This window comes from Kryptolebias marmoratus, linkage group LG12 (assembly GCF_001649575.2).
Source record: "Kryptolebias marmoratus isolate JLee-2015 linkage group LG12, ASM164957v2, whole genome shotgun sequence".
Classification (NCBI taxonomy): domain Eukaryota; kingdom Metazoa; phylum Chordata; class Actinopteri; order Cyprinodontiformes; family Rivulidae; genus Kryptolebias; species Kryptolebias marmoratus.
In genome coordinates this window covers 15174106-15287300 of record NC_051441.1, presented here as the reverse complement: position 1 = coordinate 15287300, position 113195 = coordinate 15174106, and the positions used below count along the sequence as shown (strand labels likewise).

General features: G+C 43.3%; 10 protein-coding genes across 17 annotated transcripts; 4 read left to right on the top strand and 6 right to left on the bottom strand.

Annotated features, from left to right (window-relative positions):
- Positions 1 to 438: 438 nt before the first annotated feature.
- Positions 439 to 3938, bottom strand: slc25a17 (solute carrier family 25 member 17). Its single transcript, XM_017416661.3, has 9 exons — positions 3758 to 3938; positions 3411 to 3471; positions 3244 to 3310; positions 2707 to 2858; positions 2411 to 2527; positions 2153 to 2301; positions 1842 to 1937; positions 1621 to 1706; positions 439 to 780 (listed from the first exon to the last, which is right to left on the bottom strand). Exons 1-9 carry the CDS (start codon positions 3812 to 3814, stop codon positions 627 to 629), a joined length of 939 nt encoding a protein of 312 aa, XP_017272150.1. The 5' UTR covers positions 3815 to 3938; the 3' UTR covers positions 439 to 626.
- Positions 3939 to 4060: 122 nt separating this feature from the next.
- On the bottom strand, positions 4061 to 7114 carry rpusd1 (RNA pseudouridine synthase domain containing 1). Its single transcript, XM_017416552.3, has 6 exons — positions 7019 to 7114; positions 6295 to 6512; positions 6078 to 6201; positions 5692 to 5794; positions 5515 to 5616; positions 4061 to 5397 (listed from the first exon to the last, which is right to left on the bottom strand). The coding sequence occupies exons 2-6, from the start codon at positions 6486 to 6488 to the stop codon at positions 5000 to 5002; spliced, it is 921 nt and encodes a 306-aa protein (XP_017272041.1). The 5' UTR covers positions 6489 to 6512; positions 7019 to 7114; the 3' UTR covers positions 4061 to 4999.
- Positions 7115 to 10271: 3157 nt separating this feature from the next.
- On the bottom strand, positions 10272 to 27455 carry arhgdig (Rho GDP dissociation inhibitor (GDI) gamma). Its single transcript, XM_017416737.3, has 6 exons — positions 26923 to 27455; positions 16196 to 16369; positions 15103 to 15186; positions 11884 to 11960; positions 11164 to 11227; positions 10272 to 11075 (listed from the first exon to the last, which is right to left on the bottom strand). Exons 1-6 carry the CDS (start codon positions 26993 to 26995, stop codon positions 10879 to 10881), a joined length of 669 nt encoding a protein of 222 aa, XP_017272226.1. The 5' UTR covers positions 26996 to 27455; the 3' UTR covers positions 10272 to 10878.
- A 2570-nt stretch (positions 27456 to 30025) lies between these two features.
- clcn7 (chloride channel 7) lies at positions 30026 to 44352 on the bottom strand. Of its 2 annotated transcripts, XM_017416735.3 has the most exons (25): positions 44112 to 44225; positions 43132 to 43209; positions 41275 to 41340; positions 40620 to 40685; positions 40351 to 40483; positions 39508 to 39617; positions 39116 to 39196; positions 38953 to 39015; positions 37803 to 37886; positions 37536 to 37629; positions 36942 to 37006; positions 36627 to 36743; positions 36490 to 36544; positions 35855 to 35915; positions 33807 to 33948; positions 33376 to 33469; positions 33128 to 33300; positions 32993 to 33044; positions 32780 to 32907; positions 32394 to 32479; positions 32104 to 32236; positions 31728 to 31787; positions 31458 to 31634; positions 31291 to 31371; positions 30026 to 31204 (listed from the first exon to the last, which is right to left on the bottom strand). In XM_017416735.3, exons 1-25 carry the CDS (start codon positions 44223 to 44225, stop codon positions 31118 to 31120), a joined length of 2400 nt encoding a protein of 799 aa, XP_017272224.1. In that variant the 3' UTR covers positions 30026 to 31117. The 2 variants fall into 2 exon arrangements, with proteins under 2 accessions (XP_017272224.1, XP_017272225.1); XM_017416736.3 differs by lacking the exon at positions 43132 to 43209 and having other exon boundaries at positions 31118 to 31204; positions 44112 to 44352.
- A 3229-nt stretch (positions 44353 to 47581) lies between these two features.
- slc2a6 (solute carrier family 2 member 6) lies at positions 47582 to 55068 on the top strand. The gene is made up of 8 exons (XM_017416666.3): positions 47582 to 48163; positions 49427 to 49698; positions 50254 to 50350; positions 51820 to 51919; positions 52134 to 52327; positions 52905 to 53080; positions 53188 to 53483; positions 54268 to 55068. The coding sequence occupies exons 1-8, from the start codon at positions 48110 to 48112 to the stop codon at positions 54606 to 54608; spliced, it is 1530 nt and encodes a 509-aa protein (XP_017272155.1). The 5' UTR covers positions 47582 to 48109; the 3' UTR covers positions 54609 to 55068.
- Positions 55069 to 63400: 8332 nt separating this feature from the next.
- On the top strand, positions 63401 to 69011 carry si:ch211-157c3.4 (uncharacterized protein LOC561592 homolog). Of its 2 annotated transcripts, none has more exons than XM_017416697.3 (5): positions 63401 to 63544; positions 66948 to 66997; positions 67097 to 67189; positions 67353 to 67554; positions 67767 to 69011. In XM_017416697.3, the coding sequence occupies exons 2-5, from the start codon at positions 66952 to 66954 to the stop codon at positions 67882 to 67884; spliced, it is 459 nt and encodes a 152-aa protein (XP_017272186.1). In that variant the 5' UTR covers positions 63401 to 63544; positions 66948 to 66951; the 3' UTR covers positions 67885 to 69011. The 2 variants fall into 2 exon arrangements, with proteins under 2 accessions (XP_017272186.1, XP_017272185.1); XM_017416696.3 differs by having other exon boundaries at positions 67094 to 67189.
- Positions 69012 to 70399: 1388 nt separating this feature from the next.
- usp7 (ubiquitin specific peptidase 7 (herpes virus-associated)) lies at positions 70400 to 91187 on the bottom strand. Of its 4 annotated transcripts, none has more exons than XM_017416695.3 (31): positions 90966 to 91187; positions 86790 to 86894; positions 86172 to 86370; positions 85249 to 85387; positions 85042 to 85130; positions 84837 to 84945; positions 84206 to 84336; positions 83916 to 83970; positions 83759 to 83839; positions 83568 to 83658; positions 83381 to 83463; positions 83162 to 83271; positions 82511 to 82688; positions 81438 to 81582; positions 81188 to 81318; positions 79883 to 80017; positions 79406 to 79507; positions 79040 to 79145; positions 78747 to 78839; positions 78593 to 78660; positions 78294 to 78394; positions 77297 to 77450; positions 77089 to 77156; positions 76539 to 76647; positions 75664 to 75741; positions 75447 to 75547; positions 74901 to 75000; positions 74551 to 74670; positions 74398 to 74469; positions 73144 to 73234; positions 70400 to 72325 (listed from the first exon to the last, which is right to left on the bottom strand). In XM_017416695.3, exons 1-31 carry the CDS (start codon positions 91048 to 91050, stop codon positions 72219 to 72221), a joined length of 3336 nt encoding a protein of 1111 aa, XP_017272184.1. In that variant the 5' UTR covers positions 91051 to 91187; the 3' UTR covers positions 70400 to 72218. The 4 variants fall into 4 exon arrangements, with proteins under 4 accessions (XP_017272184.1, XP_017272181.1, XP_017272182.1 ...); XM_017416692.3 differs by having other exon boundaries at positions 72190 to 72325; positions 76539 to 76641; XM_017416693.3 differs by having other exon boundaries at positions 72190 to 72325; positions 82532 to 82688.
- Positions 91188 to 94866: 3679 nt separating this feature from the next.
- lg12h16orf72 (linkage group 12 C16orf72 homolog) lies at positions 94867 to 100167 on the top strand. The gene is made up of 5 exons (XM_017416496.3): positions 94867 to 95252; positions 96508 to 96588; positions 97395 to 97462; positions 97640 to 97850; positions 99069 to 100167. The coding sequence occupies exons 1-5, from the start codon at positions 95057 to 95059 to the stop codon at positions 99380 to 99382; spliced, it is 870 nt and encodes a 289-aa protein (XP_017271985.1). The 5' UTR covers positions 94867 to 95056; the 3' UTR covers positions 99383 to 100167.
- Positions 100168 to 100912: 745 nt separating this feature from the next.
- Positions 100913 to 104900, bottom strand: dctn5 (dynactin 5). 2 transcript variants are annotated; one of them, XM_017416483.3, is made up of 7 exons: positions 104741 to 104900; positions 104493 to 104561; positions 104113 to 104231; positions 103876 to 103987; positions 103111 to 103213; positions 102900 to 103026; positions 100916 to 101619 (listed from the first exon to the last, which is right to left on the bottom strand). In XM_017416483.3, exons 1-6 carry the CDS (start codon positions 104786 to 104788, stop codon positions 102929 to 102931), a joined length of 549 nt encoding a protein of 182 aa, XP_017271972.1. In that variant the 5' UTR covers positions 104789 to 104900; the 3' UTR covers positions 100916 to 101619; positions 102900 to 102928. The 2 variants fall into 2 exon arrangements, with proteins under 2 accessions (XP_017271970.1, XP_017271972.1); XM_017416481.3 differs by having other exon boundaries at positions 100913 to 103026.
- A 937-nt stretch (positions 104901 to 105837) lies between these two features.
- ndufab1b (NADH:ubiquinone oxidoreductase subunit AB1b) lies at positions 105838 to 107961 on the top strand. 2 transcript variants are annotated; one of them, XM_017416562.3, is made up of 5 exons: positions 105838 to 106047; positions 107015 to 107134; positions 107268 to 107355; positions 107493 to 107603; positions 107691 to 107961. In XM_017416562.3, the coding sequence occupies exons 1-4, from the start codon at positions 105877 to 105879 to the stop codon at positions 107582 to 107584; spliced, it is 471 nt and encodes a 156-aa protein (XP_017272051.1). In that variant the 5' UTR covers positions 105838 to 105876; the 3' UTR covers positions 107585 to 107603; positions 107691 to 107961. The 2 variants fall into 2 exon arrangements, with proteins under 2 accessions (XP_017272051.1, XP_017272050.1); XM_017416561.3 differs by having other exon boundaries at positions 105839 to 106047; positions 107493 to 107607.
- The last annotated feature ends 5234 nt before the right edge of the window (positions 107962 to 113195 follow it).

Sequence of the window (113195 nt, the reverse complement as noted above, 5' to 3'; positions counted from 1 at the left end):
CCACGACAGGCACCAACCACCTTGCGGCCACAGCTCCGATAAGCCGCCTCAACAATGGAGGCACGGAACATGGCCCACTCGGACTCAATGTCCCCCTCCTCCCCCGGAACATGTTCGAAGTTCTCCCGGAGGTGGGAGTTAAAGCTCCGCCTAACAGGAGACTCTGCCAGAACGTCTGGCAGAAATCAGTAATGTTTCGTTTTTAATCACAGCTATTTCAGCCACACTGAAGCAGATGTGAGGCCCTGCAATGAGATGATGAATCTTTAAGTTCCCTCGTCTCTGGAGGTTGTTTGGAAACAAAACGCAGGGAGGCTGGAAAATGGTGGCCTGTACATTTCTAACCTTTGGGCTCCCAGTGCTAGAGAAAGGTAGAAAAGGATCAGAAAAAGAATAAAAAGCACTCTGCACATAAAGACAGACATCTAATTTGCAACATAATGTATTATTAAAGTATTCTTTATTGTTAATCTAGAAAAAAAAACACAATAGAAAATATCAGTAGTGGTTTACCTGAAGTGATATTTATACATTTGGAGTAAATTTGAACCTCCATCATGGAGTAAACACATGATTATTAGCACTACTTTTTTTGTGATCAAGCATCCGTCGTTTTGTCTTGTGAGCTAGTGTTTCTTGTAGTGGCTGTTGCTCAGTCCCATCACTTTAAACGTGCAGCTGGTGATCTTCTCGTAGAGAAGGAACATGAGGGCGGCAGTCAGCACCGTCTGCAGCAGCTTGGCCTCCAGGCCTTTAAACAGACCCAACACGCCGTGCTTCCTACAGCAGAGACAGGATCGCAGCATTCGCAATTGGGTAAACAGGAGAGCGGCTTTTGTAACGCCAGAAAAATCCCAAACAGAAACATCCGATACCAGAACAGTTAAGACAGGCGCCAGTCCTCTCTGGAGTAGATGTCCGAGAATGTTCACTCTGAGTTTACACTGTGTAGTTTCCACAGTAAATCCCAAAAGATCCATCTCTATTCAAGTTTAGAACAGCACAGCGAGAAAAACACTAATATGGGATGCCAGCGGAAAGTGTTTTCCCTCTAAAGAGAACATGGCGGCGCGGTTTACGTTCGCAAAGCTGCATCCAAACAAACACTTCTGGAACAGTAGCTTTTGCCCGGACAAGACCAAATGTGAAATGTTTAGTCACAGAGCAAAACACCTCATCCCAACTGTGAGGCACGGCGGTGGAGGCCTGATGATCTGGGACTGTTTTTGTTAAATGATTAATAATAATTAATCTTACTTCATTTTTAATACAGATAAGAAGCAGGTGTATTATTTTAATGCTCTGTTGACTGAAAAGAGAGTGTTGTTTTTTTTCCTATTACTGTAGTTGTTTTGATCTCTTTTTGATATTCAACTACAAAATTCGAGCAGCGAAACAGATGATAATTTGTCAGTGTTTAATCGCCGTTAGCCAAAAGCAGTCTGACTATAATCAAACCAGTTTCGGGTCGCCCAACCTTCACGCGTTTCTTAAGAAACGCAAGTTCGTACAAGTTTCATCGTTGCCTCGTGTACTGTTTCTGCACAGGTAAGCTGAAACCAAAAAGGAAAACTTGCAATAATAATTTAAAAAAAAACCCTGTTGTGTGTGAATACCCACCTAGCTCTGTTGACAAGTAGACTCTTAATCGTCCGCAGGCTGGAGAGCACTTTGGACTTGTCTGCTGGTGCGTTGAACTGACCAAACTGCGGTTCGTAAAAAGTGTCAAACAGTCAGTGAAATCATACAATTAAGGGAGGGCATTAAAGGCTCTTTCGTCTTTTAAAGCATTTTATGCGCTTCCTGTTATTTTAAACATGTAGCGAACACACAAAACCCACCCTAAGAATGGATTGGATAGTCTGCAGAGGGTACGTAACGGTGGTGGCAACGGCTTTGGCGACAGCGCCGATCACAAAGACCTCCAGAGAGGACAGCTTAGGGGAGACAAAAGAGCATTTGCGTTAACCGACAAAAATAAAATAACATCCTTATATACAAGAGCCGCCACACATGAAAGCCTGACCTCCGACCTCTACTCAAGCATCTGAAAGAAGTCACGCGGGCAGAATTACTGCCTGCATACCAAGCATTTGGTCATTCGGATAATGTCTGAGTGCAACCAGCAGTTCCTTTTCCTTTCCCGGCTCACCTCCCTGGGAGCTCCTCTTCTCAGCTGCCTCTTCAGGCCCTCGTAAATCATGAACTGGATGGCGGGGTTCAGCACCAGCAGCAGCGATGGGAAGGTCCCGTTCCACAGGGCCCCGACGCCCTCCTGTCGGGTGATCTGCACGAGCGCGTCTGCAGAGCGTTACAGGTAATATTAGGTACTCTGGGCCCGTGCTAAACATGTGAACAAATTACTGATGGAGGAAAACAAAAAAGCACACAGGAGGGGGGGAATTTTTACCCAGGATGCCGGAGTAGCTGGTGGGCCGGATGTCTGCGTTGTAAAACTTGGAGCCCTGAAGCTTCAGCCTGGTGTTGACCACCCACAGAGGAGTGGTGACCAAGACGTTCACAACACCTGCAGGAGGCGAGAAGGCTGGTGAGACTCAAACACGCGCTGAGATGTTGTGGGCGACATATTTAAGACACGTGACCAGAGTTTATTGGTATGTCAGTCATAAAGAAGACGTAGGGCACTAGACTGCTTGGACCTTCTTGTCCTGATTCAGTAAAACGAGGGTTTCGTTAGAATACGACCTGCAGCAATGCCTATGATTAGGTCCGTGCTGGGAGTCGACTGTTTCCCCTTCAGCCAGCCGGCCTTGACGCAGTGAAAACAGTAGAAGTAGACGAAGTTGGAGCAGCAAAGACTGCAGATGACAGGGAACCAGCCTCTGTAGGGAGCGAGTCTGCAGGAAGACGGTAAAGACACAGAGACACGTCTCAGAGTCCACCACCTCCGAAGGCAAAGCCATACGGTTTTGGCTCATGGATGTGTGAGTGTGTGTTCGTTTGTGTGAACCGTTAGCAAAGTATGTCATGAAGCTTTAAGAAATTAAGCACTGGGTTGACATCTACAATTGGAGTCAACCCCGATTTAAGCACACACAAAAATGGCTAGAACACAGTCAATTTTACAGATATTGAGCTAAAATGTGGCGTGATAGTAGCTGAGCATTGTCAACAACACATACTTTGAGCGCAGCACATCGTGTGACAGCTTTGCTCAAAGACTGTGTTTATTTATTTATTCATCACACTTCAAACCTGATCTGTTGACATAATTTCACTCACAGTCCTTCTTCTTTGACAATGTCTGCCAGAATGGCTGGAGTTGATTTGGCTTTCCTGTTCTCATCCACTGAACACAATCAGAATAACACAAGTTTTAATTCATTGCTTGCATTTTACAAAATAATTAGTCAATCTGCAGAGGACACTGCACTCATGTCCTGTCTTACCCTGAAGCCGCAATCTGGCTGTATCAAGAGGGAAGAATACTGTCATTGCAGTCACACTTCCCTAAAGACAGATCAGTCTACATTTAGTAAGAAAAGGAATGGGGGGTTCCCTCAATGTGAAACACTACACAGAACGTCGTTAAAAAAACAACTAATTTAAATTTACACAAGTAAGTACAGCAAAAACACACGGTGTAACCAAATGATATATTACAGTCTAAGTGTATATAAAATAATCTTTAAATCGGCATGTTTATCTAATAGCATAGTGTTTATTTATGAGAACTGAAAGCCCTTACAACAGCGTAAATCACCGATAATAAATAGTGATTTTGAGGCTAACTTACCATTGCTCCTGCCACAGCATGAACCAAACTCTCGTAGGAAAAAACCTCGAAGCTCATTGTCGCACCACTTATTTTATTATCTCCCTTTAAACTTATATTCGGCTAATTTAAAAAACCTCCCGGTTCGCAGCCGCACAGCTGTTAACCCGTCCTGTCGCTCTCTGCTCTGTTTAGGTTTTCATACCTCACTTCCTGGTATCTGGTGAGCGCGATGGCATTATGGGTAATGTAGTTCTGTTAACAAACCCTGATCTCGAAGCCCGAACTCCACGGACAAACCGGTTGTATAAATCTTCAAGGACATTTTGAACAAAAATTAGGTTTTATTAACATATAAATAACCATATTAAAGATACAATCTGACATGTATACTGACATTTAGCTATGTTAACAGTAGCATTAGTCCATGAGTAATAACAGTAAAGGAGCAAACATAATACAGCTTATTGCCCTTTGAAGGCAGATGATAATGTTTTTGCTTTTGTGTGTGTTTGTGTGTATGCTATTTGTTAAACTACCTCATGAAACACTGGATGAAATTTATTGAAACTCATCAAGTAATCATTGGATCTATATATAGAACTGCTTAATGTTTGGAGTCAATCAGATTCCAGATCGCTGCCGCAGCCAACTTTGATAATCCTGCAAACAATGGCCTAAAATTTGGTGTGATGGTAGCTGAGACTGATCCCTAGCTCATACTACTGAATATAACATTGTTTAAAAGTCTGACTAAAATACCTACAGCTCTGTCATTTCTCCATTATTCAAAAACTTTGGCATGAAAGTTGGTGGGCGATATGCATTCCTTCAATGCTTGGCCTTTAATTGTGCATGGGGCTCATACAGGATCCAGTACATAACTGTAGGTATAGCTAAATTATGTAAAAATACATATATTATTGGTTTAAGGGAGCCTTTTGGAGGTACAAGGGAAAAAAATGCAGAATAAAAATTCTTAGATTTGACTGAATGAGAAGCAGGAGGAGTATAAATCCGACCTCAGACTAGTTAGCAGGATCAGGAGTAAGACTCCTCATCAGTGGACCTGTTCAGGTTCTGAACTGTTCTGAGGAACTGCAGAAGGAAGATCACAGAATTAGCATTTTTAAGAGTAGTATAAAAACGTGCTTATGAGAAATAAGCAACATCTGGATGAAAACGACTCACTGGTGTTCTTGTATCGGGAGCATGCTCAACATGCAAAAATAAATTCAACCGAATAACTCCGAAAATCCTCCATCAGTCCCCAGCCCATTCATTCAGCCACTCCTGGCAAACCCTCCTCTGCTCCTCGCTGTCCTCCTGAGCTTTCCGATGTTTGTTCTGTTTCCCCCTCTCCCCCCCTCCTCTCCCTCCCCCCCGCTCGCTCTCCTTAGTCTTTCTGTGCTCGAGCAAGGCCTCAACGGTGGCCGCTAAAGTCCGAGGCGATCGCTGCGGGGCCCATTTGGGGTCGACGGCGGGGACGAAGGGGTCCTCGGCCGTGACGCAAAGGTGCTGGGGCTCCAGGGGAATGTGAAGGAGGTAGGCGTGCAGCATCATTCGGTACGGGGAGTCGTCCGCTCCGAGGCTGTAGGTGAAGTCGCCAACGATGGGATGGCCGATGGCGCTGCAGTGGACCCTCAACTGATGGGTTCGGCCTGAAACAAATGCAAAGGTAAGGAGCCAGAAACCCAAAAATGGTGAAATATGTTTTGTTTTGACTGATTGGTGCTTTTGCAAACTGTCTACACGACTGGAAAAAAACGTGTAGTTACCTGTGAGAGGCTGCAGCAGCACTTTGGTGACAGGATCTCCGTCATACAAGCCGTACTCCAACACCGTCAGCTCAGTTTGACACGGCTTCGGGTTCTCGCAACCTGACGGGACGGCAATGGAGAAATTGAAGCATCATTCGAGGCCGTCACACAAAGTGCAAACCTGGCTTTCTGTACCTTCGGATCCTTCGATGCACATCATGTGTGTTTTCCCCTCCGTGGAGTTCTTGCCAATGGAGAAGTCCAGAGTCTGGGTCTCATGTTCAACCCAGCCGCGAAGCTGCGGCGCAAAACAAACAAAACGAGACGATCTTTATCCAGTGCTTGTGATTCAATATGTGTTGTTTTGTATTTGTTTGGTGAAAAGTTCTGCAAAAACATAATTGCTTTACGTTTAACTTGTAGCATTAATGAGAATAATTCATGTTGTTTTACTTTTTTTAAGCTCAGAAACAGACATTTTAACCCACATGACTGAGACATTTCCTCAGTCAGTCCGTGCAATGATTCATGGTGATAGTGTTGTTGTATCCTGGACTTATTTTGTTTGTTTGTTTTCATACCAGTGAGAGGTAAGCCTTAGTGACAGTGCGGTCCTTGAAGCAGCGATAGGCCCGGCCAGCAGCCGCTTTGTTTAGGGCGACGCAAAGAGCTCCACTGGTGGAGAAATCCAACTGATGACAGAACCTTGTACAGGAAAAGAAAGCAATTCAACTTCAGCTTTTTATTTTTTAAAATCAGAGCAATCTGTTCCAGCAGGGAATACATGTGATTACCAACCTAAATCCATAATAGGTGCTGGGGTCTGCCAGGTGAGGGAAGTGGTGCTGAAGCTGCAGCTGCACGGTCTGTTTCTCGTACCACATCTTGCTGTCGATGCGGATGTCCCAGTGTTTGTCCACCACGATGTAGTCATCACTCCGGTGCAGCACACGCAGGCTGTCGATGCTGGGAGGCTGCTGGGTGCTCATCATGTTCGACAGGCAGCTCCCACCACCCTGCAAGGGGAAAACAACTCATCACTGAGGGTTTAAACACAACTGAGCAAACATATCAGGCACTCATTTATACTATACCAGCTTTATCAATAGAGCATGTATTATTACTTGTACAAAACAACCACAGAACCTTTGGCTTTCAAAGGCATCATCAAACTGAAAAACAACCTACAGAGAGCTGAAGGCAGAGATATTATTGATTTTTTTCCCCAAGTAAACACTTTATTGTTGAGAACTTATAGCACTGAACTCAGCGTAATACAGACTTGGGGCATTTGTTACTCTAAAGAATGTGATAAAGGAGGTGGTGATGTTTATTAATCATTTATTTCTCTTAAATAGTTGAGCTCGATCTGTGAAAGGAGCAGGGCTTTGACTTCTGGTTAGCTTAGCATCAACGTCATTCAGCTAGCAGCTGTTTTAATAAATTTTAAACGATTTAATACGAACCTTTTAGATTAAAAATGACCAAATACTAGCTATTTAAAGTTACCACAGTCACTTACCTTGACTAAAACCTGCTATAAATTAGTCCAAAATTTGTAAACAAAATCCAATCACGACAGCGACCTCTGCGCATGCGCGTTTTCTTCTTCGTCTCGTTTTGTCTGCTCTGTAATTTGGGGTCATACCGCCACCAACTGGTGCGGAGGGCAACAGCCACAACATCAAGTTAAAAACATGCACTATTCTTGATATTATATTATGATAATATTTTTTTTCCTTTAATCACAAGAAAACAATGATTATTATGAAAACTAACTGAGAAAATTTGAAACCTTTATGGATGCCAATGAAATACAAATAAATCATATATAAACCAGCTCACATTAAATGAATATCAGCTTGATCTCTTTTTTTTATAGGTTGATGGCACCAAACAACCTAAATATAATAGAAAAGTTGGGGCAATATTGAGCACAGTAGTGGAAGCATCATGATCTGAGACAGACTGTTAATAACACCTATAATTTGCAGAAATTACAGTTGATGAAATATTTAAAAATGAACACTACTACTACGATTTTTTTATTTTTTGTTATCAGATACAAACCTGTGTTTGTAGAAGCTTTACATCAGGTTGATGGTCGATTGAGGTAACACAGAGCCTTCTAAACTCAAAATATGGCTCCCAAATTGACCTTATCTCTACCAATTCTGTCAAAAAGAGGAAAAAAAACAATCATTTAAAGTTTTTCAGCAGCACATTGTTGGTGACCAATCACATGAGGCTGGTTTGCTGAGGGACATTTATTTAAATACTGACTGTGCTTTTTCAAAATTCACACCTACATTTAACACAGATTGTATTACAAGCAATTACAAAGCAGCGAATATGGCCATTGGAGGTAAAGTGGGGAAGTCTTCACAGAACAGAGGAGGGGGAAAAAGTCACATGACTCAGCCACTCTTAAAGTGGTTAAATATGTTGAAATGTTTCAGACAGTTAGGATTATTTGCATTAATATCCATCTGGTTCCTACATAATCTCTGAAGGACAGAAAAAATAAAAACACAACTTCAATGTCAAGCTGTGACCTCCTCATGTGGTGAAAAGATGAAATATTTAATGAGTGTCTGGAACAGACGGTTCTGAACCAAATCCCTTTATCGCAGCAGGTATGGGTGTGTTCAAAGGCCCAGATGGTTAAGAATTATTACATAAGTTACATTTCATAACACAGCCTGCTTCTCTGTGAGCAGGCATCGTCTCTTTTTCTGGTTGGTCTCCCACCTTTGGTTGTGTAACGCTCCAGGGTTTGTCTGGGAGCGAGGCGACAGCAAAGCTCGGCACGTGGACCCTGAGGCCAGGTGCACCTGACAGCAGCTGTGGGGAGGCCTGGATGTGGGGGCCAAAGCGAAACAATAAAAAGGGGAGACGAGGACAGAGAGGCTGCAGAAGAATGCAGATCAACTGAGGAAGGATGTGTCATTTCTCTTCACTCTCATTTTGGATCTGAAGCAAAACCCTGTCTCAACTTTCTTTTTTCCTTTCTATTAATTGAAGAGCCACCTGGATGATGGAGCTGACTGGACATTTACTCTTTTTTTGCCTTCTTCGGATGTTTTGAAGCTTTTAAAGTCTCACATTTTGAGCTGGGACCTTCCGCCCCAGCCATGCCTAACAAGTCGTTTCTGCAGGCCCGCTGCGACGAGCCCATATTCACCTCGGACTGGGGCCTCCCGCTGTTGCTGGCGCTGCTGCTGCTGGTGCTCATCTACTCCTTCCTGTACCTTCCTGCCACCACCCAGAGAGCCCTGCTGGAGCAGGCCCTCAGCAGCAACAACACCACCACCGCAGAAATGAGCTGAACTGATGGACAATCAGAGGACGATACCACTTGTGAGCATGAATCAAAGCGGGGGGGTTTTCCCCTCCATACAGGCTTTATTATTCTCAACAGCTAAATCCATGAGATCTGGATCATGGCAGACAGGATGAGACCCTGGACACGAGCCTCCTCCCGTGGGGCGGGTGGAGGTCAGACTGCAGCCGCTGCTCCTCTGCATCACAAGGAGTCGGCTGAGGCGGTTCGGGCATCCTGCATGTTCTTCCAGGCCCGATCCACAGAACTCCACAGAGGATTTATGGATCCTCTCTGGTCTCTTGCATTTGTGTCAAGTCCTTTAACTGGATTTAGTCCCGGTTCAGTGTTAGACCTGATTAAACTATAAACAGGCTCCAAATCCTCACATTTATTACATTTTTACACCTCTGATGTTCCAGTTAGTGAGATTTAGTCCAGTAAGTATTAAAAAACGAGGCATCGCTGCTGTTGAATAATGTAAAAGATGGACAATGGCACATTTCTGGGACACGTTTTATTGCCGTTTTCTGTTTTCTTTTGTCTTTTATTGTTGCATTTTCGAATAGACGTGTTTAAAAACACATAGCAGTATAAGTTCTTCTCCTGACCACCTTTGGAACATGTTAATATCTTGACAGTATATGAATAAATTCAGTTTTATCTTGAAGTCTGGTTGTGCAGCTTCATTGTATTTTTGGTGGGATTCAATAAACAGAAAAAGGGGAAAGAGATCAAATTTTTGTGCAAAGAAACGTGTTCCAGTTTTTAATTTTTACCGCCTAAATGTGTGTTTTGATTGCAATGTAGGCTTTTAAAAAAGTGCAAGTTATTCCCCCTTTTTGTATCATATAAGAGAAAAATGTCAAGTTCAAGTTCAAGTGTTTGCTTTGGATTTCTTTCAGACAAAAAAGGGTCAAACTAAAAGCCTCCTGGGGGGTTGGAATAGTTTTTATTAAACAACACACAACACCAGACCTGACAGCGACCCGTCGTCACAAGAGACACAAACAGCTTCTTCCAGCTTTCCAAAGAAAGCTCCCCGTGAAATCTGTTCCTGCTGGAGACCGCCGGATGTCCCAGCCTCAGTTTGTTCTTTTTCTTTTCTTTTATTTCACGTTAGGTCGTAGAGTAAAGTCGTAAAAAGAAGACGAAAGGAGAGAAACGAGTCTCGCTAGAAACCATGCAGAAGCCTACGTTTACAGTTAAACCACTAAAGCTCACTAAAATGGACTTTTCTGGATTCAATAACACACACACGCACACACCCACACACACACACACACACACACATTAATATTCCTTATTCTGAAGCAGTTATCTATCGTTCCCTTCATGTGATTAAACTCCAAACCTCGCCTGCCCTCCTCATCCTTAGCAAGGCGAGGAATAAAAACAGATTTTGTTCTTTTTTTATATATATAAGAATCAAATCCCAAAGAACATCCATGCATCTTCTTTTTTTTTTTTTTTTTGTTTTTGTTTTTGTTGTTGTTTTACAGTATACACAGTTCAGTTACAGCTGATCCCCGGTGTGCTCCTTGGAAAAGCCCCACCGTGACTTGGGGAAAGAAAAAGCATTAAGTTATTTAAAGTCAAGGCTCTTTCTTGGATTTTTCATCGCCTCAACCTGCTTTAAAGCCAGTTGGAGAGCATTTTTTAACATTTTTAGCCAAACAGTATCCATTTTAGGGCTCTTTTTTTGGTTTGTTTTAAAGCATTATTTCTCTTTATCCTTTATTTCAGGAGTTGTGCAGCCCTTCTGTCAGCTGAGGCTGTTTCCAAATGGACCACGCAAATTTAGACGTCTGTCAGACTCTCAATCCCCCCCCCCCCTTTTTTTTTTTTACTATTAGAACAAACTTGCTCTAAAGCAGACCGATTAAATCCTGCAGGCTTCAGCAGCAGCATCTGCAGATTACCGGTGGGTTTACGTCACCCCAGCGGTAAAAGGAAACAAAGTCACACGTGTGACTTGGAAGAGAGCCAGGACCTGCATCAGATAACAGAAGGATAAAACAGAGCAGAGGATGAGGAGGAGGAAGAGGGGAAGGGCGGCGTTAGTTCCAGTCCTTGCCGACGTTCAGGTTCCACTCCCAGGACAGGTAGACGTTCTTGTCGTCGTCGGCGAAGCAGGACCTGATCAGGTAGTGGCCGCGGAGCAGGACGCCCCGGGGCGCCTCCTCAGCCGGGCAGAGGAACTCCTGCTCCTCCGCCCGAGGGCCGTAGCTTCCCATCATGCACACCACGGCGTCCTCTGAGGGCACAGACGGTGTAGAAAGTTAACCACCTTTCTGACCCCTGCTTGCACACATCACAACCAAGTCTGACAGATTCAAACCCACTTCTTACTCCTTTCCTGTAGGTGACGTGGCGATACTTCAGGCCTGAAACAATTTCTCTGTTCACCTGGAAACACACAGAGCCACACATTATTTTCTTTATCCTTTACCCCTGCAGCGTTTGGGACCCTCTCCCAGCAGAGACGCAGCTTTCGTCCCCCGTGGTTTTGGAAGGCTGCAGTGACGGGATCCATCCAGCAGGTGTCCCCACAGCCCAGCAGAGCTCTTCCCCTCGAAACAGTCGTGGGTATCTGGAAACGGTCTTAAGCCCTTCTCTGTTTAAGTTTCTGAGATTCTAGAGCCCCCAGAGCTGCATTTTTCTTGTCAGCTAAATCAGACCCGGACCTGGCTAGTAGTCGTTTGCCGTGATTCAGAGTGAAAATTTGCCAATTTTCCTCATAATTCTGTCTTAAGCTCAGCAGCCCAGTAAGATGCTGGCTTTGGCCCGGCTCCTCATTCTGGTTAGAATTAAAATCAGCTTCTCTAGAGAGCTATCTGCAACAGGTAAGATGTTAGCCACTCATAACCTTTTGTCACTGGATCTGGCTTCAAATATGGGAGCTGAGTGAATTTACAGAAGTCAGAGCTGTTAGAGAGGTTTAAAAAAGGTCATTAAGAGGTAGATGGCAGCGTAGCTTCTCTCTTTCTAAATCTTTCATTATTGTTTTTTATTCCCTTTTTCATCCACACCTCTCCACCTCTTTGCTCGCCTGACCGTCTTACCTTGAAGTGGATCTTCAGCCTGTATTTCGCTCCCTCCTGCAGAGTGAAGCTCTCCTCCTTCAGGGCGCTCAGGTCTCCTGCACAAAAGCACAGAAGGCACAGAGCGTTGTTAAAACGGCCTCTGGTCGCAAAGAAGAAAAAAAAAACAGATCCGTGCAGGATGAACAAGAATAATCAGCACATTATGCTTTAAGGTTTGTAGCTTCACTGAAAGAAATGACTATAAAATCCGACATGTTTGTTCACTCAGTGGCTCTTTCATGTGTATTTTTCGTATTAATTGTGGAAAAAAAAGGCCCATATGTCTTCGATGTGAGGCCGAGTTGAATAAGTTCATGCTGTAAAAACGCATCCGCGCTCTAATCCGTTTATATGTCCACTTAAAGAGGTCCACGAGTCCTGAGTGCTTCCTAATGGACGGAGAGGAGGGGAAGGGGAGGAGGGGGAGGGGGAGACGGGCAGATAAAGGATCAGGGAGGGAGGAAGAGGAGAGCAGGGCTGCAATGTGACGAAGAAGCAAGGCTCGCTGAAAAAAGTTACTCCATGGGGATGAAACCCTCGGATCTGGCACATTTAGACTCAAAAAGTGCTGCTCAAGAGCTACAAGGTCTGGTTATGAGCAATTAACATCTTACCTGCCGGAGATGGCTCATTGATCAACCTCCTTGTCATTCGGACAAGTGTTTACATTTTCACACCGTCGCTGATTTTACGCAACACAGACATGAATGGTCGCTTGTAAAAAACAACAGCTAGCTGTAGCACTTCCTGTGGGAGTTTCACGCTGCTTCTGCTGGAATAACTATGTAGCATAAAAAACAGCATCTTTCATGAATCACTGTAAATATTTTAGATTTGTTCAAATGAGCCTTTTGCTCATCAGTCCAGTCAGAGTTGAACTCAGAGAGTTCTGTATGCACAACAGGTAAGATAGTTGCTCATAAGCCCCTCCACAGATCTGCCCTGTAATTGATTTGAACATTTAATTATAGGTATCTGGGGGAAAAAATACCATATTTGATGCCGTGTGGAAACGTTTGATTGCGCTTGTCTTCGTTTAGGTCTGCGGTCGTGTGTTTGGCACCACATCAAGGATTGCGGGAGAATAACACACGAGGCCGATCCGTTCTTATCTCTGCTGCCGTTTCCCCGCGAGAGCCGCGCCGCTGCCTGCTGCAGCTCGCCGCTCTTCATTCTCCTTCGCTTCCTCGCGTCTCCCGAGACGAGAGAGAAGAAGGAGGAGGAAGAGGAGGAGAGATGCTGGGCTCCTGTGGGAGCGCCAGACTGAGAAACTAGGTCAGTGTGGAAGGCCGTCTACCTGCTCTCCTCACACACACACACACACATATGAAGGTATGCATGCAATTCCGAGTATGTGTGGACCACAAGCTGAACACAGTGTTTTTCAGGTAACACTTTGCAAATACTGCACAGATGGAACAAAAACAAACCTTTTAGGAACAAACATGTTCCATCTTTTTGGTGATCTAATATAGAGTTTATGCTACAAACTGACGACTGTTTTTCTGTTTATTTAAGCTGCTGCAGCAACACAGAAGGAGAGCCAGCAGAGCCTGATTTAAAGCTGAATATAAGCTGGATGGATGGATGGATGGATCCATCCATCCGTCCGTCCGTCCGTCCTTCCGTCCTTCCGTCCGTCCATCCATCCATTCCAGCTCCTCCTCCAAGGTTAAAACTCAGGACAGTGAAGTGACCACAATAATCTACCGAACCTTTATTTCCAGATAAAATTAGGTAATTCTTCCACATTTTGACACGCAGGTTCACTGCAGCTGTCAGAATTTTGCCTGACAAACCTTTTCTCACGTTTTAGAGCATTAATAATGCTAATAATTAAAACAGACGGGATGATTCTTGAGAAACACAGATTAATTGGGCATCTGTTTTTATCTCTATGGCCTTGTTAGAAGACAGAATAAGCTGATTTTTATTTTTTAGGCAACCGGTGAATCAGTATTTTAAGTTCTTCCAACTGAACCAGAATGCTGCACCTCTCCCCTACTCGGCTCGGTGGTTTGATGTGTGACAGGCAGTTTACTGCCTTAAAAGAGGAGCGGGGTTCAGGCGAAGTCGCAGCCCTGAACCACCTCAGCGAAGTAAAAGCTCTCCGGCGGGAATGACTGAAGCGTGCAGTCAGACTGTCTTCAGCTCGGAGCGTCTCCGTAATGGAGGGAGGTATGGGACCCCGGTGAAGTAGAGCTGGCTGATAATGCATTCAGCCTCCAGTTTATGACTGCAACACGATACGCCAACGCATCTGATTGCAGTCCTGCAGCAGGTGATGGGACGTATATGTTTCTCCTTATGGTTCAACAGCACGAACGCTTATTTCATTTAGATAAATAAAACTCCAACTCTCCAAATTAAAGGGTTTGAAAACAACAGGTGTCTCATGGCGAGCATGTCTGAATATTTACCAATAAGAAGCCCGATACTTCTCCTCTTGGAGCGGTAAAAATGTGTGGCCATTTGTCCATTCCTCGTTCAGTGAAGATGAACGGTTAAAAGTAAAACAAATCAGGTGAGAAACCCAGACCTCCCTCTCCCCAGAGACGCTCTCCAGCTCCTCCTGAGGGACACCAGGGTGTTCCCAAGCCAGAGAGGATACAGAATCCCTGTCTCTTCCCAATGGGATGTGCTGGAAAACCTCCAAAGGGAGGCGTCTAGGGGCCTGAACCACCTCAGCTGTCTCCTTTTGATGAGGAGGAGCAGCGGTTGTACTCCAAGCTCGCCCCCGGATGATGGAGCTCCTCGCTTCCTCTAAGGCTGAGCCTGGCCGCCCTACGAAGGAAACTCATTTCAGCAGCTTGTATCTGGGGTACAAGAGGCTGAAACTCAGATTTCTTTCTTTTATGATTTAATTCAGAAAACGAACAGCTGTTAAAGCACAGTGGTGGGGTCATCGTGCTACAGACTTGTGATCTTGGTTCAGTTTTACGGATGAGAACGGGTTCAGTTAAATGGAAATTTCTCCTGGCGAACATGACGCCGTCTGTAACGGAGCTGATGAACATGAAACGAGGACTGCCTCAGCGACGGCCACTTTGGCCGCTTCAGTCCACGAAGCAACACATTCAGCTGTTTGTGTCCTCGCAAAACCCGTGACACTCAGCTCAGAGGGGGGCGCAGAAGCCTAACTAAAAGGGCACTGAGCCACTCAGAGTTCGCTGTAGCGATGGCGCCCGCCGGGTGTACCTGTGAGGTCCATGGCGATCGGGCCTGGAGCATCTTCACACAGCAGGATCAGCCTGGTCACCTCCACGTTCGGCCCAGAGAGGTCTGAAGCAGAGAAGAAAGCGGGTCGTTACAGAATCCACGTGTAGTTTCATAAAATCCCTGCATACATTTGGACCTGTGCCTGCATTTTTTTGAACCGAAATTCGGTTTCAGTCGTGCATCAGTTCGTGATGGAGCTGGGAGCTGATTACCTGAGCTTAGCACACAGAAGCGGTTAGAGGGGAAGATAGATTAGGATCTAATCTGTTAAAGAAATAGTTCCGATTTGTTGACGTGGGGTTAGGTTGATATGTTACGAACATTTAATATGTTACTTGTTGTGGATAGCTCTTTTTACAACCTCAGTGTGGAGAAAAAGCCCGGACCCAAACCTCTAATCTAACCTTCAACCTTCCTCTTCAACCTTGTTTCCTGTTTCTGGTGTATTTTCATTACAGTGCCACATACAGGCCGAGCTTAGTTACTGCAGCGTTTTTCCCGTGTGGACGGAGACATTTCCAGAAACAAGGATGTTGTTAGAAACAACAAATAAAATGATTGTTTTGAAAAAAAAAAAACTGTTTCCATGTGGACAACGGGGTGTTTTTCAAACTGAGGTCATTCAAAAAGCCATCTACAGCAGGTAAGATGTTAACTTTTCGTAACAGATCCCCACTTAAGATCAGAACCATCTATTCCCTCAGCATAATAGATTTTAAAGCACAAATTATGTAAAAAACGATTTACGTTTGAGTCCAAAAGAATTGTTGCTACACCGATTGGACAAGCCGGCATAAATGTACAGCTTCTGTTTGACAATAAAGTCCTCTTCCAGTCTCAGATTACACGCCTTCCCGCTGAAGAGGATGTTTGTGGCGTTGAGTTGCAGCGCCGAAGCAGTCGGAGCTATTTCTCTGATATCAGCTGTCATAGGCCCGGCCGCTGGAATAAAAGATGCTGAGACGAGCAAATCTGTTGCCGCCTGTGAGAGCTCTGCACCAAGTCGTTCCACTGGAGTGAGCGAACAATATCATTAAACGTGCAGACATGCTGCGAGACAAGGCACACAAACCTGCGTTCAGGGCTTCCGGCCCCAGCAGGGTCTGCTTGTACTTCACCAGACTCTCGTCATCTTTGTCCATGTCCTGGATCTCCTGCAGGGACTTCTGAGCCGGAGGATTGTAGTTCAGCTTCCTCTCACTGGCTTCCTCTTCGATGGGCAAATCGTTCTTGTCAGTCAGCAGACCTTTGGGAATAATGGGAGAACACCAAATGAGTCAAATTATAATGTAATGATACTTTTACAGCCAAAATATAACAGAAACAGATTTGTTTGCACCTGTGATAAAAGGTGCTTCATCGGGTACTAGCATTAACACAAGAAGGGGGCAATTTAAAAGAAAAAAATGATTAACTTTAAACTTGAAGATAAAATTGAACAAATACATATTTTTGTTGTCTTCGTCTATGCTTTAATGTAAGAAGAAAATATAAGAAGGGGGGTAAAAGTAAATCTCGACTTCCTGTTAATGTCCAAGCTAGCATTAGCACAAGGAGAGGGCAGAAAAATGTAAAAAGATTCCCTTTAAACTTTAAAATTTTGTTCAAAATATTTACATATTTCTTATCAATTGCCTATGATTCAGTGTAAAAAAAATAAAAGGAAAGAGGATTCAAAAAATAATAATAAAATTACACTGCTGTGCTAAAAGTAAATCTCCACTTCCTGTTAATGCACAAGCTAGCTACTGCTGGAGGCCTGGAAAGTATCAAACATTGTTGAGTCAGTGATGCACAAGTTTATAGGATTCATAATGTGCATGTTTATATTCTGTTCACTGATATTTATGCCATTTGCAATAAGTAAAGCAGATGTTTTTTTGTAAAAAATGTGCTCTGAAGTTTTCTGTTGCTGAAGGCGTTATTTTAACTTTGGTGATTAATGGTCACCATGACTAAAATGCGGCAGGTGCTATAAACCAATTCTAAGCTAAACCAGGCAAAGAGGAAAGAGCAGCTTCCCCCTCATTCATCACTGTCAGAACATGGAAATTTATGAATGGGATTACCTGGAACTGCTGACCAAAGACCTACAGCGAGGCTGTGGTGATTTACATTAAAAAACTGACTTTAAATGAACTTTTATTGATAGCTCAGGTGTTTTGCAGCGAGGCTCTGTTAAAGGGGTGTGAACAATTAATATGCTTTAATGATTTAAACAACCTCAGTTTGAAAACAAAATGTTTTTTGGACATGGCGGACGAGCTGACGGCTAGTCTGAGTGGAGCCAAAACCAAAGTGGACGGCTGTCATCTTAGAAAAAGAAGCTCCAGTTTCAAAACAGTTCATGTGAACGCTCTTTTCTGAACCTTTTTGTTGCTGTTAATTTCACTTCAAATGGTTATTTTGGCAAAAATATCACAACATTCCTGCTGGAAGTATTTGTGCTTGCAAATAACCAAAGCTTTTAGTGTATATGGTTTATAAAATAGCGTTAAAAATGAGTCTCATTAAAGGACATAAAATCGCTCCCGTGCTTCGTTGTGTTGCGTTGCATTGAATCTCAGTGTGTTGAATCGAACCTATGTTAAATCGTATCACGATTAATGGCTGAATCCATCGTATTTTTGTTGCTTAAATACCTTCAGTGAACTGAACGGACAGCTGTGGATTAAGATGCGTATCATCTCAGTCGCAGAGCAGAGACGCACGGCCCCAATGAGCACGAAGTGACGAAAACTGCAGAGGTGCAACCACAGAAATCCATGAACCGTTCAAACTAACCGTTAGCCTACCAGACCCATCTGAGCTAAACTACTACTCCAAACTGAGGTCATTCAAAGAGCCATCAGCGACAGGTAAGATGTTAATTAGTCACACAGCAGACCCCCCTCGGTAATCCAGGACACAATTCAATCTCCATACTAAAGATCCTTTAACAATGAGTGACATCTTGCCAAAAGATGAACGATTTATTCAGTTTGGAGCTGAAAGAAATCCATTACATAAACTGCACCCAAGTCCTTTGAGTTTATGACAAACCTCCTTAAAGTTCTACAACCATCGAGTCACTAAAAAGCCAGCGCTTGGAGATCGAGCCCATTTGTCAAACAGCTGAGCTCACCAGCAGGAAACAGTTCTGGTTTGTTTCAGCGATGAGCAGCGTGTCTGTTTCAGGAGGCTGATGACGTCATGTAGGGCCGCTCCAGTCATCTGGGTTGGATTTCGTCAGGGATATAGATTCGATATTGGACCTTCGCAGACGTCCGTAATGGGCTCGGCCAGCTCAAATTTCATTTCGGCTTCTCGGCCGCACCTTCCGGAGAGAGGCTGGCTGTGCTGGAAGACCTGGAGCGGTGGTGGGACTGGAGGGATCTGAGCGGATTCGCTCCGTCGTGTACGACGCAGCATTTAAACGAGCCAGTCAAACATATATTCTGCAAACAGAAAATGCCTTACATGCCCGAGTTTTAGATTAAGATTGTTTAATGTTGAGAAGGAAAGGAGTTACAGAAAAAAAGCCAAGTATGAGTATGTGCTGGTAATGACTCCCAGCTACTACCATGTATAAAACTAGCTCAATATCTGTGAATTTGACTAAATTATAGCCAGTTTTGTGTTGGCTAATGTAGATTAGCTGTGGCAGCCATCTTGAATTGCAAAGACAAGCGGCTGAAATAAGCTTCCTTCGTAGGGAGGCCGGGCTCAGCCTTAAAGATGAGGTGAGGAGCTCCGTCATCCCGGGGGGAGCTCGGAGTGGAGCAGCTGCTCCTCCTCATCGAAAGGAGTCAGCTGAGGTGGATCAGAGGCCTCCTGGATGCCTCAATATGGAGGTTTTCTGGGCATGTCTCACTGGGAAGAGACCTCAGGGCAGACCCAGAACTCCCTGGAAGGATAATGTATCCTCTCGGGAGGAGCTGGAGAGCGTCTCTGGGCAGAGGGAGGTCTGGGTTTCCCTCCTGGACCTGTTGCCTCTGAGACCCAACCTCGGAAAAGCGGCAGAAGATGGATGGAAATGACGTTCCCATTGCATGGTTATTCCAGCAGAAATGTTGTTATATTCATGCCGAAAGACCCACAGCTAGCTGCTGCTAACAGTTAGGTCTCTCTTATCATCGCTCGCCGCCAAGACAATTCAACATGGCTGCCACAGCCATCTGACCTTAGAGAACACCAAAATGGCTCAAACCGGATCCATTCTGCAGATACAGAGCAAAATTTGGTTTAACGTGACCATGGTTATGATAGGAAGGGTGCCTTCTTCTGATGTCATATTTATGTGCCCTAAAACGACAGATTAGGCAAATTTCAGAGAGTCAGAAATGGTGATGGAAATGTTTCGATGCAAAAAGTCCCAAAATCCAAAGAATCTTTTTTTTTATTTTCTGAACCCACACAGGCAGAGTTTTACCCAGCTTTGTATATTGAATATGGATGGTGGATGACTTCATAAATGATTCACGAGCTCGTATTTACATATCAAAGCTCTCCCTTCCTCCCCCACATGCGCATATTTACACACAGAGCATGTTCCAGGCTGCCAGCGGCGCTCTTTAGATCCGTTTCCCTCTGTGAATGCCACGCTCCCGACCCGTCGCGGCTCCGGAATCAGTTACCGCTCGCTCCCAAAGGGTCCACAGAGAATGGGTCTCTGCTGTTTTAATGGGGGGCGGTTAAAATTCGATTGTCTTCACGCAATGCCTCGACACAAAATCCATACAATTTGTGGCTGTTATTCTGAGACAATATTACGATATCGGTGAATAAAAATAATTGTTATTTGTCGCTGCGAAAGGCGAGCACTAATGCAATTGCCTGTGTCTGTGTGTGTTTGTTTGTCTGTTAGCAAAATATCTCAAGAATCAGTGGACGTATGTGAACGAAACAAATGAAAAGGAACGACGGGGTGCACGTGTACAATTGATTAACTTTTCGAGCCAACCCGATTCAAGATGGCCACCACAGCTAATCAACCTTAGCAAACACATAAATGGCTATAACCCAATCAGTTTTACTGATATTGAGCTAAAATTTAGTGTGGTAGTAGCTGAGAGTTTTCCCAGATACATACTCTGAGCACTAACTGATCGAGCAAGATCTTTGTTTAAAGCTTTGACCTAAAGTGCTGGATTCATCTCTGTCTGTCTGTTAGCAAAATATCTCATGAACCACTGAACTGATTTCAATCAAACTCACACAAAGTATTGATTTGATGCACATCTACAACTGATTAGCCTGTGGGGTCCACCCGATTCAAGATGGCTTCCAGAGCAAATCAACTTCAGCCCACCCAAAAATGGCTATAACTCTACCAGTTTTGCAGATATCAAGCTGAAATTCGATGTGGTAGTAGCTGAGAGTAATCGCCAACACATATTCCAAGCCTTAACAGATCGCGCAAGATTGTTTTAAAAATCTTTGGCATGCAAGACGACGGGCAATACCCATTCCTTCACAGAACGCTCGGTGCTACATTTCTATCTTGCACAGCCGGCACTTTAAATCTCAACGTGCACCTCATCACCCATCTGCGGTGCGGTAATAACCATTTTAGTTTCTTTGATTCTCATAAAAGCCGGCTCATTACCCCCGCGGCCACTTCCCCAGTCATCCTCTGCTTGGCTGCAGTCTTGTTAAACGTGTAAGTCAGCACTTTCCTTTACGGCACAGATGCTAAAGAGCCTCATTGGTTTCCTCAAAAGGGACAAAAGATAAAATAATAAATATAATAAAAGTTACCACTGTAGCAAAAATATTTCTACAAGTCGAGACGCTTTCACTCCTTAAAGGTGAACTCTACACAGAGTGGACATTTTGTGTTTCCGGCTTTAATCGGACTACAAAAATCTATTAAGTAAACACTTCTCCAGCCATTCTTAATTATTTATGATAAGTGTAATATAGCCCTTTAACTTACTTTTTTTTTTTTTTACAAACTTGTAGTTGTACTTAGCAATTAGCACTGAAAGCAGTATGGAAGAAGGTACAACCCAGACAAGATGGAGGCTGCGTCTAACGGCCTCTGTTTACAGCTACACCAACACATTTAGAGAAAACCAACACGGCAATCTGTTATGCTTCAGGGAAAGCTGCACAGAAAGAAAGAATCGCTCACAAGAGACGTGAAACACACACACACACAACCACACACACAAGTCAAAGACAAAGCATCTGAAAGCAGAATGTGAGAAAATGGTTGATTTGTTTGTTAAATCATTTACACCAAACTGTTTTATGTATCTTGGAGAGGTTTTATGCAGCTTTCGTAGCAGAATTTGTCCTTTGCTGATTCCTGTTAGGGTTAGCTTGTTGGTTTGCTGGTATTTGGAAAATAACTGCAACTGAGTCCAGTGCAGGAACAGAAGTGGGCATTTTCCAAAATAAAATATATAAAAGCATATAAAAATATTTGAGTTTTTTCAAAATAATTTTTATTACTTCTGTGTGGCTCGGTCATAGCCTAGATTAATAGTTTTTAAAAAGCCCAAATATATAATAGAAACCTTGTTTTTATATAAGTGAACGGCCACCAATCATCAGAAGGTCTGATCCAACCAGCCAAACCGCGGGCTCAGAAAGCACGCATCCCTTTCTCCCCTTCTGAGCACACGTTCGCCAATCATGATGCACCCCGACCCCTGCCTGGACGAGAAAATGCTCATCCCCCGCCCCTTCCTCCCAAAGTGCTCCCTCACTCCATACGAACAATAGTTTGGGTCAAAACCCTGGATCTGACGGCGGCTGTCATGTTGTACTTTTGGAACCAGAGTCTGTGCACTAACAACATGGAGCTTTAAGCCCCGCCTACTTTTGAACATACAGCAGCAAGATAGATACTAAGTGAATCATCAAGAGTCAACAACTGAGAAAAAACAATGATCTGAGGTGTTTTTAAATTTTTTGATCAAGGATAATGTTCCGTTTGTTTTCATGGAGTGGGCGGGACTTCAACTGAAATCAGCCAATAGGCAAGCTCGTCTGCTCTGACTTCAATTTTCAAACACAAAAATGCCTATAACCAAGTGAATTTAGAAACAGACATTCAGCTAAAATCTGGTGTGGATTTGCCTGCAGAGACTCATTCCCAACACATACTTTTTGTTTAAAACTCTGACATGCAAGGCAGCAAAGGAACACAACTTTCGGCTTATAAAGCGACAACAAGTCAGGTGACCACAGTGAAGAAGTTCAACCGAACACCAAAGAATTTGGCTCCCATTATCTGCCAATCAGACATACCTAAATGTTTCTCAGAAATAAAACGTGCGCTTCACTGACCAAGGCTATCCAGGGACATAACAATATAATCAAAGTTTCACACCGCAGACCATACACTCCCTTTCATTAAAACACGGTATAAAAGGCACTGCTTTCATCTGCAGCTAATAGTTTTGACTGCAGCTGATTTTCTGCATCAGTTCTTGCTTTTTCCTACGGTTGCCTGGCAACAGTTTACAGACAAGGGTGAGTCCCATTTACTTCAGTTTTTACTCTGTGTGGATTAAATCAGCAAGACTGAACTTGTTGCAGGTGGGAAGAGTTTGTTACTTCGGGGGGAAAAGAGTGGGTTTTTTTCCCAGTTTCCGGTCCTTTTTAAGCTGAACTAACAGGTTTCTGACCGTGGAACAGCAATAAATAGGTGTGGTTTTCAAATCTGACTTGCTCTAAAAGAAAATAGTGACTACGTAAATTTTATTTAAACTACAGAGCATCATTATACATCCAAGCTCAAGGGGATCTGGTTCCCATTTCTACTGGTTAACAAATGACAGACAGATGCATGGTCACACCTAAAGCCAAACGAGAATCATAATTGGACCTAATGTCCATGCATGTTTTGGGTCTCTGGGGAAAAACCGGAGTCTCCAGTAATAAAAACCACACACGAGAATGAGCAAACCTCCCAGAGAGGACCACACTAACCACTAGGGATGGGCAGTGATTTTTGAATATTCAGAATCTAGGTAAAATGGGCAACTTCAAAGATAAATTGGTCTTTTTTGGGGGGAGTCATCCTCATGTTCCCAAGTACCTATGTTCCCTGGTGTCCTCTAATGTTCCCAGATCTTTGATGTTCCCTGGTATCCCAGATCCCCGATGTTTCCCAGTACCTATGTTGACATAGGAACTGGGGAGCTCTTCCAATCGGGCTGCTTTTTTTTTTTCAACACAATGCCTACACCCTCCTCACTAAAGATAAAATAAAAAAGAAAGACAGACAACTCGGTCCTGCTGTCTTTCTGTTTCTGCCCTTGTAGTTTATTTTGAAAGGATCATTGAGTGAAAGCTATGGTCAGCTTTCCTGCATATTCTAAGAAAAATTGTGTAATTTCTGATGAATTTGATGAGTGTTTTTGCATAAAATTCCATCCCCACTAACCATAAAGCGCTATATTATCACGTAAACAAAAAAAAAAGAAAATGTTAAGTCTTACTGTCAGCTAACAAAATTCCACAGTCCCTTTCTTCCTCTGCAGTCCTGGTGCTGCTCATTTTTATAATTGCTTCCCTTCTCCCCTAACCCAGATAACTGTTTACTGTGTCAGAAAACCATGCGCTGTGTGAATGTGTGTGTGTGTGTGTGTCCCGAGTGCTGATTTGCTGCTTTTTAATAGTCCTTTGAGCCTCGCTGTCACCGCTCTGCTCTAATACTGTAACAAGGCCTCGGAGACGAGAAAACACTCGCACTTACACACCAACACACACGCAGCGCAGCGGGAGATGAAACACAAGCTTTCGAGGCCTCTGTAACGCTGTTATACGATGAAACGGGCAGAGTGATCAACACAGCAGCGTTTAAGGAGTATATGAGCAGGGCGTGTTGTTGGATGCGTTGGGCCATTTCCTGCAGCAACATGAATACAAGCTGCAGTATATCTAAGACAAAAATCTGACCAACACAGGAAACACACTTCATCGCTGATAATCATGATGACTGAATTAAAATCATAGCTCTCGGTAATCCCCTGCATGTGATAGAGTTTATAGGACTGGGGCGAGTGAACTTTAATTGACTGGGGGAAAAACTACTGAATACCAATAAATTTATTTGAGGTGTTTTTGCCTAAATTACTAAACACAAAATCTCCGCTTTTAGAAATCCACATTGCAGTACGGACTGAGGTTGTTCAGAGAGATATCTACAACAGGTAAGATATGAACTGCTCACAACCTTTCCACAGAACCCTGCTTTAAAAGATCTGACCTCTCTCTTTAAGTTGCAAAACATATTTTTGCAATTAGGCGCGTTTACCTCATGCAACAGTTTTACTGAAATGATTGGGGAAGGGGCTGTTTCTGCAGCGAGCAGACCTGTCCTCAGCTGCTCCGGCAGCCTTGATGAGACAGCAGGTTCTCTAATTGACTGACTTGATCGGCCTCGTATGCCTCTTCCCACCCTGACGGCCTCGTTTATTTCTACCCGGAGGTGGTGGGGGGATGTGATGCAGATACAGTACGGATCCTTAAACACTCTAATCCGACGAGCTGAAAGTGTGAATTTGTGGATGTTAGCAGGGGAGACCTGAGCACAGCAGCCGCACGGAGAGAGGAGGCAAACAGTCAAATAAGTTCTGTTCAGGAAATTAAATAAAGGCGGAACAAAGACAGAAGGAAGTCTGGGAATCGTCTGAGACACGGAAAGGAAATGAAGCGGGGGAGAAAACGGTCTGCTGGCTGTGTGAGGTGGAGGTCGCTTCACTGACAGTTCACGGAAAATATCCAGAGCCGCCCAGGTTTCATTCCCAGAGGCAGCTTTCGACAGAGCAATAACCTGCCCGTCTCTGTGTTAGCAAAATATCTCCTGAACTAGCAGATTTGAATGAAAATAATTACTGAATATGCAGTCAATCAAAATCGCTACAAGGTTTACAGATACTGGGCTGAAACGAGGCGTGGTAGTAGCTGAGAGTCATTCGCAGCTCTGTTTCCACTCTTCGAACAATCATTCCTGCTCTTTGCTCGCTCCTCCTAAATGTTCCCGACCTTTTCTTTTGTTCAGCCCTTCCTCCCCCCTGCATCACTTTTGTTCCTCGTCTTCTGCTTCATGTTTCCTCCTACGTTCTGCTAAAATCCACCACTTTTTTTTCCCACTCACGTGGCCAAATGTCCTCGACGTGATTAGATTTGTCATATCTAAAGCAGGGGGAAAACCGCCATGAAAAAGAAAGGAAGTTACCAGGTTTCCTTTTGCAAAGAAAAAAAAAAAGGAATATTGAGTTCTTTGGACCAGATTGTCTCAGTTAAACATCAACCATTCCTGGAGGGAATGCACATCACCCGCAGCCTTTCATACCACAGCTTTAAACTCAGATTATTTTATGATGGGAAATGACAGATAGAGCCATTTTGAATGCAAAAAACCCAATAATGCACTCTGAATGTGCACTGGGGATGACTCTCAACCACTACACCATTAAACTTTGGCTCAAAATCTAGAAATTAGTCTAAAGTTGTAGCAATTTTTGGCGTTACCTGCTTTGACCACCTAGAACTGGGCTGACTCTAAAGGTTAGTCAGTTTTAGATGCACGTCCGCTGATTACTCTCTGAGAGTTTCGTTATAAACATTTGTAGCAGTTCATGCATACGCTGGTTTATAAATCCTCACGTCGCCGTCCGTTTCGCATTAAAACGCCATTTGCATCGAAGTCTGTGGTTATTAACGAGCAGAGGCAGCTAACTGTAGTGCCTCCTACAGGACCGTCCTAAACTTTCTGCCAGACAAAACCTTCAACAATGCAAAGGTTTGTTTAATAGCATTCACCTGAAGCACCAGAACATAGTCGTTTTAAGATGACACCAATCCGCTTGAGGCTGTTCCAAGAGCCATCTACAACAGGTAAGATACTAATTGTTCATGACCTTTCCACAGAACCTCCGCTGTAAGAGATCGGAATCACTCTGTTTCACCAAAACATCATTTATTCATGCGTACGGTAATGACTGACATGTGGTTGGTATAAATGAGACGTGAGGGGATTACACAGAAATCAGACATATATTTATCTATAAAGCGTGTTTTTCTGCAGTTTGAGCGTTGGGGGAGAAAAAAAAAGGCGAACTGTGACTTTATCCTAAGTGAGCTCGAGCCTTTTTCACCTGCTCGTAAAGGCTCGGCACTTTCTGAGCTCTGACTGGTCGGAGCCGAGAGGTTTGGTTAGTTTCTCCGAGTCGACGACCTCGCCTCTCGTTCTTTTTTCCCCCTGTTTTGATGGCACAAAAAGTCACACATCTGTGTACGGTGAGGTGGGGAGGAGGTGGGAGGGGAAACCCCCAGCTCCTTTCGCCCATCTGCTACTCTTTAGCGCTGCTGCAGTGTATCCCACACACACACACACACACACACAGACACCTACACCTGCATTATGTTGTATAAACTGGGCTGTTGCAGGTCCCGGTGGCTCTCAGAGCAGATGTTGGTGACATCATTTCACTCCGGCTTCTGCTGTCTCATCCTGCTCACACACACACACACACACCTCTCTCCCACACCTGGTTTCTGTTTTTATCAGCTTGCAGCCTTTTTAATGAACAATCTCAAAGAGTAAGAACCTGTTTGCACGAGCCCACACAGAAGTCGTGACGAATAGCTTTTTTTTGTTTCCCCCCTCATCACCTTCGGCTCATCTTTGGACACATGTAAACCTGTCCACACCCGACAGGAAACAGGCACCAAAGAGCTTCGTCGCCCCCAAAACTTGGGAGCCGAACGCCTGTCAGAGCAGTTGACGCCGATGGCTGAAGTGATTCTGACCGCGAGCGCGCGCACACACACGCACACACTCCTCCATCGCCTCACCTCTGTAGCACATGGTGAGCCACAGCAGCTCCAGCACCTGACCCCCAAACTCACACACGTCCAGTCCCAGCATGGTGGGTGGTGGTTGGGTGGGAGCTCAAACACAACCAGAACACCCAGCAGACCTCCACAGGTAGCACCGAAGTAGGAGGGAGGAGAACAGCATCCACAAAAATGTTTGGAGAGCAAAAACAATACCAAAAAAAAAAAGAGGCTCAGGCGAGCATTCCTTTCCAAGAGGAGGCGTCTACTGTGGTTGGGGAGGAAAGGAGGTGATGTGGGAGAGGTGGAGAGGGTATCCTTGGGTGTGGGAGTGATGTGGGAGTTAGAGAGAGCGAGGGTGGAGGAAGGGGGGAGGCAGGAGCAGCAGACATGAGAGCCGGCTTCTTCTTCTTCTCCTTCTTCTTCTCCTCCACGAGCCGGAGTTTAGTGGAGCAGGAGGAGAAATCACCTCGGCGCTCCGGCCAGCGTGGATGCTGGGAGCTCACACCGGCAGAGCTGTCTGCAGTGTGTGTGTGTGTGTGTGTGTGTGTGTGTAGGTGGGTGGGTGTGTGTGTTGCACTCAGACGCTGGCTATCGATTCGCAGACAAGCAGTGAACCCCTCCCTCCCCTCCTCGTGTCATCAGCCCAGCGACTGCAATGAGCTCATCCTTTACCCCCCCTCCTCCTCTTCATCCTCCTCTTCCAACTCTTCCTCTCCTCACATCTCCTCTTCCTCACTCTCCTCCAACTCTACCAGTTTTTTTTTTTTTCAATGCTTCCTTTCTGCTCGGCTCCATTTGTCCATCACTCTGTCACCATGTCTCTGCTGTCCTCTGTGCCCCTCCCTTCCAGCTCTTTGTCTCCGTCCGTCCTCTTCTTCATCGTCAGTCTTCGAGGGGCCACGCCCTGTCAGCCTTCACTCATCACAACTCCAGTTGATTCTCTCTTCTCGTCTTGTAACAAGAGAATTTATTCCCTTTTTCCCCCCTGGGAGCAAAGAAAGAAGCTTTGAGTTACTAAAATGGGGGGTTGTCTGCACACACACCTGCCTCGTCGGTTTGGATAAAGGTAATTTCTCCCTGGGATGAAGCTCATTGGCGAGGGAGTCTTCGGAAAAGCTGGATTGGTTCTCAGGTTCCTCGCAGAGGCGCTTAAAAGAATTTGCAGAACAAATTTTTCTCTTAAAATGGAGTTGTCTCCAGCTCCGTCTCGGGAATATGGGAGCTCTCCGACAGAAAATATATCCAGGCCTGAAAGTAATCATCATAAAAAGGAGACTTTTCTTGATTTGTGACATGTGCTCCAGTGGGTTACCTCAGAAACATGGGGGGGCCTAGAACACAGCCATGCCGCGGGCACAGAAACACGCCATGGCGGCCACACAACTCGCCAGTTACTCACAATTCAGTGACGTCGCAACGGAAAACCTGTTGATTTTCCCACGTTGAGTCGAGTTTGGGTCGCCAACCTTAAGCTCGCGTCTCGCCGGGCGGCGAGCGGGAGCAGCGTTCTACCTTCTTGAAATGCATTGAACCGGTTCTCAGTTTGCTGCCGCGAGGCCTCCATTTCAAGTCGCAAAGGCTTTGCACACGTTCCAAACGTTTCGCCAGACTCAAACTAGTTACCAAGTCACCGAGGACACCTGGAGCCCGACTCAAACCCTTTCGGATCTTAGTTTCCATATATCCAGAGTGCTTGGGTTGGACTTTTGTTTTTTGAATCACCCCGACGTGTCTCTGTTAACAGCCAGCAGATGCTTTAAAGGGATCACGCTCCGAAAGCGCCTGATGAAAACACGAATTAGCAGCAGCCAAGGGCCCCGGCGGAGTCCAGGTGGGCGCCAACTACGGATGGTGTCACAGAGAGCGTCTTGAGGGCTCCCCGGGGTTTGTCCTCAAACATTACAACTCTGACCTACGTTCGGCAGACTTACTGGAAACAGGAAGTACAACTTTGTTTTTCTCCAGAAGTAAAACAACTTGGCAACCAAACACTCTGGAAACTGAACCCAGGTCATCCTAAGTGTGAGAAAGTGTTATATTGGCTCTACAATGAAATGTAAAGGCATAAAGGAGGTAATGGAGGAAGGGCAAAATGCATTTTACTTCTTCTTTAAAGTGTCTTATTTCTGTCTTTTCCGAGACACAGATCAACACACAGGTCAGAGCTAGAAAAGCTGCAATAATTTCATTTGTTAGCAGGTGGCAGAGTTCGCCCTCTTCAGAAACAACGGTGTGAGCTCAGGCAAAGATGGCAGAACGCAAACATAGACTTTGCAGGGAGAAAAAAAAAAAGATTCCTGTGACGACTTTAAATTTCATCTTCTTGTGTTTTTCCTCTTAAATAGTTCGGTCACATTCGAGAAGTAAAACCACAACCTAAAAGGCTACTGAGGTGGAGTGGAGAGGGTGTTAACGGTTAATATCTTACCTGTCGCAGATGGCTCCTTGAACGACCCGATTCAGAGTTTGAATCTGACCGGACTGGCGAGCGCCATCTTAAAAACAATTACCTTAGAACCCCTTACATTTCCGCCAGTTTCACCTCGCACCTTCGTTTGCAAACAGCAGCAGCTAGCTTTAGCACTTCTGGCAGTCACATCAGATACAATAAAACATCTCCTGTAAACCACCGGTTATCTAACCAGACAGTGACCCTTTAAAAACACCCGAATCTTGAGGCAGATTTGACGACTTCGCCGCCACAAATTAAAAATTTGTAGTAAGAGGAAAAATAAATAAAACCAGACTGTGTCATACTTCAGTGTGTACAAAAATAAATATATAAATTCAAGCTTTAGGTTCAAACTCTTCTTTATCATACTGACTGTTTCACTGCGTCTGTAAGTTACCCTTAACTCTTAAAAAAATGACTTTAAAAGTTGCTAAAAACTTTTTAAAATATGAACCTTATTTACCTAAAGTGAAGCCCTCTGGTCAACTTCAGCTGCGTTCTTAAAATAAAGCTGACATTAATGTTGGAACTTTAAAACATTAATTACGTCAGTGAAATAATCAGATTAAAATAAAATGATAAGCCAATGTTTGCTCTGATTTCTGAGTTTAGTTCATTGTTTGGTGCTCCACCTTTGATAGTGAAATATACAAATATACACTTTAATATAGACAGATTTCAGCTTTATTAATTCACAAAAGGTTTATCCAGTTGGTTATAAAATAGAGCTAAATAGATCATTTTTTACATCCTATACAATAAGAGCACACAGGTGAAAAAATCAAAGTAGAATTTAGTGCAAAATAATAATAATAGTAATATGTCAACCAAAGAGGTGTGAGATCAACAAACAAAGACGAGATCATCTAAAATATTACTTCTGTGTCTTTGGGAAACACGAATGAGAAGCAGAGCTTCACGACGGTCGTCTTGCAGCTCTTCTGTAAACATCTCGTGGATTTTTAGAGGAGGTCAAAGTGCAAGTCTTTGGAGGTAATTAAAATATGATCATTACTGACAGTAGCACAAAGACATCCTGGGAACACAGAAGCTAAACAGAGCCAGGAAAAAAAACAGCAAATATGGATTTCAGCTGGAAGAAATTAGCTGCAAACCTCAACAATAAATAAATCTCTCGGACCAGAATCACTCACTCTGATAACTTTACAAAAAAACTGATTTTGAATATGAAAACAAAACCATTTAAATATCTTTTCATTCGACGTGAAAATTTAATGAGGGAGGAGGGTTTCTGTAAGTTTCCTATGCTACCAGAACAAACTCATAAAGATCACAGCTTCTGTTTCATGGAAGCAGAATAATTCTTCTTATTATACAAGTGAAATGAATCGTGATCTCTCTGCGTCCCTGCGACGTGTTCGTCGGGCTGAGGAGTAGAAACCTGAATGAAAAAAAGTTGACCCCAGGAGTTTGGCCTTGATTTAAGGTACTCCTTTCATTGCTTCAGTCTTTTCTGTTTGGCCCGAATTAAAGCAGTGCGGGCTGTAAAACTGGATGATCAGAAGGAGGAAAAGCAGACAAGACTGAACACAAACACAGAGACTCGGGGAATTATTAAAAAAAAAAACTACAAATCAGAAACAATTTCATGCTGATTTCACATGAAGGAGTTATTCTAAAGATAAATATCTGAAGAATAGCAGATCTTTTAGGCCTTGAAGGTGTCGTCTTTTCTCTGAAGCATCAGGAGATCTCAGTCCATAAGAGTGTGTTTGTGTGTGTGTGTGTGTGTGTGTGTTATGTCTGAGCCAAATGCATCTCCTCCAGTCCATGTTTGCCCAGGTGATATCTGGCCAAGTCTTTCCTGGTCACCAGTCCAACCACCTGCACACCAAGAATAAGAAGCTTTCCTTTAGCGAACTCGACACGAACACGTACGACTGATACAGAAACGTGAGTAACACGCTTACCCTGTTTTCATCGTCGACTACCACCAAGTGTCTGAGGCCCAGAGCTCTGAAGAGCTTAAAGACTCGAGGCAGAGACGTGTCCTGGAAAATAAAGAGTGTTACTTCGGCCACAGGAAGAATGAGACGGTTTTTAAAGGAGAAGAACAACGAGAGCGTCGAACGGCTACCTGAGGCACGGTGTACGGCGTCGGGTTCATGAACTCCGTCAGGTCCATCATGCACTCCCGCTCGTCCTGGGACACGTGGATGCTCTGGATAGGCGGGAAGCGCGGGTAGGCGTCCCGGAAATCCTTCAGCTGGAGCTTCCTCTGAGTCAGCCGGGACTGCGCCAGCTCCACGAACACCTGTCAGGAGCGGAGCGGGGACGCAACGAGGACCGAAAGCTGTGAGAAACAAGACGCCTCTCGACCGGGAAAACTAGCCGCGGCTTACGTTACCTTGTGCTTGAGGAGAACGATGAGCTGGGAGCGCAGGATGAGGCCGCAGAGTTTAGCCGGCTGAGAAGACGAGAAAAACAAAAAGAGTTTTGATGGAAACCTTAAAGCTGGAGGAAGCAGGGTGGGACGAGATCTATATAAAACATACAGCATTGCTTTGAATCCAGTCCCTAAAAACTTCTTTCATCTAAAAAAGTAAGGTTAAAATAAATAAAAAACCCTTAAAATGCTCTAAATTACATGCAGTAATGAGACAACATGAGTCTTTCTAGGCAGACGATAATAGATTAATTAAAGGAAGGGGAGATACCCCCCAACCCTACAGGATGGAGCGAATAAAAGAGAGAAATCGGTGCTTCAGAAGGGTGACAAATACCTCGTCGTTATCAGAAACCTGCACGACGACAGGGAAGCCGTTGTGATTGGTGGACGTGTTGCTGAGGACGTCCACGATGGTCCCCACCTTCTCCACCTTGTTGAAACAGGTGACCGGAGAACTCATCACCTCTCTGGGTCGGGAAGAGGGCGGAGGGCGGACGCAAAGAGACAGATAAATAAAGAAAGGGGGGGGCGGTGAAGAGGACGATTGGTTACACAACACTAAGGTCTTACGAGGCGGACTTGGAGAGTCGTTCTTAAAAAGGCGACTCGTCAGACAGGACCTACCTGGCAGTCAGCCAGTGGGAGGTGGCAGGAGCCTCCGAGTGCAGGAAGGGAACGCTCTGCAGCTTGATGTGAATATCATACAAACCCTAAAAAGGGCAGGAGTGGTTACAAACTCACTTGACTGCTTTGCGTCGACAGGAAAATATGTCATGTGGGCCAACGGGCTCATTTTAATTCGCCGATTAAAAATAAATGCAACGGCCGCTTTGGATTTGTGTGTATAAAAACACACAGTGGAGCCTTTTAAACCCAACCAGCAGCACATTTATTTAGCAGAACGATAGATGTTGTTCAGCCTTTTCTCTATTGTGATCGTGTTGCACAATCAAAACCCTTCACTGCATGTGTTCGCAGCGTTTTAATTAAGTCTCTTCCTCGTTACTCACTTCTTGAAAATAGTCTCCGACGATCTTGGCAGTCATGAGGGCGAGCATGATGGGAAGGCCGTACGTGACGTTTCCCGTCGCCTCCACCAAGATGACAGTCAAACTGAGAGTCATTCTCACGATGCCGCCTGCGGAGAGCAGCTGCGTTTGCGTTACGGGAAAGACACGTGGAAAAAGCCGACGGTATAAATGCAAACGGCTTCAGTTACTCACCGAGCTGAGCCGCGGCTCCAATCAGGGCGTACTTCCCGGGGTCGGCCCAGGTCTGTGAAATAAAACCCATGAAAAGCTGACGATGTTAAAGGTTTGGCGTTAAATGAAACCTGCGAGGCGGCGTGCAGCGCAGACCGAGTCAGCTTGAGCAATGGAGGCGAGCAGTATGCCACACAGCCTCCCCCAGGCTGCGCCGATCAGGAGAGACGGGATGAAAACGCCGGCCGACACAGACAGGCCGTACGTCCAACACGCCAGGAAGAAATAGGTCAGAGTGAACAGGCCCAGCGTCAGGGGGTTGTAGGTTCCTTTGAAGCACAGGCGATACAAAACGTGAGCAAACGATACGTTATCGATAAGCTCGTCCAGGTGCGGGGTGTTACCTGCGGGGTTGTGGAAGAGGCTTCGCACGCTTCTCTCAGGAGTGTTGAAGAAGGCTGTAGCCATCGAGTTGTACTCTCCATCTGCACAAAACAACTGGAAACGGACATTTAAGAATATATAAGGTTACAAAGACTTGGAAGCAAACAGGAAGATTGAATCAAACTCGTGTTTTTGTTTCGGTTATGGCCCTGAGGTACTTCTAAAAATACTTTGTACCTTTGTAGCACACAATGCATTAGAAGCTAAAGAAGGTAAATAAACACTGAATAAAAGTCAGTCTTGAATGCATAAAACCATGAATAGGAAGCATAGAGATTCACAGAAAGTGCTGTCTAGTTTGGTCTCACTCTCCATTAAATTGTTAAGATTTTTACCCTGTTTTAAGCTTTCAGAAGCCCACCTGACTGTGTGTGTGTGTGTGTGTGTGTACCTGCAGTGGGTACTCCTCGCTGTTGTCTGGCCCCAAAGGCTGACAGTCGTTGGAGAAATAGATCATGATGAAAGACACCGCTGCGGTCACTGCGGCGACCAACATGGCCTCCATCACTTGCAGACACGGCCTGTGAACATATCTGAAAACACACAAACAGACGGGGGGGGGACCACCAAACAGTGCAAAGGCATTAAACAAGTCGTTCTACGGTGGTTTTAATCACATCTGACATGCAGTCGTTTCCGTCTATGCAGATCAATATTCTCCACTTACATGTGGAGTTCCTCAGGGCTCCATCCTGAGCACCGTCCTGTTTTAATTAAACGTGTTTGCCTTTTGGAAACTATGGCTTCCTGTTTTATTGCTTTACAGACAACATTCAGATATAAAAAAACAAATAAATAAAAGCTATCGATAGTTTGGAGCCTTTATGGGACCGTCTAAATGATTTCAGGACGTAGACGAATTTAAATTTCCTTCATTTGAATGAAAACAAAACAGACGTCAGCTTATGTGAGCAGAAACATAACCCTGGGCCTCTGGTTTTATTAAATATTTTCCTTTTTTTTTTCTTTAATTTATTCAATTTTCAAAACAAGCTCAGCAAAGTTGAAGCCTTATTTATATTTTTATAAATATTTTTTAAAGGTTATTCATGCTTTAAAACCAACAAATTTTAATTTCTCGTATGAGGACGTAGATCAATCCTCCTTGTCGCCTGCAGCGGATACAAAATACTGCTGCGAACAGATCAGATACTAATGTTGGCTTCACGCTTATGTCTTCCTGTTCGTCACAGAATTGATTTTAAGATTTCGGTGTTAATTTTTGGGACTTAATTGATTAATTGATCTGGCTCCATCTTATCTTCAGGCTCTTATACAATCATCACACTTTAATAAAATTACTGAGGCCAGACAACCAGATGCTCTCAGACTGTACTGTTTATTTGTATTTTAGCCTATTTTATTTTACCTAGACTTTTATTTATCTGTGCCTTTTATACGATTTTGATGCAAAGCCACATATATTAAATTTACTTTTACAGCTTTTGCTGTTTGTAAAATGTTATATAAATAAAAATTCACACTGACCTGCAAAAAAAAAAAAAAAAAAAAAGGGTTTTATAATTGGCGTGGAATTACCCGCGACAAAAACAAAGAGACGAGTCTGGGTGTTAAAAATAACAGCTGAGAGGAAAACAAGGCGGTAATTGTCATTAAACAAACTTCCTTACAGTCAGGGAGGAGGTGGTACCTTAAAAAAAACAGGTCTGCCTGGAACGGCAATAAACAAACCTCAACAAAGAACCGGCCTTCCTTAAACTTTATGAATGTTAGCCACAAGTAACCCTCTCTCCTTATAACAATTAAATTGTATAACAATTAATCTAACACTTGATACGTTTTAATGAGCTTCGATCATTTCCGCTCAAAACTGGGATATATTACATAATCACTAAAATAAGCATAGATATAAATTTACATGTAAATGCTTATTTTCTCCGTTTATTCCAGTCGGAATATTTCTGCTACAACTTTCCGTCTATTTATTTGGTATTAAAGTAAACGTGGCTCCTTGGATTGCTTCACAGCTACTGTACAAATAAACCTCGAAAGGTGTCACTTCTAAACCCGTCAAATCTAAAAAGCTGTGCATCAAACCTCCCCCCGCAGTCATTTTATGGTACGAGCTGATGAAGCACGAAGCAACATTATAAATGCTGTCCAATAAACTGCATGTGGTTACGAACCACTGCCCCGTGGATGGTGGAAGAAAGTTTAATGTCATAAATCGAACAAATAATCTGCTTCACACCAGGAAGCGTCTGAGTGGGAGTTTCCTGTCACACTCATCGGACTTGTTCCTTCAGTGGGACTATTTTTACTCCCTTCAATCACATGGTGGAGATATTTTCAGAAACTCTTAAGCCTTTCAATAAAAACAACAACAAAAAAAAAACTTCCTCATATTGCATCCACGCCTTCCTGTGAACGGCAGCGAGGTGTTTGAACGTGCTGCGGTGGCTCTGCTTCGGCCCGTACCTGATCCTGAAGATGGTCAGCCAGTAGTTGAGCACGTTGAATAAAGCTCCCAGCGCTCCGCCTAAAAACAGCAAGAAATAAACAGGAGACGTTACTTTGGGCCTTATTATCATCACACTTCCACCTCCATGCTTTACTGTTTGGATTCAGATACGTTTCGGAGTCGTCAGCAAACGCCATCTCCCTCTAACACCCCCCTGCATTCATGCAGTCCCACATCATCACACCCCCGCCTCCGTGCTTTGCTGCTCAGAACCTGTACTCTTCGCGGTAATCCCTGCTGAAGTTCACGCTGGTAAACTGAGCTCGTTCTCACATGATTAAAGAATGTGCTCTGGTGATGACTCATGTTTCCATAAAGTCATTTAAACAAACAGTAAAAAAAACAGCTGCTGCAGCTTTGATCTGTGGATCGTTCCACTGGTGTCATTTTCTGTCTTTGTGGAGTTTAAAAATCAATTCTTCGGTGCAAACAAAACAGAAGCTTCTTCTGCTCAGACATCATCTAATGCAGCAAATTAAACTTTTTGGACTTTTTGACAGATATGCTCTAATATCATCATTCTATAATCATACATAAGTAGTTATTTCTATGTATTACACTCACATTGTGTCCAAAAACAAACTATTCTTACCTAGAGCTCCCATGGCAATGAACAAGGGGATCTCATAGAAGTTATATGCCATAGTCTGAAGAGGAAAAACACAATTTTACATTCAAAGGCAACAAAAGGGAAACGATCGAGTGAAAAACATAAATATGGCTTCTCACTTCGCTCTCAAAGCGTCCAAAGTTGATGAGACCTGGGTTGGAAAGCTCTCCTGGTTTGTGGTGATAAATACTGAGGAAGAAGTTCAGGGTGAAGGTGGAGATCATGGAGGCGAAGAACTGAGAACAAACAATAAAAAAAAAAACGATCAAGAAAAGTGGACCGTGTCGTCAAACTGAACATGAAGAGAAGCACAAGGAAGCCTTAAAGCGTTCCCGCTTCAATCTGTTTTTTGTCTCTCGGGAGTTTTACAGACGGATTTGATGTATCTAAACACGCTGCGCGAGCGCGGAGAGGGGTCACACTTTCAGACTTACAATCCTCCACGTCAACATCTGATTCCAGAAAGAAGCTCCTTCTTCAAGAGCGAACAAAACGCCCCCTGTTGAACGAACGCAAAACTAAAGTCAGTTAAGCACCACAGCCGTGACCAAAGAAATCATCTGTCCTGCTTATGACCCACGCAGTAAATTAGTATGAAAGCTGAAGCTAGCTGAGATTAGCCCAAGGCTTTCTCCTTGTTGTGTGAATGAACCAGGCATTCATTGAGATCACAAGTTTTAAATCCATTCTTTTCACTTGATGATAGCTGCAGATAAATGATTTAAAAAGCTTTTAATTCCACGTTTGAATGCCTCTATTCAGGATGCAGATTGTGCAAAACGAAAACACTAAGAGGAATTTAAACAAGTCGACAAGGAGGCCGGTAAACATTCACAGTGGATTGTCTTAGCAGCATCAAATAAGCAGAGAGAAAAAACTTCTTTACGCTTCGTTTGTTTTTTTCTTTTGGGCTCTGCAGAGATAATGTCATAATGTTGGCTTTACAGAAGCTGAACAGAGCAAAAGAGCAAAAGCCGATCGTGAACAGAGTTTTATGTTCCGTCGTGTTACGGTGACCAAGTTTTTACCAACAGGTGCTCCAAAAGCAGCAGAAACTCCAGCAGCAGCTCCAGCAGAGACAAAGTCTCTTTTCTCCGTGTCTCGGCGGAAGTACTCAAATATCTACAAAACACAGAGACGCTTATTAGAAATCACTTCAACTCTACGAGGAAACTGATCGATTTCACTAATCAGCAGTAAAGTTTGGAATTTAAACTCCAACAGGGAGTACAGATGGAGAATTTGCGACGGCGGCGAGAAGCTTGGGACACAAACATAAAACCCAGGAAGTGAACCTTAAAGTCTCTCTTTAAAGAGGTGCTCCTCCCCTGGGAGACCCCCGCAGCCACAACAGCACCGGAGTGAATCATGGGACCTTCCTAAAGGAGTGGGAAACAAAGAGAATACATACATGGTAAAAAAACAAACAGCTAAAACATAAGGTGGCCAAAAGTCAGTCATACGGACCGAACAGCTACAGGACAGGCAGTGAGAAAACAAACTACTAATAAAAAATCCTGGCCTTCCTTTAAAGCAGCGGTGTCCAGTCCTGGTCCTGGAGGACAACTATCCTGCATGTTTTAGTTGTTCCTCTGCTTTGAATGACTGAGTGATTAACAGGCTCCATCATACTCCATGAGACGTCAAGAAGTAAATTTGTGGTCATGTAGTTGGGAGACGTTGGTTTTCTCACACACCTTTCTCCCACGAGACAGATTTTAGCTTCCCTTACTGCGACCAGACATGTTTATTAAACAGACTGAGACGGTCTCAGCCATGAAGACCACCTGTGTCTCCTCGCGGTCTTTTTAAGTTCACAGGTTTCTAAGTTTTGTTGGAACAGTTGGAAAGACGGCTGTATTTTCTAACAGCTTCTCAGAGGAACAGAAGAAGCTAAATGGCTCCATTAAAGCACATAAACAACTTCTGACCAATCACACAACACTTGGCTCAAACCCCTGAGAGAAACGGTTTGGTCAGGGTCTTGTGTTGAGAAGCGGCGAACAAGGCTGCTACGAGAACAAAATGATGCAATTTTCATCATGGTAACACACGACTGAGAGCAGACTTTGTGGCTTCTCACGGAGGATGGAAACAGCTTTAACTGCTTTCTGCAGAAACTGAAGACCTGCAGAAGAGCAGGGAAACATCTAAAACATGCAGGATAGTGGCGCTCCAGGACCAGGATTGGACACCACTGCTTTTTGTGTCACAGTTTTAGACTAAAACCGTGTCATGTTGGGAAAAGTCAAAGTCATAGATGTTTGTGATTCAGTGAGATCAGCTTTCACCACGTCAAACTTTAGCTGAATATCTGTCAAACCGACTGCATTATAGCTATTTTTGTGTTGGCTAACACTGACCGCTTTAAATAATTTTAGCATGACAAAAAAAAAAAATCAAAGGAATCTGTTTAATGATCAGAAAGACTTTTAAACTGTTTACCTTCCCGACAGCGAGACCTCCAACCACTGAACAAATGACACCAAACACCTTCACCACCAGTGTCTGCGAAGGTTAGGGGGGACAAATTATGTTAAGTTTATACAAGAATTTATTTTCCTGCTTAAAGAAAAGACTGACGTTTGTGTGTGTTATGAGCCTGTACCTTGAGCCGCACGACTCTGGGAATCTTGACTCCGTTTAGGTAACATTTTATCTGAGGAATACCACTTCCTCCCGCTATGGGCTGCGAGAGACAGCAGCAGAAAACAGGGATTATTATGAACAAGTTCTTGTTAGTATTAAAAGCTTAACTACAGTAACCAAAGCTAAACTAACAAGAATACAGAAACATTCGTCTGTACAAGATTTCAACATTTACAGCTTGAGGAGGAAGTCCAGTTTCCAAATGAAGTTTTCACTTTCACCGGCGCTTCATCTGACAGATGGAAGAATTCTGACGGCACGTTTCCTCTAAATCCGCTTTCACACCTCGGGAATTCAATCGCACGCAAGCCCTGAAAATTAACAAGTTGCGAAACTCTTTTCGGGCTTTACCTCGAAGCACGCCACCATGATGGCTCCCAACATGACGAAGGCACAGTTGAGGACGGCCCAGAGGATGAGGGAGATGGACAGACCGCCGGCTTCTGTGAACTGCACAATGTCTGAGGAGGGTCGGGGTTAAAGAGGAGCGTTTCTGTTCTTTTCTGACAGTTAATCATCATCATCATCATCATGTTTCCTACGAGGCGCATCACTGGCCTCGGGGCGCTCATGATGGAGGCAGTCTGGCGTCATTAGCATCGTTCGGCTTGCTTGGAACCTGTCTACGGCCAGGATGCTCTCCATGTTGGTCCATAAGGGGTTTTAATATCAAACAGTACTTATTTCTGTAACACACTGTTCTCCAACCTGCTTATATGCCCTCCATATTAAACTTGCTGGTGATGGCAGAAGTTCCAGATGGTTAACGTATTTATTTCATGCAAACGTTCATTGGAGACTTTCCACCTCCAGTCCAACTCACCGTCCCATCCCACTGGATGCATTTACGCATCCATATCCACCCTTTACCATTTTTCTAATCAACAATAAAACCCACGCCATACAACTTTGATCATGTCGAGTTCTCGCTCTGTTAATGCTGTATACAAGGCAGGATCGCACACAGGTTGTCAGGAATCTGACCCGAGTTGACAGTTTTAGTCGTCCGTCAGTCGGAACATGCTTTCAGCTCATTGTGTTTTGGGTAAGAAGCTCCAATTCGTCCATATAGGAAACGAGGAGTTTTCATTTCAGCTTCAGTAATCGTGTACCCAAGAATTTAGAAAGTTCGTTATGGTAACCTAACTGTCTTGGTTCCTGGCGTCAGTAAAATCAAGCACATTTTAAGGATACTTTCTTTGATCACTTGGTATTTGATGCCGGCCAGCTTTTCCACCACGATGTCTATGAAGCAGGCGATGAGTCCAGTCAGGACGCCGATCAGACCGCAGACCACCCAGCGACTGATCTCAAGGCAGCGGAAGCCCTGACGGCGAGAGGAGTGACACGGGAAAAAAAATAAAAATAAAAACAAGTGACAGACAGGAGCAAGAAAACATTCATAAAATAAAAAAAATTAAAAAAAACGGAGGCAGGCATCATACATTTCCTGCTCCACTCACCAAGAAGCTCATCCTCCTCTCCTCTTCCAGAAACAGCTGGTTTTCAATGTTGTCATAGTCCAAACTCTACAACAAGCCCACAACACAAGCTCTCAGCGAACACTCTGATTCCGTCCGGTCAGTGAATGCATCGTAACCGAGTTCAGTTTTTACTGGAAGAAGCAGACTTGAAGTCAGCTGTACGTACTATCTGTAAAGTATATCTTTTTCTACTTGGGAGCCTTTGGAAGCAAGGAGGCTTCAGCAGACAACAGGAAGAATAAATTACAATATAATCCTGCTTTTTATTTTTGAGCTTTCAACCTCCGTCTGTCAGGGAAACTTCAAGCCAACGTTTGCTGCATTTGCTACAAGCTTACAGACTGATGCTACACATGCTAACTGTGCAAAGTTTTATTTCCTTCACAAACTGGATGCAGTTTATTTGAAATTAAGGAGGAAAACAACATTCTGATGTGTGCACAACTAAAGGATGAAAACACTAATGAATTGTTGTGTGACTTCGAAAGCAGATATACTGTAAATGTCTTTGTTTGGGTTTTATTTTGACAAAACAGCTCGGTTTAATCTTCTGGAGGACAAATGAGAGAGAAAGCTCTGCAACCTGGTGCTGTTTCAGAGAAAAATGGAGAAAGTTTTGTCCGGCATATTTTACCTCAAATTTAAGCGACAGCAGCTTCTCGTTGTGAGGGATCTCTTTGGGTTTCCAGCTTGTAGAGTCCTGCAGGGGACAACGCACGAAAGACGGAGGTAGACACGTCATCACTTGACCTCTGACCCCGTCCCCCCTCCCCCCAGCAGAGAACCAGAGACACACTGAAAGATGCTACACACAACGGCCAGAGGTGCAGCTTAAAACAACACAACACTTGTTGGGTTTTTTGACTCTTGAAAGCCACTTCTAAGAGGAAAAAGAGGAAATGTTTGACTAGCTTAAGACACATACAGCAGCTGTGGTGAGAAAAAACAAAAACAAAACAGCATTTCCTCCAGAACGTTTCATCTTTCAAACAGAATCAAAGCTACAAAGATGGGGACTCCTGCAGGTCAGAGTTGTTTCAGTTTTTTTACTATTATTAATATAAATGAGGTGGTGGAGGAGATGCAGTTGCACGAACTGATACAAACAACGACAAACACATGAGGCGTTTCACAGGGAATTAACTTTTCACATCCGAGCGAATCACATGCTTGAGGGTCACGTCCCGCTTCGGCTGGAGAAAACGGAGCACCTGAGGCGGTCGCAGCACAACAGGAAGGGAGCCGAGCTGCGGGATAACGGCATATCGGGGCCGTTCAACAGGCGGCAGTCCTCAGTCCGGGCAAATTTAACATAAAACCAGATTTTAAATCGAAATTTTATTTTAGACAGTGACTGTAATTGTTGGATTTCAGGACCGGAGCAGCTCGGCTGGTCTAGATGCTACAAACATGATTAGAACGTGATGTCTAAGGCTCATATTCAGCCACTTTATGTTTATTCTTCTTGGGTCATGACTCGTACATTACATACTGGCTTTAAAAGGGACAGTTCGGACCCTTTAAAGTGGGCGTCTAGGGAAAGGTTTTGAACAAGTTTCTTACCTGTAGCAGATAGCTCTTTTCCCAGCCTTAGTTTGGAGAGTTTAATCATGACTGTCACCATTTTGAATCAACTCCAATCACAAAAAGACAGCGTTTGTCCATGTGAAGGTTACTTTATAAGCCTTTAAATCATTTTCAATTTCAGATTGTTGTTCTGGCAGAACTCGTCTGATATTCCTGCTAGAAATGACTGGACTAGAAGTGCTACAGCTAGGTGACACTGCCATTAGCGCTTGCAACCAACTATGGAACAAGACAGTGATGTAAATGTTTCTAAAACAGGCGTGTGCTTGCATGCACTGCTATGAAAATTTGCAGATCGTTTCTCCAAACTGAGGCCGTTTAGAGAGCCATCTACGACAGGTAAGATACTGTTCGTGCACAACCTTTCCACAGAGCCCCGCTTCAAAAAGACGTGACCTGTCGCCTTCACAGACACAGATAATTTAGCTGTTGTTTACTGGAGTCTGCATGTGTACGATTCTTTGGCTGTTTTGACTCCTTGTAAGGTTTTTCTACCAACATCCGTCTCTCCCACATCAGCCTCCGTGTCCAAAAAGGCGCAGGACATCAACAAGCACGTGTCCCCGCGTTAAACGAAGTCATTCGCCTTGCTTCACAGTGGAAACCATCAGACATGTGCCTTCAGAGCACTGTGGATGAGTCAGCCTCTGTGTCAGCTGTCTCAAATCAGCAGCCGAGAGATGAAGATGAGCATTGGCTGAATTAACAGCTAAAGTCTGATCAGACAGGTCAGTTCAATGAGACCCTTCACATCAGGTGCATACAGGGCGAAATCACCTTAAGCACTGCACGTAGGGAGGTAGGGTGTGACTGATTATTCGGCCTAAAAGGCATGGAAGCGGCGACTTGATAGGAGCGACAAACACAAGGAGAGGACGACGGTGACCGGAGCTTCCCACTTTACCTCCTCTGCCGTTATTTCCTCGTCCAAGTCCACTGTGCTGAGTCTGCCTATCTGAAACAATCTCCTCTCTCCAGACAACTACGGACACCACAGACAGTCACAGACATACGGCCCTGTGCATTAACTTCCAGGCACAGAGGTACGATGCATCTGAGCGGCACAGGGGAGCAGCGAACACGAGGATGGAAATGTTTCATGTACACCAAAGCCTAAACAAAAAGGAACGACTGCAACATGGAAGCAGGACGGTTTAACGTCCGTGTCTTCCAAATCAGCTGAGAGCTGTAGCCTGATTTACTGTTTTAAGCAAATCTGCATAAGGTTTTCTGACACTGAAACAAAAAAAAGCTGCATATATGCGTTTTGGTGTGGGTGCAATAATAACTTCTGTTTGGGCTGCTATTTCTGCAAAAACTAAAACACACTATAAAAAAACCTGGACTTAGTAAGAGATCAAAAACATGCAGATAATTTAGCTCCACTCGTGGTCCCTCTTGTCAGCTGAATATAGAGGGGAAAAAAGGAAGTTATTTGATTTCATTAACACCTGGGCTTACAGCTTATATGCAGCAGGTCTGATGGGACACAGTTTTGTTTAGGTTTGGTGAAAATATGTGTTATTGTTTTGACTTTTTTTTTGTCACCAGTTAAAAGTCCTTATCATTCTCAAACAACAGAACCAGAGCTGGAGGGACAAACATTTCCAGGCTCTAATATTGTATAATCTGGTTATGTGCATCAAGGGGGTAATTTAATTAAATTTCGCACACACAAATGCAAAAAAAACAAGCAATAACATGATAAAAAAACATGACCACTGAATCTGAGGCAAACGCACTGAAATCATTGCTAACATTTCTAACCCGTGCAGCCTCAGGAAACATGATTCAGAGGCACCTCAAAGCCCTCTTTACGACGTGACCCAGCATCCAGAGGGAGCAGCTGTTAGCATGGGTTAGCCACCTTGTTGTTAGCGGTACCTGTCGGGACACGGAGGGCCGCTCGGAGCCGTTCAGCAGCGGGGTTCCCTCCCAGGCTGCGCCGGCCTCGTCACCTCGGCTGGACCACGACACTTTCTTGGTTATGTTCGCCATGACGGCGGCCTCCGGGGAAACTCTAAAAGTCAAGAAAAAGTCCTCATTAACTTCAGCTACAGCCGGCTATACCCTGACTACTGCTGCTGTTCCCCCCGCCCTCCATGGGCCGTTGTAGTAACTCGTGATGTTTTGTAAAGCTCGCGCGCAGGGTCAAGAGTAGACGTTTGCCGCGTTGCATGCCGGTACCTGTAGTTTTAGCGGTCCTTTCAGTTTAAGAGCTCAACCACGCTAAAAAAACACAAAAAAAGACACATTTGATTGACTTAAAATCGAAATATGTTCGCTTTACATAAATATATTTAAATTTGGTTTAATGAATGATTTCTATTTGTCAGTTGTATGCAAATATAGCACATAAAAATTACAGCCTGGAAAAAAATAATACATTTAATATGGAATGGAATATGTCATTCAAATATATGTCATTACATTTAACACTAACTTCACAATCGTATGAGTTTCTTTCAGAATTAAGCAATTTTGTTCTTTCAGCACTTCATAATGTGGGTAGTGTCAAAATAACGTTGACTCAGCGTCTTCACGCCATGCTGGGCGCCAGTTTAGCTGAGTTGTTTAAATTAGGTTTTAAACCACTCGTTGAATGAACGCACATCTATTTTCCCAAGTTTAAATATCAGTCTTATTGCTTAAAGTTCGATTCGTTGTTGTTTTGTTTTGTTTTTTCCAGCAAGACTGACACAAGTAACACATGTTCAAACAGAAACACTGATTTTGTTCACTTAAATGTTCAACTTAAAGTAAATTAAACCAAATCTGACTATAAATGTTTATATTTTATTTATCCTAAGAGACTAATATGAAGTTTCCCAGTGCGGTTCAGGGTTTGTATATTGTACCTTTTCCTGCAGATGATATATTAGTTAAAATCTTGGTCTGTCTGCTTATTTGGGCTCGTTTGTTGCTTTGTTCTGATACAGTGAATATCAATAATAATAATCAATAATATCATCCTTGTGACCCTGGCTGACATGTACATTCCAGTCAGTAATGGGTATGTTTATATAAAAGTTGTGTGCAAATGTGAATTCCTTGAAAGGACTCTTTTAAATATGTGTTCAGCATTTATGACTAAACAACCCAACTAAAAAAGGGGAAGCAAACAAAAAATAAACACATCATCCACTCAGCAGTTCAACTTTCCTAACATAAGACATTTTGGAAATATCAGGATTTACACTTTGACTGAATGCATCAGACGATTTAACCTAGAAAAACAGAACAAAATCGGGAGTTTTCTGTCATTTAGAGCCAGACAGGTGACAGGTCACATCTTTTAAGTGGTCCTCTGTGGAAAGTTTGTTAACAATTAATGTCTTACCTGTTGCAGATGTCTCTTTGAGCGACCTCAGTTTGTGGAGAAGGAGTCAGGGCCAGGACCAACATGGATCACTGCCTTTTTAAAACGGCTCTAATCCCATTTAATGTGAGGGTGACAGCAGCAGAAAGATTTATAAAATGATTTATAGGTGTTAGTGCATCAGTCTGGTCAGATTTAAACTGTTTTCCTCCAAACTGAGGTTCCTCAAAAAAAGCTATCCACAGCAGGTAAGATATTAACTGATGGCTCTAATGAGGACGTGAACATGACTCTACAATCTTTTACACGAGTTCATGTTCTGGTTCAGTGTCAATGAGTCAGAACTGGTCTGAATCAAAGCCTAAAACTGACTGAATGAAGAAAAACTCATCTCATAAGTCTGTTTGCAGCTGATTGAAAGGTCAGGAATATTCTCAAAGATCCCAAAGGGGGGGAAACCACATTACTGTGCTGATCACTCAGGATTATGTAAGTATTTCCTTATTATTTCAGTGTTTTGACAGAATGACTAACAACGGCAGCTCTGAAACACTGACGTTAGGCCTCTTTGTCACAGTTTTTAAGGGATATACTTTTGTTTAAAAATAGATTTAAAAAAATAACAAAACATGATTAAACTTTGCGTTTTTTCAGGAGAATGAAAAATCTATATGTCAAAAGTGCAACACAGTTTCATTTGTTTATGTATTTTCACATTTGGATTGTCTGCGATTTAAAACATACGAACGATATCGTCTGTCCTGCTTTGTAACAAACTGTTTAAAGGTCGTAGGTTTGCCTCCCGGTTTTTCTGGGTGGAGTTTACATGTTCACCCCATGGGGTTTACTTCAGGTACTCCGGTTTCCTCCCACGGACCAAAAACACACATTAGGTTCATTGGTAACTCTAAATTGTCCCTCAGTGTGAGTGAGTGAACGATTGTTTGTCTCGTTTGTCTCTATGTGTCCTTGTGATGGACTGGAGACCTGTCGAGGGTGTCCACCCCATGATTCATCAGCTTGCAGAAAAAGAAAACTAGAAAAAGACAGCATGTCTTTGCCAGGAGAAAGTCTCTTCTGTCTAAAAAAAAGCATGGCGGCACGACTGACATTTGTAAAGTTGGATCTGAATGAACCAGAAGACTTCTGGAACATTGTCCTTTGGACAGATGAGACCAAAGCAGAGATGTTTACCCATCATGCACAGAGGCACGTTTGGGGAAAAATTTAACACAGCATATCAGCGCAAACACCTCAGAACAACTGTAAAGCACGGTGGTGGAGGGGTGATGATTTGTGCTCATTTGGTAGCCACAGGACCTGGGCACCTTGCAGCCATTGAGTCGACCACGAGCTCCTCCGTTTACCAAACTGTTCTGGAGTCAGATGTGAGGCCATCTGTCAGAAAAGCTGAAGCTTGATCACTGATCCCAAATACAGCAAGATGAGTGAAAGTGAAAGTAAACAGAGAGTTAGAAGGGTCCAGTCAAAGTGAAACACTGTGGAGGGACCTAAACAGAGATGTCCAGAAACAAATGTCCGCAAACCTCAATGAACTGAAGCAACATCATAAAAAGAGTGGGACAAAATTCCTCCACAACCACGTGAGAGACTGATATAGTCCTACAGAAAGCGACTACTGAGAGTTATCGCTGCTAAAGGAGAATCTGGAGCGCTGACTTAGTTTTTCCCACACAGATTTACATTTTTGCCTTAGTTTAACACAGACACACAATACATACCTCAAGTTTGGTGAATACAATTTCCAAAAACTTGACACAATGCTTTGATTGTTGTTTTTTTTTATTTAAGCTCCTGGATAAAGAAGCAATGGTTTTGTGCACAGAGTGTGTGGGAGTTCTCCTGTGTGTGGTTCGTAATGAAACCGTAAATGTCATGGTTTTGTGGACTTTCCTCTTCCCCCTGAAGCAGCTAGAGGGGGATCTGACTCTCTTCTTCTTCTGCTTTTTTTATTGAATGTCCCAATCCAGGAATCCATCTGATTCCACCCTTCTGCCTTTTTCGGTTACGACACAGTGACTCCCCTGCACATTCAGACACTGGAGCTCCGGGTCTGACCTGGGCAACATATACAGCTTTGGTTGGTGGTTTTATTTTGCCTAATCTGTCTCTAGTTCCTGTTTGAACTGCAGAACAAAGACTCGCGTTGGTGTCAGGCTACTTTTACATTCAGTTTTGTTTTGACCACATGTAGCCTGCTGGGTCATCTCAGTCAGTTCGATTACGCCAGTCTAGAAAATCCCTGAACCGCATTTAGTCCACAGTAAGATCAGCTTAATCATTTGGAGAAGAAGGATGTGATTATAGTTGTTTGTTTTCTTTAATTAAATGCAGTCTAGTCTTTGTTGGGAGCTCTAAACACGGTGGACTTTCTGTTTTTCAACCCGGCTGAGTGTGGATTTGGGATTTCAGCAACTTTTGCTTTCCTTTAACATCAGTGAAAAGCTGATCTTTGTCTCAGGATCCAGGTCCTGAAACGGTTTATTCAAATCAAGCAGGGGGTTTTAGTTCTCAGTCGGCTGCACAGCTTCCTGCTGCAAACATGAATGAAGAGACGCCCCTGCTGAACGGAAGAGCAGCATCGTCTGAATCCCAGGTTGGACACAGATTTTGTTGTTTTGTTTTACTTTAATTCATCTGATTCAGTTTCTGTTGGTAAATCATTGAGTATTTTATACTGTACAGCTGTTTGAAGAGTATAGTCTGACAGATTAAAGGATACAAGGAACTAAATACACAAAGGGATGTTGAACAGCTCTCTGTTGGCTCGGTTTACGCGAAAACACGTTTTGACTTCTTTCTCAACTCAAGCTGCTTTCTTTTTAACCACAACTGTCTGACGTGCACGGCAGCCCTGGGAGCTGCTCACACACCATAACAAGAGGAGAAACCTGCCAAAGAGCGGCTGCAAACGACAGAATAATAGATAAATGCAAATCTGTCCAACAATGAACAACGTTGTGAGCTTTTATGCAGCTGTCAGTTGGGTTTGAATTCACCGAAAAAGAACAAAAAAAAACATTTCACATCATTTTGTGATGATTATTTAAAGCTCTTGTAGTTTCCTCAGGAGGAAGTTACTGCAGTTTGATTTTTAGCTCAATGTCACGGTTATTCATAATGATAAAAACAAAAACAAATAAACTTACAGAAGTGGTCACAGAGAGTTTAGGAACAAAATGAGTCAGTCGTTGTGCACTTGTTAGTTGAACAAGAAACAAATAAAATCAAAAGAACTTATAAATGTACTATACCAACTTTATTCCAGTTATTTGATCTGTAGTAACAATTTTAAGTGTGACAGTTTGAGTTTATGACAAATTAAAAGTAAAAAAAAAAGTGGGATTGATACATTTCTACAAATATATAGCAATACTAAATGTTTAATTGGGGTAAATGCTGTTTTTTTTCTCCCCACATTGCGCCGTGCAAACTGGAGATTTGAATCTCCAGTGAACGTGAGTTTTCACGTGTTTCATTTCTAATGACCATATTCCATAAAGCACCCAGATACTTGTTTTAGTTTCAAACCCTGAAGATGAACTGTACTTATGTAGCGCCTTTCGACCCAACTGGGCCACTCAAAGCGCTTTACAACACAATCTGTGCCCTCGTTTACCCATCCACACACATTCATGCAGCTACATCTCTACAAAGCTAACCTGAATAAGAATGTGAACCTTATTTACGACTGAAGGATCCAGTGTCTCAGATCTGAGCATCTATACAGTTTATTTCTTTGCACAGAAACCCTGCGAGATCACAACTATTTAGGTTTTATGAGGCTAGGACTATAATATGTTGTTTATGTTTGTGTCTTGTGGGTTGTAACTTGTTCATTTCCATCTTTTCATCTCAGATTAGTAACGCCAGACTCTACCTGGCCGTGTTCTCGGCCGTCCTGGGCAACTTCAACTTCGGTTACTCCCTGGTCTACTCGTCTCCCGTCCTGCCAAAGTTCAAAGGCCCCGATGTCGACCCACGGCTCAGGATGGACACGGAGCAGGCCGCCTGGTTCGGATCCATCTACTCCCTGGGCGCAGCGGCCGGTGGGCTGGGGGCCATGCTGCTCAACGACCTGATTGGACGGAAGCTCAGCATCTTGATGTCAGCGGTGCCGTCGACCCTCGGGTGGGCCATGCATACATATTCTTTTTAAGCAAAAGCTCAGAAGGAAGTTTGCTAATGAAGGTGCGCATGTTGAGGGGGAAAGAAACATTTCATAAGACATCTGAAGAGCTTCAGGTTGACCGTAAATACAGGCTTGGTGGTTGTGAACCTGCTCTAGTTCTCCTCAGGCAAGAGCAGAGGAGAACACAGCTGTTGGAGGTGAAGGTCTCGGGTCTGTCTGTAGGACAATGACCCAGTGGCAGAAAGGACAAGAGACAGATTTCTGCAGCAAACAGAAATATAACCGTACGTAGCAGAAACTACCAGCAGACAGGTGGACGGAGCTGCTGCCTTCAAATAATAGAGGTGTTATGGATTCTGCAGGCAGTGAGAAAGGAAGTCTGCCAATAACTGTCAGGAGTTCATTTGTAAACATTTGTGTTGTCTCTGAGAGCTGAGTAACACCTCATTCATTCATATTACTGGGTCATGCGGCCGCCTGTGAATTTCAATAAAGGCTGTAACTGATTTTTAAAGCTGCACATAAGTAACGCTTCGAAGGCTCTGTTTTCTCAGGTACATGCTGATGGGAGGAGCTGTGGACCTGTGGATGCTCCATTTGGGCCGTTTTCTGACTGGTGTTGCCGGGGGGATGACTGCAGCATCCATACCAGTAGGTTACCATGGTAACTGAGCTTTCGAAAAGTGTTCAATCTATAGAGCCGGTGCAGCTTACATCAGAGAATCCCCTGATCTGTGTTCATCTCTCACAGCTTCATTGTGATGCTTGGAGTCAAATCTCAGAACTCAGTTTCTAATGTGAAGGGATGGTTTTGTTCTGCCCTTTATCTGAGAACGATATCTACATGATCAAATATGTGTATCAGTGCTGTGCTAAATGCTTGTAGCTGAGCGCTAAACATGGCAAATTACCGTCCATCACAGTGAAATAAACAGTCTTGATGACTCTTCTTGTTGATGCAGTTCTTGTAGACATGAAGACACAAAAGCAAATTACAATATTGCCAAATGTGGTACAGAAATGTTTCTGGCGTTTACAGACTTTTATTAAGTGTGCAAAGAAAGTCTTCACACAACGAAGCTATCAGATATTTTCAACAAAGTTAAAGAAACTGTTTACGTCAGTCACTATTTTAGACACCAGGAAACAATAATAAACAATAATTTTTAACAAAGCACTGTTTTTTTAAGAACCCACCATTGAAAATGGCAGTAAAGTTTTGTTTATTGTTAATGTCATGGAAAATATGACACAATTGTCAGGTGAATTGGAGAAGGAGGCGAACCCAGAGCGCAGGCTCATGGCAAGAACTTCAGGAAAACTAATTTATTAAGAATAAAAGAACAAAACAAAGACTGACCTGGCAGCAGAACCCAACATAACAGAATCCAGGAACTGAAACACGAAAGAAACATGAGAGACAAGTTGAGAGGAGCAGCACTGAGTGGAGGAAATGACCAGGTTTTAAAAGCAGAGGGTAATTGGGCGAAGTGGGCACAGGTGAGATGATTACAAAACTAGGAGCAGGTGAAGATGGGCGTGGCAGGAAAACAAGTGACTGACTGAGGAGAAGTAATGAGGACAGGAAACAAAGACATGAGGAACAATAACTGAACAAAGACAAGCCTAAACACAGGAATCAAATAACAGAATGAAAGAACCCATAAACCCCCCAAAACACCCAGATCCTGACAACGATACAATAAAATACAATACATTACACTGTGGTACGGTATATTGCAATATGATACAATATTATATGAAATTATATTTGTTATATATAAGGTACAATATATGATATGATAATATACAATATGATATATGATACAATAAAACATACTTTTTTAATCCTTTTGATTTGTTTTAGATTCAGTTTCATGTGTTGTTCCCACTGTCAAACATTACCAGATACAATTCAATTTAAAGACTACTCACATAGAAGAAATAGTACTGATACAAATTAAATAATAATAACTTCTAAGTTTAAAGGCTCAAATAAACAAAACTTGCTGTGAAAGTCAGAAAAAGAACTTTCACATTCAGACCAAAACAGGTTCTATCTAAGTCAAAACTGAATACACTCTGACTGACTTTTTGTTTTTTGTTCGTTTATGTATCAGGTTTACATCTCAGAGATCTCCCATAAAAAGGTCAGAGGAGCTCTGGGCTCCTGCCCTCAGATCACGGCTGTGTTCGGGACCCTGACGCTCTACGCTCTCGGTAACCACCTTTATGTTATGGACATTCAGCCATGTTTTGCTCAGAAACAGCAAACGGAGAATAACCAGCAGACTGGCACTGCCGCAGATTAAATCCAAACGGGAAAAAACACTCGTCATGCAGCTTTCTGGAGCTGGCGTTTAATGCTGAGTCGTGTCAGGAGTGTTTAATGAGTCATCAAGGAGAAACAACAGTTGTGTTACATGATATACAGGTCTGGTCGTCCCGTGGCGGTGGCTGGCGGTGGCTGGGGCTGTGCCTGCTGTGTTGATGGTTATCTTGCTGACGTTCATGCCTTCCTCCCCGAGGAGACTCCTCTCCCTCGGCCGAGAGCAGCATGCAGAGAAAAACCTCCGCTGGCTGAGGGGAAGTCAGTACGACACACAAGCTGAGCTCAGAGCCATACAGGTACAAAATAATCAGCGGCTATAACGACATACAGTTGAGGTTTTTCACTCACCTATCGTGGGCAGGAATGTCATAATTATTTGGGGCTTCCATCTTTTTTTACCCATCAACTAGCCTACTGATAATTGACCACTCTTATTGGTGGAGTTCATTTAAACTGCTCAGTTTCCTGGCTAAGACCTGGCTTCTAAATGTAGTCCATATCGTCCTGTTATAACACCAAACATGCACTGTTTATGCGGGCAAAAAGAAACTACGTGCTGCAGTCAATCGTGATCACTAAGGAGAAATTCAGAATTCACCTTCAGCACCTTTTATCAAAACATTTAGGTGAATGTAGGTATATTTTTGAGCCTGCACCGTATGTGTAGTATTGTCCCTGTGTGGATTGGAGAAAACTCACAATAAATTCACACTTTGCGCACCCAGTTCTTGTTTTTTAAAGTCCTTGCCCATGATGAGTGGATTCAACTTTTGACCTCAACTGAATATTCTGTGGGAACTTGTTTTGCCAGATGAGAGCCGACATGTGTTTCGCTGATTAAATGTTTGTGTCGTTTTCGCTGAACCAACGCAGGACAGCATCAACACCCAAGCACGGATCACCTGGGCTCAGCTGGCCAAGCCCATCTACTATCGCCCAATCCTGATCTCGGTGGGGATGCGTTTCCTGCAGCAGATGACGGGCATCACGCCGATTCTCGTCTACCTGGAGCCCATTTTTGCCAAGAGCAATGTCTCTCTGGAGCCCAAGTCAGTCACAAGCAAATCTATGAGCAATAATAATAATTTACGGTTTCTAGCCTGCCTGCTTCACCTACTCCAGTCCGCTGTCCCTGTTTTCGTTTCGCATCTGTCAGGTTCGATGCTGCCATCGTGGGCGCCGTCCGACTCTTTTCCGTCATCGTGGCGGCCAGTTTGATGGACAAGGCGGGACGCAAAGCCCTGCTGTACACCTCAAGCATGCTGATGTTTCTGTCCTCCCTGACCCTGACCATGATCTCTCACAGCACTCCCTGCCCTCCGGACCCTGCTCCTCATAACCTTACAGCTCTGGACTACAGCTCGAATAATGAGCTGGGCAGCGTGTTACAGGCCAGCCAGCAAACTGCTGTAAGCCTGCTCCCCATCATCAGCACGGTGGTGTTCATATTTGGTAAGTTAGCAGCTCGTTCAGCTAAGGATCCATCCGTCTTCATATAAATCCACATGAGCTGTGACAAGCTTGTGGCTCGACAGGGATTGTAGTTTAACCTGACTCAAGACCCACTTAAGTTTAGATTGTGGCTCGTCAGCTCCAGGGTCACATCAAGCTCCAAAACCAGCAAGTCTATTGGTCTATTAATTGGTAAAACTTCAAACAGCAGTTACTTCAGCACTTATTCAGCGCTTGGCGTTCACTTTTCCACAACTATGGAAGCAGCTCATGCTTCATAACAGAAAACAGGAAGTGAAGCGAAAATAACGTTCCTGACGCGAGACTATTTCAAATGAAAGCTGGAGGCTGTTTGGTTCGGGCAGTCCATCAATATTTGAACATTTTTATTTGAATCATTTAAGGAGAAATCTTCAGGAACCCCTAAGGACAGCCACACTAGCGATTATGCAAATACCTTGTAAGGTAACAGTACTAAGTACATTCCACTCTCATTCATGAAGACACATCAGCAACAATCAATTACCTAACAGAAACTTCAACAACCTGTCGGGCGCATATCTCTGCGTTTCATCACAAGCTGATTAGGGTGACTGTTTGTGTCCACCACCTTCAGCCGTGTCCTCAGTTACTCTGTCACGTCCTCATCATCGAACGTATTAAACCCCGGCTGGAGAAACTGGTTGATTAGTCGTCACACCCCGTTCAGTGGCAAGATTGAAGAATAAAAACTCTGTGGTCATATGACGTGAGCTTTGTCATCACATTGTTGACTGTCTCCTAGGTTACGCTCTGGGATGGGGACCCATCACCTGGCTGCTGATGTCAGAGGTGCTGCCGCTGGTCGCCCGGGGCGTGGCCTCAGGCCTGTGTGTCACTGTCAGCTGGCTGACGGCCTTCGCTCTCACACACGCCTTCACTCACCTGGTGGACGGCTACGGCCTGTACGTCCCCTACCTGCTCTTCACCGTGGTGTGCGTCTTCTGCCTGCTGTTCAACGCCACGTGCATCCCAGAGACCCGCAACCGCTCGCTGGAGGAAATAGAGAACTACTTCAGGACCGGGCGCACCTTCACCATCGACCGAGGCCACCCCAGCGTACAGCCCAGCCGAACCTCGAAATAAGCCCATCCAGAGGAGTGATTTACCCAGTGAGGGGAAAGGGGTTCTGTTTAGTTTAACTGTGCATAAAATGACATGTTGCACCTTCTTCGAAGATTCCTGGACAGAGATGAGATACGCACCATAAATTATGGCTGAGGTCAGCAGACTGAGACCAGTTCTACCAAGATCCAGATCCAGGTCAAAGTGTAGGATTATCCATGCAGGTTAGAGACTGACTGCATTAAATGCGCCAACTCTTACCTATGCAAAGTTCAACACACTGTTTTGAATATTTTTATACTACAAAAACAAAAAGCCTGTGTCTAAAATAAATCAATAAATAAATCCACTTGCATTTTGCTCGAAAAACAGAAACCATATTAAACAAAACTCAGTTTGGATCAACATAATCACCGATGTTTAAAAGGCGAGTTCAGATGGGGCTCTGTGGTTATGAACAATAAATATCTTACCTGTTGTAGATATCTTATTGAATGACCTCTGCTTGGAGAAATAAAGTTGAACTCTGACTGGACTGAGGAAACTCTGCCTCAAAAGATCTAAATTATTCATTAAAATAAAATTAGGAACAACCAGAACCTCAGTTGTATCAAACACCTAAAAGAATCTAATGTATATATATAAATATAAAAGAATAAACAGCCTAAACACAACCTCACTGAAGAAGCTCCAGATAAATTTGCCTGAATAGTAAAAAGGTTTATTTTACAGTGCAATACCTGAACACCAACTTACAGTATCAGTTTTCACCATCAGATACTTTATTATAATTGTTACGTATTATATCAGTACTTCTGCGTGTGTTACACAAGTCTTAAAGTTGTATCACAGCTGTTTACTACATTCACTGACACAGTTCTTTTGTTGGATTTAGGATTTTTAAATTACTGAATACTTGACACAATGTTCATTTAAACTGTCAAATCACGAAGCCTGACAAACAGTTTATAAGAGCTTCATAAAACTAAGGGACAGGTCTTGCTGTGTTGTCTCTTTTGTATTTTGCTGGATTTGTACTGTTATATACATTCGCTAATAATTTGCTAAATTTAAGCTCTATCAGCGTGTGAAAAGAGCTGATGGCCTGGGCGACGCGCCACGTTTCAAACTCTTTTACACGGACTTACAGCGTGACCAATGATTGTCTGGAAAACTACTTGAGTTTTTGGTTATTGTGTGCGAAAGCTTCACTGTACAGAGCTTTTAAATAATAAAAGAACTACTGCAAAAAATCTGCTGAGACGCATTTATGTCGACATACAGGTTACACGAGTAACCTGTAGGTGCCAGCAGGTTTAGTTTCAGAAAACCTCGCCCCGTGCTGCAGTTTGGCTCTCAGTGTTTAAAATCTTGGAGTCTGACTCACAGCTGATGGTGTACATACTCTACGAGCACCTCGTATTTATGTGTATAAAATCTGTTTTAATTACACGTATGGTACTTTAACGCCCCTAAGAGTAAAGATCTGGTCAGGTAAATTCTTTGATATCAATTATCTCCTGTTGCTTAAACATAATCTTAGAAAATTAAAGCTGAGTTCAAGGATTCCTTAATCCCATGAATCAACATCAGAAGCCTTTGAACAAGAATTAAAAAATCCTCAATTGATGAATTTCATCAAACTATCACAAAGGTCACAGAAATCAGTAAAAAAGAACGTGTTTCTGTCTCATGAAGAACAAAATGCTGCCTGAATCCTGCATGTTTTTGAGAAGAAAACTGCACGTTTGTTCTGATTGTCAGCCTGGGTTTTCATTTACATAGAAAGTGGAGAATGAAAATAAATAAAATAAACCTTTAATGTCTTTAGGCCTAATAAAGTCATTTTCTGACTTCTTTACTCTGCCCTGTCTGACTGTAAAGTACGAGTGAAAAGAAAAGGATCAGTGAGTGAACCTCGCCTGATGACATCGATAGAAAATATTCATTACTTGGTGACAAAATATTCAGGCGTGGGGTTGAGGCGTCAGGGTGGCATTAGGCTGCCGTCACCTCAGCATGAAGGTCCTGGAATCAGGTCTTCTGTGTGGGTTTCATGTGGGTGTAGCACAGTGGACCAGCGGTTGGTGCTTTGTCACAGAGAGAAGGTTCAAGATTTGAAACTGCAGCTTTACTGTGTGGAGTTTGCAGACATGGGTTTCCTCCCACTAACCTAAAAACAAACACATCAGATAAACCGGACATTATGAATTACCCTCAGATGAATGACTGTCTTCAGTCTCTGTGCTGCTGTCCAAGGTGTGCCCCGCTCACGGATTAGGAACCCCCTCCTCCGATCCTGAACAGAATTTCAGAGAATAGTTGAATGAGCAGATGAAACATTGCTGTCGAGTCCTAACCAAAGGTTAGAAATGCTCGGCAGCAGTCACAACCTGATGGGTTTTGTTCTTCAAATTCTGGGATTGGCGTTTTGTTTCAGGTGGATGCTGGGGTCGTTCTGCTCCCGTTTCGTTACCGGCTTCACCGGCCTCACTTCCTGTTTTATTTTGAAGAGACTGGTTGGCTCTGGGCTTCTTTCCTCGGCACACCTGCTTCTCATTTTGTCATCAGTCCTTCCAGTCTCTTGGTTTCCTTCTGTCCTTCTAACACCAGTCGGCTCATAGCAAGTTTATATTATTATCATTAAGTTATGTCTGTTCAGTGTACCTCTCACAAGCTCCTTTAGTTCTGAAAACAAGTTTCTTGTGTTGTCATCACTGCTTCATTCGGCTCTTACTGCAGCAACTTGAGAGCTAAATCTGAGCCTCGTCTCAAAAATTCATGGCGTCAGCTTAAAGAAATGTTTCTGCTTTAGGGTCCTCCTAATAACGAGCAAGTTCAGTAGCTCCACGTTGCATTTTAAAAAAAATCTCCCTTTTTTTTTAGATCTTTGGATGATATTCTGGACTCTCTTCTAGTTGAACACAGGCTCATGAGTAAAAGACAGTTTGAGCCAGCAAAAAAATGGACTTAAGGCAAATAATTAATCACTTATTTCAATCTTTAATGTCTGAGTAATGGTTGGCATCAAAATAAATGAATAATTACCAAATAATAATAATATCTTGTAGTAAAAAATGTCTTAACAGATGTGAGCAGAAGGGCTCTGTATATATAAATATGTATGTAGGTGCATTTTAATGTAAATTTCCAGTGCAGTCTTTTCTGTATAACGTCTCCTTTCAACATTTTCACACGTTTTTTCAGGATGTATTTTGTGGTGAGTGTGTTTTTTTTATATATATATAAATGTCACATGTTATGAAGAGGTACAACAAAAAAAGCAGCTCTGAGTTCCCGCTCCAATGTGGCAAAAAATAACTTGTTAGATAATTCTGCTCGGTTCTTCAGCACAGAGAGAACTCGGGTTTGTTTCTTTTCTTTTGGGAACCTGATCGGATGGCAAGATTAGGTCAGAGCTGAGAGAGTTTTATTACCAGGAAACTAAGTTGTTCGACAGGAGGCATTCCTGGAATATTTATATCCAGTAAAACCTACAGGACTCTAAGCAAGAACTGCGAAAAAAAAAAGTTGCAATGTCAGGAATGTGTCGCTTAAAGTGACAGGTCTGCGTGTCGTGTTAGATGTTTGCAAGAACTTTCTTTTTTTAAGATAATCATAAATTTGTCACCTGTTCTTTTTGAAGACAAGGCTTATGTGGGGGCTACTTTCGAAGTTGGATTGGGTGAAATGATTATTTCTGACTAGCTCCGTGTACGTTCAGCTCTTCGTTTTCTTTCGGCTGTGAGTCATCCTCCTCCATCTGACTCTGTCTGCGTCCTCTGTCCTCACTCCAACTCCCTCCAGTAAATGAGAAAATTCAAGCAAGGAGGAACTATATTACATGTCACAAACATTCACCCTTGTTGTTCAGCTTTCGCGTTATCTTCTGAATCTCAAACAACACAAGCAGGCAGTCGTGCACATCGATAAACAGATAAAAAGAAAACCCAGTGACGCAGACGTGAGAGGCAAAAAGAGAAGATGACAGCCGACAAAGTCATGATTGAGTCCACTTTTTCTCACTTTCTGTGTCTTTATACTTGCTGAGTCACGGACTATTTTTATCTTTTTTTGACCACACCCACAGCTTTCCTCCTATTGGTGCGCTCATTCGATCAGCACCAGTCAATAACGGGAACGTCCGCTGATTGTGTTTCTCCAAAAACCCAAAGTGAGGAGAAATGTAGCAGTCTGAATCATCAATAACGAAATCCTCACAGAACAGCTGTGAACAGGTCGCACAACGAATTAAGGAAAAAAATCTGCTTTTCGTAACAAAAACACAAAAAAATGCCAACAGCTAAGAAAGGTTTAACGCATATTTGTGCTGAAAAGTTGAAATTTCCTGTTCTGGATTCCAGTTTTTTCCATTTTTTTTTTTTGGGGGGGGGCTGTTTTTAAACTTCAAGGAGTGCCGGCAAATCTTTTTACGTCAGACTCTATGCAGACGACACTCAAATGTGACTCATCAGGTTTTAATCTATATAGGGACCTAAACTTGTTCTGAAGAGGCAGAAACATTTTGTTTGTCCTAAAACACACCCTTTGATGATACTTTAAATTCCAGACAAAGCATGTGCTGCATTATCCGGAGAGGACTATATGTAAAAAAAAATTAATTAAAAAAAAGAGCAATTTTCCCGACAGACCAAACTTTGTCCTGCCAGCTCCCTTGTACAAAATCCAGAGCATATCAAAATAAAATGATCAAATTTTCTCTGTTTGCCCTCAGGGTAGTTTTCACTCTTTTGTCAGTGCAGCAGATACTTTAAAATACATGTTTAATTAGCGTCAAAGAAAGAAAAAAATGCTGTGAAACAAAAAATAAAGTGTGATTTTGAATCTACTTCACTTGATCTTTCCCCTGCAGTATTATCAGAACTTGTTCCTTTTGTATTAGTTGATTTCTTCTGTAGACGTGGTCGTCTTCTGTCCTGCGTTTATGCAGAAACAGCTGCTGGCAGCGTCTCCAGAGATTTTCTGCCATTCCTGTGAGAAACTGACCTCATGTGACGAGTCAGAAGAGGTAATAGCCTTTTAACTTTGTCAGAAAACCTGAGTTTTCCTGTCCGTCTGATTAGTAGAGCTGCAGGTTTTGCACACCACACAGGCTCGGCTGTTTCAGGCTGACTGACGTCGCAGATATATTCATTTATTTTAATGTCAAAAACAAGTCAGCAGTCATGTGAACGTGAAACACAATGGCATCAAAAAAACATTAAAAACCTCTGCAACCACAAGAAACAGTAAACTTGTGGTTACACAGTAACGTTTAGACTGGATCCATCTGTTAATTGGACAGGCACAAACTATTTCATATCTGCTCCTTTAAGCTTGGGCAACTCATGAGTTACATGAATTCCAGCTTGTACATAGGCTGCTTCTTGAACCTTTGAGTGATTTTAAGATTTCATTGATAATCCACTGGTGCCCGGAGGGCTGAGTGCCAAACTATGTGGGGGTTGGCTTCTTTCCAGGAATGCTGTCCATCTGGCTCATCGAAACAGATATACACAACCACCTCGCCCAGTTCACATCGAGTCGAGGCAACACCCAACACTCCTATCATCTTGTTACTGTAGATCCTCGGGTTAGTGACTCGGGGCGACACGACAAAGAGAAAAAAAAAACAGAAATGCTGCTTTTATTTTGTTGTACAGTAGATTGCTGGTTTGTTTTCAAATCAGCCTCAGTATGAAGACTTATTCATGGTTTTTGCATCACAAAAACATTCGGATCTTTCTGAGTTTCTGTAGGCGGAGAAACTGTCCTGACAGTCTGTATCATCCATCCATCCATCCATCCATCCATCCATCCATTCATCCATCCATGGTGTCTGGTGTCTATCTCCAGCAGCCGGGGGGACACCCTGGACAGGTCAAACATCCATCCCAGGGACACAAAGAGACAAACAACCATTCACTCTGGGCATACACCAGTTTACTGAGAATACATCATCAATATGAGATCCATATTTACTTAAACAGCAGCCGTTAGTGTAGAAACCTTGTTTGACCTATTTATTGGGTAAAATAATAGTGATTTAGTGTATAGGCTAGAGAAAATCTCTGTTATCTGTGTCTAAATAAAGAAGTTTATGTTATATGTGGCTTAAATGTTTCCAGAAGTATGCAAAAAACCTACATTATATAAGTTTAAGCTATTAATCTAAGTAAAATTAACAGAGTAGACATGTAAAGTGCTTTAATTCTTAAAGCGCAGTTATGTGAGACATGTAAACAATACACAGCAACAGGCGTGGCACCCAGCAAGATGGCGGTAATGCGTCTTGCATAGCGCCGTCAGAGGCCAGTCCAGTATATATATTTCTCTTTTTTTTAACCTTATCAGTGATGCTGTGAACTAAGATGCTGATGATCCAGAGTCTAGCTGACAGTATGCAGACTGCAGGAAGAATCGTACAAATATATTTGACAGAAAATATCTGTTTCCTGTACGACCTTAAAACAAGCGCTCATTTTCTTGAGTAAAGTCACGCTAAGTCTGCTTTGTCTATTATTGGGTATTTGGCTTTGATTTGGACGTTTGTCATGGAAAATGCAAATTAAGTATGACAACTGGCTCTTCGACAAATGTTTTAGACACGTGTTTGGCGACAGGTGAACAAATCATTTTACGTAACGCAAGCAAGCGCTAAAATCCAAATTGCCTTTAGGTATATGTTGTTTTATCTTCATTCTGTAAATGTCAAATAAGTTCAAAACTGGTGAAATTAAGAAATGACAACAGAATTTAACATGTGATCCCAATTTATCAGCTTTCCAGCTCATACATTTTCTACTGATTAATTAATTTTTTTGAGCTGTAAACTTTGGGGTTTTGTCTTGGTGTGTCAACACTACATTTACTAAATAAAATAAAGTTAAACTAAATCCATTTTATGCAGATTTTCTTGTTTATTAGTCAGAATGAAAGGTTATCGCCTGACTTCTTAAAAAGAGAGGCATGAGATTTTACTTGGGCTGCATTTATTTGTGAAAGTTCGGTTCTATTGACACACATGACCTAAAAACTTGTTTTCCTTCAGTTTAAGACTTTAACAAGGTTGTAAATTACAATAATTAACTACCAATTGGGGTGGACTTCGGTGAGACGCTGAATTCATGCGGTACATGTTGTCTGTAATCAGGTGACCAACAGCAGAAATATGCGGTCGGGTTAGCTGGTTCTCTGCAGCTTGAAAGAAAAACAAATCTCTCTGATTGTCTTTAGACTTGAAATTAAAAGCCACAGACTAACAAAAAGTAAAAAAAAAAAAAAGAAAAGTGAAAATCAAATTCCAACAAAAAAAAAACAGGTTTTCAAAAATGCACATCTAAGTGCTGAATCATGTTAGCTTAGATTGCTGAAGGTTTCCTTAGCTTAATTAGCATTTAGCTCAGCTCTGATTGGCAGGTGGGGTCGTTGGTAGTTAACGTCTCTACTTTGAAAATGGCCGACCTAGCTTAGCACTCCAGGTTAGCTAGCTGACATCATGTTAGCATGTCCTCAAAACGTTCGCTGACTGTATGTAAAAAACATCGTAACGTGAAAACGACCTTGGTTTTGTGTTTGCAAGGACAGCTGGGAAACTTTTGAGACTGCAGTCGTTTCAAGGCAGCGTCAGTCCACTTCAGTCTTGGCTCAGACTAGCCGTTAGCTCATCAGAACCTCAGTTCCTCCAAGCTGAGGTCATTCAGAGAGCCATCTGCGACAGGTAAGATAGTAGCTGTTCGTCACTTTTCCACAGAATCTCACTGTAGCAGATTATTATATTACTTTAAAGACTATAAATGAATAAAGGACGGAGTCCTGTAGGTTTTTGGTCATAACTCAGAAAGTCTTACGCTAATTAAAATAATTTCACATAAATATCTAATTGAAGAACATCTGGACTAACAGGCAAAGACACAAAACATTAAAGTTTTATTCTGGGTTCAGTGAGTTATTACCTGTATTTAAAAATGTTTTATTTTCAAACTAAGGCTCGCCTTAAAGGGGTTGTTTAGCATTTTAGGAAATACTCAATCCAGAGCTCATCTCGTGAGAGATTAGTTTAAAACATTTATTATTATTTACACCTGTTTTCAAAGTATAATGGCACTTTGAATGATGCTTTACTCTTTCTTATGCTAAAATATGATGCTGGTAGAAGGTATTTAAGATTCAAAACCCTTATTTTACGCAGGTTGTTTATTAGACATGCTTTTTCCCCTTTAAAGATAAAGCAGATAGAGCAAAAATGCCAATTTATGGTGTTTAATATTGTAAAATGTGTTTGATAAACAAAAGCAATGATCATTTTTTCTCTCTTTGCAATCAACATTTATGCGCGTAAAAGGCGTGATGGGAGTTTTTCTTGCTCCTAAATGGTGGCACGTCTTCAGTTCTTCCAAGAACAAAACGTTAAACTCGGCACGTCCTTTCTCAGCGGGGTTTGTCGTGGTCGTGAAAATTCTCTGAATTCTTCAATTTACAAAAAAAAAAATCTGTAAATGTATGTCAGTGTGTTTCTCAAAGGCCTTCAGGACGCATTCCAGGTTCAGGTAAAAAAAAATCTCTAATCTGTGTTCGCCTCGGGAGGAAACTGGTTCTTCTCACATAAGGAAGTGACAAACAGATCCACTCCCTAAATAATCTCAGAAACTGCCAGCAGGTTGAACAGAGGAGGACCAGTACAGGCTGTTCCATCCAAAAAAAAAAAAACTGACGTGACTCATTTCTGCTTGTCCTTTGTTTTGCTGAGGGCAGGGCTGAGAGGAGGAGGAGGAGGAGGAGGAGGAGGAGGAGGAGGGGGTGGGTCTGGAGGTGAGGCTCATACAGGTGAGGCAGGTCATCATCTCACCTGCAATCTGCCAGAACTCCCCATCAGCAGCAGCAGCAGCAGCAGCAGCAGCAGCAGCTCACACACACACACACACACCTCTGCATACGGACCACAACACACCGCCGAGGTAAGACAGCGAGAACACAGAGGGGGGGTTTAATCTGGGGACAAGGGACTCATTAGAAAACTGCATTTTCTGACAAAAGTCTCTAAGATGAGGAGGAATCCTCTGGTTTTCTTGGTGTTCATAGTGCCGGCGTGACTTGTTTCTGGAAGTGTTTCCAACACCAGCAGCTTTTAATACACCTCTTTCCTGATTTTATTTGATTTATCGCCAATCGGCGCCAACTTGCATGTTAGAGAAAGCGATGGGCAGCGTTCCCTTCAGCTTGATCCGAGAAAACGAATCAAAGCAGCGGAGCGGGAACTGGAGTCGATAGAGGCACGAAACAAACTCAAAGACATCGACGGATTTCAAATATTCCAACACTGAACTAAACGTTCCTGACAAGCATGAGGATGTGAGCCTTTTTTATTTGCAATGAGACTTATTTTAATTGTAACTTTTTCTAAAAATACTTTAAAACTACTACTTTTTCTGGATCTTTAAGAAAAACGCCCAACCGTTCGGCCTCGTTTGTGTTTTCGGTGAGAGTTTTTACAAAAACTGAAGTGATGAGAGATGAATTGAAATTGGTTCGTCAACTCATCCCCACCTTTTTCATCAGCTGATCATTAGAAAAAAAAACTTTTACAGGTAGGCATTCTTCTTTCTGACGCAGTCAGGTGTGACCAACGCAGATTTCAATTATACAATCAGGCCACGCCTGAGTTTGATGCGTTTCGGGGTGTTGACAAGTTAAAAAGGAAAAAAAAAAAAGAGGGTTGTTCGGCGTCAGAAGGCTTATCCGCTGTCTAAACATCTCACCTGGTTACCACCTAAAAACCTGCTCGGCTGGAAGTTGCGCTTCATTTAACTTTGTGTTTTTGTTTTACTTTTTTTGGAAGGAGCTTGGAGGTAGGCGGGAGACTCGCTCGCAAATTCAGAACTTGTTTAATTCCGGCCCGAGAAGAGCCCGAAACTTTCTCACGTTTGAAAGTGCCTCCCCGGTCCCAGCCTCCCTCACCTGGTCGCTAGAGCGTAAAAACACAGCGGAGATAAAAACGTGTCGAGCAGCCGCCTTTCCCCCCTCGTGTCGGGACCTTGAGGCCGATGATGATATCGCCCCCAGTCTCGCTTGACAAACCCGAACCCAGCACACCCAGTCCTCCCAGTCGGTGGGGTCAGCGGTAGACTGGGCAGACAGGTAGCTCACGTCTGACCTCCAGGCCGCACACCGAGGGGGCAGAGGTCCTTTTGCGAAATACTGCGAGCTCACCCACGGGGGCCATTTTTCTTCGACGAATCTTAGAGACTTGGTCTTTGAGTTCATGCCAGGATTTGGCTCGACACACCCTCGGTCTGTGACACAGAGAGAAACATGCTGCTCCGCCGCATTCCTCCGCCGCCTCAAGGGTGGATGCAGGTCCTGCGTGACCGCGAAGGTCCGAGTGTTAGGAAAACACAACAGTAATGACAAGGAAGTCGTCTTATTTTTATTTATTTTTTTGCTTAATCACACTCACTGACAACCAAATGAGGAGGTTTTACCGGGATTTTGGATCCAACTGTAGCCCTCGGTTGGTGATTATTGTTGGATTTTAGGAGTGAAACAGGTTTCACAGCTTTATGCTGCAGTACGACTTGGATTCTGATCCGGCCACCAGGGGGTGCCAAAAACAACCTTATGATTCGTAAAGAGCTTCTTGGAGAGATACCTGATATCAGATCACAGGAAAAACAAATTCATTATTACCAGAGTTTTGGACACTAATGTCTTTTTGAGACATTTTTACCGAGTCCACGTTCAGAATAGGATGAGACGTAGCCGGACATGAGTTAATCTGATCAATAAAGGAAGAAAGACTCACCTGGCTGGTTCTGCGTCACGTCACGGGAACTGTAACGCTCATTCAGGCAAAGTTTTGTTTTTTTAGAGAGGAAAACGCAAAATCATGTGGATAAACTCTTGTTTTCTTGAATCAAACTCATGTCATTTATCAGGATGAACACTAATATAGCCTCTTTCTTTGAGAGGCTATATTAGTGTAGTATTAGTATTAGTTTTATTTGACCAAAGAAATACCTGTTACTGATCATAAAAGCACCAGCTGTACGTGTAAAAACCCAAACAACTTATTAATAAGTTTAAAACTGTTGCTAAACGATAAATATCTTCTTTTTGCAGCAGCGCTGCTATTCTCATTCACGTTCAGCTTCATGTTTTAACATAAAACTTATTCACTTTCATTTCAGTTTGTGCCCATTCTCAAATATTACCATATTCGTTTTATATAATCTGGTTATTAAAGTTGGCTTGTTTGTTGCTTACATTTGACTCTACTGAGAACTGTAAGGACAACATTTTATAAACTTCTTTAGGCGGATTTCATGTTTAGTGTCTTATTTTTCAGCTATTTCTCCTTTTTTACTTTGGTTTTGTTGTACTTTTTCTTCTTTTCTTTGTCATTTTTTGCACATCAGCATTATAAACCAGTAATGAAAACTTTTTTTGTGGTCAATATAAAAACCCTGCAAAGGTAAAACATAAAACCCAGCCTCCAGAACCGCCTGCTTCAGGTTTCCCTCCTGTTTTGTATCGACATCGTTCTGTACACACAAATCAAACAAAGCTGCCTCGCGTTTCATCGCTTTTAACTAACTGGTTTACTAGAAAGAAAGAAGATAGTGCAAGTACTGCAAAAATGTTCAGTGTGAGAAAAAGAAATACACTGTTTTATGTTAAAATCATGTAAACTTGGGATTTAGAACCTGTCAAAGAAAATTTGGGCTCTTTTTAAATGCAATGAATGTTAAAATAAACATTAGATGCCCTCCGTGACTATATTGTTTTATAAATTTCATATCCTCTACTTTTTATTAGCCGTTTAGTGACAAAAATGACCTCCTTCAAACAAGAGAACAGTGTATTTTATCGGGCAGCGACAGATGAAAGCACGTGCTGAAATGCTCCTTAAACTTTTATCCAGTAGGACTTTTCTCGTGATGCACAATCAAAGGATTATGAAAGCAACAAAAGAAATCTGGATCTGCAAACATGACCGCTGGAAGTATTTGTTTGTGCACAAAGAGGCTGGAAAAAAGAAGTTTCAGTGAGCGACCACACCTGAAACATGCCGGCCAGACGGGCTCGCCCAGGCGTTTCCTGGGGATGCTGACACGAAACATGCGAACAATGCGGCGTATCTCAGCCCGGGGGCTGACTAATCCATCACTCCGGGCTCAGATATGTGACAGTCAGTGGCTGACGCAGGTTGTCATTAGAGAAGATGGGTCGATTCGGCGCCACCAGTGAGGTTTGTCTTCGCCTGGTGGCAGGAAGCGGCGTCACACACCTGTTTGAAAAAAGGGGTGGAATCCATCCAAATCAGCCCATCATGACATTGTTTTTTCTCCTTTCTTTGTACAGCACTATGAGTGCAACTGGGACAAAAGAACCCCCTCCCTACCTCATACCAGGTACGCCTTAACACACACACACACACACACCGTTATCGTCGCCACCTTGTTTCTGTCTATAATCTCTTCTTGTCTCTTTGTGTGCGTTTGGTCCAGTAGAAAGTCAGGAGTCTGACGTGAAGGTCTACCACGTGCACACCCCGTTCCAACCTCCCGCCGCACAGGACCTCACGGCGTCTACGAACAGACCAGGTAGGAGAAGCAGGGGCGTGGCTGGTGCTGAAGCAACCCTTTGCCAGAGAGCATGTGTCCAAGTTCATAGTTAAAGAGTTAATTTAATCAGGTGTTACGATACTCTGTGTTTATGGTTTTGTTAATTACCCCCCCCCCCTCCCTCCTCCTCCTCTCTCTGCAGTGTACACCAGCGGAGGTGGAGGCGTAGGCACGGAGCGCCTCCCAGGCGAGTCCAAAAAGAACTACGTGAGCTACGATGTGGGGCTGGGCCGTCAGTCGGGCATGACCACCTGCAGCAGCTGCCAGCAGCAGGTCATGACCAACGTCACCTACAAGGCAGGGACCTACGCCTGGCTCATGTGCCTACTCTTCATCTGCTGCGGGTGAGTGGCTGACGGCTCGTCTACGCCGTGCTGCACGTGTGATCAAACTCAGCGTAGACAAAGCTGACCAAAAACTGCCTGTGGCTTATAGGTTACAGCTCAGATTGTAACACTTTGAAGGCCTCAGGATCCCCTAAACGGAGCAGGAAAATGACAAACACGTAGCGCTTCGAGGAAACCCCGAGAGTAACGCTGCATTTGTCTTTCTGCAGGTTGTTCCTGTGCTGCTGCCTGATCCCATTCTTCCTCGACAGCTTCAAAGACGCGCACCACACGTGTCCACGCTGCAACAGAGTGCTGCACGTTGAGAAGAAGCAATGCTGTAAATAACAGAGCAGGAGCCAGAAAATAAAAATGAAACCAAAGCGGACCCATAGAAATAGTGATAATTTAACTCCAAACAAAAACAACGTCAACGACTACAACATCCTGTCAGCTTTTTCTGCCTTTGGGAGACTTGATGACGAACAGGCCGCCACGCCAGATTCCGACGCTGACCCCGGCGGGGTCCCGCTCGCTTATTTCTATGGAGCCGCCGTTGCACTCGTCGAGGCGAGAATCAGACATCGACGACTTCCTCACTGCATCGCGTTATTTTAGCAAACACACCGGGGGTGGGGGGGTGATTGTGTTGTCAGAGATTTTTTTTTTAAAAACCACGAGCTGAAAAATCTCAACCTCTGGCAGGTTCATGCACACTCCAAGCACCTTTTTTTTTTTGTTTTAATCTGTTACACATTCACACACTTGATTAAAATGAAGGCTTGTATATAAGATTTTATCTCACACTTTACATTTAAAAAACAAAGGGTTTTGAAATCTAAACTTATCAGCTTGCTATTTGAAGGGACTGTCCAACTCTTGAATAAAATGTACTCCATGAAACAAACATGCCAAAAAAACAAGTTTTTACAAAAGTATTTCCCTCATATACTCGTGTCGCACAGTACGAGCTACAAATACATGAAACCTTCAGCATCAGAAATTGATCTGCTTCTAAATGTTGGCATTCGGAAAATCGTTCTTCTCATTTTCACCAGGGGTGGGTGGATGAACAGCATATTCTTCATTTTTTAAAAAAGGAAAACATACATATTGCACAACAGTTGCCACACGTGAATGTAAATAGGAACGTCATTTATGCTCTTTGAATCTTTACCTGCAAACTGGAGCGCCTGAAACTAATATATTCATTCATTACAGTATAAGGGACAGTGCAAAAAAACTAAAATATATAAATATAGATAGATTGAATTTAATGTTTTTTTTTTTGTTTTCATTTGTTCTACTTTCTAACTTGTTGCAAACAACTGTCTGTTTATGATACACTCATATTGTGTAGAAAAAAACTGTTTTTCTCCTCTAACATTAGCCCTGGATACGTCTGAGCATGCTTCCGTTATTTAGTATGATTGTTAACCAAACGTTTCTCCAATAAAACTAGATCGTACAAATAATCTGTGGCTCCCTGCTGAGTTTCTGCTCGCTGCTCTAAGATTCAACTTAAATTAACTTCCCCCTCTGCATCTTTGAGGCACAAGGAAAGAGTAATGCAGGAGGGGAAATCTGAACTTCGGCCCATCTGGAGATGAAAAAAATTATTGTTTTTTTTTTTCCAGAATCAGACTCTCAGTTTTGACTTAAGGAGGGATGATCTCTCTCTCCTGGGAGGTTTGGCACCAGGCGTCACATCGGTGTGAGGATATTTGCCTCTGTCTGCGCTTCAAAATGTCACGAGCCACAATGACGATATTGTACAGATTTATGCTGCTTATGTGCACTTCAGGGAACACAGAGATAGGCCGAGATCTTCAAAAACTGTCAACACACGGCTCAGTGGTCGCAAACTGTTCGAGTTCGGTAAGACTCAGCTGAAAACGTATGAATTTTCTTGCAGTTTTGGGGGATTTGCTTTCACCGACTAGCCTCCCAGCAGTTCTGTGAGACACCACCGTGACTGATCCACCTCTGCTCTGTGAGCCCTTTCCTTTTTGTTGCCACCGTTGTCTGAATGAGTTGATTTGTGGCGTCGGCAGAATGAACAGCAGAGGACCGAGTACACGCCCCTGAGGGACGCCCGTGCACATTTTAAGGGAGTTTAAAGCTGTAACAAACTGTTTTTTCTTCCTGACAGCAAATCCAGAACCCAGTCAGAGTGAAGTTTTCAGTCTGAGCAGAGCGGGCCTCACTATGAGCTGATGGGTGTGTGTGTGTGTGTGTGTTTTAACGGCTGAAGAGAAAACGAACAGAATCCTAGCGAAGCGGGTCTTAGTTTTCCATGTAGGACGACGTAAACACATTTTTAGTGCCCTCTGTCACGAGAGCCAGGTGTTTATTCATTGGATGCACATCTACAACTGATCACCTTTCAGAGCAAATGCAATCCAAGATGGCCACAACAGGTTTCTGACCTCAGCAAACACAGAAATGGCTGTAAGTCAGGCAGTTATACAGCTAATGAGCTAATATTTGGTGTGGTAGTAGCTGAGGGTAATTCCCAACACATAATCCTATCAATAACAAACCATTCAGTATCTTTAAAACATGAGCATGGAAGGCAGTGAGGAATGTTACTTTTAATTCAAACTACTTTATCCGATTAAATATTGCAACATTCGCAAATTAAACTTATTAGAATTAAGGCCTACTGCAACTCACTCCTGTCTTTTTGTTTTTGTTGGTTTCTGCAGAAAATGTCTCCCCTCTCAAAGGCGAGCCTCCTTCAGTCTGAAAGCACAGCGACATGTTTCTATATTCTGAGGCACACGAGAGTTAAACTCAGTTCCCCGCCGTACAAATTAAAAAGTAAAGACATTAACCAGCCGTCAAGGAGTGAAGCAGTCTGTTAGTTTTATAGAAAATTTTATTCAACATACATTTTCCAGCAAAAAGGCAATATACAGGAATAGTTGTCGTACACTGCTGCTACACTGATGAGTTGAAACCGGAAAAGATCAAATTAAGGTGATTCTGCAGGTCATATTGGTAAATGAAGTTTTTAAAACAAACCACCGCAGTTAGTTTTAAAAGAAGAAAGGGGGAGAAAAAAAATTTAAGTAAATGGTACATCAGGAACGAAAACAAAAAAAAGAGGAAAAAAAAACCCTACACACAAGAAATATGAACACCTGGCTCCTTCTGTAACAAGAAAGGCGTTTTCTCTTAAATTTTACACGTTCATTTCATTTTCTTTTTTTTTTCTTTTTAAATATACAATTCTTAAATGTCTTTACAGAGCCAGCCACACGTTTGGAAGGGATGCATGCCATCTGTGCTTGAAAAGAAGGAAAAGAAACCAAACAGATTCATAGGGCTTAATGTTGTTTTTGTCGTTGTTTACATTGCTGGTTTTGGCTCTACACAATCCTCAAAACCTGTGTGTGTGGGGTGTGTGTGTGTGTGTGTGTGTGTTTAAGTGTCTGCAGCAACCGAACGACGCAGTTCCTGCCTCCAACCACATGGAGGCAGGAGAGGCGGGAGGGGAAGTGGAAGCTTGTGTGTTTTGAGTTTAAAAATCAAAAATACAAGAAAAACTTATATCAGCCGGGCGGGGAGGAAGGGGCAGTTTGTGTACGTGTTTCTAAAATATAACCACCAAGCAAATCACAACTAAAGTGAACATCTGCCAGTCCTGAGAAGCCTCTGACATTAAGTGCCAACTTTCAGATGAAATACAGACATTTTTTTTTTCCTTTCTCTCCATTTATTTTAAACAGATGCTGTTTTGCAGATATTTTTTTTTATTTTTAATTTTATTATACAAGATCTGCATAAAAGGAACAAACAAACGTACTTTTTTTTTCTTTCTTTCTTTTTTTTTTTCCTTCTTCCTCCAACCAAACTAAGTGAGAAAGAAAAACTGCGAGTGTAAACTTGGAAATACTGGTTTTTGTTGCGCTAAAGGATGGGAGAGGGAGCAGCAAGGGGACCTCGACGATGAGCCCGAAGCCGCTTCCGCAGAAAACGTCCTCGCCTCCCCCCACCCAAACAATAATAATAAAATAAAATAAACACAGTCGGGGCCCCTCTTTAGTCCTCGCCAACACGATTTCATCAAATGCTGCACACAGCAGGATTCCTCCTTTTGAAACTTTTATTTAAAAGAAAACAGAACACCCTCCTAAACTCAGGAAAAGAAAAGAAACCAAAGTCTTCCCTCTCCTCTTCCTTCAGCTTAAAATCTAAATTTCACGTCTCTCCCACTTCCAGACAGGCAACAAAAAGCAGGCAGTGAACAGGTAGAAAAGCCAGGAAAAAAAAAAACAATAAAATAAAATAGAACAACCGGAACAGCCTCAAACACAGGGAGTCGGTTAAAAAAAGGGGAAAGAAAGAAAAAAAAAAAAAGTACAACAAAAATCAACAGTCGGGGGAGGTGGTTGGTGCAGTTTATTTTTGTGGTTGGAGAATCATCCATCAGCTGCAGCGAGAGCCCGTATCTCTGAAGACGTGGTGCCGGTGCAGAGCTGTCGAGGTGTCCAGGCGGGAGTTAACAGTGATGAACACACACACACATACGAGCACACACTCAAACAGCCTCACACACACACGGGTGGTTACAGTCTGTGGTTATGGTTTGTTAAAGTACGAAGGAGGAGGGAAGGCGGAGCGGAGTGGGGGCCGTGAGGACGATGAGGAGGACACGGAGGAAGGACAGGGCTGCTTTAGTTGTGGATCTTGATTGCTTTCTCCAGGTACGTGTAGCGACCTCTCTTTGGAGCTTTGTTGAAATGATCCAACCCTAGCCAGGGGCGCGGGTGGGACATGTTACCTGCGGAGGAGATAGCGGTCAATGAGTCTCCTGCTGCCGTCGCCACGTCTTAAAGGAACGGGAAAAATAAAAAAAAGGTTCTCTGCGGCAGCTTGGTAGAACGAGGTTCTTCTGAAGGTTTGGCTGAACGAGCAGCACAGCTTTGACCTGGACCTTCTGCCCTCTGCGTCTCTTTTGAGTCGAGTTTGTAAACCAGCGTTTTACATTAAGAGCTTCCTGCTGATGTTTCCAGATGTCTTGGTTGGTTTTGGAGCCATTTTCACCCTCTGAATTAAAACGTTTACTATAAATTTAGAGTTTGGCTCTTTCTTTCTTTTAATTTTATGTAAACACTTTGCAAAAAGTCCCAAAAAGCACCTGAGTAGCATATATTCCTGCCACCCTGAGGCGTGAGCCGGTCAGAAACTCAAACATCTGATTAGCTTCACTTAAAACATGAATAAACTTACAGTTCATATTTTATATTATCAGCGTGAAACCCACTCCGGCTTATTGGGCAAATCATTCTAATCATTCAGATTTCTTCATTTACAAACTCTCTGAACGTTTCCAGACTTTTTAAGAGCTTGTCTTAATGTTTCTGGAAATTATAACTCGGGTTTAGGACAAAAGTCATTAAAGCGACCGTGATAAATTTAAAAGAAATGTATTATTTTCTTCCTCTAAGTGAGCCTTTAAATACACCGCAGCAAACCAAAAGTTTGAGCCTTTAATTCAAGCAGACGCCTACAGAAAGTTCACTTAAACACACCACGGAGTGTATTCTTCTTCTCTTTCTTACAGGTGAACACATGAGCTTCGTGTGTGTACTGTCATACCTGGCTGTGGTTCAAAGTCCTTCAGGTTGACCTCATACTCGTCTTCATTGATGTACTGATGTCGGCCCATCATCACGATCGCAAACTTAAACTGCGAATAAAACAGACACAGGATGTCAAACTCAGCTGAACGACATTAAATCCTGATTTACCCGACAGGAGGAGACATATTTAAGGAACAGGCATGGATTAAACGGATCACAGGATGCAAACCAATACGAGCGCACAGAGAGGCAGAAACACGGCCTTCCGTTCAGCAACGAGCGATAAAAATAAAAGTCCCCAAAGTGCAGACAGCTGCCACCCTTTCTAAGATTCAGCAGCTCGCGGGTGTCGTGGATGTGAGGCTCTCCTGACGCTTCCTGTACGGACCGGGATCGTTTCGCCTGTCTTTAAGCAGAGCTCCGACAGGAAACAGGATTCGGTAAAGTTCTGCTTCTGCTCTCAGCAGCTCTGGTTGTTCTAAGTCAGGGTGAGCGGGACGGACAGGAAGGATCCTGACGGGACTCATCTGAGCGGCTTCGGTTTTACAAGAACAAAACAGGCAGCTGAAGACGACTACAAACCTAAAATTAAAACGCGTCCATTTCTGATTTCATCAAAAGACCACATTATTAGACAGTAAAACACTGAAATGTAGACTTTTTAAAAAGTAAAATCTACTTAATTAGCTATTTCTCCTCCTGAACTCGATGATATTTATCTGTGACACTAACAGGCGGTGTATTCACGCTGCAGGATGATTTCTGTGCTCTAGGTTAAAGTTTTTCTGCTAAATAAGCAAAAAGGGCCAGAATGAGGTGTGAACGAGTGAAGTTCTGGAAGCGGCAGACCGATCGTCCACCGCCTTCCAGCAGGTCTGTGCAGCGTTTCCAGCCCCGCCGCTGACCAGAGAGACGGGAGGAAATAAAGAGGAGGAAGGTGTGTGTGTGTTCAGACTATGATGATAGATTTAATGTCTATTTGCTTTAATATGTTTATTTTAATGTTGCTCCCTCTTCAAACTCACTCATTGCTCAAGAATAAATTTAAATTTTCCAAATTAGTAAAATTCTATGACTGCAATATTTGAATTTCCAACACATACATTTAAAAAAGTTCTTCTAAGATGAGAGATTTGTCGTACAAATTGAATCTTTTAGCAACATTTCCCACAGGACCAAATTTATCACACCATGTAAAGTAATAACAATGAGAATAAAAAGGGACTTTGATAAAACATAAAAAGTTTCAAGTCCCAGGAATGACGTGTACCTTCTCAAATTCTTTCTCCTGGATGTCCAGCATGGTCTGGATCCTCCTCATAACCTCCCGAAATGGCTCGCCCTGCAGGCGGTGAGGAAACAGGAGTGAAATAAACCAGACGAATACGGAGACTGACTCGTGCCCACACACACACACACACACCTGTCTGATCTTCAGCAAAAAGGGAATCCCAAAGGTGCCGAAGACTTCCTTATGGAAGTGAGCGACCGGGATTAACATTTCCGTGTCCTTGTCCAAGTCCACCTGGTCCAGAGGAATCTCCTGAACGAGGAAGAAAAACAAAACAGGAAACATCAGACGCCAGACGGAGCTGCAGGAACCATCCTGCTCCGAACACCGGTGGAATAAAGACGATTTCTAAGCACCGAAGTAGCGAGAACGACATGTTGAAAGAGCAAAAAAGCCAGAAAAGTTTCAGGCTTGTAAAGAGGAAATGTGTCTTCTAAAAATACACCGAAAAGAAAAGAAGGACCACAAATATCCAGACGTACCTCTATTCTGAAGGTGCGACTGGCAGCAGGAGATAAACATTCTAGCAGCTCGTCCTCCTGGTGAACCCCGATGATTTTATAGCTTACTATCTCTAACAGCCTGCGGGCAGAGAGACGGGAGACGACGAGGTCTTAATATGCAGCCGCAGCTGTTTAAAGGCTGGTTCTCAGAACATAAAACTCACATCACAACAGGATAACCAGAATTAGTCAAACTTCAAGTCAGAAACCAACGTTTTTGTTTTTAAGGCTCTGTTTGGATCTGAGTTCCTGTAAAAAAACAGGAAGAGCTACAGATGCAGAAACGATTCATGTCAAAAAAACGATCGTTTACATCTGATGATGATCATCATGATGCTGCTGGATGTCTTTGAATTTCCCCCTAAGACCAATAAAAGTGTTTATGAATCTATATCTATATAACCTTATGGTCTTTTTGTGGGGGAATCAAAAAGCTTCTTTTTTAAATAAAATAAAATAAGAATAATAATAACACTTCAGCACCACTGAATGAACCGGGTGTGAGCAGCAGGCGGAGGAGGATACCTGAGCTTCTCAGAGCCGTTCTCCGACAGCTCCACCGCCTTTTTACATTCTTCCAAAAGGTCCCTCACACAGCCGTGTTTGTCAGGGTAGAGGGTGATCTCCTGCAGGAAACATGGACATGCTTCACTTCTCCGCTCAGGTCAAACATTTAGCCCCCCTCGTTTGACTGAGTCACAGTTTCGGGGCTCGCCGTGTCGTCGTACAAAGTGTGTTTTACCTCCTCCCTGAACTGGCTGTTGAGCCATATGGATTTAAAACTCCTCCTGTTCTCAAAATCTGTTATCTTCATCTTTAACTGCGGACACACAAAAGAGAGAAAAAGAAACGTTAGGGTCTGTTTGACCGTTCTGCTGTTCCTAACAATAGGAGTTCACTCCACGAGCGAAGGGTGGGGGGACCTTTAGGCGCCTCGGAGGGCTGTGATGCGGTCATCGATGCATTTCGATCATCTTGACACCTAAATAACTACGGCTTCTTTTACATAAACAGGTTCATATATCTTCCCGCCTGATAAAGAGTGCACAGCATGTCCAACACTTAGCATAGATGCTAACTTCACATGATTAGCAAACGTTTCAAAGACAACTAAAAACACAGACGTGTCTCCTTCAGGGTTTAGCTAAGAAAGGATGAAAAAGATGCGTTCAACTACAGGAAGCTACGGTAACTCTGCTGGGACAAAACTAAAAAAAACCACTCAGCTTGGATTAACACTAAAATCCATTTTTGACATATGAAACATTGACAGTCGTTCACGTCTGCGGTGCATCTAAAAACAGGTTGTACCCCCTAAGATGAGCGCCAAGACGAACAACAAAAACAAGAACTTCCTGTGATCGGACTTCTCGGAGCTGGCGGCGGATCGGTGAGTTTTGTTGCCCAAATGTTGGGACACACACAAACAATATTTAATCTTATCCATCTCATAGTTCAAATTAAGATCCAGTCTGTGGTATTGTCAGGGTAGTAAACAAAACGAGCAACTCTACACGGCACAAACACCTTCAAGCGATAACATTTTAAGTCGTGTATAACAATTTCTTAAACCAGCCCATTGCGGAGATCTCGTTTTGATTTCGAAGCCGCTCCTACCTGCTGGTAATAAAGCTTCTTGGGCTGTCGGGGTTTGAAGAACTGCAGCAGGTCTCTCAGTGTCCCATCATAGTTGTGTCTGAGAGGATTCCCTGGACCGTCCCTGTACCTGGCCACCACACCACCAGGCAGGGGGGGGAAGGACGACGAAGGGAAGGCGGAGCGACAGGAGGGCAAAAACAGAGGGGCGGGGTGGGGCGGGGGGAGAGAGAGACGACGGGCCAAGTCGGGGTGGGAAATAAATAAATAAATCAACGAGAGAAGGATGCGAAGAAGGGAGAGCGGGAGGAGGAAGAGGAGAACAAAGAGACAGGTGGAGGGGGGACAGGTTACACAACATTTCTACTGAAACTTGTGACGATTTCAGTCAGAAGCAGATATTTAACTTCAAAGCAGCTAAAACAACGTGATAAACATCTTATAAATCAACATGATCTTTTAAGTTTCCCCCCCACAGTTAAACTTCCTGTCTGAGAGCACACAAACAGAACGACCCAAGAATCTAACCAGGCGGCGGGTTGTGAGCGTGTGGATGAGACAAGGCTCCTACCCCTGTGACTTGAAGAACTGCAGCAGCATGGGATCTGTGTTCAACCTCTGTGCAACCGTCTTGGCCACCTGACAAACACCCAAAAAACAGCACATGTGGGCGAGCGCCAAAAGCACCGGCGGATTTAAACACACGACAGCAGCTTTAAATGATTCGCACATCAAGCTGACAATTAAGAGGAGGTTATTTGAACATCGGCCGAGCCTACCTGGAAATAGTTCATGCGGTTTGAGAGCGTGACCACAAAGCCAGGGTCGTTGTGGATGGTCTTGTCACAGAAAATGACGTCCACCCGATGGTAGAGATCCCGGAAATAGTCCTTCGCCGTGGGCAGCTCGCTGCTGTCGTTCTCTGGGTCGTCCCTGTTTGGAGGAGGAGGTCAGTACGGTCAAAAGGTACGAGGTGGAAACTACTAAATAAACTGAAGTTCAAAGATTGATGCAGTGAAGGCACAGGGGAAATGTTTGGAGCTGACATTTCCTACAGTTTCCACTCTGAGGTTTCACACTTTTCAGATTTTTATCAAATATTTAACTAATTCTGCCATCAGACTTGATTTGTACACTGCGGCTTTATTATGTGGACGCCTTTTTGTCAAATTATTGGATGCGGAAAAGATTTCTTTTCCCAAAAAGAAAAAAAATACTAAAGTCCCCCCTTTTGATTTTATAATAGGTCTTGTGAGGATAAACTGAACCGCTGTAATATTTGCTTTTTAAAATAAATACTGCCATGCTTTATTATAGATTGAGAAAATATAAATGTAATTTTATTTTGCTGAGATTTCTTTTTTTTTTTTTTTTTTAAATCAGAACCATAGTCTCATGATCACAAAATAAAATCTGACTCAATTCTTTTCTTTTCTTTTTTAAATCAAGCTGTTATACATGAGTCTGGTTATCTTCATTAGTTAAATAAAAAAAATTTCCCTTAATGACAAATAAACAATCATATCAACTTCTGGAAGTTGATTGTGCAGCCCTGATACTTCTTGAAACTGCGTAGGAATCAGATTTGATAACCAGCCTCACGGCCGTTTGTGTGTCGATGATCACAAACTAACTCTCAGCTGCAACTTCTTCACTGAGGGTTTTTGTTAAAGGGTTTCAAACACAATCGCCCATCTGTCCGAAATGTGAAATCTGTTGTAAATGTCCTCTCATTCATTTATTACGACTGAATGCACAACGAGGCTAAAAACTTACTTCTGGAAGACAATTATGTCCCCGTCCATGAGCTCATCCAGGGCCTTGTCCAGAGAGACATCGTAGTCCTGTATCCGCTCTGTTAGATTGGGCTTTACTTCCTAAAGTCAGAACGAATCAGAGGAGGAACAAAGTTAAACTGAAGCCTGGATGTAAACACCGTTCTTTAGCGAAACAAAGAAAAAGTTCTGAATACGACAGCATGACAGAGTGAATCAGAGTTTAGGAGACAGAGCTCGTGTGTCGGGAGAAGAAACAAGAGAAAATGAAGCAATACGTCTAAGAATGAGTTTAGTTACCTCATAGAGGATAAGGCTAGTTTCCTGCTGAAACCCTGCTCTCTCACACATGACTGGCAGCAAGTCTCCTGGTTACAGAGAGGAAAACACAAATAAAAACATTAAAGCACTTCACAGACGTCCATCTGAACTGACCTCTCAGGTGACCACTTACTTATTTTGCAGGATATAGGTGTGTAGATATGTCCACAATAATTTAAGCTTCTGGTTTTAGGGTCATACATCTTCAAGAACAACATGACATCATCTAAAAAAGACAAAAAAAAACAACCCAAAACATTACAGCACATCTTAAAGAAATGTCTCACAAAGACTACTGTTGCCTAATAACCAAGAGCATAAGGACGATACAAAACCAATAATTTATCAGTTTATGTAACAATCGTATATAAAAACACGTGAAGCTGCTCCGTGTGACAGGGATGAGTGCAGATGTGTCGGACTCACGGTCTTTGTCAAACTTGGGTAACGTCGCCCCACTGGCTGCCATCTCTGGATCCACCGTCTCCAAAAATATTGTCCAGGGGTTCTCGTTGTCACTCAAGTCGATCATCTTACAATAAACACACACACAAATACATAAAACGGGTGTTTTCTGATGATATTAACAACTATTACCAAGCCATAAATGCCAAGAACTTGCATCTGTGTTTGTTGTTGCTCTAAAATAAATAAATCCTCTTATTGGAGACGAGCTAAATCACAGAATAAGGACCGGACATCGTGCAACGTGATACAGATGTTTTGTTTTTTTTTAAAACCTACACAGACCGGACGCTACAAGCTGCTGTCTGAAGCCAGACTATCACCTACCGACTTGTTGCAATCGGCCTCGTAGTCGAGCATGGCGGGCCGCTTGGTTCCATTGCTCCGGGCCTGCATGGGCCACAGCCTCATCTGGTCCTGAGGGAAACCCTGCAGCACCGAGGACACACAAACTTACAGCATTTTCCTTTTACAAAAAATCTGAGAAACAGTAAAAACACTAAAGCTCTGAGCACGGGATAAAGTTTGACAGTTTAACGCTGATCCAATCGGAGACACGTCTGGCAGCTTGGGCACAAAATGGCGAACTAACAAGGAGATCAACAACCCTCCTCTTTATCAGCTTACTAGTCTGTTCTGGTCAGAATGAATTAGAAAAGCTTCAAACTATCACCAGTTCAGTTCACGTGTTTTTAGCAACGTGTACAGCTTATTCTGAAGTCTACTTTGATAAATAATAAATAAATATAGGATGCAGATAAACTGCACCGGGTTCCCCACATCCCATAGGCTGGAGTCACTCACCATGGTCTGGGAGAGGTTCTGGACAAACTCCTGCAAAGTGGAGCTTTTCAGGACCTTGAAGACCGTGTACTTCACTTTCTCCTCGTCGTACATGTCATTGCCCTGATGCCCACAGAACTGGTCCTCTGTCACCATCTACCCAAAGGAAGGAAGACGGACAACCTTAGTCAACAGCCTCAAGTCCACGGCGGCTACTTTTCCAATTGCGTTTTGCATTTATTTGTAACAGTCTTCCCAACAAAAACAACCCGGTGGAGGACCTCATCTCAGAGAGGCGAAGCAAATAAAACTGTCAAGTTTTTGTCTCAGCAGACATAAAACTGTAAACACGACGTGGATTTCATTTCGTTAACGGTTTGAAGAAAGAGACCCAGCTCCAGAGGGGTTTAACAAATCACACCGTGCTTCGAGCATCTGGCGTTTAAAACGTTTCTTTTCCTGCCGTTTCAGAGATGAGTGCTGCTTTAATAGATGGCCAAATAAAATCAGTGAAAAGAATAAATTAAAAAAGGAGATATTGTCCTTTTTCCTCCACCAAACAAACTTACATTTCTATTACAGAATTACAGTATGAAAGCGCCATTATAGGATCACATAAAGGACATGGTTTGACGCCGTGCTGGTCTGGGTTATTAAAACACAGCAGATACAAATACTCTGCTTTTTCTCTGATGGCACTACAGATGGAAACACTAAGGTGATGCATCAGGCAGCTGGAGGATGAGCGAGAATGACGCCGCAACTTTGTGGTCTGCAGCATCTATAAACCCAGGCTTTACTGTCGGTTAACGAGTTGTTGTTTAGGTTTTTATAGGGTACTGTAAAGAACGGTTTGTAAAAAAAAAAATGTTTACAAGCTGTAGTAATGCTTGCTTCTGAAGCTGTGCTCATCTGTTTAACCCGTCACCTCAGTTTAATCAGTGGTGTCAAATCCTGGTCCTCGAGGGCCACTATCCTGCACGTTTTAGTCCTTCCGTTGCTCCAACACACCTGATTTAATGCTCCGATTGCCTCACTAGCATTTCCTCAATTACTGCATGAGCCTGATAGTCATGCATTTATTTAAATCAGGTGTGTCAAAGAAGAGAAACATTTAAATCGTGCAGGATAGTGAACCTTAAAAACCTGGATTTGACAGAGTTAAATCGTTTAAACTAACTCCAGCGCAGCAAACGTCCCACGTCTCTATTCTTGCTAAGAAAGCTCAAAGTCTGAAGTCAAAATTAAGAGAGATTCGATAAACTTCGAATGAGGTGAAGTTCCTGCACTGCGGTCACAGCAAGAAAACAGCCTCCGGCCTCCTACCTGGACCTGCATGTAGAGGTGAGCCTCTTGGCGCTCCTTCCTCTTCTGCGCCTCCACCCTCTTCTCCTCCTGTAGACGCTCCACCAGCTGCTGGGGGATGTCCACGTCCGTCATCGGCAGGAGCACTTCGCCTGAGATACAAAAACGTGGTGCGAGTGAGAACCGTGTGCTGGCAGACCCGACGTGCCTCGTAGCCGTCTACATGAGACTCTGACAGCGCTGTATGCCGGTGTAGCTGTGTGCAACTCACTCAGCTTGGACTCGCGGATGTACACCAACATGTACGCGTTGGTGCAGTGGCGGACAGACAGGTCGTCGTCGTGCCCACCATAGTTGTGTTCGATGGCCTCCTCCTTGGTGCACCGTGACACTACGTCGTCATCAAACTTACACCACTGCAGAAAAAAAAAAAAAAAAAACCCGAGAAAATAAATGAAATGGGGCAGAGAGAATAAAAAACCAACAAGTAGGATCAACAAGGATTGTGAGAATACAAACAAAACACAGAAAACACACATTAACCCCAAAGTGCAATGAAATTGTTTAGTCATCAAATTTAAAAGTACTTCACAAATAAAAATAAAAATAATGTATTAGATCTGTGGGACAGAGAGTGATCTTCTGACAGCACTTCAGAGATTTAATAACTTGTGAGCAACAAAAAGAGCAAAAAACATCTAATTAGGCCCTGTTTATATGTGACTGATGCCCTGGAAACAATAGATTTTCTGATGTTGATTGGGAAACTAATTCAATGTCAGGTCAGTAGCTGGCGCAGACATCAGCGTCTTCACAATTTTGGACGGAAATGCTTCCACGTTGGACACGTGGACTCGGGCTGCTACACGTTTAAAAGGGTGAGCAGCATAAACGCCATTTATACAGATGTTGATCTGTGCGTGCAGAACAGACGCCGACTGCGGTGCGCATGTGCGATTTTACACATTCCTTTGAAAGGAAACAGGAAGTATCTGAAAAACCTTTTTTTCAAAATTTGCATTTTGGTATCAGAGAATCTGATCACTGTTGTTTTGTGCACAAATGGCCAAAGCACAACAGAAATGTCCTGGCTTCACTGAAAAAAGAACGTTCTTCTTGTTTCAACACGGAAGCTGGACCTAATTTTCAAATATTTACATGCTGTGTGTTAATTATTTTTATTTTTATCTCATTAATCATCTCTAGACACAAGTAACCATGTAGTAAATGGTCCAAACATCAAACTTGTAGCAAATAAAGTAACACTGAAGTCAACTGAACTCAAGGTAACAAATCAAAGTCAGAGTATTTCATAAAAAGTTGGTTTGTAGAAGTTGTTCCTACCATCGCCTCGGTAAAACTCACTTTGCCGTCTCCCTTGGGGTTAAGATAGACGACGTAGTGGCCGCCGTGGTTGTCCCCGCTGTGTACCAACACTGCGTGCAGAATGTAGTTCGCTGGGTCCTTGGAGTCCGGCTTCTGAAGGAACTCGTCCAGAGGTAACTGGTCTGGAAACTCAAACCTGGTGAGGAGACGAGCAGCGGGGGAGAAACGAGAGGGAGGAAAAGAATAAGTTCAGTTATTTCACACCTGAGTTCGACCCGTGTGTCTGAGTGCGTACGTATGTGAAGCACTCAGGGGACCAGGTGCCTTGAGCTCGGAAGTTGGAGACGCAACAAAAGATAATTTATCCCCTCTTAATGAAAACGTCACAATAAGCTCCCGTGCTGTCATCCAACCAATACCAGTCATAAAGTAAAGGCAGGATGTCGGGCAATTTCAGTGAAACACCAGAGACTTTTCTGAAAGCATGCCGCACCTTTCACCTGTCCCAATGTGGAGCAGACGCTCTAAAATTAGGCCTGAGCAGCGACCTGTGGAGCGGCACGTGACGGGGAATGGTCTGCTTTATGTCAAGTAACGCGCGAGCAAACCTAACAAAGGTAACGGGAGCCCAACGTGGAAGGCCGGAGGCTGTGTGTACGTTCGTCCTACCTGTCATTAATCTTGATGTTTTGGTCGGTCTGTGGGTCGTACATGAACCTCATCAGCTGCAGGTGAAGGATCGGAGGGAAGGTGAGGAACTTCACGCCCTTTTCTGCTTCCTGCAACGCAAAAAACACACACACGTCGGGCCAGATTTAACTTCATTTCAGAAGGCAAACTAAAACAAACCAACAAAATGTGCTCCCGATGAAGAACGAAAACGCTCACCTGAAGGCCATGCTCTCCTGCATCGTATTTGTTGTCTCCGTCTAACTGTTCAGTAGCAACGTAATCTTTAAATGACTCGAAAACTGAAAACGAGAAAAGCAACAAAACAAATAAGACCAGGAAATCGTTCACGCTCGAACGCCGAGCAACAAGCTGTCTGAGGAATGATTTGCCGTTTGCTACTCACTGTTCTTCTTTCCCTTTATGCTAAGCTGGATGTCGTAGTAGTCCTCTATTCGTTCAGACCGGTAGTCCACATGCTTACACTGGATATAAGACTAGAAAGCAGCACAAACACACACACAGTGGTTAGAGTGTACGACTCAACACGGTCAAAAACAATATTCCTTTTAACCATAACCATCTAGTCTGACATACCACCATTTTTCCTCTGAATAGTTTAGGAATGGTTCCTTCAACACAAGTGCCCTTCATTTTGTTCTCCACGTTGTCCAGGAGCTGGAACACACACCCACATGGTGCATCAGTAATCATCAAGCACACACAGCAGCGGACAGCCTATCAGAGCACTCACCACTCTGCACAGCTCCTGTACGTCGTGTTGCATGAAGCTATCTAGTGTTTCCCACCTGCACAAGGAAAACGAGCAGTTAGAAGACGCAGGTTTCTGCTTTGCAAAGAATGAAGAGACACGATAAAAAGGTTTCACTTTGTCAAGATAAAAATGATACAGCTAGAACAAACCAAACTCATCACATTCTTCCCTTTTTCTTTCTGGTACAACGCTGAGCTACAAACACCAAATACTCGTTTTTACTTTAGCGTGTCTCTGTTTGGAACAAAGCATCAAATGAAAACACCTACCCAAAGGACTTTGTGAGTTTCTTGGTGCCAACAGGTTTGTCGCTGTGTTGAAGTTCATAAAAAACCCTCTGCAGCGCCAGGGGGACGCTCTTCGACGAGTCGTCGCCCTCTGTGGGCATCATGTACACCGCCTGAGGAGAGAGAGAGAGAGATCTAAATATAACTTCTGAAAACAACGTCCTCACAGGTGCCATTTTTTCTCTATTTAATGATAACGTTATCGTAATGTTTTAGTCTATTTATATCAAAATATCCCAGAAATGTAAAGGCTTGATTAGCATACAGAAGAATGGTTAAATAATAAAACAATTTTGGAGATCCACTTTGATCTTCACCCGAGCCAGACTAGCCATTAGCCACAAATAAACTCCTTCAGCAAACTGAGGCTGTTTAAAAAAAACTATCTACAACAGGAAAGATGGTAACCGTTCATAACCCCAATTTAAAAGATCTGAACTATCCCTTTAAACGCCAGTGTGAAAACAGGACAACCACAGCGAGGGACTAATCCTACCACACGTTTCAGGATTCTGGCTGCATCTGACGTTGGCTTTAGATTGTTTGAGATGCAGATAAATGTGCAGAAATGTGGTCAGAACGTCAAACCAGCAGGAAGGAAACAGAAACTCACCCGCCGTAGCTGGTTAGTGAAGAACAGCGTCTGCAGCAGGCTGTTCATGTAACAAGTTGCTCCCTGGTTCTTCAGCCCAACGTAGCCTGTGTGTTTCTTAGAGTCCCAGCTGGTTAACGGGAAAGAAATTAGATTAGAGTTACAAAACAAAAACAAAAAAAGCATTTACAGAAACAAAGCCGAGCAAGAGAACGAGGCCACGTACGCCACTCCGTGTGGGGCGTCTGCCTGGACGTAGACTTCAAATGTGACTTTGTCGTCGTCGATGAAGCCCCTCTCCGGGTCGGTCACGTCCTGAAACGCAAGATCAGGTCAGCTGGGGAGTCTCTACAACAGTTTAACCACCAAACGCCGAGGAAGAGGTCTGAACGAAAAGCCCCGGGAGGAATTTGTGTCGCGTGGGCGCACTTACGCTCCAAGACATGAAGTTCGAGAAGCCCCAGTCGTTCTCTTTGTGGAAGAACAGGTGACTGATCCTGCGGCTGAATGACTTCTCGTCATCTTTGTAGTTGATGATTTTCAGCATGGCTTGGGCGTGGCAAGACCATGACCTGAAACGAGACGACGTCTATTCATTTTCTGAACGCTGCGAGAAACGTCAAACCTGGACTTTTTTTTTTTTTGAAATACATTTGATTTTTCACTTTTTTTGAACAGCCCTCGAGGTCTGAAAATGTGCCGTGATCAAAACGATCTACAGCTCTGTCAACTATTTTTAAAAAAACAACTCTAAAAACCTTAAAGAGAGTCAGTTTTTGACAACGAGCGTTTGCATTTTAAATGCTCCAAATGTTCTCCACTCCTCATAAAAGTAAATCAAGAAGATAAAAATGCAGATCTAAATGAGGACACAGGGCATCTCTGAAGGACAAAGCTGAAAATATTTGCAGAGAATAATTTTGTTGGACAAACTTATCTGACATTTCAACAAACACCCACTACAAGACAAATATATGGGATTTTATAACATTTTTCTTTTTCCTCACTGGCCTACATGTTAAACCCTCAGCTGGAGATCAAATCTAATCTTAAACTAATGCAGGCTAATTGTCAAAATGCACACTTTCTAATAATCTCTTCAGTCCTCTGCGTCTCAGAACCTGACCGTGGTTGAGCTTCACGTCTGTGTTCCTGACTGTACAAACAGATCAAACATTATTTTAAGATGCTTTGGAGCAGCGTTAAGTTGCTAATGCTGAATATCCTGCAGTTTCTGCTTCAAACTAAAAGTTTTCAACCTAATTCTGGGATTAGTTGCTAACAGATTAGATTAAAAGTCAAATTTATTGCAGAAGGGAAGAAAATAAAAAGGAAAAAGTCCGCAGAGGCACATACGTGGAGTCTGACTCTGCGTTGCACTGCAGGAAGAAGCCAACGCTCTTCTGGTGAGGCCGGTCCGGGTAGAACCGTGGCATCACCATTATCTTCCAGGGCAGGTTCCGCACGAAGCACGCCGGGCTGAGGACCGATTCGCTCAGGCGACTGAAGCGCTCCACCACAAACCGGAACGTCGCCTCCGATCGCCAGCTGGTGTCTGAGGCAAAGACACGGACGGCAGAAAAATGAGTCCGTGACGAGAACAAGTTTCTCTCTAAAACACCCAAAATGTTTGTTTGAGCATCGAGTTTTCTCTTTGAAGCCAATTCAAATAGTTTAGACATTTCTCATTGGAGACAAAAAAAAAACGAGTTACAGAAAGCTATAAAATTCACTTACTTTTCAAAAGTCCCAAACTGATATTGATTTGTTTCTTTTTATAGCTTTCTGTGAGAGTTTGATAATAATTAAAGCAATTTAAACACTTTTAAATGTCACATCATGCTTCTTCTATCCTTTAAAAACTGGGGCCATCACCGCCAGACTTAAATATAAATTCATCACATCTATAAGTTTTAATGTCCATCAGCCCAGCTTTAGACGTTAACTTTTCACACGAGCACCCGTCCTCCTCACCGTCCTCCATGTCCTCCTCTGTGTTGTTGTGTCCATCAGCCATGGCCACGTTACCATTGATCACTGGGTTAGCTGGGATTCTTGGAGGATCGTCTGTGTCCCCAGCTGGAAAAAGAAAGAGAAGGTAAACATTATGATGACTTTGTAAAGTAGTGGCTTTTAAAAACGGATAGAAACATTAAGGACTCCTTTCAGCCAGAGTGAAGCAACTCTCAGGCATGAGCGGATCTAAAGTCAAGTTAATTAAGTTTATTTTCACTGCAACAGCAATAATCATCTGAAAATAAAGTTGTGCTTGTAACATTTTTTCCGCCTTTAATGAAGTTGCATCTTTTCTGGTAATTGAAATTAGACAAATGGGAGTTTCCTGCCCCCCCCCCTTTCTACACTCAGCAGGGAAAAAAATTAAAAATCACGCTGAGACAGCATGATGAGCATTTCCCAGGCTGTGTGTGGACCGAGTGAGAACAACAGAAAGGGAATGTGTGTGTGTATAAAAATCAGGACAACAGCGGGTTGGATAGTTATGGATACAATCCTGGATTAAGCTGAAAGTCGTTGTTCAAACAAACCCGATGCGTGCGGACAACAACGGTTACCCCCGGCTGAACGAGACATTCATCCAAGCACGCTAATGACAGAGTCGGAGAGGCATCGGATCGGTTTCAAGGGGCGAGCGCAATCTGTGATGATGACAGCGATGCTACAGAGGAGAGACGTCTGAGCGACGACGGAAATGAATCAGGACGGTCCCTGCAGCGTGTCACATCCCTGAGTTCTGTTTACTTTTCTGCTCAGGTTTGTGCTCCGAGCTAACACACACAGCACTGAGACATGTTTGTCCTCATCTTCAGGTGAGAGGACTGATTGCTTCCTTTCGGAAACTGACCTCAAATCCCAGAGGGGATCACACCACCCTAATGGAGTCGACTGGACTACAACTTCGCCCCGCCCACTGTTGTCAGTCCAGCCTGAAATCTATTAAGTGCCTACTCATGGATGCAGTACCGAAAACCGCAAAAGGCAGAGCTTAGTTCGTGTATTCTTCGGGAAATAAAGAAAATAATTTCACTTTAATTATAGAAGGGGAGAAAGAAAAAAAAAACTTCTTGGAAATGTTTTTTTTTCCAGGAAGCACCACAATAACACTAATCTGCTTTGGTCAGACTACAAAAGAAATAAAGTTAAAGTGCTATAATCTTTCATGAAACCCCACTGCTGCTGAAGCAACGACGGCAAAGTCTGAAATAATTTTAATATATTGCGTCATATGAATCAGCTAATATCTGAACAATAAGAGAAAATGGCTGGACAAGTTGGAAGCAGCTGTACTTTTAATCCATCGGGCCCAGCTGATCCTGGAACAGCAACTGTAGTTTGGAGCATCCGACCACAACGAGCTCCGCTCCTCTACATTCAGAGCACTAAAAATTTAAGAATAAATGATGCTAACCCCCTGTCTGCTTTTAAGGAGTAACCTTTAGTTATTCCCGTTTTAAAATGGAAACAAAAATCTGAGCAAATACCACGTTTTCTAGTTTCTGAAAGCCTACCTTAAAGTTTATAGTACCGATGTGGAATAGACTAAATGAACAGTGATGGTTAAACCTTAATCTAGCTATGCAGGGCATCAGGTCATGACAGAAAAGCAGTGTGTGTGTGTGTGTGTGTGTGTGTTGCCATAAGCAGTCAGAAAAAGTGAGCAGTTTATTATGACAACTTGTTTTCATTGTCCTTGTAAGGCTTTGGAGCGCTGAGGGAGAACTTCAGAGAGGTGAGCCAGAAGCAAAAGGGAAGAGGAATGCACCTGTTACAAGCAAAACAACTATAAAGGTGAACAATACGACACAGGAACGTTTATGACACTGTTATACAAAGTATAAATTAATAAACTAACCCTACAACTCAAAATATTAACTGTAAATGTCTAATAAGTCATACCTAAAGTCAATAGTTTGTAGCAAATGCAATGTATTCTTAATATGCATGGCTTTTTATGCCACAATATTTGTAAGATGATTGTAGTTCTAGATATTACAGTTCATACAGATCAACTTTGACTAACTCAATACATATTTTGTTTCATTTAAAGCTAGAAAACAGAGGGGGAAGTAAGTCAACAGTTAACAGGTGTTAGGCTACAGTCAGCTTATTGAATTCTGCCTCTCCTATTTTCCAAATCAGAAAATAAATTAAAGCTGGCACATGTCACCCATAAAAAGGTATATGTGTTACTGTCCATGGGCAAAAGTAAGAAAAAACAAGATGCTTGTTATGATAAATGAATCAAAACGAGCCATCATGCAGAGTGTGTTCATCTTCTTACAGCTATAAATCAATAATAAATTTGTCTTTTAAAAGAGGAGTTAAAACATCCTCTGCTTTCTCTTTCTAAGCTCATTTAGACATTATTTTTCCACTCTTGAAGACCGTGTCCCTGACATGTTGAAAGCGCGCATCAGTGCGTTTAATTAGATGATAAACCCCCGAAGGACCGAATGACGCAGTGAGGCTGAGGACTCCCCCCCCACCCCCCAAAGACCCCAAAACGTGTCATTGATATTGAAAATAAAAACAATAAAACATGCGGGGGTCCCTCCCGTTGTAATGGGCGCAGACCCGTGGCCGTACGCCTCCGACGGGGACCTGAGCTGACTCCCAATCGAACCAACAAAAACACGGATCATTAAAAATGGCGAGCTCCATGCCTCTCGGTCCTCCATACAATGAAGCAGCAAATCCCCGCGCTGCCCCTGTGCTTTAGCTCACCGCAGCACCGACTACCAAGAGGGGGGGGAAAGGCCATAAATTCAATTAACACCCCACCAAACCGAGACACGAAGAGCCGACCGACTGGACGAAGTGGCTTAGGCGGTCGAGAGCTGCTGTATTAGAGATATAAACGAGAAAACGCGTTTGCAGTAAGCTTATTATAATGCTACGGAATGATCTGCAGGCCTTTTATTAGCTAACATTACCTGTAATCACTGGAGCCGGTTAGCGTGCAGAAACCAACACGAAATGAATAAAGTAGAAATGTGGCGCTTCATTTAGTTTGGATTTGTCAACAAGATTGAGCAAAAAAAAATCGACATTGGGCTAACCACCGAGGCCCGACAGACGAGCATTAATGATGCAAAATACAAGCCACCATTTTGGAACGCCACACACCCCCTCCGTGACCACCGGCTAACTAGCATGCTAACTAGCATGCTAAGTAGCGAACGCACGAAACCAAGCGGGCCTTCGAGCTAACTCGCTAGCATTAAGCTACCCGCTTTCGGTTCGTTTTTAAAAGCAGACAGAAACACACAGAAAAGGCGAAACCCTCAACGCGCACGAATTCGCGAGGAAAACATGGTTTTGTTCCCATTTAGTGAGCAGTTCATTACAAGGATCTGCTAACGGCGCTAATTAGCTGATCCCTTTAGCAACTTACCCGCAGTTAGAGCAGCAGCCTTCAAACGCGATGCTAACGAACTGGGCTAGCGAAATGTCACAAGGCTGGTTTATTTTAACGTTGTTTACCAGAATAATGGACCGGCACGACTCCGTTCCCCGAAAGGTTGCATTTGAAAGTGCAATTTTGTACCTACATTTAACTACTTTAACAAGGAGGAGTCATAGAAGCTGTATTAATTTTGCCGGATAATGGGTCGATCGATGCGAATTGCACGAACAGTGTTTACAAAAATACCCAGCTTATCGACAACCAGCAGACGGGCAGTTTGGTGACTGTGTGCGAATTTTAGGTGACAGTGTGTTGGGAGGAAAAAAAAGTGCACAAGACGATTTGGCAAGGAGCTCTGGACCGTTTCGGAAATGCGGTAGCCCATTCTAATGAATGATTTATGCGTCTAAATGCTTAAAACACACGGACGACCCGGAACCTGCGGGCTTAAAAGTGTGCGGTGCAAAAAAAAAAAAAAAACAAAAGCGGGGAGAGAAACGGAGCGGTGTCCGCTCGAAACGCAAAATGAGGTCAGCTCCGCAGAAGTGTGCCGCAGCAGCGGACGCGCAATCAGCAGAAATGCAGCCGGCTCTCCTCGGGGCCTTGTTGTTTACTGTGACGCCGAGCTCAGTTTGCGTCGGCTAGATATCCATGCATTTGTCGTGCAAACAGGGAGACAAAAACAAATAAAGCTCCATTTCACCCTCCGTGGGGTTTTCACTCACCTTCCATCTCCATGTCTTCTGGCTCGCTGAGCTGCTGCTCGCCGGCTTTCTGCTGCTGCTGCTGCTGCGTGTGGTGGTGGTTCATGTTGGCAGCGGCCGTCGTGGTCGTGATGCGGTGCTCCCTGCGGTCTCTGTCCCCCTCGACCTTGTCCGGGCTCGGCTCGGCGGCGGGGAACCGGGTTCCGGACTGCTGGTGAGGCGCGGCGGGACGCGGCGGTGGGGCGGACAGGTCGAGCCTCGGCGGCCGGGCCTGCTCTGTGACGACCTCGGCCTTGTCCGCTGTCGGCGCCGGGGAGCGAGGAGGAGAGGTCGGCTGGGGAGCGGGCAGAGAAACGCGGACGTATTTGCTCGCTATTCGCCCAATCTCGGCGCCTTGGGTGGGTGCGAGTCGCTGGCTTGGCGGCGGGACCTGGCGGACTCCGGGGGTGGTGGGGGCAGCTCCGGAGACGGAGGCCCGTTGAAACGAACTAAATCACCCCGGGAAACGAGGGGCAGTCGCAGAACTCGCAGCACGGCTCGCACCCTCTTCAGGAACAAATACCCCCGCTGGTGAGCTAGCGTCGAGCTACCCGACACCAGGCAGCCAAACGGCGATAAACGGGCGACAATGAAAACAAAGGCTCATTTGCTGCGGGTACAAATCAGCAATTTAGCCCGCAACACCCCGAGTCCGTGTGCCCCTGCGATTGTCCGACCGGGGAAGAGCGGAGGAAGAAGCTATCCATTCAAACCAGTTCCCACCGACGTTAGCGTCAATTTGGAAGTTCGGCGGAGACGAGAGTTGCCACCGATTCTTCTTCTTCTTCTTTTTTATTTTTTATTTTTCCTCCCCCCCAGCCCCGAACCGACCCTAACACGACGAACGACTCAACGCGGAGCCCCGCTGCATTTCGAAACCAACCTCTGGTGCGCTGCGAAGGAAGTGCCCGGTCATACGACGCCCGGCCTGGACCCGCACTCCTCCCGTGGTTTGTGATGTGCTCGAGTCTGAGAGGAGGGAAGGCTCAAAATGGCGGTCGCGCTCTTCTCTGAAATGTCACATCCGCATGGAGATCCAAACACAGGCCCATCCCCGGCGAGGTTCACGTCCATGTTAACCCACATGGGCCCGGCGTCCGCTTCGCAGGCGGCCAGGAAAGCCAAATCTTATTTATATTTGTTAAAAAAAAACAGAAAGTGGGGAAATATGACAGAAATAGAGATGTGAAAACACGAACCCACGCGTCGTCGCAAAGATGGGCCTTTAAACGACGCGATTCTCTTGAGCGAACTTGACAGCGAGCGCAGATTGTATTTTTATTTTATTTTTGTGGAAAAAAAAGTAATTGCAGGCTGTTATCTTGAGTCAATGTTTGCTCTGAAAGTAGTTTGGGGAAAAATCTCCTTATTGCTCACTATTTATACAGAATAAGCTCGCTCACAGAAGAGGGTTATTGCATTACTTTGAGATGTCACAGTATAAACAATATTATCAGTGCCTGGTCATTTATACTTGCAGATGCGCACAAATATGAGGACCTAAAAATAGCACTGTGAGGCTAATAATAAAAAATACACATCTAATAAGAGCTCGTCTATGGCAAAGCTTTTATTTGCTTAAAAAATACATTAAAAATCTCATCTATTTACTTGGAAATGCCCGATAAATCTATTGGTGGCTGGTGTCGGTTCTGCTCAAGTCTGGTTAAAAAAAATCCGATAAAAATCTGAGAAATGTCGCCCTCCTGTGGACAAAACGGCAACACTGCACCCAAACTGAGACGAACTTTATTTTTTATTTGTTTATTCGTTTTGTACAGCACTTCTATTGGGCGCGTGCCAGACAAACTGCACCATAGGATGAAGGCAAACAATTGAACACAAATAAACAAGAAGACCACAACACCACAGTCAGACATGCAAGTATCTGGTCAAGTGTGACCGTTCTACACGTGTGTTGTGTTCCTTCTGATAAAGGATGCTTCGATCAGAACAAGTCATCTGAATGTCATAGCTGATTTATTCAACTTCGTCAGACTCCTGCTGTTCCGGGTCAAAGACTTCTCATTAGAAATGACCGTATGAGACGGTCTTTGTGAGATGGACATCCCTTTCCCCACACTCCCCTACTAACCACATCCATTCCCTAATGGGAACCACATCTGTTATTACGGACAGCTGCATTATAGCTTCAGTCGACTTTTCTCGCAGCTCCGGTGTTTAAAGTGAGTTTTTCCTTTTGAGGCCTCACCTGCAGCTCAGTCTGTGGCAGCACAAGAAACAATCTACATTTATCGCTCATAGCCTGAATCTGGTGACGAGTAAGGGAGGCCAGGAACCTGACATGGACGATGCTATAAAGGAGAAAGAGTCAGAAATTGAAGACAACAAAGAATATAAGACTACCATTCAAAGAATGGGACTATATGTTCTTTTTACTAATGAAATCATACTGAGAACACAGAAAAATGTTTTTTTTCTGAGCCATTAATAAACATTTCAAATCAAATCTTCATTATTAACTTTGATACACAGCAATCTGGCATGAATACCACATCTTGTTTCATCTGGAAATTAATATTCATTTTGTACTCAAAAACACGTATGAGCTCGGTTCAGTGAGGTCTACGGGCCAGAAAAAACAAACAAATAGGAGGTCTAAATTTGTTCTGTTCATAAGAGGTGATAAAAACATTCATTATACCATCAGATGATATGTGTAATATCATGGGTTTATAATCAAATATATATATATAATCAGTCACTTTTGACAAAGAACGTAAAACTGTTAGCAAGTAATGAACGCAAAAAGAAAAGTTAATTTGTACAACCTACAAAGAAGCACTATATAAAACAACGTGTTTTGTAAATTGTCGTAAGTCTCTTCAAAATTTACATAGTAACAATTTTGAAAAGGTTGAAATGTTTTGGGGATTTTTTCAGCAATCCAAAAAGTTCCCAACATGATGTTCAGATAAAATGGAATGATGTAAAAATGCCGTACCATCAGCTGAAAACATGATCATTTTAGCTTAATTAGTTGACAGGAGATGTGTGTTTGTTTCCATAAACGTCTTTACAGACTCAAACATCGTCTTCAAAACGCTCACAGTACAAAGATCTGCATTGGTTCCTCGTTCACCGTGCCTGGTGTTTGTAATAACAATAATAAACCATCTGGTGTCTATATAAGAGTGTAGCCCATTTTAGCTAATATGCACCACTGCTCAATGGATGAGAATAATGCATAAAAGTGAAATGATAATTAGACCTAGATCAATAACAACAATAAAGAAAAAATGTTCAAGCTCCATTAAAATGGGTCTTAGCTTTTTTTTTTTAAAGAATAAACACTCCAGGCTGGTCTTAGGTTTTCAGTCCAGACCAGAAAGAAGAACCAGAGGGAACTAGTGGCCTCACAAAACATGTGTTATGTTCTTACTTTTTAGAATAAGTTAAATCTCACCTCCTGAAGACCAAACTGTCCCAGAATGCAACTCTGAAAACATAATTTAGAGTTTAATGAGATTTAAAATACTAGAGTTCTCTAGAGGTTCTACTAGAGGTTTTACCTTGTTTACGTTTATTAATTAAAACGATAACAGTAGATATTATATTATATTATATTATATTATATTATATTATATTATATTATATTATATTATATTATATTATATTATATTATATTATATTATGCAACAAAATTGAAACTTTCAAGTTTTAGTGAAGGCAAGGGTCATTTATACTGGGGGTTTTGTCGGTACTGGGATGGACTTGTCCAAGAGCCAATTATAAGCCGAGTAAATATCTAAGGCCCGCCCACAGTATCAATGTGACCAATTGGCGTTGGTGTCTATAGAGATGGGTGGGACGAAGCACATACACGATAGTCTGCCTTGTATATATTCCGACGTCGGCAACCAGGAAAAAATAGTTAGCTAGGCTTATCTACTCAGGCGGTAGGGAGAGGTAGCGACGCAGTATTGGTAGAGCGAAAAAACAGATAATATAACAGTATTTATAACTTTAAACGTATAACTCTTTGTAAGGTGTCAATATACACACATTTCAAACAATAGAAGTGAATTTCCCTCGAGTTTTTGGTGCATTAAATGGAGGATAAGAAGGAAGACGGAGACTCGGAAATACAGGAACACGGACCGGAGCACTGGTTCTCAAAATGGGAGCGGCAGTGTTTGGCCGAAGCGGAGCAGATGGAGCCAGGCGAGGAGGAGCCCGACAACGACCAGGATAAACTGTGGCATCTTTTCCAGAACTCCGCCACTGCCGTGGCACAGTTATACAAAGGTGGAAAGCGGCGCTCTCTGTTTGCTCGCTCGTCCAGCGACACATAAATCTACCATTGTGGCACTGGCTAGTTTGTTAGCATTCTGGCTACGTATCTACAGTATACCGTGAATTTACATTAGCTTCGGCTCAATGCTAGCTAGCACGTTAGCTTGCTAGCTTGCCGGTATCAGTGTTGTGCCGAAAAACAGACCCCTGCTGCGAACAGCACCCTGCATAGGCTTAAATTTAAATAAAAGAAAAAAACAAAATAACTGGTCCGAAATGTTTTTTAAAGAGTAGTTAAAAAAACAACCAGTCTGTTTGTCACTTTTGACTTTTACCTAACTAGTTTGTGAATAAAATCGACTCGAAAAGCGCTTGCCTCAACAGGGCTGCTTTTTTCGGCACAACACCTGGAACGTATCGTTCTCAGGTGACTTTTTTTTCTGATTAAAATCAACTTGCTCGCCAGTAGTAGTTCATAACCAAATGGGTGTTACACGCTTATTATGACGGATAGACGGCTATAGCCGCGCGGAATCTCATCAACAAGTCACCGTGGATACTTTTTCCTCCCCCCCTTCACAACATATAGTTGTTGTCGGCAAGTTCGAGCGGGGCTAACGTAATCTTAGCAAACTAGTTACAAAATGGCGTTGGTAACAACAGTCGTAGCTACGCGACATTCCCAGCTGACAGCGTCTCGTGCGCTGTCAGTTTTGCCGTTAAGTTTCGGGGGTGGTTTAAACCGTCGTTTAAACGTTTAACAGCAACGGCTCCCAACTGTTACTGTTGATTATAAACATCTGGAATCGACTTTTTACGCGCGTTATAATCACAAGATGGCGAGGATACAATATTGCTTCGCTGTGAAATTATTTGCGTGTCTAGTCTTTGTTTTTCTTTTCTTTTCTTTCTTGTCTTACACCGGTACATCCCGGTTTAGCCTGTATGCTTTCTTACATTTGTCTCTCAACTTTACTGCTGAGAGAGCAGTTAAGTTCGGCGCTTTTCTCGCCGAACCGTCTGCAGAGCCAAGTTGGCCATCTAGTGCTTGCTGACAGTTATTTTTATGCCATCTCTCTCTCTCTCCTTCTCTCTCGCTCTCTCTGCAGTTGTAGAGACAAAATGGCGTTTCAAAATGAACTTCACTCCAGCCCCTTTATGCTGAGCTTTGGCCATGTTAGATCCACTATCACAGGGGGTTGGCTGCATGAAAAGCTCAGTTTTGTGTGATGAATAATAACCGGATATTTTCTCCCCTCTACCACAGACAGGGTATGCCATCAGCAGGGCCTGTCGCTGTGGGTGCCATTTCAGAACGCTGCCACAGCAGTAACGAACCTTTACAAAGGTAACCGTCCCTCTTCCCCTCGCCCTTGTTGCTTCTGAGCCTTACACATCAGTACTGAAAGTTGATCGTGCTTCGTACCATCAGTTAAAACTATGAAAACATTTGTTGTGCTGTTGAAATAACCTATCTGTTTTTAGTGGCGAGGGCAAAACTGAACTGAGCCCGAATTTGCGCCGTGCGCCTCTTTAAATTCATGCCGATTTAAAGGAGTCTAAGTGCTGTAACAATACGACTAACTTATGGTTCGTTACGGCACCTAAAGGTGATTCTCTGCAAGAGGAAAAAGAAACAAATAATAGCTCTCCTAGAACATGAGGGAGGTAAATAAACCAAGCTGGTCGACAGTAGCAGGACATACAGCAAAGTAGGATTTGTTAAATGTCATATTCTTCTAATTGGATATAAATCGGGTCCTGGGGGCAACAAAACTTTAATAAATGCTCGTTCTGGCTCTCAGCATTCAAGCTGCAGCTGAAAAACAAAGCTACTTCCTTCATTTTCCTCCTCCTGGCAGCTAGCGGAAACTTGGGTGCAGTTTGCACATCTTGCTTGTCCCGCTCTGTCCTGTGTGAAGGGGGGCTGTACGGGAGTTTAGATAACTTTATCGTGGTAAGTACGTGTAGAGGGATTGACTGAGACCAACACGTTTGTTGTCTGGTCCATGTTGTCTGTGCCGTGGCAGTTCGGTACAAATGCATCCACTGTTACACCCCTAGTGTAACGATGCCTTGTGTATTATCATTGTATGTGAAAGCATTGCATATTCTACAACTAAATTCATGGTAGTATGTCCTCTATCATTACAGAGAGCGCCGAGGCCCATCAGAGAAGTTTCGATCGAGGGATTCAGACGGGCCATCAGCGTCGGAACAAGGTGGATCTTGTTTTTTGTTTTCTTTGCGGCACACCTCAGCGCGATCTTGTCCCATCTGTAGGGAACAAGGCGCTTTCAGATTAGTTCGAGGCGGGTTTGCAAAGAATTCCTCTGCACTGAGCCGAGCGCTAGATTTGCCAGCTGACGGGCGGTGTTTCTCTTTCAATGGGTTTGCAGGACATGCTGGCCTGGGTGAAGAAGCGCAGAAGAACCATCCGCAGGGAGGACCTCATCAGCTTTCTGTGCGGCAAAGCGCCACCGCACCGAAGCAGCAGGACCAGCTCTCGGCTGGCCATGGTGGCCCCCAGCCGGGCTAATTCACCTGCCGAGACCGGCTCCTCTGTGGAAACGGACCTCCAGCCCTTCAGGGAGGCGATAGCACTGCATGGTAAGGAAAGCCAAGTCCTCGCTCTGTATCTGATGCATGTGGGAGGTGTAGTGCAGGACAGAAAATGGTGTTACTACGGGTCGAACCGCTCGTGCCTCTGATATTTTCTGTTTGTTGTTGAGCTTCATGTAAAGTTTGCGTGCGATCTACTGACGTGACAAACTAACAGGCAAGGAATTGACACGGGGAGCCAGGAGGTGGTTTCTGTGTTTGGTGGCCACAGAAGCTCAGATTTAAAGTCAGCTGTGTGGCGTGTCGGTGATCAGGTGACTCAGCGTGCGACAGAAAAGCTCACCCCTCAGTCCCGCTCCTTCCGCCACATGTGGCTCAGAGATAAGTTTGTGTTTTCGTTGGGCGTGTCGGTCTCAGCCAATGGAGAGGGAGGATTATTTTAACTCCTACTGCCTGGTTGCACTGAACTAAATAAATGCTGTTTTCATTTAGTTTTATTTTGTAATGGTAAATAGACACAAATATGATCCAGTATCATGAATACAGAAGCTGCTCTGAAGCTGAGAATCACATTTGGGACTAAACGTTTTGTTTTTGTTGTGTTTTCTGTCATTTGATGCACTTTCTGCCTGCAGGGATCATTTAAAATAATGTAGAAACATTAAACATTCAGATTCTTTTGTTCTTGAAGACGATGAGTCAGTTTGTGATTTTTGTCAGACAGGATGGCAGCTTCAAACTACATTTATTACTGATTTAAGTTTATATTTCCTGCCCTATATTTTTTGGGGGGATTCTGTGAGTTGTTTCACATTTCAGTTTAAAGGCATTTTGATATTTTTATGCATCATTTCTATTTAAAAGCCATCTGAAAGGAGCTGTTGTACCTCTCTTGTCTTCTTATAAAGCTTTAAGTCTTGAGATGACTGAAGCGTGTCTCTATTTCCTCTGACGTTCTGATGGAGCAAGTTGATGATCTTTAAGAAAATGAGTGTTTTTGTTTCTTTTTTGTTTCTTCCTGCTTTCAGAGTAAAAGCCACTTTGTTTCAGGGAGCTCATAAACGTCTTTGACTCTGATGTAATGATAATAAACTTAGACTCTTCTTAAAATTGTAAATTTGATTGTTTAAAACCAGAAAGATTGTTGTCTGAATCAAAGTGTTTTAACCCTGAACTGGTCTTATGTAAAGCTGCAGGTTTACGGTTACCGTTTATCGTCATCATTTTAAGATGGTTTCTTTACCTCGTCTCTTTCTCCATCCTCAGGTCTGAGCGGCGCCATGGCGAGCATCAGCGTGCGCTCCGGCGCTCCGAGCTCTCCCACGCACGTGAGCGGGAGCGGCAGCAGTAACGCTGGCGGTGCGGGCGGCGGCAGCTCCTCCGGCGCGGGCCCGGTGTGCCGCAGCAGGCGCAACGGGCTCCAGGACGTCGACCTGAACACTTTCATCTCAGAGGAGATGGCGAGGCACCTGGACCCCACGGGCTCGGCCTCCGCCGGGGGCACCAGGAAACGAAACTCCACCCAATGTACTGACGTCATCACGGACTCCCCCACGCACAAACGCAACAGGATGATCTGATGGGGAAGGGTGGAGGCGGGGCGTGGTCTTCAGAGTGGAGGGCGGTGGATGGATGGATGGATGGATGGTGGTACAGACGCGCCGATGTACAGACTGACTCAGGCGCACGGGCTGAAGTTAAACGAGAGGCCTCAAGGCTCTCATGGACTCCACTTTGTCTCCTTTCCCAACACTATACGTACAAATCACTGACCTACAATCAGAAACGTGTGTGTGTGAGAGATGGTGGGAGGTTTGGACGTCGTCACACATTTCTCCGAGACGAAGAGGTCACCAACCAGTTCTTGGATCGAACAGTTCTCAAGGGGGTGAAAGAGCACCGTCTGCGGCGTACCCCAACCCCCCAGGTGCCCTTCCCCCCCCTTCATCTCACTCATCCTCACCCACCACCTTAATAAGGAAGTGAGGGCCATGATCAAACAGCTTCCCTCAGTGGACCGAGTTCAGTTCACCAAAACGTTGGACCTGACTTCGTCAGACGAAGCAGTCTTTTTTTTTTTTTGGTTTGTTTTGTTTTTTCTGTTACTTCGTCACCGCAGCTCCTGAAGGCGGAGGCGACTCGCCCGGGCGGAGCATCCACCCAGCGCCGAGAGCCAACTGGTCACATATCTGTCCTCCGCCGGGCAGACGGCGCCGAGCTCCGTTTGGACGTTCACACCGCCGCTCACTGCTCAGCTTCAGATGTTTGTTTTCTTTTATTCATCCACCAGTGTTACGTTTGTAGGCGGGTCGCCGCTGCTCGCAGCAGATATAGTCGATTAAATTCTACAAGGATTCTTCACTTTGCTTTTTTTTTTTTGTTTGTTTCAAGACGAGAGTTTTAAGTGTGTGTGTGTGTAGACTTGCTGACTGAGACGCCCCTCTCTCCCTTCGTCTGTATCATGAAAGCAGCTGCTGTTTTTCTGCGGCCGCGCAACGATTCTGATGAGTTGCAATAAGTATTTTTGTTTTTGGACTTAGCTTTTCACCTTTAAACTCATGCAAACAAATCGGCTCTTCCGTCGTATCCGGCTCGTCCAGCAGCCCTAAGCAGGCCCCGCTCGTGTTTAGGTGCTTTAAAAACTAAAACACTTGATTTCAACAAACTCTGCAACAGCTTTCGGCCAATTCTGTGGAGCATTTTTGTTCATTTGTGCTCCACTAAAATTCAGAGTCAAGTGATTTAATTTATGAGGAAATAATCGGTGCTGTGAGGAAACTAAATGAAAGATGTTATTAAGATATTGGAAAGGAAACCAAACGCAGCACACAGAAGATAATCTTAAAGCAGAGTTTAATGGAAAAGGGACGTGTGCATTAAAAGAAAAAATCGTTTTTCTCGGTGCAGAATGATTCTTGGGGGGGAACTGATTTAATTTACAAATCGTTGTTGGAGACGCCGCCAAAGGAATCTGTAAATTTTGCGTGAATTTGGCACAAAATACTTGGAACAAATCTTTGGTTTGTGTTTTTTTTTTTTTTTTGTTATTGGTGATGTCAATTAACGCATTTATTCCCCTTCGTCTTTGTGCTCTTTTTTTTTTTTTTTTGGGGTGGGGGGGGGACTCCCAGATTATCAGAGCTAAGCTTGAACTCGTTTGAACGTGTGACAGTGAAGGATTTTCAATCAAATCTTGAGTTTTAGACGATGAGCGTAATAAGAAATAATCCCAGTAACACCTGCAGCAATAAGAGCAGTTCTCTGGGATGGAAATATCTCAATGTCTCATTCCCCCTCCATTTGTTGATCTGTTGGTGCCACTTAACGTTTTCAGGCCCTTTAGTTTCCCTTTAGTTGCGTAAAGCATGGCAGCTTTACCCCGCTGTTACAGTTCGGTCACTAATTTCAGACTTTAAAGCTGTGTTTTCTAGTCATACTCGGTTGCAGAGGTTCGTCATTAATTCAGATCGTAGCTCTGCACCCGAAGCTTCAGAAACGGCAGAACGAGGCAAGATTAACACGATTTATTAAAGGTGAACGATTCAGTGTTTCTGGATTACAAACAAACAAACATTTCAAGGCAGATTTACAGGACTTAAAGTGAGCTTCTGAGCAGAAACTCGTCGTTTTAGTACAGCAGGTCGTCTCTGTCCCAAGCTCCTGTCCGGTCTGCAGCCATCATCACCCCCTGAGCTTTTAGTTTTTGTTTGTTTCCATCTCTTAGTCGCGGCGTTCATCAACGTGATTTCCAAAAGGGCCGACTCGTGCCACGCGTCTCTGGAGCCAACAGTCCGATCAGCTGTTTCTTGATACTACTCTGTCAAACAAAAACAAAAAAAAATATTTTAAAATACCATAAATGGCTAATCTATATCCTTAACAAATGAGTGTTGGTATGATATATGTGGTTCACATTGTAAAAAAATAAATAAAACCGTTGAGTTGGAAGTGAATGGGTTAAGTTAAGTTTGTTCGATGTGGGTTCTGCTGTCAAAAAAAAAAACATCTTTTAGGTCCAAACTTTTATCCTGTTTTTAGTGTTTTAGGTTTAAATTTTATTATGTTAGACTAAACAAGACGCTAGTCCACATAATTCATGCGTTATGGACTTTATACTCTTTTTTTTTTTTTAAATTGTTTTTTAGAGGAAAAAAAAGCCTATCCTAAAGCAGTCCTAAACTTAAAGAAAGCTTTAAATTACCGTATTCTGTATCCCTGCTGTACACCACTAGGGGGCGCAGGAAGCTCATATTACAGGGTTCCTGTGCAGTTTTATATCTTAGATACTAGGTTAAGTATTTTTCAGGTCTGGATAAGTTTAAAAAAAAAAGGGGGGATTCTCTTCACTGTCTGAGATGATCAAACTCTGACCACACTTTTTGTGTGGAAATGCTGATATTGGATTATGAAATCTGCTGCTCTGTTGCAGTATGTAATAAACTGGTTTTAATCGCTTTAATTTAAAACTACAGAGAAAAGGTAACTCAACAACCTCTCTCTTTTCTTTTCAGTTTTTGGAGCCAGAATCTCTTTAACATCGAAGTATTAAGTAAATGGATCCCTTTTCAGTTAACGTCTGTAAAACTAATGATGTTAAACATTACAAACTTTGCCTTTACGATGTTTTTTTCGCACACTGGAACGAAGACATGGTAACTAACGTAGATATAAACCAACAGAAAGCTTCCTGATTAATGCCTCTGAGACACGTTTGTAATCCATTTTTTTGTTTATTATTACGCCTAAATATTTGCGTATGTCCAGCAGCCGATACTCGCTCAAAATAGAAACAGATTTGTGATGAATTAAATAGTTTAATAACTAATAAGAGCCAGTTTAACATTTAAAAACAAAACTACATCGTGTTGTTCTTGACTGGGTACTACTTTGGTCCAAAAGTGTAAAACACCACGAGCCCCATCTTCATCTTCACGTCTGAAATAATAGTGTTTTTTTTTTTTTTTTTATCTGAAAGCTGAGCTGTGATCATGTTGTCACTTCATTTCCTGCGCGCTCTGACTTCCACAGCTAAAACCGAATGATTTTTCTTGATCGGATCTCTGAAGAGTTCATTAGAGTCCGAACGGAGCTTCGGACCGGATGTGGGGGGCGGGGGTGATGGGGGCTCAGATCTGACTGAGGGGCAGGAACTTCTGGTAGTAGCTCTTGGTGACGTCGATCATCAGGTCCTGTGTGCACTCGGGGAGCTCTCCTGAAAACAGGCCTGACACACAAATAAACAACGTTAAAAAAACAACAAAAACACGAACAAGTCCTCAGTTCATAATACGGCGTGCGTCCTGCTGACCTGGACATCCGGAGAAGACCGTGAAAGGCGGCACCACCGTCTCAGGTGGAAGCACGGTGTTGTCTAAGATCTTGCAGCAGTCTTTGAGCACACACCGACGACCCTGGGTGTTAAAGACCCAAAAAACAATAAATTACACATCTGCAGAATCGTAAGCTTCCTTTAAAAGAAACAAGATTTGTTTTTAAGGTTGGAATCAAACGATTGTGATCATCTCTAAGATTCAGAGTCAGTTTAAGAGCAAAACTTCAGCAAATATCTCTCTTTAACACCCCAGGAAGTCATGCTAAAACTAAAATGCAACAAATTTTTATTGCTTCACATGTTAGGACAAACTAAAAGAAAAAAATAAACTGAACAGCGTCAACATATTACACTGTCGGTTGGTAAAAAGGCCAAAAAAAAAACTGCAGCAACATAAGATAAATATTCGCCCTTCGCTGCACTTCGACTCAGTCTGTCCCTTTTTTCTTTAAAGACCCTTGAAAAGATTTTAAAAGCAGGACTTGAGAAAAAAGACGCCAAACTTAAACGTTCAGGAAACGGCAAAAGGAAAGCCGTAACACGCTCCACAATGTGTGTCCCTGTTTCCAGCTCAGCTGTTTGTTCCAACATGACGACCATGTGACCGAAGGAGGTCATTTCGGAATCCGTCCCCCTGCTGCTGGCGCCGCCGGGGGGAAAGGGCTCAGAGGCCGGTTCTGACTCTGTGTGAGACGTCTTTTTGAGACATTTTCGGCCCAAAAGGAGAAACAGAGAACTCACTATGACACAGTTCTTGCCAATGTGGACGTAGGAGCCGATCTGTGCCGCGTTGACCACGCAGTCCTCCTCGATGAAGACGTGGTCCCCGATGTGCAGCGGGAAAAAAGCCACTCTGAGGAAACAAGAACAGGAATCAGGCTTGTACCCCACATTTAATAACTTAAGATGATTATAGATAAGGCTCGTTCTGCAAAGAGCGTGATATAAACACAACAACGTGTGCAATAAATCCTTTACCCTTTGCTAAACTTTTTGAAAGGTGGTCTAATAACACTCCGGCTTTTCACCACACAGTGCCTCCCCACTCGGACGTTGGCCAGGTCTCCCCTGATGATGCAGTCATTCATAACAATAGTCTGAAGGAGGAAACACAGAAATCAGAGACACGGCTGCGGATTGTCCTGGAATAAAACATTCAGCTCAGCGGTGTCCAGTCCTGGACCAGGAGGCCCACCATCCTGCATGTTTTAGTTGTTTTCCTGCAATTCAGCAGGTCTTCAGGTTCTGCAGAAGCCTGTTAATCACTCATTCATTTGAATCAGGTGTGTCAAAGCAGAGAAACACCTGAAACACCCAGGATGGAGGCCCTCCAGGACCAGCTTTAGCTGGTTTCTCACTTTGCCATTAAGGACGATGTTTTGACTCCCACACAGCACCGACTGCCTGCTCACTTTGTTCCCGGAAGCCTGTAACAAAAAATGACAGCGATAGTTACCGTTTACCATAAGAACTTGCTTTTATTTTTATTGTCCATTTTAACTGGTCCCAATGAGTCCAGTCCAACGCCCTTCTTGTCTGCAGCTTCTGCTTCGAGTTCCCCCGAAAAGCGAGTAAATTTTGCCGCCAGGATATTTAGAAACCTTACCGTTTCTATGTACTCCGCCTTGTTGTACAGTATCTCAGACAGCTCCATGGTTATTGGGTCGATAAATAATAAATTTAGCCGTAATTATTTGACAATAACATCTGAAGCGTCTAGCAGGCAGCCGCTTCCTGTCTTCTGCGCATGACCGGACGTGACGTCAATTCTAATCTGGTTTTAGAAAATAAAAGCGATGTTTGTTTTTTTCGGAGTTTCTGTAAATATTTGTTTTTTGTACATTATTTATTTATTCTGCGACTTATTTTTTTATTTGTTATTTTGTTTGTCCACGCTCTATAATTATTAATTTATTTGATTTTGGTTAATTTAGATTCCGTTTAAGTGTTTTATGTTTTGGTTTCAGTCCTCATTGTAATATGCTGCTGTCTCTTTTGTGTGTGTGTGTGTTTTTGTAATTGGACTGTGTGAAATAAATTTAGTTAAAAAAAAAAGAAATCCCTAATGTGCCACTTTTTCCTACTACTTTTAGTAAATAAACCATCCATTTTTTCCACCTGATTTTTCATTGTCAAGCTTGTTTGGTTTGGAGTGAGCAGAAGGGAGGAGAAATAATCTTAAAGTTTCTATTTCTTAATCCTACCTTTAGGATTAGATGGTTTATAAAATACCTAAAGCATCCAAAATAAGGACATACTTTCACATCTCGTGCATACAAAAAGTGCAAACTCACTTTTAGTTATTCAAACGAATAAAGCGACCTATTTGTATCTGTTTGACTAAAATTGTTTTGAACAGATTGCGTTATAAAGAATAATAGGTTTTAACTTAATTTTGTGCCAAAAAGCCTTTTTTATACTATAGTAAACAATGACTTATATGGAGTCCATATAAGTCATTGATAGTAAATCTATTCTGGGATCGACTGGTATTGCCTGGACTGAATCTGTGCTCCTCAGGACTTCCAAAGTTTCTCCTTTAATTAACACAGCATCTACTTACGTAGAAAATTATTTTACCGTGTTTTTATAAAGTACATTACACCTTTTAAAGCACAAACAAGCCATAAAATGCTAAACTAAACCACGGCCCGGTGTTGTGCGCATGCGCACGGTGAGCCCATGCGCTCGATTACTCGGGGCTCTTCCTGCCGCCGACCCACCGCTAAGTTCTCCCCCAACATGGCGGCCCGTGTCCTGGTGCAGTGCGTCCGCTCGCTCGCCCGTCCCTCTCTGCGGCTTTGCTCCGGTAACCCCGCCGTCAGAGCCGCCGTCCTACCTTCAGTCGCGACCCACCGACCTCTGTCCTTCGCCGCAGACAGCCGGAGGACGCGGTGGCTCGGTCAGAGCCAGGTGAGTGTCCTCCCCCCCACACCTCCCGCTAACACCGAACAGACGCGGCCTGGTGCTCGCAGCTGTGACCTACCCGATGTCTTTGAGCCTGCTGCGGGTCCACGGAGCCGTGCGGGCGTCTGGTTCACCTCGCGTGGACGCGTGTTGTGGAGGGAGTCAACCTCGAGTTTCCAACCCTGTGTCTGGGCTCGGTTTTAAGGCGCCATGCTGTTTTTTTACCCCGTTTTCCTCGGCTAGCCAGTTAGCATATGAAGCTAACTGGTTAGCGAAGCTCAGTGTTGTGCTTGTTTTCTGTCTGCTGGAGCACTTTCTGCACAAACAAAACCTGAAAGAGCATTAAATAATGACGCAGAAAAAACAACAGTAAAAAGTAAAGTGGAGATATATTTTATAAAGCATTATTGCTAATGATAAACATGTCACGTGGTTCTTTATATTTTAACATTTAGGAAACACCTGACAGCGGAGATGAGGCTCTTTCAGCCAATTCCTGGTTCTGACTCCCTGATTTTAATTCTTTACTATTATCCCTTTTCTCTAAGAACTGCACACAAATCAGTTTTTGTTCTTATTAGTGGTTCAGTTGGCTATTCAGACTGAAATAATAAACATTTCTCCAAACATAATGCCGGACTCTTTGTGGTACGTTTGTGGACAGGGACGAATGTTGTTTATGAGTGTTCGTTCGGCTGTGGTGCGTTCACGTGTCAGAGGACAACTAATCTGATCGGATCAGTGGTGTCATTAATGGCTGACTCGCTGTCCTGCAGAGGGTTTGAATGAAGAGTTGAACGTTTCAAAGCGTCCTTGTGGTGTTCTGCGTCCGTGGAAACGATATGATGCGTTTATGTGCCTCTGAGGCGCTGTCGCAGTTCTTATAACTGCATTTTACCCTCAAAAAAACAAACAAACCAGATTAGTTTCAGGTGGACTAACAAAGCTTTTTGCCTCCTTTTTCTTCTCTCAGATCCCGTCGGTGGGCGCGTTGTGCCGACAGTACAGCGACTTGCCCCCGCTCACCTTAGGAAACATCGAAGACCGCGTCATGTACGTGCTGAAGCTCTACGACAAGATAAGCCCAGAAAAGGTAAACGGTACCAAACAGATCAGTGCGCATATGTCTCGTTTTACTCTGTAGGCTGAGCGGCGTTTAAAGGCAGCGAGGAGTCTGTTTCTGCCTCGAGCCGCGTCCTAACAGCTCCTCCGTTCGTGTCCCGCAGCTGCTGACGTCGTCCCACTTCATGAAGGATTTGGGTTTGGACAGTTTGGACCAGGTGGAGATCATAATGGCCATGGAGGACGAGTTTGGTGAGACTTCTGTCGTCGATTACATGTCGAACCAGACACTTAGGATCCCCAGATTGATGGGGTTTTTGTCACGAACGTCTCGTGTTCTGAGTTGCGGCGAGTTGGTGTCTCACTTCAGGTCACTGTCATGTTGGCAGGTTTCGAGATCCCAGACTCGGACGCAGAGAAGCTGATGACTCCGGAGGAGATCGTACAGTACATCGCAGACAAGAAGGACGTTTATGAGTGACGTGCCCTGCGGCTCAGAGGCAGGTGCGTCTCCCTTCTTTACGGAGACTCTGATGTGAAAGCGCTCCTTAAAGTTCACTCATCGTTTGGTTTCCTTCTGATTTCAGAGGGTTCCCCCGCCCACGTCCCACCACCGAACCGTTTTTCCACTTCAGCCCTGTTTGCTCTCCAGCTCATTGTGGCGACATCTTTCCTGTTTCACTGTATTTAAAGCGACGTGTTCTTGGGAGCTTTAGAGATTTAAAAAACTTGATTAAAACAAGAATATATCACAGCTCTGATGGCTTTATTTTTTGTTTGTTTCTTTCTTTTAGCCCCGACCTGCAGTGTTGCTGTATCATTTCTGAAATGGATCAATAAAAACAGGTTGTACGGTTCTGATCGTGATGTTCTGAATGAAAAGATCCGCCTCAGGATTAGGCTGAGCAGCTCAAAAAGCTGCAGCTGAAGTTCGTAGGTAGGAGCTGCCTACAAGCTACTTGAAGTAAGAGTCTTACCTGTCGTGGATAACTTTAACCAGTTTGGACCGGACTGAACAGCTAAGAGGATCAAAGTGGACGACTGCAGCTTTATAAGGTTAATTACAATGACCATGCAGCAGCAGCTGCTACAGTTTATAGACAACAGGGAAGTCATGCCGTCTTTAACTGGAGTCTGAGCCGATTGATTCACAGCAGAAACCAGAAGTTTACATACACCGCATAAAATATCCTCTAATAAGTAAATTTTTCCTGTTTTAGGTCAGTCAGGATTCCCCAAATTATTTCTATTGCTGAATGCACAAATAAAGAGAATTTAAATATTTCCACTAATTGTTCTTTCCTCGTGATGCCACCTATTTAGTGACGTGCACCAGTCCCTCCTGCAGCAAAACACCACCACACCATGATGCTGCCGCCCCCGTACTTCACAGTTAGGATGGTGTTTTCAGGCTTGAAGCTCCAAATGTAACGATGGACATTAAAGCCAAACAAAGAGTTCAGTTTTGGTCTCTTAGTTTTCAGAAGTTAAGGTTTTTGTCCCTGTGTGTGTTTGCAAACTGTTATCTGAATTTTTCTGTTGTTCAGATTAATGGCTTCCTCTTCTCTGAGGGGCCTTTCAGCTCAGGTCAGGACAGGACTTGTTTCTCTGTGGATAATGACTCTCTGATCAGCTTCAGCAGCATCTACACCAGGGCTTCTTGTTTTTATTTTGGGGTTGATTCACACTTTTCACACCAGAACCCATCTCCTCCCTGAACAAAATGATGACAGGACATTTCCGTGGCGTTTAGACTTGGGTATAATTGTTAATTAGACGAACAGTGGTGCCTTCAGGGGTCTGGAGGTTGTACTCAAAGGATGAACCAGAGTTCAGTTCCTGATATCTTGGCTGATTTCTTTAGATTTTTCCCGTGATGTCAGACAAAGAAGCAGTGTCTTTAAGATGTGCCTCCAATTAACTCAGATGTTGTCAACTAACCAATCAAAAGCTTCCAGAGCCAAAACATCATGTTAGCGTTCATTAATCTATCTCATTATTCAGGCATAATGTTGGGATTCCTAATAGACCTAAAACAGGAAGTTTAGTCTGATTTAACGTCAGACTACAAGAAAAAAAAAGTCCTTATACAGTTTAAGTCAACATCTGGATGAATTGTTTTAAGATGGCAGCGACCCGTTTTAGTCCTGAGCTTTTAATTTGTAAAACTGGGGCAAGATATTAGTTCTTTATAACCCTGCCTCTTTAAAAGATAAATAAAAGACAACTCACCCATTCACACACCTTGTTTATGCAGCAGTACTGACACCACATCACAAAAACTGTAGGTCTTTTAAGTGCTTTTTTTTGGTTACAGATGTTTACCAGTTTAGCCACTCGGGCCTGCAGAGAAACTGAAGCCTCGTCGAGGTGAACACTGTGTCATCATTAGTCTTTTATTGAGGGTTGTACCCAAGTTATACAGCTTTGTATGCCGGCTGCAGGAGCCAGAAGGTTACAAACAGTAATCAGTATACGAGTACAGCCAACAGAAGACCTACCTACTACTCTACACCTTAGTACAGATTCTCATAAGAGCACTAAAATCCAGAAAAATAAAGTGGGAGAAGGAAAAAACAAAAACAAGCAACAAAAAGGAGAATAAAAAGATTAAATGAAACCAAAAACAACAAACAAACAGCATCAGAGGAGACATTCATTATTAGAGCACATTGGAGTTGGTTTTCTATACCATGTAATATCAGGCGACTTCGTTTTTTTTTTTAAATCATTTTTCTTTGTTTTGTTTTTTTTTGTCAATTTATACCCATACAAATAAAGATTGTCCTTCAAAAAGTGCAGGTTCCACCGAAGTTTAAGATAAAATCCTTTGATGAGCCGAGGAAGACGTTTGAAAAAAAAAAAACAACCTAATAAAAAAAGGTACTTCCTGTTTCGTCAGCAAGGAAGACTCCCCCCCCCACCCCCGGTGATTATAGACATTCGTATATATTATATATAGGTTCAACAGTCTCCCCAAAGCGATGTGCATAATAGGTTTACAGGTGATCCGACAACACGCTGCGGATTGATAGACTCTCTAGAAAAAAAAACCAAAACGTTGCAGTCGTAGAACGTGAGCAGTTTTGAAGCGGCCTCCCGGCGTGACAAGGAGACGAGCCGTGAAAATAATTTAAAAAAAAAAAAAAAGGACTTCTGCAGATCTGAACCTGTCCTCTCCTGCTACAACCGGCCCCCGACGCCTGCTCAGGTACTACAGGTAGATCGGGTCCTTTATTATTATTTTATTATTATTATTCTTCAGAGTAGAAGTACAATTCAAAGATGGCACGTGTTCGAGAAACGTTGGGAATCTCAGCTGTGTTTTTGGGATCTTTTTTTTTGTCTATTTTTCCTGTTATTATTTATAGAAAGAAACGAAACCCAAGGTGGACATGGAAGCCTGGGTTCAACCCTCCACTGCATAGTCTCTCTGAGCGACCCCCACCCCCCCACCCACATCTTTGTGCTGGTTAGACTAAAGCTTTTCAGGGTTTGTACGTGTGGTCATACGAAAATGTAAAACAACAAAGACAGCAGATTCTCACAGTTCTTATTTGTTTTTTTTTTCCGTTTTGTTTTTTTTTTAAATATTTTTTTTTTTTCTGTCAAAAATAATAGCCTTAGCACTTTTGATCGACCGTAGGAGCCGTTGGGTGTGTTATGTTATAGCATTTACTCACAGGATAGTTAAGAGAAACACAACAAAGTCACATTATTATTATTATTTTTTCTTAAATATTAAAAAGTAGTAGAGTATCATCAGCAAACGTCCTTCTATCTATGGATCTATCCATCTTTCCTCCCCTCATCTGGCCCTGTGGTGAAGCTGCTTGGCAGCTCTGGGGATTGTACATTGCTCGTGGTGGTTTTTCTCACATCATCATCATCATCATCCTTTTGCAAAAAAAAAAAAAAAAATTCTTCAAGCATTTAATATTGTCCAGCTTTTTAAATACACATATGCACACAACTAAAATAAAAAACAAACAAAAACGTCGATCCCTTTCCTTCCTTATCAACCCTCCCTCCTGGATTTGGCATAAATTCTCACACACAGACACACTTATACACACACACTTTGACAGTAGATTGGACGAGACGGAAAGAAGGAAAAAAAAAAAAGACGCAGAGAAACAGAAACAGTAACAACGCTATCGAGAGGCGTTTCTACAGACGTCGCTTGTCCCTTCTCTACAGCGATGCTGCTGATCACCGAGCAGCTGCCTGAAACGTTAAGGAGAATTAAAGGTGGTGGGGGGGGGTCGGCGCGCAGATAATGAGCACAACCGGAATCGTGAAGAAACAAAAGTGTAAAGTTGTCACGACGAGCGGAAAGGGAACATGGAAGAGTCGGGAGCTCGGCCGCCTCCCTCGCACCTTTCTGTCAGTTTCTGCGTCTCCTCTCCGGTAGAAGTTCAGCTTAAGGGATGCATAAGGAGAGCCGATTCCCGAGAGGCAAGCGAGGAGGTGAGTGACCCCCCCATCCCCATCCCCCCTCGAGTCCCTGAAAAGCAGCTCGGGAGAAGCGGTCTGTCGCCGAGTCCCGTCTCCCCTTGCCTGAGTAACGACGGGCCCGACGGTCGCTGCGACGACGTGCAGAAGGCTGCCGGGGGGGTCAGAGAAGTAAAACCGTTCGAGCAACAATCTGACTCAGACGCCCAGCGAGGGGGGGGCTCTCTCGTTCCTTCACCGGGGCCGACGAAGCACCATCAACGCAAATGCAAACACACACCCTCCAACCTTCACCCTTCAGCTGAAAACACGCCGACGCCTCGGGCTTGAAAGGGACAAACCTATGACCCCCCCACCCGACTCAGCTCTGCCCCCCCCATCCTTCCTTCGCTCGCTCGCTCGGCCTCTCCTCCAAATCAGTTCAAGTGCAAAATCCAAGGCTCCTCCGTTCAATTTGCCAAATTAAGTTATAACTCAAAAAACACATGACAAACAGTTCAGATGTTCCATTTGATAACAAGACAAACAAGATATATATTTATATTTATATATATATATATATATATATATATATATATATATATATATATATATATATATATATAGATTAAGCAAACAGATGTGGAATTAAGTAAACTAATCTTTTCGTATGATTGAAGTATTTGGTAGAGAGCGTTCAATACTGGCACACACCACAGTCAAGTCTGGCTAATACTCAAGGTTCTGTTTCACTACATACGCTTTGAAAGTCAGAGATTCAAGGCTGAACTGAAGCCAGCGCTTATGGTACTTCTGAAATAAAAACCTCTACTGGTGGGAAATAAAATAAAATAAAACAATACGTGTGCACGCAAACACAACAGGCTTCAACAGAAAAACGAGAAGAAGAAGAAATTAAGGTCCATGGCTTCACTAATGCTGATCTCTCGCCCGCTCGCCTCGCTCTGAAGCTTTTCATGTTTTGTCGAGATAAAAATCGTGCATCATTGTAACTTAACAATCACTGGTGTATAGGTAAATTTATTATTCACGCAAGGTTGTTTTTTTTTTGTTTTGTTTTTGTCAAACAAACACCACTGGTGGCTTTACATTCACGCCGTTCTCTCTCTCCCACACACACACACACACACACACAAATTCATGACGTCAGAAACTTCAGATGAATACCCCACCCTCCCCTGAATCAAAGGAAGAGGAAAAACAACAAAAAAAAAACAATAACAACAGTACAACAATACAATCATATTCTATTTGTAAACAGGTAGAAGCCACTTGACTTGTTGTTGCATCTTCGGACACAATTAGGATCAAGGCGATGAAATGTGGACGACTTTTGCACTGTTAAAACATCTTCAACCTCAGCTTTTTCTCCTCCGTAAAGAAAAAAAAGAACACCATATGTGGCAATGATTTAAAAGCAAAGAAGTTTGTCGTACTTATTAAAACATTAGAGACACGTGGGGGACGCCTCTCAGTAGGCCTTGTGAATGTGAGAGGGTACAGTATGCATAGATACAGAATCGCCTTTTCTCTTGGTTTCGAAATCCGACAAGACAATAGTTTCACACTTTTACAAGAAACACGCCCCACGTTAAAACAGTGGAGTGGAGGAGCGGAGGGGGAGCTCCCTCCGTCAC

What these genes read in the sequence shown, in the direction of transcription:
- dctn5 (XM_017416481.3), bottom strand. Translation starts at nt 104,788, where the DNA reads ATGGAGCTGTCTGAGATACTGTACAACAAGGCGGAGTACATAGAAACG. An exon ending in ACATCGTCCTTAATGGCAAA is followed by an intron (nt 104,232 to 104,492) that starts GTGAGAAACCAG and finishes TTCCTCCTTCAG; the next exon opens with ACTATTGTTATGAATGACTG. An exon ending in TTGGCAAGAACTGTGTCATA is followed by an intron (nt 103,214 to 103,875) that starts GTGAGTTCTCTG and finishes TTTAACACCCAG; the next exon opens with GGTCGTCGGTGTGTGCTCAA.
- clcn7 (XM_017416735.3), bottom strand. Translation starts at nt 44,225, where the DNA reads ATGGCGAACATAACCAAGAAAGTGTCGTGGTCCAGCCGAGGTGACGAG. An exon ending in TGCTGTCGCTTAAATTTGAG is followed by an intron (nt 40,686 to 41,274) that starts GTAAAATATGCC and finishes GGCTTGTTGTAG; the next exon opens with AGTTTGGACTATGACAACAT. An exon ending in TCGTTCTCCTCAAGCACAAG is followed by an intron (nt 31,635 to 31,727) that starts GTAACGTAAGCC and finishes CGCTCCTGACAG; the next exon opens with GTGTTCGTGGAGCTGGCGCA.
- ndufab1b (XM_017416562.3), top strand. Translation starts at nt 105,877, where the DNA reads ATGGCGGCCCGTGTCCTGGTGCAGTGCGTCCGCTCGCTCGCCCGTCCC. An exon ending in GGTGGCTCGGTCAGAGCCAG is followed by an intron (nt 106,048 to 107,014) that starts GTGAGTGTCCTC and finishes TTCTTCTCTCAG; the next exon opens with ATCCCGTCGGTGGGCGCGTT. An exon ending in ACAAGATAAGCCCAGAAAAG is followed by an intron (nt 107,135 to 107,267) that starts GTAAACGGTACC and finishes CGTGTCCCGCAG; the next exon opens with CTGCTGACGTCGTCCCACTT.
- lg12h16orf72 (XM_017416496.3), top strand. Translation starts at nt 95,057, where the DNA reads ATGGAGGATAAGAAGGAAGACGGAGACTCGGAAATACAGGAACACGGA. An exon ending in CGTGGCACAGTTATACAAAG is followed by an intron (nt 95,253 to 96,507) that starts GTGGAAAGCGGC and finishes CCTCTACCACAG; the next exon opens with ACAGGGTATGCCATCAGCAG. An exon ending in GCCATCAGCGTCGGAACAAG is followed by an intron (nt 97,463 to 97,639) that starts GTGGATCTTGTT and finishes ATGGGTTTGCAG; the next exon opens with GACATGCTGGCCTGGGTGAA.
- slc25a17 (XM_017416661.3), bottom strand. Translation starts at nt 3,814, where the DNA reads ATGAGCTTCGAGGTTTTTTCCTACGAGAGTTTGGTTCATGCTGTGGCA. An exon ending in ATGCTGTGGCAGGAGCAATG is followed by an intron (nt 3,472 to 3,757) that starts GTAAGTTAGCCT and finishes ATCTGTCTTTAG; the next exon opens with GGAAGTGTGACTGCAATGAC. An exon ending in ATTGTCAAAGAAGAAGGACT is followed by an intron (nt 2,859 to 3,243) that starts GTGAGTGAAATT and finishes GTCTTCCTGCAG; the next exon opens with ACTCGCTCCCTACAGAGGCT.
- rpusd1 (XM_017416552.3), bottom strand. Translation starts at nt 6,488, where the DNA reads ATGATGAGCACCCAGCAGCCTCCCAGCATCGACAGCCTGCGTGTGCTG. An exon ending in AGCACCTATTATGGATTTAG is followed by an intron (nt 6,202 to 6,294) that starts GTTGGTAATCAC and finishes TTCCTGTACAAG; the next exon opens with GTTCTGTCATCAGTTGGATT. An exon ending in CTAAGGCTTACCTCTCACTG is followed by an intron (nt 5,795 to 6,077) that starts GTATGAAAACAA and finishes TTTGCGCCGCAG; the next exon opens with CTTCGCGGCTGGGTTGAACA.
- slc2a6 (XM_017416666.3), top strand. Translation starts at nt 48,110, where the DNA reads ATGAATGAAGAGACGCCCCTGCTGAACGGAAGAGCAGCATCGTCTGAA. An exon ending in GCGGTGCCGTCGACCCTCGG is followed by an intron (nt 49,699 to 50,253) that starts GTGGGCCATGCA and finishes CTGTTTTCTCAG; the next exon opens with GTACATGCTGATGGGAGGAG. An exon ending in CCTGACGCTCTACGCTCTCG is followed by an intron (nt 51,920 to 52,133) that starts GTAACCACCTTT and finishes CATGATATACAG; the next exon opens with GTCTGGTCGTCCCGTGGCGG.
- si:ch211-157c3.4 (XM_017416696.3), top strand. Translation starts at nt 66,952, where the DNA reads ATGAGTGCAACTGGGACAAAAGAACCCCCTCCCTACCTCATACCAG. An exon ending in GGCGTCTACGAACAGACCAG is followed by an intron (nt 67,190 to 67,352) that starts GTAGGAGAAGCA and finishes CTCTCTCTGCAG; the next exon opens with TGTACACCAGCGGAGGTGGA. An exon ending in CTACTCTTCATCTGCTGCGG is followed by an intron (nt 67,555 to 67,766) that starts GTGAGTGGCTGA and finishes GTCTTTCTGCAG; the next exon opens with GTTGTTCCTGTGCTGCTGCC.
- arhgdig (XM_017416737.3), bottom strand. Translation starts at nt 26,995, where the DNA reads ATGCTGGGACTGGACGTGTGTGAGTTTGGGGGTCAGGTGCTGGAGCTG. An exon ending in GCCGGAAGCCCTGAACGCAG is followed by an intron (nt 15,187 to 16,195) that starts GTTTGTGTGCCT and finishes TCTCTGCTTCAG; the next exon opens with ACCTCTCTGGGCCGAACGTG. An exon ending in CTACAGGAAAGGAGTAAGAA is followed by an intron (nt 11,076 to 11,163) that starts GTGGGTTTGAAT and finishes CTGTGCCCTCAG; the next exon opens with AGGACGCCGTGGTGTGCATG.
- usp7 (XM_017416695.3), bottom strand. Translation starts at nt 91,050, where the DNA reads ATGAACCACCACCACACGCAGCAGCAGCAGCAGCAGAAAGCCGGCGAG. An exon ending in AGAACCTCTCCCAGACCATG is followed by an intron (nt 79,508 to 79,882) that starts GTGAGTGACTCC and finishes TCGGTGCTGCAG; the next exon opens with GGTTTCCCTCAGGACCAGAT. An exon ending in ACAGCCAGTTCAGGGAGGAG is followed by an intron (nt 75,548 to 75,663) that starts GTAAAACACACT and finishes TGTTTCCTGCAG; the next exon opens with GAGATCACCCTCTACCCTGA.